The following is a 144,179-nucleotide window of genomic DNA, read 5'->3' as shown; positions in this document are numbered from 1 at the left end:
TACAGGTCCTTCTCAAAAAATTAGCATATAGTGTTAAATTTCATTATTTACCATAATGTAATGATTACAATTAAACTTTCATATACTGTATATACTCGAGTATAAGCCGAGATTTTCAGCCCAAATTTTTGGGCTGAAAGTGCCCCTCTCGGCTTATACTCGAGTCATGATCGGTGGTGGGGTTGGCGGGTGAGCACTGTCATATACTCACCTAGTCCCGGCGATCCTGTCGCTCCCCCTGCCCGTCACACTGTCTTCGGTGCCGCAGCCTCTTCCCCTGAGCGGTCACGTGGGACCGCTCATTAGAGAAATGAATAGGCTGCTCCACCTCCCATAGGGGCGGAGCCGCCTATTCATTTCTCTAATGAAGCGGTGCCGGTGACCGCTGATAGAGGAAGAGGCTGCGGCACCGAAGACCAGCTGTCCGGGGGAAAGAGCGGGACGCCGGCAGCAGGTAAGTATCGCATATTCACCTGTCCTCGTTCCACACGCCGGGCGCCGCTCTGTCTTCCCGGCGTCTCTCTCTCCGCACTGACTGTGCAGGTCAGAGGGCACGATGACGCATATAGTGTGCGCGCCGCCCTCTGCCTGATCAGTCAGTGCGGAGAGACGCCGGGACGGGACGTGAGGAGCTGCGGCAAGAGAGGTGAGTATGTCATTTATTATTTTATTGCAGCAGCAGCAATGGCACAGATTTATGTGGAGCATCTATGGGGCAACGGTGCAGAGCACTATATGGCACAGCTATGGGGCAACGGTGCAGAGCACTATATGGCACAGCTATGGGGCAACGGTGCAGAGCACTATATGGCACAGCTATGGGGCAACGGTGCAGAGCACTATATGGCACAGCTATGGGGCAACGGTGCAGAGCATTATATATATGGCACAGCTATGGGGCAACGGTGCAGAGCACTATATATATGGCATAGCTATCTATGGGGCAACGGTGCAGAGCATTATATATATGGCACAGCTATCTATGGGGCAACGGTGCAGAGCACTATATATATGGCACAGCTATGGGGCAACGGTGCAGAGCATTATATATATGGCACAGCTATGGGGCAACGGTGCAGAGCATTATATATATGGCACAGCTATGGGGCAACGGTGCAGAGCATTATATATATGGCACAGCTATCTATGGGGCAACGGTGCAGAGCATTGTATATATGGCACAGCTTTATGTGGAGCATCTATGGGGCCATAATGAACGGTATGGAGCATCTATTTTTAATTTTGAAATTCACCGGTACCTGCTGCATTTTCCACCCTAGGCTTATACTCGAGTCAATAAGTTTTCCCAGTTTTTTGTGGCAAAATTAGGGGGGTCGGCTTATACTCGGGTCGGCTTATACTCGAGTATATACGGTATTATAGATTCATTATCCACCAACTGAAATTTGTCAGGTCTTTTATTGTTTTAATACTGATGATTTTGGCATACAACTCCTGATAACCCAAAAAACCTGTCTCAATAAATTAGCATATCAAGAAAAGGTTCTCTAAACGACCTATTACCCTAATCTTCTGAATCAACTAATTAACTCTAAACACATGCAAAAGATACCTGAGGCTTTTAAAAACTCCCTGCCTGGTTCATTACTCAAAACCCCCATCATGGGTAAGACTAGCAACCTGACAGATGTCAAGAAGGCCATCATTGACACCCTCAAGCAAGAGGGTAAGACCCAAAAAGAAATTTCTCAACAAATAGGCTGTTCCCAGAGTGCTGTATCAAGGCACCTCAATGGTAAGTCTGTTGGAAGGAAACAATGTGGCAGAAAACGCTGTACAACGAGAAGAGGTGACCGGACCCTGAGGAAGATTGTGGAGAAGGACCGATTCCAGACCTTGGGGAACCTGAGGAAGCAGTGGACTGAGTCTGGTGTGGAAACATCCAGAGCCACCGTGCACAGGCGTGTGCAGGAAATGGGCTAGAGGTGCCGCATTCCCCAGGTAAAGCCACTTTTGAACCATAAACAGCGGCACTGGACTGTTGCTAAGTGGTCCCAAGTACTTTTTTCTGATGAAAGCAAATTTTGCATGTCATTCGGAAATCAAGGTGCCAGAGTCTGGAGGAAGACTGGGGAGAAGGAAATGCCAAAATGCCTGAAGTCCAGTGTCAAGTACCCACAGTCAGTGATGGTGTGGGGTGCCATGTCAGCTGCTGGTGTTGGTCCACTGTGTTTCATCAAGGGCAGGGTCAATGCAGCTAGCTATCAGGAGATTTTGGAGCACTTCATGCTTCCATCGGCTGAAATGCTTTATGGAGATGAAGATTTCATTTTTCAGCACGACCTGGCACCTGCTCACAGTGCCAAAACCACTGGTAAATGGTTTACTGACCATGGTATTACTGTGCTCAATTGGCCTGCCAACTCTCCTGACCTGAACCCCATAGAGAATCTGTGGGATATTGTGAAGAGAAAGTTGAGAGACGCCAGACCCAACACTCTGGATGAGCTTAAGGCCGCTATTGAAGCATCCTGGGCCTCCATAACATCTCAGCAGTGTCACAGGCTGATTGCCTCCATGCCACGCCGCATTGAAGCAATCATTTCTGCCAAAGGATTCCCGACCAAGTATTGAGTGCATAACTGAACATTATTATTTGATTGTTTTTTGGTTTGTTATTAAAAAACACTTTTATTTGATTGGACGGGTGAAATATGCTAATTTATTGAGACAGGTTTTTTGGGTTATCAGGAGTTGTATGCCAAAATCATCAGTATTAAAACAATAAAAGACCTGACAAATTTCAGTTGGTGGATAATGAATCTATAATATATGAAAGTTTAATTGTAATCATTACATTATGGTAAATAATGAAATTTAACACTATATGCTAATTTTTTGAGAAGGACCTGTACAGTATCATGTTATCAGCAGTATATCTGCACTTTACACCGGGCAATGCGCTGCTGAGAACAATGATTTCTGTTCCGGCATAAACAATCCAATCACTTGATGAATATGAAAAGCAGAAAACCTGGAGTAAATAGTCCAAAGAAAATATGTACTAAAAACGTATTTCTTTATTACAACACAAAAAGGCACATGAATTTACAAAAATGTATCATGACAACAATAGTTTATACAGAGAGGGATTAATAACAAAACATGTAGGTCTCAAAGAATATGTAATGAGGTGGGTATAGCATTCATCAGCACATATATAAAGTGCTAGTGCTAGGATGGAGAGATGCATACTCAAAATTACATGGCTCAATATTATATGCAGTCCTTAGTAAACATGATCCATAAAGTGCCACATGCCGGTATATACAGTCACCACTGCCTTTCTCATAGATACAAGATTGCTCTTACCCATAGTACCTCTTTGTAGACACCACAAACGTTGCCCCAACGCGCATTTCACGATGGCTTCTTCAGGGGCCATGCCTGCAGTATGTCCCAGCAATCTTTATATAGGGCTCTACAATTATGTGCCGGTGTTTGGGCGTTCTCGGCGCATGTGTCTCATCAATTGTGCTGAGGATGTGTAACACTCTGCAGTCTATGGCGGTGCGGGTCACGGGGAAGTCTCCGATGACATCATTGACGCGCACAAGTCACGAAGAGACACCAAGTGCGACGCTCCAGCCATCAGGAGATGAGAGACATGCGCACTTCCCACTTCCCGTCCGATGCACCGCTACTTACCTAAACACCATGTTTAAGTATGAGCACACAAAAGGCATAATACTTCTGTATTAATCCTATGTTGGGATAAAATTGCACATAAGGTAAAGGGGGTTATATAGGGGGGAAAACTGGACATAATGGGCTATTGCTAATAAGTGTTAAAGCCAATAGTATGCATATAAAAAGGTGAAACTCTACTCTATGTAAAAGTGCATAAGTGCCAATACATCAATAGATATACATATGAAAATGTACTATGTGTAATCAGAATATTATAGATAATTAATATATGCATAAAGACATATTATATAGATTACATTATTAACAACAATATTAAATGTGAAATTAATAATAATAATAAATAATAATAATAAATAGAAAAAATGATTAGAAAAATTGAAGAAAAAAAAAGGGTGGCAATATTTGTGAAATATTAACGCCTGTGACATTAATAGTAATGGCATCGGCGCTCCATAATCTCCAGGTTCCAGAACAACAACAACTGGGTTGGGCTTGAAGAAATATTGATAATGATTACACTAAAACAAACTAGAGAAGAAAATATATACAGTGCCTTGCGAAAGTATTCAGCCCCCTGGAACTTTTCAACCTTTTCCCACATATCATGCTTCAACCATAAAGATACCAAACGTAAATTTTTGGTGAAGAATCAACAACAAGTGGAGCACGATTGTGGTTGAACGAAATTTATTGGTTATTTTACATTTTTGTGGAAAATAAAAAAAATGAAAAGTGGGGCGTGCAATATTATTCGGCCCCTTTAACTTAATACTTTGTTGCGCCACCTTTTGCTGCGATTACAGCTGCAAGTCGCTTGGGGTATGTCTCTATCAGTTTTTTACATCGAGAGACTGAAATTCTTGCCCATTCTTCCTTGGCAAACAGCTCGAGCTCAGTGAGGTTTGATGGAGATCGTTTGTGAACAGCAGTTTTCAGCTCTTTCCACAGATTCTCGATTGGATTGAGGTCTGGACTTTGACTTGGCGATTCTAACACCTGGATACGTTTATTTGTGAACCATTCCATTGTAGATTTTGCTTTATGTTTGGGATCATTTTCTTGTTGGAAGACAAATCTCCGTCCCAGTCTCAGGTCTTTTGCAAACTCCAACAGGATTTCTTCAAGAATGGTCCTGTATTTGGCTCCATCCATCTTCCCATCAATTTTAACCATCTTCCCTGTCCCTGCTGAAGAAAAGCATGTAGGATAGCTGCGGAGACACCATCACGTGTTTCTCAACGCAAGCAGTGAATAGCCAGACCTTTCCCCGGGAAGGAACAACCACGGGAAGGGCAGCATCCAATAAAGGAAAACATCCAATACAGGAAAACCACCTATGCCAAGCATGGTATCCATCCACAGACAGCTGTTTCGGGGTGTTTGCCCCTCATCAGTTTGCTCCTAATAGCCAGATTCCTACTCCACACTGATGAGGGGCAAACACCCCGAAACAGCTGTCTGTGGATGGATACCATGCTTGGCATAGGTGGTTTTCCTGTATTGGATGTTTTCCTTTATTGGATGCTGCCCTTCCCGTGGTTGTTCCTTCCCGGGGAAAGGTCTGGCTATTCACTGCTTGCGTTGAGAAACACGTGATGGTGTCTCCGCAGCTATCCTACATGCATTTGCATATTTCCCATAAGGGATGGGGGCAGTGTTCTGGATCACTGCGTTGAGAAACACGTGATGGTGTCTCCGCGGTGTTGGATGTTTTGGTCTCCCCGAGGCCAATCATCTGTTCCTTCACAGCCTTTTACTAGGCACTGCTCCTAATAGCCAGATTCCTACTCCACACTGATGAGGGGCAAACACCCCGAAACAGCTGTCTGTGGATGGATACCATGCTTGGCATAGGTGGTTTTCCTGTATTGGATGTTTTCCTTTATTGGATGCTGCCCTTCCCGTGGTTGTCCCTTCCCGGGGAAAGGTCTGGCTATTCACTGCTTGCGTTGAGAAACACGTGATGGTGTCTCCGCAGCTATCCTACATGCATTTGCATATTTCCCATAAGGTATGGGGGCAGTGTTCTGGATCACTGCGTTGAGAAACACGTGATGGTGTCTCCGCGGTGTTGGATGTTTTGGTCTCCCCGAGGCCAATCATCTGTTCCTTCACAGCCTTTTACTAGGCACTGCTCCTAATAGCCAGATTCCTACTCCACACTGATGAGGGGCAAACACCCCGAAACAGCTGTCTGTGGATGGATACCATGCTTGGCATAGGTGGTTTTCCTGTATTGGATGTTTTCCTTTATTGGATGCTGCCCTTCCCGTGGTTGTTCCTTCCCGGGGAAAGGTCTGGTTATTCACTGCTTGCGTTGAGAAACACGTGATGGTGTCTCCGCAGCTATCCTACATGCATTTGCATATTTCCCATAAGGGATGGGGGCAGTGTTCTGGTCTCCCCATCCTGCCCCATCTGTCCCATGAACCAACTGCTGCATCTGTCTCCATCGTATCCATCCTGCACCATGATCCTGCCCCATCTGTCTCCATCATGCCTCATCTGACTCCATCCTTCCCCATGTCTTCCATCCTGCCCCTGTGTCTCACATTCTGCTCCGTGTCTCACATTCTGCCACCCTGTGTCTCACATTCTTCCCCCCGTGTCTCACATTCTTCACCCCATGTTTCACATGCTGCCCCCCCATGTCTCACATCCTGTCCCCCAGTGTCTCACATTCTGCCCCGTGTCTCACATCCTGCCCCCCCGTGTCTCACATTCTGCCCCCCGTGTCTCACTTCCTGCCCCCCGTGTCTCACATCCTGCCCCCGTGTCTCACATTTTGCCACCCTGAGTCTCACATTCTTCCCCCCATGTCTCACATCCTGCCCCCTCCGTGCCTCACATTCTGCCCCGTGTCTCACATTCTGCCCCCTGTGTCTCCATCCTGCACCGTGTTTCCATTTCTGCCCCCTGTGTTTCCATTCCTGCCCCTTGTGTTTTCATTCCAGCCCCCTGTATCTCCATCAAGCCCCCGTGTCTCCAATCCTGCCCCCGTATCTCCTTTCTGCCCCGGGCTTGCCGCATTCAGTAAAAATGAAAAAAAAAAAAAAACACCTTTCTCCTTTCCTGGCCGCACTCCAGCGCCGACGTCCATCCCAGGCATTTCAGCGCGGACTCGCCGGCGAATGACAATGAGTCTCGGACGCAGGTTCAGTTACTGTACCGTCAGAAGCCTGCCGCTGGGTCCGGGGCCCGCTGGGCAGATGAGATTGGGCCCGATGCGAGCCCCCTCTGCCCACTGGGCCCCATACGCCAGTAAGGGCAGTAATGCCCTTATGGCGGCCCTGCTAGCACTAGCACTTTAAATATGTGTTGATGAATGCTATACCCACCTCATTAAATATTCTTTGAGATCTACATGTTTTGTTATTAATCCCTCTCTGAATAAACTATTGTTGTCATGATACATTTTTGTAAATTCATGTGCCTTTTTGTAATGTAATAAAGAAAAACATTTTTAGTACATATTTTTTTTTTGGACTATTTACTCCAGGTTTTCTGCTTTTCATATTGATAAGGAGTCTCCATATGGGTATTACCCAGGTCCTAATTTTTCAGGCAAAGGACTATATTTAGGATGTTATAGCAATGCATTCTGTTCTGATTCTATTGTTTCCACTTCATGAATATGCAGCACTTTGCTTGTTTTGTATAATACACCCCGTAGTCCTAAATGTACCACAGTCCTCCATACTGTAAAATGCTCACCCCATAGTCTTCCATATAACATTATATGCCCCATAGTCCTCCATATAGTATAATACACTCCTCAGTCCTCCATATAGTATTATACACTTCCCATAGTCCTCCATATAGCATAATACACTCCTCATAGTCCTCCATATATTATAATGCATCACCATAGTCATCCATGTAATACATTTCACTTCCCATAGTATAATGCACTCCCATATTCCCCATAGTCTTCTATACAGTATAATGCAGCCCACATATAGTATAATGCAGCCACCCCATAGAGCATAATGCAGCCACCCCACAGAGTATAATGCAACCACCCAACAGAGTATAATGTAACCCCCATAGAATATAATGCAGCCCCCCTCATATAGTATAATATAGACACCCTCATAGAATATGATTCAATCACCCCTCATAGAATATAAATATAATACAGCCCCCCATAGAATATAATGTAGCCCCGAATAGAATATAATACAGCCCACCTCCCCATAGAATATAATGGAGCACCATCAAAGAGTATGATGCAATCCTCCCTCATAAAATCTAATATAGCCCCCCATAGAATACAATGTAGCCCCCCATAGTATATAACACAGCCTCCCCCATATAATATAATATACCCACCAATAGTATATAACACAGCCTCCCCATAGAATATAATGTAGCCCCCCATAGAATAAAATAAAGCCCACCTCCCCATAGTATATAATGTAGCCCCCATAGAATACAGGTCCTTCTCAAAAAATTAGCATATAGTGTTAAATTTCATTATTTACCATAATGTAATGATTACAATTAAACTTTCATATATTATAGATTCATTATCCACCAACTGAAATTTGTCAGGTCTTTTATTGTTTTAATACTGATGATTTTGGCATACAACTCCTGATAACCCAAAAAACCTGTCTCAATAAATTAGCATATTTCACCCGTCCAATCAAATAAAAGTGTTTTTTAATAACAAACCAAAAAACCAACAAATAATAATGTTCAGTTATGCACTCAATACTTGGTCGAGAATCCTTTGGCAGAAATGACTGCTTCAATGCGGCGTGGCATGGAGGCAATCAGCCTGTGACACTGCTGAGATGTTATGGAGGCCCAGGATGCTTCAATAGCGGCCTTAAGCTCATCCAGAGTGTTGGGTCTTGCGTCTCTCAACTTTCTCTTCACAATATCCCACAGATTCTCTATGGGGTTCAGGTCAGGAGAGTTGTCAGGCCAATTGAGCACAGTAATACCATGGTCAGTAAACCATTTACCAGTGGTTTTGGCACTGTGAGCAGGTGCCAGGTCGTGCTGAAAAATGAAATCTTCATCTCCATAAAGCATTTCAGCCGATGGAAGCATGAAGTGCTCCAAAATCTCCTGATAGCTAGCTGCATTGACCCTGCCCTTGATGAAACACAGTGGACCAACACCAGCAGCTGACATGGCACCCCACACCATCACTGACTGTGGGTACTTGACTCTGGACTTCAGGCATTTTGGCATTTCCTTCTCCCCAGTCTTCCTCCAGACTCTGGCACCTTGATTTCCGAATGACATGCAAAATTTGCTTTCATCAGAAAAAAGTACTTGGGACCACTTAGCAACAGTCCAGTGCTGCTTCTCTGTAGCCCAGGTCAGGCGCTTCTGCCGCTGTTTATGGTTCAAAAGTGGCTTTACCTGGGGAATGCGGCACCTGTAGCCCATTTCCTGCACACGCCTGTGCACGGTGGCTCTGGATGTTTCCACACCAGACTCAGTCCACTGCTTCCTCAGCAATCTTCCTCAGGGTCCGGTCACCTCTTCTCATTGTACAGCGTTTTCTGCCACATTTTTTCCTTCCAACAGACTTACCATTGAGGTGCCTTGATACAGCACTCTGGGAACAGCCTATTTGTTGAGAAATTTCTTTCTGGGTCTTACCCTCTTGCTTGAGGGTGTCAATGATGGCCTTCTTGACATCTGTCAGGTCGCTAGTCTTACCCATGATGGGGGTTTTGAGTAATGAACCAGGCAGGGAGTTTTTAAAAGCCTCAGGTATCTTTTGCATGTGTTTAGAGTTAATTAGTTGATTCAGAAGATTAGGGTAATAGGTCGTTTAGAGAACCTTTTCTTGATATGCTAATTTATTGAGACAGGTTTTTTGGGTTACCAGGAGTTGTATGCCAAAATCATCAGTATTAAAACAATAAAAGACCTGACAAATTTCAGTTGGTGGATAATTAATCTATAATATATGAAAGTTTAGTTGTAATCATTACATTATGGTAAATAATGAAATTTAACACTATATGCTAATTTTTTGAGAAGGACCTGTATATTGCAGCCCCCCATAGTATATAACACAGCCTCCCCCATAGAATAAAATGTAACGCCCAAAGTATAAAACAGTCTCCCCATAGAATATAATGTATAATGTACCCCCCATAGTATATAACACAGCCACCTAGTGTATAACGCAACCTCACACATAGACTATAATATACCCCCCATACTATATAACACAGCCTCCCCCATAGAATATAATATACCCTTCATAATATATAACACAGCCCGCATAGTATATAACATAGCCCGCATAGTATATAGCACAGCCTCATAGTATATAGCACAGCCCGCATAGTATATAACACAGCCCGCATAGTATATAACACACCCCACATAGTATATAGCACAGCCCACATAGTATATAACACAGCCCGCATAGTATATAGCACAGCCCGCATAGTATATAGCACAGCGCACATAGTATATAACACAGCCCGCATAGTATATAACACAGCCCGCATAGTATATAACACAGCCCACATAGTATATAGCACAGCCCGCATAGTATATAACACAGCTCGCATAGTATATAGCACAGCCTGCATAGTATATAGCACAGCCCATGTCTCCCCCCTGAGAATGGCCCCACAGTCCAGTACTCACTGTTATAGTAAAAAAAAACCATACCCCTCACCTCTCCTCATGCCTGCGCTGCTCCCTGCTCCTGTCTCAGCAGCTGCACTGCCTGGCACGCAGTGAGTGCAAGATTACATCATCGCGCACCCACAGTGTCAGAGACAGAGCGGGGAATGATGGGAGAGGGAGCGTGAGCTAACGCTCTCTCCTCCATCATTGCTTTGAACTGTACCGGCAGACGCCGGTATATTTCAATGCAGGGGAGTCGGTGCTGGCAGCAGGCGGGCTCCTTGCCTCACAGGGGCCCCATAGCATACTATCCCCCTGTCCTGCAGAGCATTTAGCCTACAGATCTATGCTATTCTCTGTCCTGCAGAGCATCTCACGTATACATGCATATACTATCCCCCTGTCCTGCAGAGCATTTAACCTATAACTCAGTTTGTGGGCATTTTTCACATATCATGTGAACATCCTCACCTTGCACCTCAAATATCATAGATCTGAAACTTTGTGATGCTGCAATTGGCAATTTTCCGTGTGGGCAATTTTCCGTGTGAGCAAATTTCCATGTGGGCAATTTTCCATGTGGGTAATTTTCCATGTGGGCAATTTTCCTGTGGGCATTTTTCCTGTGGGCAATTTTCCTGTGGACATTTTTCTGGTCATCCTCCCCTATATACAGTATGTTAGACCCACAGTTCCCCTTTATACATTATGATGTGCCCTTAGTTACCCTCTACACATCATGGGCCCTAAACCCCCCCTTTTCACGATGCACCTACAGCTGCCCCTTATACAGTATAATGCCCCAACAGCTGCTTCATACAGTATGATAAGCCCACAGCTCACTTACAAGCAATATCCTGGGCTCAGAGCTCCCCTACTCACTATACACTGTGTTCCAAATTATAATGCAAATAATATTTCCTCATATTTTCTCTAAATTACCTATCTGAATGTCAGTCATTGTTATTTTCCAGTCATCTACTATTCTAGTATAATTGCAATGTTTTGGAACAAACTCCCTATGAAAACAGTATCTTTTTAAAAAAAATAAACACTCAAAATGCATGTTCCAAATTATTATGCACAGCAGAGTTTTCAACCTTTTTTTTTATTTTGAACAAAAAAAATGGTCAATTGTGAAGTTATAAGCATTATCAGCTTATTACAAAATGAAATCAAACAGTTTTCAAGTGAAAACTTTATTCTAGGTGATGTTACATTTGCACATAGGACCCCTTGTTGGAAAGAAGCTTCTGAACTTTCTCGTCCATTGAATTTGTCAGTTTTTGGATGGTTTCTGCTTCAGTTGTTTTGCATGTGGACAGAATACCCTCCCAGAGCTGTTGCTTGGATGTGAACTGCCTCCCGCCATCATAGACTCTCCTTTTGATGATGCTCCAGAGGTTCTCAATGGGGTTGAGGTCAGGGGAAGATGGTGGCCACACCATAGGTTTGTCCTCTTTTATGCCCATAGCAGCCAGAGATGCAGATGTGTTTTTTGCAGCATGAGACGGTGCATTATCATGCATGAAAATGATCTTGCTGCGGAAAGCACGGTTCTTCCTCTTGAACCATGGCAGGAAGTGTTGTTTTAGAAACTTCACATAGATTATGGAGTTCATCTTTACCCCTTCAGGGATTATAAAGGGGCCGACAATCTCTCTCCGCATGTTTCCAGCCCAAAACATTACTCCACCTGCTCCTTGTTGGCGCCTTAGCCGTGTTTTCATGGGGTGTCCATCAACCAGCCATCCTCCACTCCATCCATCTGGACCATCGAGCGTTGCACGGCACTCATCGGTGAACAAAACAGTTTGGAAGTCAGTCTTCATGTATCGTTTGGCCCACTGGAGCCGTTTCTGCTTGTGTGCAGTGGACAGAGGTGGTCGACAGGATGGCTTACGCACAGCTGCAAACCTCTGAAGGACCCTGCATCTTGTTATTCTGGGGGCGTTGGAGGCACCAGCAGCTTCAAAAACTTGTCTGCTGCTATGACAAGGCATTTTTGCAGCTGCTCTTTTAACCTTACGCAATTGCCTGTTGGAAAGAGTCCTCAATTTTTCCTTATCAGCACGCACACGTGTCTGCTGGGAATCGGCTACATACTTCTTGATTGTGCAATGATTACGATGAAGTGTCTTGGCAATGTTGATTGTAGTCATGCATTGACCTAAATACTCCACAATTTGTTGCTTCTCAGCAGCCTACACATCCTTTTTCTTTCCCATTTTGGCAAAAAATGTAGGCTGCTTAATAATGTGGAACAGCCTTCTTAAGTAGTCTTGCCTTTATTTGGACACACCTGCCAAACTAATTTGCACAGGTATCTGCAATTGCTTTCAGTGATATAAATAGCCCTGACACACATCACCATCAATGAGTTTAAATGACAAACAAAAAAATTCTAACCTTATCACTCCTAAACTCTTTGTGCATAATAATTTGGAACACAGTGTATAATGGGCACATAGCTCGCCTATACACAGTGTGATGAGCCCACAGATCCCCTACACATAGTATGATAGGCCCACAGCACCCCAACACACAGTATGGTGTTCCCACAGCTCCCCTACACAGAGTTTGATGGAAACTCGGCTCCCCTATACACAGTATCATGTTTTCGCAACTTTCTATTGTTAAGCACCTGTCCTGGTTATCTTGGGCTCTGCTACCTTCTTCTTGGTGGTGTGCTGGGAATAATTCATAAGGAGGCCGTTCTGGTGGTTTTAGTTCATAAGGGGGGTAAAAAGGCAATTGTAATTCATAAGGAAGATGGTGGTGATATGGTTCATAAGGTCGGACATTGTGGCAGTCATCGTAAATAAGAGGTGACAGTTTGGAGTCAATATAGGATAGAGTGGAGGCCATATATCATAAGAGGGACAGTGTTGGGGTTTTTAGGCAAGGAGCACAGCAAAGGGCATTTATTTATTCAGAGGCACAGAGTAGGGAACATTTAGGGCACAGCATGGGCAGATTTTTTTTTTCCAGGGGGTATTATAATTACACAGTTACTTTTAAGGGCACTGTGCTTTGGGCAGAGATAGACTGCTGCTGTTAAAGTCACCCTGGAGTTAAAACAGGTACCTGGATCTAAAGGTGCATTTACACTTAATCACAGCACTTAAATGACCACCAACTGGCTAAATGAAGCCATTCCGATAGTTTATAGCTTGTTTAGACAGGCCCACTGCACTTTCATGTGAACAGAACAATCCTTAACATGATAATTCTTTACTCATAGAAAAGCATTGTTCTTGGCAGCAGGACATGGGCAAACAAGCTTAACCCCTTAACGCCTAATGACAAGCTATCCATCATAAAGCAGGTGTCATTTCCCGCATTAAGACAGATGAACTCATCATGAACTTAAACTGTCACTGTGCGTAAATAAACAGTGACAGGTCCGTGACGGCAGCATTTACAGACAGCTGACTAGCATGGCCACCAATGCCTGGCCAATTACAGCAGTCCCCACTCTCTGATCACTGTGAATTGTCAGTCAATCTGACTAATCACCGCCAGCCGCTTGACTTAGCTGACAGACAAGCTGCTGCAGGAACACTATGGGCAGGTGACAGCATCTCTGGCTATTTAACACTCCACATTCAGCTATTGATAGTGAATGCGGCATTTAGAAGGTTGTGAGATGGAGGGGCCCCCCTCCCACTCCATCAACACCCCCGTGACGTAATCCCCAGGAGCCGATGGTTAACATGGCATCTGGAGGTCAAAAAATAACCTCCTGGTCTGCCACGTATGGTAGCCTGTTACACACAACCACAGACTGGGGCTTACAGGCGTTCTGCCTATGAAATGAAATGCATGTGTATTGCAATTCATTAGACCAGTGATCAGACAAATGAAAGTTAAAGTCCCAAAGAGGTGCTAAGTAAAAAAACAGTTAAGAAAAAAATTATTAGAAAAAAGCCACAACATTAAGAACAAATCAATAAACATACATAGTTATGTAAAAAAAAACAAAAAAAACACATATTTAGTATTTCAACATTCGGAACAACATGCTCTATAAAAATGTCACACTGTTTATCCTCTGCAATAAACACCACAAACAAAAGTGGCAAAAACTATGATACTACCGCACAAAAAGTGGAGTAAAACGTGATCAAAAAGTTGTATGTGAAATAGTATCAGTGAAAACATCATCTTGTCCTACATAAAACAAGCTCCCACTCAGCTCCGTCATTGGAAAAATAAAAATGCGATAGCTCTCCATTTCTATTAAAAAAAAAAGGAAAACCTAAAAAAAACCACATAAATGTGGTGTCACTGTAGTCGTATTGACTAAAACTACTGTCTTATCACTTTAACCACACGATGAACAGTGTAAATAAAAAAACTATTTTTGAATTGTAGTTGCAGCGCCCCAGAGTCCTGGTCGTTGCAGTACTGTTGCTCCTTCACTAAGGGGGGCTATGGTACGTCTGATGGCACTGAAGGAGTTCATCTGACCAGGTATCACATACACCAATACACTTCACAGTCTGGCCTCCAGGGGGAGCTAAGGGTTCTATGTATTAGGCCACTCCTCACAGTCTGGTAAAACTGGGGGTTAGGCAGGAAGTTAGATCAGAAAGCTGACTGGGTTGGAACCAGGCAACACCTTGTGGCAGAGGGTGTTGTAGGGGAAGATTCAGAGGGGTCCCTGTCAGGGGTGGGATCCTGACAGAGACCTAGCGAACAGAGAGAACGTTACGGGACCGCGCCTGCACGATATAGCGGCGGTACCCCAAGAAAGAACAAGAAGCGAGGTTTATTGTGCTGAGTGAGAAACGAGATCAACGCAATAAGGAGAAATACCAGTAGGAGTCGTGCTGTAAGACCGAGGCAACATCCTATTGAGGCGCAAATAACCGGTGGCCGGAACGCCGAGGAAGTATAGAGCTCTAGGCATTACTTCAAACCAACGGCAGGGCAGTGAGTTATAGGCTGTCTGTCTCACCTAAATCACCTACGAAGACATAGGGGGCAACCTTTGGAGAGGGGCGACTCTAGGGTCCCGGAAGAGCTCCGAGCCTACCCGTCATATGGGTCTGTCCTACCATAAGATCTGGGGGACGAGAAGAAGAAGAACATCAGAATCGAGTTGTGAGGGAACACGAGAAACAGACACAACAGTTGTGGGGACTACCCCGGGGTGCTCAGCAGGGGAGGACCACAACACACAAGCGCTAGAAGGTAGGCACAGATTTCCACCTGCAAAGGGAACTCTGGAGGTGCCCTCGGACCGGCCGAACTTGCGCAGCCCGGTTAACCGTATTCCGGACTGAGGATCCAGAAGCCTTCAGTAAAGAGTAGTGTTGAGCATTCCGATGCCGCAAGTATCGGGTATCGGCCGATACTTGCGGGTATCGGAATTCCGATACCGAGATCCGATACTTTTGTGGTATCGGGTATCGGTATCGAAACAACATTAATGTGTAAAATAAAGAATTAAAATAAAAAATATTGCTATACTCACCTCTCCGACGCAGCCTGCACCTTACCGAGGGAACCGGCAGCGTTGTTTGCTTAAAATTCGCGCTTTAACTTCCTTACGCGAAGTCCCGGCTTGTGATTGGTCGCGCGCCGCCCATGTGACCGCGACGCAACCAATCACAGCAAGCCGTGACGTAATTTCAGGTCCTTCAGGATTTTAAAATTACGTTCCGGCGTTGTGATTGGTTGCGTCGCAGTCACATGGGCGACGCGACCAATCACAAGCCGTGACGTCACGGGAGGCTGGACACGCGCGCATTTTAAAATGCGCGCGTCTCCTGCCTCCCGTGACGTCACGGCTTGTGATTGGTCGCGTCGCCCATGTGACCGCGACGCAACCAATCACAGCAAGCCGTGACGTAATTTCAGGTCCTTCAGGATTTTAAAATTACGTTCCGGCGTTGTGATTGGTCGCGTCGCAGTCACATGGGCGACGCGACCAATCACAAGCCGTGACGTCACGGGAGGCAGGAGACGCGCGCATTTTAAAATGCGCGCGTGTCCAGCCTCCCGTGACGTCACGGCTTGTGATTGGTCGTGTCGCCCATGTGACCGCGACGCAACCAATCACAGCAAGCCGTGACGTAATTTCAGGTCCTTCAGGATTTTAAAATTACGTTCCGGCGTTGTGATTGGTCGCGTCGCAGTCACATGGGCGACGCGACCAATCACAAGCCGTGACGTCACGGGAGGCAGGAGACGCGCGCATTTTAAAATGCGCGCGTGTCCAGCCTCCCGTGACGTCACGGCTTGTGATTGGTCGCGTTGCCCATGTGACTGCGACGCGACCAATCACAACGCCGGAACGTAATTTTAAAATCCTGAAGGACCTGAAATTACGTCACGGCTTGCTGTGATTGGTTGCGTCGCGGTCACATGGGCGGCGCGCGACCAATCACAAGCCGGGACTTCGCGTAAGGAAGTTAAAGCGCGAATTTTAAGCAAACAACGCTGCCGGTTCCCTCGGTAAGGTGCAGGCTGCGTCGGAGAGGTGAGTATAGCAATATTTTTTATTTTAATTCTTTATTTTACACATTAATATGGTTCCCAGGGCCTGAAGGAGAGTTTCCTCTCCTTCAGACCCTGGGAACCATCAGGAATACCGTCCGATACATGAGTCCCATTGACTTGTATTGGTATCGGGTATCGGTATCGGATTAGATCCGATACTTTGCCGGTATCGGCCGATACTTTCCGATACCGATACTTTCAAGTATCGGACGGTATCGCTCAACACTAGTAAAGAGGTAAAGAGACTGCAACCTGGTGTCCTAGTTATTTACTGCGACCGGCACTTCACCGCACCATAACATCGTCATCATACCTACACCTTTATTGTACGCCCCTCAGCAGGGTCACGGACCGGGTCTAGCCACCGTGACAACCCCAGAGCAGAGACTCAGAGGCCCGCTACCGGGTACCCCTCGGCCCTGCGGCAGTGGGGCGCTACAAACTTGGCGTCACGAACAGGATCTACTTAAGCCTGAAGAATCAGGTCATGTGTGCCTTGGAACTGTGATTTACTGTGCTTGGACTGTGCTTTATTGCAAGGACTGTGTATCGCCGTTTACCGCCAAAATCCGCCATTACAGCGAACTGAGGAGAGCGCAGGAGAAGAAGTGAGGCATGGAGTGGGCATAGACAAGCTGGAGAGCGCGAACGACAATGGCCGCCCAGTCTAAATATTTCTGCACCTTGAGGACGTGTCCGTCAGCGGCCGAGATCCGCCTCCTGATTCTTAATGGTGGGCGGAGGCAGAGAAAACGAAACCGCCCACGAAGGAGAGAGCGGGAAAAAGACCAGGAAGCGACCCACGTGGAGGACGCCATGGCCAGCAGCTCGGGACCCGAATGTGGGGTTGAAGCAGAAGTCTCCCCCGACTACCCGGATGAGCACCGCAGCCAATTCTTCACGGACAGCGCTGATCTCCCGCAGGCTGAGATGGAGGACTTGATCCACCAGCTCCTCCAGCTGAACGTGAGGGCCCAGGCTCCGCACCAGGTAGTGCCGGAAGAAAGTTCCCTGGCATCGGATACTGTACCGCTACCGGAGCTGCTGCTGAGATCCTCGCCGACACCGCCAGCGGAACCCGCCGCGGAGGAGGAGCCTGCATCGGCTGGTGAGTCCGTCGACCCTGTCCCGCCGGCAGAGGACTTATTAGTAGGCCCCGTTGCGGCACCCCCTCTCCCTGGGACCCATAGACTCCAGCGCCTGCTACCCTGGGAGGAGGCAACGGGTATGGAACGCATCCTGAAAGCCCCGATTCCGCCAACTACCCTGCTGTGTGAGGCCCATGCGGAACGCACAGTATGCCGCTGGGTGAACCCAGGATCCAACCTCATGGGGTTCCCCGGAGTGAAGACACAGGAAGGGGAGATGGTGCAGGCCCTGAGCTGGGAGGAATACCAGACCCAGCTGGAACAGCAGTGGAAGGAGAAAGAAAAGGCGTACCAGGCCGGGCTAGAGGCCCACCACCAAAAAGACCTGGCGGTCAAGGACCGGGCCCGCAAGGACCCCACCGCTCACCAGGCCCCGCGCAGGCAGGGCACCGTTGTCGCCTTCAAGCTCCGCGGAGGCTGGGGCTTTATAAAAGAGCCGGGCCTATACGCTGAAGTCTTTGTTAACCGGCGGGACGTGGAGTCGCATCTCAGGGAGGGCCACCCAGACCGGGATCTCTACCCGGGGGACGAAGTCGCTTACACCCGGCATTTGGGGGAAAAGGGGTGGTTCGCCCTGAATGTCCACAAGAAGCGCAGCCACGTGACACCCTCGATTAAGGTGTTGGAGAAGCTGACCCCCATAGCCAAGGTGCCCCCTTGTGATCAGCCCACGGTCATCACCAAGACCACCGTGGTCACTCCAACGTGCACCATTGTCAAGTCCACGACCTGCAGCATCGTCACCGCAACCACCCTCGTGGCCAAGGAGGCGCCTCTTCAGGTGGTCGGTGCCCCAGCTGCCCCAGAACGGAAGACAGTGGGTACACAAACCCCCAGATGGGACAACACTCCCCCTTACGCAGTACCAGGCGGCAGGCACTATCCAAAGGGGTTGCCTCCGCCGGTGCTGCCTCCTTAGTCGTTCAAGTAACTATCCTAACACTCTGCAAATGTAAATAGTTCATTGTTTGTTTCCTATTTGCTGCTAAAACCCATCTAGGGTTATTCTTAAAGGGATCCCTTTGTTGACCCGGGATCCCTATTGCTTTTTGTTTGTTTTCTACTGTTACCCCAGTTATCAAGAACTGCTGAATCATGAACAATGCATGATTACAAACTTTTTGTACATAGTTTGCACTTCTTAAAGGTGCTCTCTACTGGTTTTACATAAAGAAAGGACTCTTTGCGAAGAAACTGTCTCTGGAAACAGCATCGGAGTCCTTACTGCGAACAGACTTGCAGCTTGAGAAGTTGCACTACCTCATAGAGACTTGGTCCCCTCTTAAAGGGGATGTTCACATATTGCACTTACGAACAGTGTTGCCTTAAAGATGGTAAAAATGGCAATAATGTCTTGAAAGAAAAAGTTAAATGTAACTGACTAGTTGATTGTAAGAAATGTTTAATAATGTTGATAGAAGAATGAGGACAGAAAGTGAACCCGTACGGGGTTAGTCAGTGAGTCCTCCTAGGAGCCATACAGAGATGGCTCAGTAATCTTGAACTGAAAGATGGATGATATGTTCTATACTGTGTATAGTTGTGGAAAGACAGAAGGCCCGGGCGGAAAGGGGCAGTCCTGTAACAGAAAGGAGAGGCAGCAGGCCTGGAGCAGTTAGGACAGGCGGTCCTGCAGACTTAAAGAAGGAGAATGTAGAAAAGTTGAGTAGCCTTATAATGTTTTATAAGAAGGTCTTTAGTGGATTCAGCGAGTACGTCCTTAAAGGCAAAGTTAAATTATTGTTCAAAAATTTTGCACTTAGTAGAATACCCGGTTGGGTAAGAAAAGTTATTCATAGTAAGTTATTTAAAAGTATTTAACCATGTTTGTAACGTTCAAGTGTCCTCACCTCCCATAAAGGGAAGCTCTGTTAAAAAGTTGACTTGTACTTGCATTTTCAAAATTGTATGTCTTTTTGCTGATCTGTATTGTTGTTTTCTTCCCAGTCCAGGAGTACTGGTTTAACTGGGGGGGAGTGCAGTGCCCCAGAGTCCTGGTCATTGCAGTACTGTTGCTCCACCACTAAGGGGGGCTATGGTATGTCTGATGGCACTGAAGGAGTTCATCTGACCAGGTATCACATACACCAATACACTTCACAGTCTGGCCTCCAGGGGGAGCTAAGGGTTCTATGTATTAGGCCACTCCTCACAGTCTGGTAAAACTGGGGGTTAGGCAGGAAGTTAGATCAGAAAGCTGACTGGGTTGGAACCAGGCAACACCTTGTGGCAGAGGGTGTTGTAGGGGAAGATTCAGAGGGGTCCCTGTCAGGGGTGGGATCCTGACAGAGACCTAGCGAACAGAGAGAACGTTACGGGACCGCGCCTGCACGATATAGCGGCGGTACCCCAAGAAAGGACAAGAAGCGAGGTTTATTGTGCTGAGTGAGAAACGAGATCAACGCAATAAGGAGAAATACCAGTAGGAGTCGTGCTGTAAGACCGAGGCAACATCCTATTGAGGCGCAAATAACCGTAGGCCGGAACGCCGAGGAAGTATAGAGCTCTAGGCATTACTTCAAACCAACGGCAGGGCAGTGAGTTATAGGCTGGCTGTCTCACCTAAATCACCTACGAAGACATAGGGGACAACCTTTGGAGAGGGGCGACTCTAGGGTCCCGGAAGAGCTCCGAGCCTACCCGTCATACGGGTGCGTCCTACCATAAGATCTGGGGGACGAGAAGAAGAAGAACATCAGAATCGAGTTGTGAGGGAACACGAGAAACAGACACAACAGTTGTGGGGACTACCCCGGGGTGCTCAGCAGGGGAGGACCACAACACACAAGCGCTAGAAGGTAGGCACAGATTTCCACCTGCAAAGGGAACTCTGGAGGTGCCCTCGAACCGGCCGGACTTGCGCAGCCCGGTTAACCGTATTCCAGACTGAGGATCCAGAAGCCTTCAGTAAAGAGGTAAAGAGACTGCAACCTGGTGTCCTCGTTATTTACTGCGACCGGCACTTCACCGCACCATAACATTGTCATCATACCTACACCTTTATTGTACGCCCCTCAGCAGGGTCACGGACCGGGTCTAGCCACCGTGACAACCCCAGAGCAGAGACTCAGAGGCCCGGTACCGGGTACCCCTCGGCCCTGCGGCAGTGGGGCGCTACATAGTGATGGGAGAGCATTCTCGGCAATGTTCGATAATCAATTGAGAGACTCGAGTTTCACATTCACTTCCATTATGCTCGCTACTCGTGTCCAGGACATCCGAGCATCCGACGTACTCAATTCCAGTACCGAGCACTTGAGCATTTCAGCACTCGATCAACACTGCTGATTTGCTGTTTTTTTTGTCTATTCTGCCTCCAAAAATCAAAACTGAAAGTCATCAAAAAATGCCGTGCACCCCAAAATGGTACTAATAAAAAGTTCAACTCATCAAGCAAAAAACAAGCAACATAATTCTGTCTGCAGAAAAATGGAAAAAGTATAGCTTTCAAAATATGATGATAAATAAAAATGTTTTGCATATAAAAAGGGTTTTTTTAGTATAATTTTTAGCTATTAGCAAAACTCAAAAAAATTATATAAATCTGGTATTGCTCTAATCTTACCGAACTGAGAAATGAAGCAGTCTTTATCACATATATCGCATAGTGAATAGCATAAAAAAAATAAAAGCATTCATTTAAAACTGCTGTTGATTTCTTAATTCTGCCTCCCAAAGATCACAATAAGGCTCAGCTTACATTTATACTGCACTCAGCGCTGAGCACTTACATTGAGGTTTACAAGTAAATCTCTGAAATACGTGATTCAGACAGAACCCCTGAAGGACTATTCCCTATAATGAGGCAGATGGCATCACTTTGACCAATGATCTGGAGGTGTCCTTCTTCTGAGGCAAGCACTAAAAGCGTTTGTGTACCACTGAAAAGATAGACACCGCCGAACAGAGGCCACACAGAGTACAGAGAAACTCTGCTGTCTCATTAGTTAATGCATCCATAAGGGATTTCATCTGAAAATGTAAAATTTGGGACTGAAGCAACATTTTTGAGGAAAAACAAGTCATATTTATACAATTCTGTGAAGCACCTGCAGGTTCTGGATGCTCATCACACCCATCTATGATATGCTTGAATGTAGTTTCCAAATTGGGGTCACATGATGGGGGTTTCTGCAGTTTTGACAAGTCAGGGTTTCTGCAAATGCAACATGGCGGTCCACAATCTATTCCAGCCAAATTCACTGTCCAAAAATCATACAGCACTCCTTCGATTCCAAGCCCTGCCAGGTGACCTAACAGCTGTTTTTGGCACAAACTATTTTCTCATTTTACCATTGTAAAAATGTAAAATGTGGAGATGTAGTGACAAAAATGTAACTTTTAATTTCTATATTCTAGGTTGCATTTATTAGTGTGAAGGTAAAGCACTTAAAGTGTGTTAGGTGTCGAGTTCCCATCGCTGCACAGGTGGAATCTCAAACCACATCCGCTGCGGTCTCCTATTCTCCTTCAGCCACAGTGGAGTCTGCTCAGCAGAGACGTCGGTCCCAGCATCTGGCTCAAGCAGATACTGTACGTTTGGTTACAGCTGCCATTCCAGGCTCAGCCTTTGTAACCAGCATTGATCAGAGGCGAGCAGACGTTCCAGGGACTGTCTTGCTTTTCTTCTACTGAGCATGCCCTCGGGACGACCTCTCATTGGTGGTCGGGGGTCACATGCTCAGGTCCTGTAGCGGCTCCAATTGGAGCACTAGGAAGTTGCTGGAAGGCTACAGATATAAAGGTTCGCATGGCCGCTCGGCCATGCACTAGTATAAATCATTTATTGTGTGTGTGTGGATGTGTGCCTGTTCTGGTGAAAGCTCCGAATCATTCCCATCCCTAGTGTTGATGAATGCTCGCGAATGTTGGAGCTTTCTAGCGCCAGTTAGTGCCATCCAGCACCAGGCACAATCTATAGCGTCTAACAGCAACGTTAGCCAGTGCGGCACCGTGCGCAACCAGTGCGCTTACCTGTCCCTAGTTAGGGCGGTTAGTGGTGTTTGACAGAGCGGTGCTGCACGCAGTCAGTGCGGAAAATCATTATTTAGGTTCTTCCCTGGCACCACAGTTGCAGCGCCGAGCGCTAGTGATCTAGAGGGACTCTAACCCCATGTCCTTGGGGCAGAGTCCTGTGACCCAATACTAGCGTTCACTCTGCGGTACTGCGGCCCTGTGACGCAACAGGGTTCGCTTCCTGTGTGGGTTCACATTATACCGCTATATACTGCCATTACCGAGCAGCAGGTGTCACCTCTGCACGGTGGACCCCGGGCTGCGAACGCACCTTATATCATCCTTATAATTATTTGGTGTGTTTCGCCAGCCCTTACATTATACTAGCGCCAGAGTCTGGCTTGTAATGGCAGACAAACAGTGACTACAGCGGTACATCCAGCAGCTGGAGGGCACGTTGGCGGCTCTCAAGTGCACAACCTCAGCCGTGGATGTTACCGCAGTTGCTGTTCAGGCTGCAGCTACTTTGTCCACTGCCACCCCTGCTCCGACATTATCCCGTCTCACATTGCCAGACAAGTTTGCTGGTGACAGTAAACTGTGTTGGGGATTCGTGAGCCAGTGTGCTATACATCTTGAGCTCCTGGCTCCACGTTTTCCCACAGAGCGGGCTAAGGTGGGATTTATTATATCCCTCCTGTCGGACAGGGCGTTGGAGTGGGCAACGCTGCTGTGGGAGCGCTCCGATCATGTGGTGCAGAGTGCTCCGCGGTTTTTGAGCACTCTGAAACAGGTCTTTTTGGGACCTCGTGTCACATATGATACGCCGCTCCAACTGCTGGCATTGGCACAGGGTTCATCCGTGGTCAGTCATTTTGCTGTCCACTTCCGGACTTTAGCATCTGAGCTGGAGTGGCCGGATAAAGTCTTCATTCCTGTATTCTTGAGAGGACTGGCTGATCATGTGAAGGACGCCTTTGCCACTAAGGAGATTCCTGCCACACTGGAGGAGCTAATAGCTATATCTACCCGTATCGATCTTCGTTTTAACGAGCGAAGGTTGGAGCGAGCCCAGTGTAGGCAGAGGTTTCGGCTGGCTCCCACATTTGCCAAACATCTGGAATCTCAGGTCCAGGTGTCCGAGCCACATGAGGCCATGGAGGTGTCACAAGCGGGGTCTAAGTCCCGGACCGCTCGTGCACTCAAGGTCTGTCCTGTCTGCCAGCAGTCGGGACATTATGCCAGGATATGTCCCCAGCGATCGGGAAAACGTCAGCGTCTAGTGGTTGTAGGAGGAGGTACACTAGACACGGCGACGTTTTCCTCCAAATTGTCCTTCAATGGGACAATTACCTTAGGTCCATCCACTCATACGGTAGAGCTTTGTGTGGATTCCAGGGCTGAGGGCAACTAGATGTTTTCTGCCTTCGCCCAACGGCACGCAATACCTCTGCTGATGCTTGCCAAACCAGTGACCGTACGAGTGGTGAATGGGTCGACACTGCCCTCACAGATAACACACCAGACCATCCCATTTACTATGTCTATGTCGCCATCCCATCAGGAAATTATCTCCCTGCTAGTCATTCCCGAGGAAATTGATGAGGTTCTGTTAGGGATACCATGGCTACACTACCACTCTCCTCATATAGAGTGGTCCTCTGGGAGAATTCTGGGATTGAGTGAGTCCTGTGAGGGTAGATGTCTGAGGGAGTGTGTTCAAGTTGCTACTACTGAAGTACCCGCAGATCTTTCCTCTCTCCCCAAGCACTATTAGCCCAAGAGGGCTGCGGAGACCCTTCCACCCCACCGCTGCTATGCCTGTCCTATTGACCTCTTGCCTGTTGCAGAGCCTCCCCGAGGTCGAGTCTATCCCTTATCTATCCCGGAGATGGAGGTGAGCACACTGACCTTGAGGAAGACGCAGGCAGCGTCGATACGCGTGGGTCTTTGTATCCACACAGCCCCTCTGATCGGATAAACTGCACAGCACAGGGTTGCAGGGCATTTCACCCCGGAAAGCTGGGTAAGAGCCTTTATTGAAGGGTTGAAGTAGGTATAGGGCATTTTTGGTATTTTCATATATCTCTAGTATTTGGGACTTTTGTTCCATTGCCCTCCTTTCTTCCCCTCTATTTCCCTATGAGGGTTTATAGCTAGGAAATTAGGTTTTTTTGGCAGGCTCTTTTATATCAGCCAATCACACTGGTACACAGTGTGATTGTCAATGCAACCTTGTATATGGGTCGATATATGTGATCTGTTTATGTGCACTGATATTATATCAAATATTAGGCTGTGGTGTGTTTTACAATTATTTTGTGACATTTGTCAATTATTGTTATGGACTCAGTACCCCACTACGATGGTGTGGGTTTTTAAATGTTTTTAAATTGTTTTTTGTGGACTGTTTCTAAATAAAGATTGTGTATATTTTTTCTAATTACTGTGTGGTGATCCCAAGTTTGTGCATACACATTTACTTATGTGGAGATGGAGGTGATGTCCCAATACATCCAGGAGAATCTGGCAAGAGGATTCATTATGAAGTCAGTGTCACCTGCAGGGGCGGGGTTCTTCTTTGTGCAAAAAAAGAACGGAGAATTACATCCATGCATAGATTACAGGGGTCTTAACGCCATCACCGTTAAGAACAAGTATCCTCTGCCCCTGATATCTGAGCTCTTCAATAGGTTGCTGGGAGCGAGGGTATTTACTAAGCTTGATCTGCGGAGTGCTTACAACCTGATTCGCATCCGTGAGGGGGATGAATGGAAGACGGCATTTAACACCAGGGACAGGCACTATGAATACTTGGAGATGCCCTTTGGGCTTTGTAATGCTCTAGCTTTTTCCAAGACTTTGTGAACGACATCTTCCGGGACCTGTTATCCACCTCGGTCGTAGTCTATCTGGATGATATTCTCATGTACTCTCCAGATATAGACTCCCACCGGAGAAATGTTTGCAAAGTTTTTGACCTCCTACGGGCAAACTCCCTCTATGCCAAGTTGGAGAAGTGTATGTTTGAGCAGTAGTTCTTGCCTTTCTTGGGCTATATAATCTCCACCCAGGGATTGGCTATGGATCCTGCCAAGCTACAGGCTGTGATGGACTGGCAAGAACCCCATTCTCTCAAAGCGGTGCAGCACTTTATGGGGTTCAGTAACTATTATCACTAGTTCATTCCCCACTTCACTACTATGGTAGCTCCCTTGGTAGCCCTCACCAAGAAGGGAGCGAATCCCAAATTGTGGTCCGAGTAGGTCTCCAAGGCCTTCCTCTCTATTAAGTCCCACTTTGCTAGTGCTCCCATTCTACATCGCCCCAATGTAGATAAACCTTTCATACTGGAGGTGGATGCCTCATCTGTCGGTGCTGGAGCAGTCCTATTCCAAAAGGATGCTCAAGGTCGGAAGCATCCTTGCTTCTATTTCTCTAAGACCTTCACACCGGCGGAGAGGAATTATTACATTGGGGACAGGGAGTTGCTAGCTATGAAGCTGGCCTTCATGGAGAGGAGACACTTCCTGGAGGGGACTCATTTTCCCTTCCAAGTCTATACCGACCACAAAAATTTGGTTTACTTGTAGACTGCTCAGCGGCTAAATTCTCGCCAGGCTAGATGGTCCTTGTTCTTCTCCTGTTTCCACTTGACTCTCCATTATCTTTCAGGGGAGAAGAACATCCGTAGCGACGCTCTCTCCCGCTCCGTATCATCAGGAGGAGGAGGAGCCTCGGTTGATTGTCCCTTCGGAGAGTCTGAGGACCGTGGCCTCAGTTTCGCTAGAGTCTGTGCCCCCGGGCAAGACATTTGTGCCATCTAATTTGCTCTTGGGCTCACTCGTCCAGGGTGGGTGGCCATTTTGGGACTAAGAGGACAGCTGAGCTTCTGGCGAAGACACACTGGTGGCCGCATATGGTCCGTGACGTCAGAGACTATATTCGGGCGAGTGTTTCCTGCGCCAAGAATAAGTCTCCTCGACAACAGACTGCTGGGTTACTTTACCCCCTGATGGTGGCAGACAGGCCCTGGGAAATGGTCGGGATGGACTTCGTAGTGTGCTTACTCAAGTCCCGTAACTGCACCATTATTTGGGTAGTCACCGACCACTTTTCCAAAATGGTGCACTTGCTGCCTCTTCCACGGCTACCTTCTGCACGAGCCTTGGCAGCGTTGTTTATCAAGCATATTTTCCGCCTACACGGTATGCCAGACGAAATTGTCAGTGACCGGGGTCCCCAGTTTGCGTCTCGATTCTGGAGAGAGCTTTGTCGTCTACTCAGCATCGAGCTGAATCTCTCTTCAGCATGCCATCCCGAGACGAACGGGTTGGTGGAGAGGGCCAACCAGACCCTGGTCACATACCTGCGACATTTTGTTACAGCCAGGCAGGATGACCGTTCACATGTCCCGGTTTTCCGAGTCATCTGCTGGGACATCGGGTTCGTCCACGGATGATTACGAGGTGAACACTATTATGGGGTGTAAGGTGGTACGTGGTAAAAAATTCTATTTGGTGGATTGGAAGGGTTATGGCCCAGAGGACAGGTCCTGGAAGCCTGTTGAGCACATTCAGGCTCCGCAGCTCATTGCTGCCTTCGAGCGTAGCGGGGCCCAAGGAGGGGGGCCATGTTAGGTATCGAGTCCCCACCGCTGCACAGGGGGAATCTCGAACCATGTCCGCTGCGGTCTCCCATTCTCCTTCAGCCACAGTGGAGCCTGCTCAGCAGAGATGTCGGTCCCAGCGTCTGGCTCAAGCAGATACTGTGCGTTTGGTTACAGCTGCCATTCCAGGCTCAGCCTTTGTAACCAGCATTGATCAGAGGCGAGCAGTTGTTCCAGGGACTAAGTCCTGCTTTTCTTCTACAACCTCTCATTGGTGGTCGGGGGTCACATGCTCAGGTCCTGTAGTGGCTTCGATTGGAGCATCAGGAAGTTAATGGAAGGCTACAGATATAAAAGGTTTGCATGGCCGCTCGGCCATGTGCTATTATAAATCAGTTATTGTGTGTGTGTGGATGTGTGCCTGTTCTGGTGAAAGCTCCGAATCATTCCCACCCCTAGTGTTGATGAATGCTCGCGAATGTTGGACCTGTCTAGCGCCAGTTAGTTATGGTAGCCCACTGTTGGCTGTGACGCATACTAGTCCTGCTTGAACTACTATTGGTGGAATTCTTCTGTTTACGCCTCTATGATTGACTCTGTGCTGTTAACCGCCCTTATGTGTATATGTGCTGCTTTGCTGCATGGCTCTTTCCTGCTATGCCTTGTATCTGTTTATTATTAAATCATAATAAATTATATTCTATTTACTATTTTGGACTATAAACTGGTTTTTTTTTGTGCTTTGTTTTTTCTTGTTGAATTATGCAGTTGGTCCTGCATTTGTCCATAGATGCATTGGTGAGATTATCCTGCTATACCTGCTTTTGATCTTGGAGTGACTTATCATCTCCTAAATTGCATATGATGTTATTTCTGTGTTGTATTCGATTAGCGCCAGTTAGTGCCATCCAGCACCAGGCACAATCTATAGCATCTAATAGCAGCGTTAGCCAGTGCGGCACCGTGGTGTTTGCCAGAGCGGCGCTGCATGCACTCAGTGCGGAAAATCATTGTTTAGGTTTTTCCCTGGCAGTTGCGGCGCCGAGCGCTAGTGGACTAGAGGGACTCTAACCCCGTGTCCTTGGGGCAGAGTCCTGTGACTCAGTACTAGCGTTCACTCTGCGGTATTGCGGCCCTGTGACGCAACAGGGTTCGCTTCTTACATACCGGGTGAAGCTAGCCCGTGTGGGTTCACATTATACCGCCATATACTGTCCGCCATTACCGAGCAGCAGGTGTCATCTCTGCACGGTGGACCCCGGGCTGCGAACGCACCTTATACCCATCCTTATAATTATTTGGTGCGTTCTGCCAGCCCTAACAAAGTGTTAACAAACTTTCAAAATGCGGTTTTGAATGAGGGGTACAGATTTTAAAATGAGGTCTTCTTTGCCAGTTATCTTACATATAAGCCCCTCAAAGTCGCTTCAAAAGTGAAGAGATCACTACAAATATAGTTTTTATAAATTTCCTTGAAAAAAAATGGAAAATTGCTGATAAACTTCCAACCCTTCTAACAAGCTAACAAAAAAGTAATTTGAAGAGTGATCCTGATGTAAACTAAATATGTAGTAAATGTTATTTATTAACTATTTTCTGTGGTATAATTATCTGTTCTAAGAGCATAAAATTAAAAGTTCAAAAATTGCACATTTTTCAAAATTGTTGCTAAATTTTAGGTATTTCCATACACTAGCGCAAACCATATCAACCTAATTTTGCTACTATGATGAAAAACAACATGTCATGAAAAACATTCTCAGAATCATTGGAATATGTTGAGCAGTCCAAAGTTATTACTACAAAAAGTGACGCTGGTCAGATTTGAAAAATGAGGCTTGGTCATTTACAAAGTGGCTCGGTCCATAACCCCCTCACCACCTTGCTGACCAGGCCAAATTTTACAATTCTGACCAGTGTCACTTTATTTGGTAATACCTCTGGAACACTTCAACACATCCCAGTAATTCTGACAATATTTTTTCGTTACACATTGTACTTCATGTCAATGGTAAATTTAGGTCAATATTTGTTGTGTTTATTTCTAAAAATATTGGAATTTTGGTGAAATTTAGTAATTTACAAACTTTAAATTTGTATGCCCTTAAACCACATAGATATAGCATACAAAATCTAATATATAAAGCTGAATGCGTGTGTCTATGTGTGAGTGTATGTCCGGGATTGGCATCTGCACCGTCGCAGCTACAGCCACAAAATTTTACACAGTCACACATCTGGACCCCGAGAGCGTCATAGGCTATGTTGTGAGGAGAAATTTTTACTCCGCGTGTTCCAATTCACCAAACAATTTTGCCCCTATCTACATAATGGGGAAAAAGTGAAAGGAAAAGTGTTGGAGTCAAATTGACAGCTACCAGATGTGAACAAGGGGGACTTAAAGAATGAGAGCGATGACGCCAAAGAGTATATACCGTACAGTTGCTAAAGTGGGGCCCCAACATGGGATACTCACCACACACGGGGATATGAACACACACAAAATGCGCCACACACTATCACGTGCTTGAACACATATACCACCCTCAGCACACATTTCACCACACATACACCAACCTCGCCATATAAAAGTCGAAACACAAAAGTCACAGCTCAAAACTCGCCATGAACAAAATTCGCCACATGCAAAACTCGCCTCATGCAAAACTCGCTACATGCAAAACTAGGCTCACGCAAAACTCACCACACGTGCAAAACTCGCCACATGCCAAACTAGGCTCACGCAAAACTAGCCACACGGCAAAACTCACCACAGGGAAAACTTGCTACATGCAAAACTTGCACACACGGAAAAATTGCCACATGCGCAAAAGTTGCCTCACACAAAACTTGCACATACTCAAAATGCACCACATAAAACTCACCATGCGCAAAACTTGCTGCACACAACTTGCTACACTAACCTGTCACATGCAACTCGACACACAAAAAGTTGCTACACGCATGTCGCCACACAAAACTCATCTCACAAAAGTCGCTACATGCATGTCGCCACCCGCAACTCAACACACACAACTTGACACATGAAACTCGCCCTAAAACACACACAAGTCTGGTATTATCCATCAAAAATAAAAATCTGATTAATAAGCAGACAAACTACAAGAGCAACAAATGTACCATATAGGAAATACGGCAGCTGTCAGTCACATGATTTGTCTATTATGTGTGTGTGTGAGCTAATATATACTGCCAAGGGGGAGGGCTTCCTGTTGGCTGGGGATTTATCAGGCTGCCAATTTAGCTTACAAATACTGAGGTAAATATACTGACCAAATAACGTGTGAACGAGGTCTAATACAGGAGGAGATGACATACAGGTACATACTATATACAGGGGAGATGACATACAGCATGTATATACTATTTACATGGGAGATGACATACAGTTATATACTATATACAGGGGAGATGACATACAGGTATATAATATATACTGGAGATGACATACAGGTGTATACTATATATAAGGGAGATGACAAACATGTATATACTGAGGGGAAAATGAGAGGTGTGAGGTGAAAATGAGAGGTGTGAGGTGAAAATGAGAGGTGTGAGATGAAAATGAGAGGTGTGAGATGAAAATGAGAGGTGTGAGGTGAAAATGAGAGGTGTGAAGTGAAAATGAAAAGGTGTGAGTGCAAAATGAGAGTGAGGGAAAATAGTGGAGTGATCGGAAAATGACAGATGTGAGGTCGAAATGACAAGTGTTAGGGGGGAATGAGAGGAGTGACAGGGAAAGTGAGAGATGTGAGGGGGAAAAATGAAAGATGTAAGGGGGAAAATGAGAGGAGTGAGGGGGAAAATGAGAGATGTGAGAGGGAAAATGAAAGATGTGAGAGGGAAAATGAAAGGCGTGATGGGAAACTAAGAGAAGTGAGGTGCTATAACTAACCTCAGATATTTACTATGCCCAGGCAACGCCGGGCTTTTCAGCTAGTCTAATATATAAAACTGAATGTGTGTGTGTATGTGTGTGTGTATGTCCGGGATTGGCATCTGCACCGCCGCAGCTACAGCCACAAAATTTTTCACAGTCACACGTCTGGACCCTGAGAGCGTCATAGGCTATGTTGTGAGGCAAAATTTTAACCCCGCGCGTTCCAATTCACCAATTTTGCCCCTATCTGCATAATGGGGAAAAAGTGAAAGGAAAAGTGTTGGAGGCAAAATGACAGCCAGGAGGAAATGGCATACAGGTATATACTATATACAGGGGAGATGATATACAGCTATACACTGTGTTCCAAATTATTATGCAGAAAGAGTTTAGGAGTGATAAGGTTGGAATTTTTTTGTTTGTCATTTAAACTCATTGGTGGTGATGTGTTCCAGGGCTCTTTATATCACTGAAAGCAATTGCAGATACCTGTGCAAATTAGTTTGGCAGGTGTGTCCAAATAAAGGCAAGCCTGCTTAAGAAGGCTGTTCCACATTATTAAGCAGCCTACATTTTTTGCCAAAATGGGAAAGAAAAAGGATGTGTCGGCTGCTGAGAAGCAACAAATTGTGGAGTATTTAGGTCAAGGCATGACTACAATCTACATTGCCAAGACACTTCATCGTGATCATCGCACAATCAAGAAGTATGTAGCTGATTCCCAGCACACACGTGTGCGTGCTGATAAGGAAAAATTGAGGGCTCTTTCCAACAGGCAATTGTGTAAGGTTAAAAGAGCTGCTGCAAAAATGCCTTGTCATAGCAGCAGACAAGTTTTTGAAGCTGCTGGTGCCTCCAACATCCCCAGAACAACAAGATGCAGGGTCCTTCAGAGGTTTGCAGCTGTGCATAAGCCATCCTGTCGACCACCTCTGCCCACTGCACACAAGCAGAAATGGCTCCAGTGGGCCAAACGATACATGAAGACTGACTTCCAAACAGTTTTTTTCACCGATGAGTGCCGTGCAACGCTCGATTGTCCAGATGGATGGAGTGGAGGATGGCTGGTTTATGGACACCCCATGAAAACACGGCTAAGGCGCCAACAAGGAGGAGGTGGAGTAATGTTTTGGGCTGGAATCATGGGGAGAGAGATTGTCGGCCCCTTTATGATCCCTGAAGGGGTAAAGATGAACTCCATAATCTATGTGGAGTTTCTAAAACAAAACTTCCTGCCATGGTTCAAGAGGAAGAACCGTGCTTTCCGCAGCAAGATCATTTTCATGCATGATAATGCACCGTCTCATGCTGCAAAAAACACATCTGCATCTCTGGCTGCTATCGGCATAAAAGAGGACAAACTTATGGTGTGGCCACCATCTTCCCCTGACCTCAACCCCATTGAGAACCTCTAGAGCATCATCAAGAGGAGTGTCTATGATGGCGGGAGGCAGTTCACATCTAAGCAACAGCTCTGGGAGGGTATTCTGTCCACATGCAAAACAATTGAAGCAGAAACCATCCAAAAACTGACAAATTCAATGGACGAGAGAGTTCAGAAGCTTCTTTCGAACAAGGGGTCCTATGTGCAAATGTAACATCACCTAGAATAAAGTTTTCACTTGAAAACTGTTTGATTTCATTTTGTAATAAGCTGATAATGCTTATAACTTCACAATTGACCATTTTTTTGTTCAAAATAAAAAAAAAAAATGTTGAAAACTCTGCTGTGCATAATAATTTGGAACATGCATTTTGAGTGTTTATTTTTTTTTTAAAGATACTGTTTTCATAGGCAGTTTGTTCCAAAACATTGCAATTATACTAGAATAGTAGATGACTGGAAAATAACAATGACTGCAATTCAGATAGGTAATTTAGAGAAAATATGAGGAAATATGATTTGCATAATAATTTGGAACACAGTGTATATTATATACAGGAGGAGATGACATACAGGTATATACTATATAAAGGGGAGATGACATACACGTATATACTATATACAGGGGAGATGACATACAGGTATATACTATATACAAGGGAGATGACTTACAGGTATATCTAATATATAAAGCTGTATATAAAGCTGAATGTGTGTGAGTATGTGTGTATGTGTGTGTGTATGTCCAGGATTGGCATCTGCACTGTCGCAGCTACAGCCACAAAATTTTGCACAGTCCCATGTCTGGACCCTGAGAGCGTCATAGGCTATGTTGTGAGGCGAAATTTTAACCCCGCGCGTTCCAATTTACCAAACAATTTTGCCCCTATCTACATAATGGGGAAAAAGTGAAAGGAAAAGTGTTGGAGGCAAATTGACAGCTGCCAGATGCGAACAAGGGGGACTTAAAGAGTGAGAGCGATGGCGCCAAAGAGCATATACCGTACAGTTGCTAAGGTGGGGCCCCGACATGGGGTACTCACCACACACGGGGATATGAACACACACACAAAATGCGCCACACACTACCACGTGCTTGAACACATATCACCCTCAGCACACATTTCACCACACATACACCAACCTCGCCACATAAAAGTCAAAACACAAAAGTCGCCGCTCAAAACTCGCCACGCGCAACACTCGCCACATGCAAAACTAGGCTCACGCAAAACTCGCCACACGTGCAAAACTCACCTCATGGAAAACTCGCCACACGCAAAACTTGCACACACGGAAAAATTGCCACATGCACAAAAGTTGCAACACATGCAAAAGTTGCCTCACAGAAAACTTGCACATACTCAAAACGCACCACACATAAAACTCGCCACGCTCAAAACTCGCCAGCCATGCGCAAAACTTGCTGCACACAACTTGCTACACTAACCTGTCACATGCAACTCGACACACAAAAAGTTGCTACACGCATGTCGCCACACAAAACTCATCTCACAAAAGTCGCTACATGCATGTCGCCACACGCAACTCAACACACACAACTTGACACATGAAACTCGCACTAAAACACACACAAGTCTGGTATTATCCATCAAAAATAAAAATCTGATTAATAAGCAGACAAACTACAAGAGCAACAACTGTACCATATAGGAAATATTGCAGCTGTCAGTCACATGACCTGTCTATTATGTGTATGTGTGAGCTAATGTGAGCTAATATATACTGCCAGGGGGGAGGGGGGATTTGCAAAACCAAGTTTTTAGGGACCATATCACATTTGAAGTGACTTTGAGGGAGCTATATGACAGAAAATACCCAAAAGTGCCTGAAAACCTTGGGCAGGTGTTCAAAACCACATTCATGAGGTTTATTACCCCTTTAGATGCTTCACAGGATCTAAAGCAAAGTGGAAGGAAAAAATTAAATGTTACTTTTTCCCACAAAAATATTGCTTTAGCTCCAATTTTTTTATTTTCACAAGGATAACATGAGAAAAAGGACTGTACAATTTGTTTTGCAAATTCTCCTGAGTACACAGAAACCTCAAATGTAGTAGAAAACTACTGTTTGGGTGCACGGCAGGGCTCGGTAGGGAAAGCGCAACAATTGACTTTTGGAGCACAAAAATTGGCTGTAATAGACACCATGTTGTGTTTGCAGAGCCTCTGAAATAGTGGGTATGGAAAGTATTTAGACCCCTTTAAATTTTTCAGTCTTTGTTTCATTGCATCCATTTGAAAAATTCAAAAAAGTTCTTTTTTTTTCCTTAATGTACACTCTGCACCCCATCTTGACTGACAAAAAAAACAGAAATGTAGAAATTTTTGCAAATTGAATAAAAAACAAAAACTGAAATATCACATGGTCATAAGCATTCAGACCCTTTGCTCAGACACTCATATTTAAGTCACATGCTGTCAATTTCCTTGTCATCCTCCTTGAGATGGTTCTACTCCTTCATTGGAGTCCAGCTGTGTTTAATTAAACTGATAGGACTTGATTTGGAAAGGCACACACCTGTCTATATGAGACCTCACAGCTCACAGTGCATGACAGACCAAATGAGAATCATGAGGTCAAATGAATTGGCCAAGGAGCTCAGAGACAAAATTGTGGCAAGGCACAGAGCTGGCCAAGGTTAGGCTCCTAAGAGCACAGTGGCCTCCATAATCCTTAAATCCTTAAATGGAAGAAGATTGGGACCACCAGAAGTCTTCCTAGACCTGCCCGTCCAGCCAAAGTGAGCAATCGTGGGAGAAGAGCCTTGGTGGGAGAGGTAAAGAACCACCCCAAGATCACTGTGGCTGAGCTCCAGAGATGCAGTAGAGAGATAGGAAAAAGTTCCACAAAGTCAACTATCACTACAGCCCTCCACCAGTCGGGCCTTTATGGCAGAGTGGAATGACGGAAGTCTCTCCTCAGTGCAAGACATATGAAAGCCTGCAAAGAGTTTTCTAAAAAAAAACACATGAAGGACTCTCAGACTATGAGAAATAAGATTCTCTGGTCTGATGAGACAAAGATAGACCTTTTTGGTGATAATGCTAAGCGGTATGTGTGGAGAAAACCAGGCACTGCTCATCACCTGCCCAATACAATCCAAACAGTGAAACATGGTGGTGGCAACATCATGCTATGAGAGTGTTTTTCAGCTGCAGGGACAGGATGACTGGTTGTCTTTGAATGAAACATGAATGCAGCCAAGTACAGAGATATCCTAGATGAAAACCTCTTCCAGAGTGCTCTGGACCTCAGACTTGGCCGAAGGTTCACCTTCCAAGACAATGACCCTAAGCACACAGCTAAAATAACAAAGGAGTGGCTTCAGAACAACTCTGTGACTCTTCTTGACTGTCTTATCCAGAGCCCTAACCTAAACCCAATTGAACATCTCTGGAGAAACCTGAAAATGGCTGTCCACCAATGTTCACCATCCAACCTGACAGACTGGAGAGGATCTGCAATGAAGAATGGCAGAGGATCCCTGAATCCAGGTGTGAAAGACTTGTTGCATCATTCCCAAGAAGACTCATGGATGTACTAGCTCAAAAGGGTGCTTCTACTCAATACTGAGCAAAGAGTCTGAATAAGTATGGCCATGTGATATTTCAGTTTTTCTTAATAAATTTGCAAAAATTACTACATTTGTTTTTTTCAGTCAAGATGGGGTGCAGAGTGTACATTAATGAGAAAAAAAAAAGAACATCTTAAATTTACCAAACGGCTGCAATGAAAGAGTGAAAAATTTCAAGGGGTATGAATACTTTCTGTACCCACTGTGTGCCTAAACAGTGAAACCCCAGCATAAGTGACCACATTTTGGAAACTACATCCCTCAAGGAACTTATCTAGAGATGTGGTGAACACCTTGAACCCAAAAGTGCTTCACAGAATTATATAGCTTTGAGCCGTGAAAATAAAAAAAAAAAATACATTTTTTCCCACAGAAATGTTGCGTTTCAGCCCCAAATCTTTCTTTTTCACAGGAGTAACAGGAGAAAATGGACCATACAATTTGTTCTGCAATTTCTCCTGAGTATATGGATACCCCATATGTGATGGAAAAAGGCAGGGCTCGGAAGGGAAGGAGTGCCAATTGAATTCTGGAGCGTACTTATTGCTACAATACAGCTCTGGCAAAAATTAAGAGACCACTGCAAATTGTTCAGTTTGTTTGATTTTTCTCTTTATAGGTTTATTTTTGAGTACAATGTAAATTGTTCATTTATTCTATAAACTTCTGACAACATGTCTCCAAATTTCCAAGCAATACATTTTGTACGGTATTTTTTTCTGAAAAGGAGAAATGGTCAAAATTAAAAAAAAAAAAAAGTGCTTTCAGACCTCAAATAATGAAAGGAAAACAAGTTCATAATAATTTAGAAACACCAATACTACTGTTTTAATTCAGGAAGAGTTCAGAAATCAATATTTTGTGGAATAACCATGATTTTTAATCACAGCTTTCATGCGTCTTGGCATGCTTCTTTCAACCACTCTTTCACGCTGCTTCTGGCACAAAAATTTAGGCAGTTCTTCTTTGTTTGATGGCTTGTGACTATCCATCATCCTCTTGATTACATTCCAGAGATTTTCAATGGGGTTCGGGTCTGGAGATTGGGCTGCTCATGACAGGGTTTCGATGTGGTGTTCTCTTAATCTTTGACAGAGCTGTAGATTGCAGATGTCATGTCACATTTGAAGAGCCTCTGAGATGCCAAAATAGCTGAAACCCCATAAGTATAACACTGGCAGGTTAGGACCCATGGCCCCACGGGCCTGCTTATCTCAGAGGGGCATGAAAAAGTGTCTACCAGGAATTTATAGGGCCTCTAATGGTGGAGGTACCACTCCAGGGCAGCCCCCGGGAATGCAGCAGCTAACCTGAGGGTCAGAGATGTGGGAACGAGGTACAGTAGGGCGAGGCAAAAGGGTAGGCAGACGGTCCGAGGTCGGGGAAGGCAGCAAACAGTCACAATAGAAAGTCGGAGTCAGGAATGTATTTGTCAAACAGAGTGGGTAAACAGTTTGATGCAGCGGTAGCACTGTACGCAGTGAAACAGCAGTGACCCAAGCAAGTTCAAACAAAACGTTCCTTTAATGCGTTACATCACACAGTCCATTTAGAAATACACAATACACAGTTCTAGTTTGCAGTCCATAAACAGGCTGGACTTCACTTTGTCTAGTTTCCCTGGGTGACGCCGGTACCAAGTGTCTGTACTCATGCAGTTGCACAGCACTCTTTATTCTACGGATTGCAGCCGGGTAAACATAAGACAGCCCAAGACGTAGGGTGTCAGGTTCCTCTTGCCCCTGTGTTGCTTCACACAGGGAGTGCTCTGCAGACAACTGCTCTGCCAGCTTCCAAGAACAACACTGACACCCCTCCCCTTCTACTCCATGGCTTTTTAATCAGTCACTGCTTCACCATTCTAATTATAGTTACACCTGTGACTGCAATACGCCCTCATGGCCTCACTACGCCTCCATGTGCATTCTGGAGAGCCCAAACAGCGCCCCCTAGCTGTAACAGGGTTCACTACCTCACAACAGGCTGGGTCGATAATGGATGCAGAATATAGAAATATGCATAAACAGGTGCTAGCAGGCTAGGAACCAATGTACAGGTTATGAATGGTGGGACGAGCTGCCTAACAAAGACCTTGCTTGCACAAGATAGGCTAGGAAACCTAATCTCTGTAGGACACAGCAGCGTGAAATTCCTGCAGAGACCGGCCATGCCCCCTGAAGCCAAATGGAAGCAACAAACAAATGCATTACTGCTGAGGACTGCTGCAAGAGGTAATCTCAGAGAGACGGCCTGAGATGAGAAGCCACTCAGTGAGTAGGGCAGTGCTGAGGAGGCAAATAAGTTACCGCCCTGACAACAAATGACCCCATTTTGGAAACTACACCTCATTAAGAATTGATCTAGAGTTGTAATGAGAATATTTAACCTTCAGGCGAGTCACAGAATTGTCCAACATTGGGCTGAGTAAATGGAAAATTACCAGTGTTTCCACTAAAATGTTGCTTTGGCCCCAAGTTTTTAATTTTCAAAAGAGATAATAGGAGAAAATGAACAGTACAATTTGTTACACAATTTCTACTGAGTACGCCAATAACCCATGTTTGTTGAAAACCACTTTTGAGTCACAGTGCAAAGCTTAGATGGGAAGGAGAGCCATATTAAGAGTTCAGATTTTTATGAAATGGTTTGAGGGTGCCATGTCACATTGGTAGAGCTCCTGAGGTGCCAGAACAGCAGAACCCCTCCAAAAGTGACCCCATTTAACAATCTATACCCCCAATTAATTCATTTAGGGGTGCAGTGAGCATGTTTTCATCACGCGCGCCTCACAGAAATTTATAGCATTGGGTAGTTATGAAAGTATAACCCCTTCATGACCTTGGGATTTTCCGTTTTCCCGTGTTCGTTTTTCGCTCCCCTCATTCCCAGAGCCATAACTTTTTTATTTTTCCGTCAATTTGGCCATGTGAAGGCTTATTTTTTGCGGGCCGAGATGTACTTTTGAACGACATCATTGGTTTTACCATGTCGTGTACTAGAAAACGGGAAAAAAATTCCAAGTGAGGCGAAATTGCAAAAAAGTGCAGTTCCACACTTGTTTTTTGTTTGTTTTTTTTTTGCTAGGTTCACTAAATGCTAAAACTGATCTGCCATTATGATTCTCCAGGTCAGTACAAGTTCATAGACAATTAACATGACTAGGTTATTTTTTATCTAAGTGGTGAAAAAAAATTCTAAACTTTGCAAAAAAAAAAAAATTGCACCATTTTCCGATTCCCGTAACTTCTCCATTTTTCATGATCTGGGGTCGGTTGAGGGCTTATTTTTTGTGAGCCGAGCTGGCATTTTTAATTATATCATTTCGGTGCAGATACGTTCTTTTGATCGCCCGTTATTGCATTTTAATGCAATGTCGCGGTGACCAAAAAAACTTACTTCTGGCGTTTCTAATTTTTTTCTCGCTACGCCGTTTAGCAATCAGGTTAATGCTTTTTTTTATTGATAGATCGGGCGATTCTGAACGCGGCGATACCAAATATGTGTAGGTTTTTTATTGATTTATTTTGATTGGGGCGAAAGGGGGGTGATTTAAACTTTTATATATTTTTTATTTTTTTCACAATTTTTTTTACTTTTTTTTACCTTTTGCAATGCTTCTATAGCCTCCATGGGAGGCTAGAAGTAGGCACAACGCGATCGCCTCTGCTACATAGAAGCGATCTGATGTTCGCTGCTATATAGCAGAAATGCAGGTGTGCTGTGAGCGCCGACCACAGGGTGGCGCTCACAGCTGCTGGGGATCAGTAACCATAGAGGTCTCAAGGACCTCTATGGTTACAATGTACAAGCATCGCCGACCTCTGATCATGTGACGGAGGTCGGCGATGTGCTAATTTCCGGCCGCCCAGCCGGAAGCGCATGCCGCCTTCTGCGTTTGACAGCGGCATTTAACTAGTTAATAGGCGCGGGCAGATCGCGATTCTGCCCGCACCTATTTGGCCGGCGTCACACTTGGCGTAAGACAATACGCCACGTATTATACGTCCGTACTACGCGTTCAATACGCCAAAATGTCTCCGTAATCGACTTCCGTAGTTACTGCGTTGCTTAGGTGTGGTCGCGTATTTTGCGCATGTGCTTGTGCGTGTGTAATCCGTATGTGATCCGTATGGCGTATTTATCACGCACCATCACAAAATGGACATTTAACGGTTTTCAGGCCTGCAAATCATTTAAACCATCATTAACCACACTATTTAAGACCTCTACAACAGGTGGAGCCCTCCCATCTGCCCTATATGTTCTCTAGCATATTTTGGCTGTGTTGCTTTGAGATTACAAACATGTCTGGCCCTGTGTATTTAAGCACAACTCAGCGGGTGTTGCTTCACTGGGTGTTGTCTCGTCGCTTTGGCCAGCCGTATCAGGTCAATGTGGATCCGCGAAGGAGGAGACGAAGATTGTGGGTACATCTTCTATTGATCCAACGCCAGAGTAAAGGCCATTTCCAGAGACTATATTCAGCTTTGAGGGCACATCCAGAGAAGTTTTACCTGTATACTCGCATGTCCATCCGGACTTTTGACATGTTGTTGGAGATCTTACGTCCTGGGATCACCTTTCAGGACACCTGGATGAGAAAAGCCATCTCTGCTGAGGAGCGTCTGCTCCTAACCTTACGGTATGTATTCCACATTCGCACATACTGTTTTGTTATTTTGTTTTCTGTCAAAATGTGTGGTGTCCTACTATGTTTCATTAACTTAACTTGGACATGAAGCCACAAGCACATATAAAAGAATGGTGTCAATATTCTAGTCTATTTAGATTTTCAAATGAAACTTTTTCTATTGTAAATAATGGAATAGTAAATGAAATATACACTTGTGCTTATTCCTTTTTTCGTAGTCCTCATGTTTTTTGTTTTCCCTTTTTGTTGTATTGCAGCTTCCTGTCCACAGGCTTGTCCTATGCGGGTCTACACCTGGAGTTTCTGATTGGGCGGTCGACCATTTCAGGCATTGTTAGGACAACCTGTTCACAAATCTGGCAGAAACTACATGAAGTTGTGTTGCCTGAGCCAAAACAGGACGATTGGCTTAAAATCGCCACAGGTTTCCAAAATAATTGTGACTTCCCTAATTGCATTGGAGCTGTGGATGGGAAACATATCAGGGTGCGTAAGCCGCCGAACTCTGGTTCCCAATTCTACAATTACAAGCAGTTTTTCTCTGTAGTTCTGTTAGCAGTTGCTGACAGTAACTACAGGTTTATAATTGTAGACATTGGGGCCTATGGGTGAACTGGAGACTCTAGGGTCTTCAATTCGTCCATAATGTGTCGGCGGCTACGTGACAACCAGTTGAACCTCCCACCACCACAACAACTCCCAGGCTCCAATGCGGAAGCAGTGCCTTTTGTTTTGGTTGGAGATGAGGCCTTCCAACTGTCGAGGCACGTCATGAGGCCTTACTCCAGGCGCAACCTTGACCACCGGCGGAGGGTGTTTTAATTTGAGACTTGCCAGGGCACGGAGACTGGTTGAGTGCGCCTTTGGGATTCTTGTTGCCAAATGGCGTGTTCTTCAGTCTGCCATCCAGCTGAGTGAGGCTACAATCAACGAAGTGATAAAAGCCTGTGTAATTCTACATAATTTCACAAGAATACATGATTGTTCCTCTCCAAATTTGGAAGATAACCTCATGAACAATGTTAGTAGGCCTACCCCATATGTCCCTCCTCCGCGTCGTCCACTTTCTGGTCTTAACCCCTTCACCCCCGGAGCTTTTTCCGTTTTTCCGTTTTCGTTTTTCGCTCCCCTCCTTCCCAGAGCCATAACTTTTTTATTTTTCCGTCAATTTGGCCATGTGAGGGCTTATTTTTTGCGGGACGAGTTGTACTTTTGAACGACATCATTGGTTTTAGCATGTCGTGTACTAGAAAACGGGAAAAAAATTCCAAGTGCAGTGAAATTGCAAAAAAAGTGCAATCCCACACTTGTTTTTTGCTTGCCTATTTTGCTAGGTTCACTAAATGCTAAAACTGACCTGCCATTATGATTCTCCAGGTCACTACGAGTTCATAGACACCTAACATGACTAGGTTATTTTTCACCTAAGTGGTGAAAAAAAATTCCAAACTTTGCAAAAAACAAAACAAAACAAAATTGCGCCATTTTCCGATACTCGTAGCGTCTCCATTTTTCGTGATCTGGGGTCAGGTGAGGGCTTATTTTTTGCGTGCCGAGCTGGCGTTTTTAATGATAGCATTTTGGTGTAGATACGTTCTTTTGATCGCCCGTTATTGCATTTTAATGCAATGTCGTGGCGACCAAAAAAACGTAAATCTGGCGTTTCGAATTTTTTTCTCATTACGCCATTTAGCGATCAGGTTAATGCTTTTTTTTATTGATAGATCGGGCGATTCTGAACGCGGCGATACCAAATATGTGTAGGTTGGGTTTTTTTTTTATTGATTTATTTTGATTGGGGCGAAAGGGGGGTGATTTAAACTTTTATGTTTTTTTTTATTTTTTTCACATTTTTAAAAACTTTTTTTTTTTACTTTTGCCATGCTTTTATAGCCTCCATGGGAGGCTAGAAGCAGGCACAGCCCGATCGGCTCTGCTACATAACAGCGATCATCAGATCGCTGTTATGTAGCTAAAATGCAGGTGTGCTGTGAGCGCCGACCACAGGGGGGCGCTCACAGCCACCGGCAATCAGTAACCATAGAGGTCTCAAGGACCTCTATGGTTACAATGGAGGAGCATCGCCGACCCCCGATCATGTGACGGGGGTCGGCGATGCGCTCATATCCGGCCGCACGGCCGGATGCGGTAGTTAAATGCCGCTGTCTGCATTTGACAGCGGCATTTAACTAGTTAATAGCGGCGGGTGATCGCGATTTCACCCGCCGCTATTGCGCGCACATGTCAGCTGTAAAAAACAGCTGACATGTCGCGACTTTGATGTGCGCTCACCGCCGGAGCGCACATCAAAGTGGGGGTCCCGACATGTGACGTACTATTCCGTCACATGTCGGGAAGGGGTTAAAGTTTGTGATATCTTTACAAATTATTTTTTGACTCCTCAAGGTGCTACTCCCTGGCAAGACTATGCATTTTTGCATGTGTAATTAATTAGCTCTATAAAGTATGTGTTAACCAAGTTAAAAACTCGGTCTGTTGTATTTTATTATTTCACATATGGTTATCAGCATATCATGTGTGTGTGATGGAAGAATGAATACAGCGCATCCAGACGTTGATTGTTATTAATATAACGTTTTACTGTTTAACTTTTTTAAATGTCTAGGTTATTTTTTTGACATAACCATTTTTTGGCCTCTGAAAGGCCTATTTTTGTGGGTCCAAAAAAATCGTAACAACAGCCACAATAAACAATGCTCTGTAGGGACAATACAAACGAAAATTGTGTATAAAAATCATATAAAAAAAAACAACAAAATGGTAAAAGAAACATAAAAAAAAAAAGAAAATAAAAAAATTACAAGTCCTGGTAGGTTGGTGCAGGAGAAGTAGCTTGCTCAGGGTCTGCATCAGGTGGCCTTTGTAGGCCCAATTGTCCAGCACCCTGTGCAGATGTTGTAGTGGCCTGAGGGACATTAGCCCAGCTATGATGCTGGGAACTTGGAAGAGTGGGCTGAGGATTTGGGAGATACCCCTGCTGTTGATGACCATATGGCCGGGAATCATAACCCAACCCAAAATGACCATATTGTCCATACCCAGGTTGGGACCAGCCTCCAGCACTGGGTGTGGACAAGTGGCCATATTGGGATGGTTGATGATATCCCGCCATATGTTGCTGAGATGGCCATTGTGTGTTCGTTGTGGGTTGGGGCTGAGGTGTTGGCTGACGTGGAGGGGGTGCTTCAGATCCTTGTTGAGCAGCCAGGCCTTGTAATCTCTGAGGCCGCAGAATATTTTCAGGTGACATCTGCCACTGTTCAATCATCAGCATGAGATTGTATGGGTTATTTGGGGGGGTGCATGCGTCAACAAGGATCTGAAAACAGCCTCTCACACGAAGCCTTAACTCCCGCTCTATGGACCTTAAGTACTGGGCAAGGCTCCTGGTAAAGCCCTCCTCCCCATCATCCTCTCGAACACGTGCCAAATAGCTCATGACCCCAGCATCCACGTTTCGCCGGCTTTGGATCAGCTCTCTTCTGCGGCGTGCACGCTGTGGTCTGACTGCAGCCTGTGGGGATGGATCCAGGGCAACAGTTGGGCTGCTGCTATTTCCAGGGTCATCCTGGCTAGGTGGTGGTGCTGCTGATAATGCTGCGGCGGAAGAGGCAAACTGTGGGTCCTCTTGGTGTGGTACAGATGCAGATGGAGCTGCCTGACCAGATGAGGAGGATCCAGGAGGGATGGAGCCTGAGGGAGCAGCAGATGGACCAGCCACCTCTTCACCTTCCCCAACTGGGTCAATGACCAGTTCCGAGTCAGACCCTGTCTCCCTGTCAGTGAGGTTAGACTGAGTTCTGAAAAAGAACAATGTTTTATGTTCCAAATTTCTAACTAAAAATTTAATCAAAAAAAGATAGTATAAAAAGTTATTGATGTTGTCACTTACGGCCTGAGGTCCATGTTGGGATTCAGAAAGTTTAGGCGGTCAAAATATATATATTTCTTTTTTTTGGGAGGTGCCCCGGCTCCACTTCTCTCCCGCTGCTGCCTCTCCCTCCTGTACTGATCGCGGATACTCCGCCACCTTGTTGTAACATCACCCACTGAAACAACAAAAAATACACACATTGATTAGCCCATTAAGCAGAGTGCTCACAAAAGGTGTAATTGACTACACAGATTTAAGTGTAGCATCCAAATAGGCATTTGGGGAGCACATTTAATATTAAATTTAAAAAACACACACAATTAGCAAGCAAGGCCACAAGGACAGAGTCCCCTAACCTCTATCACAGAAAGGACAAATAATGGGAAACACTGTTTAGTAAAAGGGACACCGATTCTAATCATTAATGAAATCCGTTTATCATGTACAACACCATGTATCTACTGGTGTGCTTTCTAGTTCCTTCATGAATATTTTAGAAATTCTTGATGAGAAATTCAAAGTAGTAAGCGCCTGATGATTCACAATAACATTACATTTCAAACATGGGTGTACTTACTTATCTGTCGCTGTGCCTGACGTGGCTGCTGGTCATAATGTGGGAAGAGGGCCACACACACGCTCCTCCATGCTGCCTCTTTTTGTGCCCTGTTGGCATAATTTGGGTCTCTTTGGTCCCAGATGACAGGCCTCTCTTGTACCAAAATGATCAGCATGTCCGCGTTCACAATGTTGGCCATGCTGAATATCACTCCGTGGACGCGTGCAGCAGACTTCCGGGTTCACTGTCTGGCTTTTTCAGCTAATTAGCATGTCTCACCTGCCTGATTGAGGCCTTTGGACATTTCAGGACATCTGCCAGTAAGTTGCGTATTTCTCGCAAGGCACACGCATGGTCCGTAAGCATTCCGTATTATACGCTCTCCCATAGACTTGCATTGGCGTATTTTTTGCGTGATACGCTGACAAACGCAGCATGCTGCGATTTTGTACGGCCGTAGAAAGCCGTATATTACGGATCCGTAATATACGGCTGATAGGACTAGACCCATTGAGAATAATTGTGCCGTATGTTATGCGAGTTTTACGGACGTAGTTTCTGCGCTCTTACGTCCGTAAAACACGCATGTGTGACGCCGGCCTTACAGTCACATCTCAGCTGTTCAAAACAGCTGACATGTCCCGGCTTTGATGCGGGCTCAACGCCGGAGCCCGCATCAAAGAGGGGCTTCTGACCTCGGACGTACTATCCCGTCTGAGGTCAGAAAGGGGTTAATAACATTTTTTATACTAAAATGTCGTTTTAGTCCGAAGTTTTTAATTTTTATATTGGATAGTAAGGCTACTTTCACACTAGCGTCGTGCACTGCACGTTGCTATGCGTCGTTTTGTCGAAAAAACGCATCCTGCAAAAGTGCTTGCAGGATGCGTTTTTTCTCCATAGACTAGCATTAGCGACGCATTGCCACAAGTCGCAACCGTCGTGCGACAGTTGCGTCGTGTTGCTTTGGACCGTCGCCACCAAAAAACGTTGCATGTAACGTTTTTTGGTGCGTCGTGTCCAGCATTTCCAACCGCGCATGCGCGGCCGGAACTCCGCCCCCTCCTCCCCACACCTCACAATGAGGCAGCGGATGCGTTGAAAAACAGCATCTGCTGCCCCTGTTGTGCGGCGCTTCCAAAGTATGCGTCGGTGCGCCGCAACGTCGCATTGCGACGTGCAGTGCACGACGCTAATGTGAAAGTAGCCTTAAAAAAAAATGGACGTCCCAGTTTATTGTGCAATTCATCCTGAGGCACATACTTTTGAGGCACAGTGCAAAAATCAAAAGGGAAGGAGAGCCATTATTTAGTGCATATTTTACTGTTATAGTTTGCGAGTGCCATGACCCACTGGTAGAGCCCGTGAGGTGCCAGAACAGCTGAACCCTCATAAGTGACCTCATTTTACAAACTACACCTCTCTCTGAATTCATCTAAGAGTCAAGTGATCATATTGACACCACAGGTTTGTCACAGAGTTTTATACTATTGGGCAAAGAAGAAAAAAATAATTACATTTTTACCACAAAAATTTAGTTTTAGTCCCAGGTTTTAAATATTCAGATGGGAAATGGGTAAAAATGGCAACAACATTTGTCACACAGTTTCTGCTGAATGTGGCAACACCCCTCGTACAGTACTGTTTAGCCATACAGCGAGACTCGGGAGGGAAGGAGTTCTATTTGATGCTTGGAAAACAAGTTATTGTAGAATAGTTTGCACACTCCATATACAGAGCCCCTAAGTGCCAAAAGAGCAGAATCCCCCTCAAGTGACCTCTTTTTGAAAATTATACCCCTCTAAATATGTATCTACAGGTGAAGTGAAGATCTTGACTCCATGCGTGTTTTCCACAAGCAAGCAGTAGTGGATGTTGCTGAGATAAAATTGCAAATATGCCACTGTAGTGCCCATATATTACAGTGCCCAGTGTGTTGTAGAGCACAATAAATTTCATTGCCCATACATTCTGATTGATTTTTTATTAAAAATAGCATAAAAGCCATCCCACCATCAACAAGGTGACCCTGATCGGGACAGTTCTACACTGTCTACTATTAAAACCCTTACCTTGTGTCAGAGTTGACCTCAGTGTGTGAAAAAGGGCAGACAAAAGGACCAGGTCTGTTTTTTACTTATTTAGTTACAGCAGGGTTTATGTTTTTTTGTTTCTTCAGGTTTTGTATGCTTTATGGCCAAAGTGAACATGTGTTTATGTGCTGCATGTATACCAACTTAAACCAAGCTCAATTTTTGTGATTTTTCTTTGAATTTTTGCATTCTGTGCAAGCTGGGGTGTGGCCTCCCTCTATTGACCTGGAAATTACATTTAAAGGGTATGTTCACACGATCCTGATTTCAATCCTTTTTTTTTCAGGACAAAAACCGCAGCTCTTGGCAGAAAATGCAGGTGCGTTTTTGGTGCATTTTTGGTGCGGTTTTTGATGCAGTTTTTAGTGCGTTTTTTTATGCAGTTTTCTCTGCAGGTTGTCTGTGTTTGACACAAATAAAGCTTTAACTGCAGTGGGGGAAAAAAAAAAAGAAATGATGTCATTTCATTGTCCAACCCTTTTCTTCTTCCATCCTCCATTTTGGGACTAAACACCAAAATGAGTGGACGTGTTTTGAATGACAGCGCTCCGCAGAGTGCTGAGCGTAGGCCAGATCACAGCCCGCGGATCCAGCTCTATCCAGCTATTTAAGTCTACGTTCACATTTGCGGTCTGCGCCGCAGCGTCGGGCGCCGCATGCGTCATGCGCCCCTATATTTAACATGGGGGCGCATGGACATGCGTCGCACTTGCGTTTTGCGCCGCATGCGTCACTGCAGCGCACGCATCCGGGCGCAGAGGACGCAGCAAGTTGCATTTTTGCTGCGTCCAAAATCAATCAAAAAAAGGACGCATGCGGCGCACAACGCAAATGTGAACATAGCCTAAGTGCCACGTATTTAAGTGCCACGTATCACGTATTTCAGTGCCACGTGCCACGTATTTCAGTGCCACGTATTTAAGTGCCACATGCCACGTATTTAAGTGCCACGTGCCACGTATTTAAGTGCCACGTGCCACGTATCAAAGTGCCACGTATCACGTATTTCAGTGCCACGTGCCACGTATCAAAGTGCCACGTATCACGTATTTCAGTGCCACGTGCCACGTATTTCAGTGCCACGTATTTCAGTGCCACGTGCCACGTATCAAAGTGCCACGTATCACGTATTTCAGTGCCACGTGCCACGTATTTCAGTGCCACGTGCCACGTATTTCAGTGCCACGTGCCACGTATTTAAGTGACACGTGCCACGTATCAAAGTGCCACGTATCACGTATTTCAGTGCCACGTATCACGTATTTCAGTGCCACGTGCCACGTATTTCAGTGCCACGTGCCACGTATCAAAGTGCCACGTATCACGTATTTCAGTGCCACGTGCCACGTATTTAAGCAACAAAAACAAGAAAAGTAGCCACCCATAAAAACTGCACACCACCAATAGATAATGAAAAGGGAAAACAGCTTTATTGGTAAACAATATTTAAAAACCAATTAAAAACATGAAAAACACCCATATCCACCCATGTGTCTGCTCAAACAATATGCAAGGAATATAGTTATACATGCATAGTGTGTGCAAATAAATAACAATTACAATACAATGCTAAGTATAAATACACAATACTAATAAGAAAAGTATATATTGCAATAGTCCCTAGATGCCTGTAGGTCATTGGTTCAGCCTCGTGCCCCAGAGCCCTGAACACCATGAGCCGTGGTCAACCACGGTGCAATACTGAAAGTAATAGCCAGAGGCAGCAACACTGGTGACCAGATAATAGCCCTCACAATATAATGCTAGATATGGAACCACAATAATCAGATGTTCCTAGGGCAAATATATATCGCAATGGTCCCTAGATGCCAGTAGGATAGAGGTCCAACCTCGTCCCACAGGGCCTTCAGCACCATAAACCATGGCCCACCATGTGAGACAAAGCTCACGACCAGTGTCAATAGCAATACCCCCAGAGCCTGGGCCGCCAGAGACCAAACACGCAAATGCACTGTAATACCAATTCAACCTACAGGAAAATGAAGAAGCCAAAATGGCCGGGAGCAGGAGCAGAACACAGGGTGGCAGGACCCCACGCGTATCGCGGCTTCCAAGAACCGCTTCGTCAGGGGAAGCGGTTCTTGGAAGCCGCGATACGCGTGGGGTCCTGCCACCCTGTGTTCTGCTCCTGCTCCCGGCCATTTTGGCTTCTTCATTTTCCTGTAGGTTGAATTGGTATTACAGTGCATTTGCGTGTTTGGTCTCTGGCGGCCCAGGCTCTGGGGGTATTGCTATTGACACTGGTCGTGAGCTTTGTCTCACATGGTGGGCCATGGTTTATGGTGCTGAAGGCCCTGTGGGACGAGGTTGGACCTCTATCCTACTGGCATCTAGGGACCATTGCGATATATATTTGCCCTAGGAACATCTGATTATTGTGGTTCCATATCTAGCATTATATTGTGAGGGCTATTATCTGGTCACCAGTGTTGCTGCCTCTGGCTATTACTTTCAGTATTGCACCGTGGTTGACCACGGCTCATGGTGTTCAGGGCTCTGGGGCACGAGGCTGAACCAATGACCTACAGGCATCTAGGGACTATTGCAATATATACTTTTCTTATTAGTATTGTGTATTTATACTTAGCATTGTATTGTAATTGTTATTTATTTGCACACACTATGCATGTATAACTATATTCCTTGCATATTGTTTGAGCAGACACATGGGTGGATATGGGTGTTTTTCATGTTTTTAATTGGTTTTTAAATATTGTTTACCAATAAAGCTGTTTTCCCTTTTCATTATCTATTGGTGGTGTGCAGTTTTTATGGGTGGCTACTTTTCTTGTTTTTGTTGCTATTATACACTAGCCACTCTACTGCACCCCCGTTTTGTGTATATTACGCATAATTGTAGTGCGCCAGCTATTATCTATTGTAGTGCCACGTATTTAAGTGACACATGCCACGTATCAAAGTGCCACATATCACGTATTTAAGTGACACGTATCACGTATAAGTGCCACGTGTCACGTATTTAATTGCCACGTATTTAAGTGCCACGTATCCCACGAAGATTTTCCATGGAGAACAGACACATCCAGAGATATGTCTGCTCTCCACGGCTGCAGCAACACACTGACAGGAGCCATAGTTCCTGTCGGTGTGTCACTGCGCATGCGCGAGCGAGTTTACCGGCGGTCATTGACCCCGGCACTCTCGCTTAACGGCAGTGCTGCGTGGGAAAGTTCAACGCAGCTGTACTGCTGTTAACCGAGACGCCGGAGCCATTGAACTCCGGGACAGTACGCGATACACTGCTAGGAGCTTCGCTCCTGGCAGTGTATCGCCGGAGAGCAGGGGATCGGCGTGGGACACTCGTTTTATGGATTCTGCGGACAGGGAGTATGGATTTGATTTTTTATTTTGTGATTTTTTTTCTGGAGGATCGAGGGCTTCGCCTACAAGTGTGCTGTTGGTGAGTATATACTCTGTTATGTGTTGTATGTACTGTACTGTGAGTCATGTATGTGTATTGTGTGTAGGTGTTTTGTGTAACTTTACAACTGTGCTAAGTCGCCGGACACAGGGACAACTCTCCCATCCTAATACCGGATGGGAGTAGTAGTCCCATACGGCGACTTAGCACAGTGGTGGCACTAGCGTCGCATGGGGACACGCGCACACACACACACACACACACACACACACACACACACACACACACACACATACCAAATCAATCACGATCCCCATGCGACGGTATGCCTCCATGTCTCTCCGCCCAAGCACTTCCGCCCACGCACTTCCGGCCGCTTCCCCGCACTTCCGGCTGCAGCGGTTCTGCACCACAAACCGCAATAAAACCCGCAGATATATTTTTGATCTGCGGGTTTTACTGCGGGTTTGACCTCACAATGGAGGTCTATGGGTGCAGAACCGCTGCTGTTTCGGGCAAAGAAGTGACATGCTCCTTCTTTTTTCCCGCAGCTATTCAGCGCGGCTTTTTTTTAAAAATTCAGGATCATGTGCACAGCGGTTACTGTTTTCCATAGGGTACAATGTACTGTACCCTGCATGGAAAACAGCTGCGGAACCGCAGCGGCAAAACCGCTGCGGTTCTGCAGTAAAAAACGCACTGTGTGAACATGGCCAAAGGCTTCCCCAGGCTTGTGTTCACAGGTCGGGACCCGATCCTTTTGTCTTTCAATATGAGACAGCATAGGACCATCCCGATCAGGGTCATCTTGTCGACGGTGGGATGGCTTTTATACTATTTTTTATCAAGAACAGTATATTACTAAGAAGCCCGTGTTAGTTAAATGCACTTTTGCTTTTTACTTATTTAGTTACAGCAGGGTTTATGTTTATTTTGCTTCCTGCAGGTTTTGTATGCTTTATGGCCAAAGTAAACATGCGTTTATGTGCTGAATGTATACCAACTTAAACCAAGCTCAATTTTGTATTGTTTATACGAGCCTTGATGTTGACTTGAGTTGATGTTTGTTGTAACTTATTTTCTGTTATCTCTGGAGGATAGGGACGAAGGGTCATGGAACGATAGATGTTTATTAAAGGGACTCTGTCACCTGAATTTGGAGGGAACAATTTTCAGTCATATGGGCGGGGTTTTCGGGTGTTTGATTCACCCTTTCCTTACCCGCTGGCTGCATGCTGACGTGTACCCCAGATTACATCTGAAGATGGATAAGAATACAGTAATTAACCAGAGCCAGCATAGGTTTGTAGCAAACAAGTCATGTCAGACTAATTAATTTCCTTCTATGATGGAATTACTGACTGGGTGGATCAAAGAAATGCAGGAGATATAGTATATCTCGACTTCAGCAAAGCATTTGATCAAGTATTTCATACTATCCTTATTGAAAAAATTACCAAGTATGGGTGTCACGGGGTTATTGCGACAGTGTGGAGCCAGAAGACCACAGCGTCTGATTGCTCCTACTCCGGCGCTGAGAATAAGCACTTCTCCTTCATTTTAAATATGCTTATTTCTTCTGGCAGAACAAGGGTTAATCGGCCATGTTGGAAATCCCTGTGCTCACAGCTAAGCTCGTTTAGCCACTCCTTTCCCCTTTATAATCTGGGCTGTGTTACAAATCCTTGTCAGAGCAAGCATTTGCTGTATGGCTAATGGAGGGAGCGGAGTTCATATGAGGAGAGATGGAGGAGTTATCTGTGACTGTTTTTTTGGATTATATGTGTGGTAATTCCCTATCCTTCTCTATTTTGTTTTTTCCCCCTACCTTCACACCTCCATGCATTCCTCTGCTATATGTGAGTGAATATTTTGTATGTCTGGAGTTTTCTTTTAACCCTTGTTTGTGTTGCCTTGTTTGTGTGGTTGGTGTACTACAGTGCACAGTAGTGCCCCTATTCCCTGGGTGGGGCAAGAGAACAGACGGAGGGCTAACTCAGGAGATAAGGCAAGTGAGGAGGCCCCGGCATCTTTACCTTCAGAAGTATCCAAGGGACTAGGGCGAGCTAGGGCGCCCCCTAGTGTTAGGGACAGGGAAGGAGCCCCTGGTCCCGGGTCACCCGATAGCTATGTCTTGACAATGGGTTTGACAAGGCTACGGTTAAGTGGATTCACAACTGGCTCAGTGTTCGTACTCAAAGCATCCACTGGAAAAGTGTTTCAAGTAAGGTACCACAAGGCTCTCCTGGCTCCAGTGTTGTTCAACATTTTTTTAAATGATCTAGATAAGAGAACTAAAGGTAAACTAATCAAATTTGCAGACAATGCAAAGCTAGGAGGGATAGCTAAAGGTACCTTCACACTAAACGATATCGCTAGCGATCCGTGACGTTGCAGCGTCCTGGCTAGCGATATCGTTTAGTTTGACAGGCAGCAGCGATCAGGATCCTGCTGTGATATCGCTGGTCGTTGAAGAAAGTTCAGAACTTTATTTGGTCGTCAGACCGGCGTGTATCGTCGTGTTTGACACCAAAAGCAACGATGCCAGCGATGTTTTACAACGGTAACCAGGGTAAACATTGGGTTACTAAGCGCAGGGCTGCGCTTAGTAACCCGATGTGTACCCTGGTTACCAGCGTAAAATGTAAAAAAAACAAACAGCACATACTCACCTTCGCGTCCGCTTCCCACACTGACTGAGCGCCGGCCTTAAAGTGAAAGTACAGCACAGCGGTGACGTCACTGCTCTGCTGTTAGGGCCGGCGCTCAGTCAGTGCAGGAAGCGGACGCCGGGGGATGCGAAGGTGAGTATGTAGTGTTTGTTTTTTTTACATTTTACGCTGGTAACCAGGGTAAACATCGGGTTACTAAGCGCGGCCCTGCGCTTAGCAACCCGATGTTTACCCTGGTTACCCGGGGACCTCGGCATCGTTGGTCGCTGGAGAGCTGTCTGTGTGACAGCTCTCCAGCGACCAAACAGCGACGCTGCAGCGATCGGCATCGTTGTCTGTATCGCTGCAGCGTCGCTTAATGTGAAGGTACCTTAACACTAGAGAAGACAAAGAAAGGATTCAGAAGCCTCTAGGTAAGCTTGAACAATGGTCAGTGACTAACAGAATGGTATTTAACAAGGAGAAATGAAAGATTCTACATGTGGGTAAGAAAAACGAAAATTACATCTTGTCATAGTTAGGACAAGGATAATGACCTGTGCTCTCAGGGTTAATGTTCTTAACCTCTTTCAAGATGGGAGGGCTATTTATACTCGCTCCTAACCTGGTATCCTTGTCAGCTATAGATTTTTCTGCAGTCTGTATGCTTCTGGCTTGGCTTCTGACTATTCCCTGACTCTCCCTGTTGGTATCTTGTAATCTCCTGTTTCGATCTTCTGTTTCACTCTTCTTTTATGATTGTCCCTTCTCTCTGTTTCCCCTGCGTGTGGCTCCGCCCCCTGACAGTCTCCCACTCTGTCACATGATCGTAGGTCCTTTTGCTTTACCTGATCACGCTGTCCCATGTGAAAGGTCCTGTTGGTGTTCATGTTAGTTACCTGGCGTCTGGTCCAGCTCTGTTGCTGCTGGGTGCAGTTTCCCCTGCAGCATTAATACCAGGGTATCGTGACATTATAGCTGACCTGATAGTTTTCTCCCTGGTGTTCGGGGGTGGTGTTTGTATGCCATGGACCCGGTACAGGCTCTCACGGCACAGGTAAATGAGCTTTCTCAGCTTTTGCAGAAGCTGTCTGTGGAACAGCAAGCCCTGGTCCACTCGCACCAACAGGTGCAGAGAGATGTGGCAGGTGCTTTACAGGTGTCTGCTCCATTTCGGCCCCGGGAGGGGGGTCCCTCTGATGTATCCTTAGCGGACCCCGAACCGCCAGAAAAATTACCCGACACTTTTTCTGGGGATAAAAAATTGTTCAGGGTCTTTAAGGAGGGATGAAAGTTGTTTTTTGCGTTACGTCCCCGGGCCTCTGGAAATGAAAGGCAGATGGTGGGGGTAGTTATGTCTTTATTAAGGGGGTCCCCGCAGGCATGGGCCTTCTTTCTCTCTTCCTCTGCTCCTGAACGTATGTCTGTGAACCTGTTTTTTTGAGTCTCTGGGGCACATTTATGATGAGCCTGATAGAGTGCGTCTTGCAGACAATATGGTGATGAGTGTGACACAGGGGAAGCACTCCGCTGAATGGTTCTGCTCAGAGTTTAGGCGCTGGGCAGCTGAAGTTTCTTAGAACGATGCAGCCCTGAGGGGGTTGTTCCACATGGGTCTGTCTGACCGTCTGAAGGACACTCTGGCACTTTTTCTTCCTCCTCATACCCTGGAGGACGCCATAACACAGGCAGTTCGAATGGACCGGAGACTCCGTGCTAGAGGAGTGATGCAACAGGAGACTTCCTTGTTCTCTAAATTATGTGACGCTGCACCTGTATCTGAGCCCATGGAGATTGGGTCAGTCTCGGTCTCTGAGAGTGAGAGAAGACACAGCAGAGACAATCAACTGGGTTTTTACTGTGGAGCCTCTGGACATTGGAAAGGGAACTGTCCATCCTGCCCTTCTGTGAAACCATCTGAGAAACGACTGAGTCTGGGCAACAATCGAGGAGGTTGTCCAGACTCCCAGGTACATTTTTTCTCGCTTACAAAACTTGTGCTCCAGGTGAAATTGGAGCTTGCTGGCGGTCCTGTGGTGACCACCGCTATGGTTGACTGCGGTTTTTCCGTTAATTTGATTGATGCCCAAGTTGTGACTCGTAATAAGATAGGGACAGTTAGGTTGAAAAACCCTGTTAAAATTGTGGCTGTTGATTCGTTCTCTCTTACCCGGGATGTAATTTGTTTCAAAACTGATGTTTTTTCTCTGAAAGTGGGTTCCACTCACGTGGAGCAATTAAGTTGTTTTGTATTGAATAATCTGCCTGCCTCTTTCACACATCCGTGTCTTCGGTATGTGTGGTGACAGTTTTCACACATATCGGAGACACTGACACACGTAAACCCATTCAAATGAATGGGTCTGTGCACATCAGTGTGTTTCCACGGACCATGTGTCCGTGTGCCCCACACAGACATGTCCGGTTTTTACAGTCAGCACGGGCAGCAAAATATCCCGCACACGTGTACACAGAGAGCACAAATTGATGTCATCCGTGTGAAACGCATCAGCAACGGGAAAGAAGCGCTACAATAAGCGCTGTTCCCCGGTGGCAGGTGCTGAAGACAGCTCTCATCATTCTCCCCTGCTCTGCCAGAGATTGGAGCGAGCAGAGAATGATGAGTTATATTAACCCCTTCATGACCTAGGGATTTTCCGTTTTTTCGTGTTCGTTTTTCGCTCCCCTCCTTCCCAGAGCCATAACTTTTTTTTATTTTTCCATCAATATGGCCATGTGAGGGCTTATTTTTTGCGAAACAAGTTGTACTTTTGAATGACATCATTGGTTTTACCATGTCATATACTAGAAAACGGGAAAAAAATTCCAAGTGCGGTGAAATTGAAAAAACAGTGCAATCCCACACTTGTTTTTTGTTTGGCTTTTTTAGTAGTTTCACTAAATGCTAAAACTGACCTGCCATTTTAATTCTCCAGGTCATTATGAGTTCATAGACACCAAACATGTCTAGGTTCTCTTTTATCTAAGTGGTGAAAAAAAATTCCAAACTTTGCTGAAAAAAAAAAAATTTGCGCCATTTTCCGATACCCGTAGCGTCTCCATTTTTCGTGATCTGGGGTCGGTTGAAGGCTTATTTTTTGCGCTCCAAGCTGATGTTTTTATTGATACCACATTTGTGCTGATACGTTCTTTTGATCGCCCATTATTGCATTTTAATGCACTGTCGCGGTGACCAAAAAAAAATGTAATTCTGGCGTTCCATATTTTTTTTCTCACTACGCTGTTTAGCGATCAGGTTAATGCTTTTTTTTAATTGACAGATCGAGCGATTCTGAATGTGGCGATACCAAATATGTGTAGGTTTTTTTTTTTTTTTTTTTTTATTTTATTTTGAATGGGGCAAAAGGGGGGTGATTTAAACTTTTATATTTTTTTCATATTTTTTTTACTTTTTTTTTTTTTTTTTTACTTTTGCCATGCTTCAATAGCCTCCATGGGAGGCTAGAAGCTGGCACAACTCGATCGGCTCAGCTACATATGTAGCTGAATTGCAGGCTTGCTATGAGCGCCGACCACAGGGTGGCGCTCACAGCAAACCGGCATCAGTAACCGACCTGATGGCCGGAAACGCCAGTTATATGCCGCTGTCAGCGTTTGACAGCGGCATTTAACTAGTTAATAGCGGTGGGTGAATCGCGATTTCACCTGGCTCTATTGCAGGCACATATCAGCTGTTCAAAACAGCTGACATGTCCCGGCTTTGATGCGGGCTCAGCGCTGGAGCCCGCATCAAAGCGGGGGTTCTGACCTCGGATGTACTATCCCGTCCGAGGTCAGAAAAGTGTTAAAGTCAGAATGATGCTAGCAAGTGGGGGCTCTTGGGACTATTACTCCTATCATCCGACTCTTGCTGCCGCTAATAACAGTGACAGCAGGAGCGGATGTTTGGGGTATTCCTCAGCAGCCGACAGCGATATAACGAAATAAATGAATTAAAAACCCAGTGTGGGTTCCCCCCTATTTTCTTTAACCAACCAGGCAAAACTCACAGCTGGGGGCTGCAACACTCAGTTGTCAGATTCAGCTAGGTTGGTTATCAAGAATAGAGGGATCCCCACGCTGTTTTTTAAAATTATTTAACTAAATAATTTTAAAAAACGGCGTGGGGTCCCCCCATTTTTTACAACCAGCCTTGCTAAAGCTCACAGCTGGGGCTGGTATTCTCAGACTGGTAAGGGGCCATTGATATAGGCCCCCCCAGCCTATAAACAGCAGCCCGCAGCTGCCCAGAAAGGGCGCATCTATTGCATCTATTAGATGTGCTAATTCTGGCGCTGTGCCCAGCTTTTCCCACTTGCCCTGCAGCGGTGGCAAATGGGGTTCATATTTGTGGGGTTGATGTCACCTTTGTATTGGCAGGTGACATCAAGCCCACGGCTTAGTACTGGAGAGGTGTCAATAAGATGCCATACCTGTCCCACACCGTAATCCATGTCATCATTCACTAGCGGTGATATCATCGAGACCGGGCTGAACTGCGGTGTCTGCAGGACTATGGCAAAATGCCAGTGATGATGTCACCGCTGATGAATGATGCTGCACTTTATCAGTTCATTCACCAGTAGTTCTCAGCCTGGACAGTCGCATCTTGGTATCGTCCAGGTTGAAAACTATTTAGCCCACAGACATGGATTACGGCGTGGGACAGAACAACGGACAGGTATGGCATATTATTGTTTTTTATTTTACTTTTATTACAGGAGATCGAGGACTTCGGTGGAATTAGACGAGGTCATAAGTATAGTTTCATTGAGAATATTAAAAGAGTCTGTGTCATTTTTTTCAATTAAAAGACTTTATTCTGTGTCTTTATTTACCATATAACTAGAGGATTAGTAATGGAGAGTTGTCTTATAGACACCTCTCCATTATTAAGCCATGGGCTTGATGTCACCTAACAATACAAAGGTGACATCAACTCCACAAATATGAACCCCATTTGCCACCGCTACATGGCAATTGGGAAGATCCGGGCAAAGCGCCAGAACTGGTGCATCTAATAGATGCGCCTTTTCTGGACAGCGGTGGGCTGCTGTTTTAGGCTGAGGGGGCCTATATCATTGCCCCCTTACCAGCCTGAGAATACCAGCCCTCAGCTCACAGCTTTAGCAAGGCTGGCTGTCAAAAATGGGGGGGGGACGCATGCTGTTTTTTTAAATTATTTATTTAAATAATTAAAAAAACAGAGTGGGGACCCCTCTATTCTTGATAACCAACCTTGCTGAGGGTTGCAGCAACCAGCTGTGAATTTGGCCTGGTAGGTTAAAGAAAATAGGGGGGAAAACCACACCAGGTTTTTCATTCATTTAGTTTGTTGAATCGCAGGTGGCGGCTGAGGAATACCCCGATCATCCGCTCCTGCTGCATTGTTATTAGCGGCAGCAAGTGTCGGATGATGGGAGTAATAGTTCCAAAAGCCCCCACCTGCTGTCATTGTTCTGACTTTAATATAACTCTCATCCTTCTCCTCTGCTCGTGCTGATCGCCGGCAGAGCAGGGGAGAATGATGAGAGCTGTCTTCAGCATCCGCCACCGGGGAACAGCGCTTACTGTAGCACTTCTTTCCTGGCGGCCGTCTATCTGGTACTGATGCCGTACACGGGCGGCACACAGTAGCGACACATGTGCCGCAAGTATTAAACACACGGACACATAACCCCAGTACCGGTTTTTCCATTACCAGAAATATCAGGACATGTGAAGCCAGCCCTAGGATGTATGAGAAGCATAAAGTTTAGATCACGTGAAGTAATTATCACCCTCTCTTCCTTCTTGGTCAGGCCTCATCTGGAATATTGTGTCCAGTTCTGGGTACCACATTTTAAAAAAAGACATTGAAAAAATGAAACAAGTTCAGAGAAGAGTTACCAGGATGGTAAGTGAACTGCAAAGTATGTCCTAAGAGAAACTGTTAATCTGGGAATGTTTAAGCTTGCAAAAAAGAAGGCTAAGAGGAGACTTATTAGCTGTCTACAAATATCTGAAGGGATGTTACAGAGTAGAAGGATCATCATTATTCTCATTTGCACATGGAAACCCGAGAACCAATGGAATGAAACTGGAAGGGAGAAGATACAGATTAGATATTAGAAAAAACTTTTTGACAGTGAGGGTGATCATTTAGTGGAAGAGGTTGCCACGAGCGGTGGCAAGTTCTCTTTCAATGGAAGTCTTCAAACAGAGGCTGGACAGACATCTGTCTGGGATGGTTTAGTAAATCCTGCATTGAGTAGGGGGTTGGACATGATGACCTTTGAGGCCCTTCCAACTCTAACATTCTATGATTCTATGCTGGGTATCGTACCTTGCTATGCTTCTATATCCATGCTGATCTGTTTCCCCTCCCCACTCAGGGGGATATGGAACAGAAGTGTATAAGATAACAAAAACCTAAAAGACAGGGATGAAAGAAAACTACAATCATACAAATACACTTGCCAAACAGCAGAGTGGAAATCAAGGTGTAGGAGGGGTAAACGAAATGGGAGAGAATTAGGACAAACACAAAATATCAAATCCATGCAGATATCTCCTGAAAAACTACACCAATCGACTGCTACTAATTAAGAACTCTTTTTCACCAACAAACCAGGAAGTTGTAACTATCACCAGCAATTCCCTAGTGCAAGAAGTGAGTATACATACCAAAGAGGAGAGGACAACACAGAACAGCTGAAGCAATTCATTACTGAGAGCTCCAGGAGATAGAACTGATTAAACCCTTGCTGTAACAGAGCAAGGAAAACCTGCACTGCTAATAGGAAGGTGGAGAGAATCTAATACATGCAAGGGTTTGTGTAAGTAGACACCGCAATCTTCTGGCCCCTCTCTGTTTCAGTATCCCCATGACAACCTCCTTCTATAAAACCAGATCCCCATAATACATATTTTTTTGAAACTAGACAACAGATCTACATTGTTTGACCCTTTAGAGAAAGTGACTTAGCCTGGTTTCACACTTGGGTAGGGCAGAGCTGCGGAGGGCTGTGTACTTCCTCTGTTAAGCCCTGCCCACTTCCATTCGGTAGGGCATGCAGCCTGCGTACCTATCTTTAACATTGGGTACGCAGGCCATGCGAATGTATGCGGATGCCTCTGCTTGCGTCGTTTTGACGCTACCCTGGACGCAACATGTTGCATTTGGTGCAGCGTCAAAACGACGCAAGCGGAGGCATCTGCATACATCCGCATGGCCTACATACCCAACGTTAAAGATAGGTATGCAGGACACATGCCGGCATAGACGGAGATGAATGGAAGAGGTGCGGCAGTGGGCGGGGCTTAACAGAGGAAGTAAGCAGCCCTCCGCAGCTCTGCCCTACCCAAGTGTGAAACCAGGCTGGTGATTGCATTTGGTGTGCAGAGCTGTGGAATATGTTTGGGCTAGAGTTGGTGGGAATCGATTTGCTCGACCCCATCCACTGCTGTGAAAGGGGTCTATGATCCCAGATGGAAGCCGTGTGTACAGCCTCTTACCTGTGAGCATAGAAGTTTCTGATTTTGATTATCCGCCTTGGTGCAAAGTCATATGTGCCTCATGTCGTAACGAAGATGTTGCACCAGGCCATCTAATCAAAAGAGAAACTGTGGATGCAGGCAGGTAAAGGAGAAGGCTGAAGTGAGGAACAGATATTAAGGAGGTTGCGGTGAGGAGCAGATCTGAAGTGGGCTGAGGTGTGGAGCAGAAATGGAGGCTGACGGGAGGAAGAGATATTAAGGAAATTGAGGTGAAGAACAGATATGAAGGAGGCAGACTTTAGGAGCAAATATGGAGGCTGACATGAGGAAGGAATATGAAGGAGGCTGACGTGAGGAACAAATGTTAGGGAAGTTTACATGACAAGATATGAAGTAGGCTGAGATGAAGAGCAGATATAAAAAAGCTAAGGTGAGGAGCAGATATGAAGGAGGCTGACGTATGGAGAAGACATGAAGGAGGCCGACTTAAAGGAGCAGATATGAAGGAGGCCGACGAAAGGAGCAGATATGAAGGAGGCCGATGTGAAGGAGGCCGATGTAAGGAGCAGATGTGAAGGAGGCCGACGAGAGGAGCAGATATGAAGGAATCCAATATGAAGAAGGCTGACATGGGAAACCAATATGAAGAAGGTCTGTCGAGAGGAGCAGATATGAAGGAGAGCACATGTGATGGAGGCCGTTGTGAGGAGCAGATATAAGGAAGTCAGATGTGAAGGAAGTTGAGGTGAGGAACAGATATGAAAAAAGATTAAGTGAGAAGCAGATATTAAGAAGAGCGAAGTCAGGAGCATATATGAAGGGGTCTGAGGTGAGGAACAGCTATGAAGGAGGCCAATGTGAGGAACAGATATGAAAGAGGCAGATATGAAGGAGGCCCTTGTGATGAACAAATATGAAATAGGCTGAGGTGAAGAACAGATATCAGTCAGGTTGACATCAGGAGAAGATATAAAAGAGGCACATATGAAGAATGCCAACGTGAGGGTCAAATATGAAGTGGGCCAATATGAAAGGGAGTGATGTGAGGAACAGAAATGAAACACGCTGAGGTGAGGAGCAGATATGAGAGACATCGATGTGCGGAGCAGATATGAGGAGCAAATTTTAGAAAAAGCTGATGTGAGGAGCAGATGTGAAGGAGGCTGATGTGAGGAGCAAATGTGAGAGAGGTCGATGTGTGGAGCAGATATGAGAAGATTTGAGAGAGGAAGGCCAATGTGAGGACCAGATATTAGGAAGGCAGATGTGAGGAGCAAATGTGAGGGAGGCCGGTGTGAAGGAGGCTGATGTGAGAAGCAGATATGAGAAGATTTGAGAGAGGCCCATGTGAGGTGCAGATTTGAGATAGGGAGGCCGATATGAGGAGCAAATGTGAAGGAGGCCAATGTGAGGAGATGTGAGAAAAGGAGGCCGGTGTGAGGAGCAGATGTGAGAGGAGGTTAATGTGAGGAGCAGATGTGAGAGGAGGCCGATGTGAGGCGCAGATGTGAGAAAAGGAGGCCGGTGTGAGGAGCAGATGTGAGAGGAGGCCGATGTGAGGCGCAGATGAGGCTGTCGGGGGGTAAACCAGAGCCGGGCAGGTGCCAGCTCCAGTGTGTGGTGGGCCGTCCCCTCCCTGCCATGTGCTGAGGTGGGAGGTGTATGTGTGGATGGGATGCAGACCATGGAGCCGGCTCTACTTCCTTGTTTCAGGCCTGGGTGACTTCTCTTCCTGGGCAGCCGCCAATCACCAGTGCTCACCATGAGGAGACTTTGCCTCCTGCTTCTCCTCACATAGGCCGGCCAGGGCGGCTGCTGCGGATCATGAGCTGTTTGTGGACTGACTGTGGAGTATTCGGCACCCGGTGACTTCCTGCCTCGCTGTCGGGAGTGCGCGGAGAGCAGCGGCCCCGCCGGGATCACAGTAACTTGCTGGGCGCACAGGCCACAACAGGTAGCCGGGAAGTTTCATCTGCGGCCGGGAGAGCCGGAGCAGGGGGCGCAGGGGGAGGCGTCGCCGGGATGTTCTCTCCTCTGTGCCCCCCGATGCCGGGGACTCAGCCTCCCGGCCTGGCGCTCTCTACCTCCTCCTCAGCGGCCTCGTCAGTGTCCGGGAACCGCCAGAGGCCCCGGGACTCCGCTGGGAGAAGGCGCCGGAGGGACAAGCACAAGCGCAGGAGGCGCCGGCTGCGGGAGCAGGAGGCTCTGGCCACCAGTATGGGCCTAGTGGAGGAAGGAGAGGTCCCGGCCGTGCCTCGGGCGCAGGGGAAGCGGCACCGGGACAGGAAGAAGCGGCGTCGGAGGGACATGCTGCGGAGGATCGGGACTCTGGCCGCCAGCACCGTGGAGTACGACGACGTCAGCTCTCTGTCGGAGGGCGCCCTGTCCGAGGCCGAGCACGGCCCGGGGGGTCACTTGGTTCCGGGGCTCGGACTAGGCCTCATCCCTTCCCCGGCCTCAGATAGATGCTCTTCTCCTCCTGGACTGCATCAGGGCCCGATTTCTCTCCTGCGCCAGGCCGTGGACGGCGGCAGGAGGAAGAGGGGCTCCCAGAGGCAGGAGCCGGGGCCCCGGCGCCTGGAAGACGGCCGCAGCGGAGTAGGCCGCCCCGACCCCCGGAGAGGGAGGCTGGGAGTCGGAAGCTTGTTACTGCCCGAGCCGCTGCTGCTCGCCCCGACCTGGAGGCCTCAGGAGGACACGGCGAAGAGAGCGGAGCTGCGGCCCGCGGCCTCGTACAGGCCCAAGCGGGAGGAGGCGGCGGCGGCGGAGGCGCACGGCAAGCAGCCGCCCAAGGCCTACCGAGGGCAGCGGGCGTACAGGGCGTCTCCTCCCGGGAACCACCGCAAGAAATCCGTCAGCCCGGCCCGCTCCCCCAGCCCCGGCTACAGCGGGCACCGAGCAGGCCGCCGCTCCCCCAACTATGACCGGACGGACACGTCGTCCCCGCCCGGCCGGCGCCGGTCCCGGAGCCCGTACAGCCCGGCCAGCAGGTGAGTGCCGGGCACAGACTGGTGTCATAGTGCTAGCCCTGTCCGATCCTGGGAAAGCTGGGTGCTCGTGCCAGGCTGTCGGGGGCAGGTGACGGTGGTTTTACTGGGGGGGACGACACCCCAAGGCCGGTGCCCCCCGCCCTGCCGCTCTCGCCAGTGACCCCGCTGATTAGCGCCTAGAATTGGTGCCCGGCTCTACACAATGGTCCACGAGACCGTAGTGCCAGGTATGTGGGGAGCCATATGAACAGACCCTGGACGCCCATCACCCAGCTTTCCCGGAAAGAGAAGGGTGACTGGAATAAGCCGCCACTGTGTGATCATGGGGTCCGACCACCATGGCCCCGGCAGCGCCCTCATTACTCCTGTATTCTGCCTGCTGGGGCCATGATGGCGGCACACGCTCTGTGATCCGGTGGGCCAGTATTGGCCGTAGTATGACCGTGGGCATGTGTGATGCTGCTTGTTCAGGTCTGGAGGAATGGCGGCCAAGATACGGTCAAGAAAATATCATCTCTGTGATTGTGAACCTTCCCTTAAAGGGGATCTGTCTGGTGATTGGCGCTGGCCAGTGCCGGGGAGCACGGATCGCAGCACGTTGCAGCCAGGTTGAGTTTTCTCTGGAACGCCGTGATGTTTCACACACAGTGTTCCTCATGGGTCCTCTAGATCAGGGGTCCCTAACTATGGCCTGGGGGACCATGATGTGTCTGCCGGCTCTGTGACACTTGTGAGTAGCCCTACGACAAGGCTCAGATCTGGAAGCGTTGGCTGTCGTCATACTGCTATGGGGGCTCTGGGGGTCACTATTGGAGGGGGCCGGATGTTTCTCAAGCAATGGCCTCAAGGTAAGACTGGTTAGGGACCACTGCTCTGGGTGATGGACAGGTCTCCTCCTGGTGTGTACATAGGGGGACACTCTGCTTTTCCCAGCGCTCCTAGGGGGCATTGACAGGTCTCTCCCTATGGATGGACGTGCGAGGGAGTGGCCAGTCAATCGCCTAGCGTGGCACTGGGAAGTGGTAGCCGGGGCAGCAGCGGTCTGGTCTCCCCCCTGTGCTCCCCGGCCAGACCATTTAACTATATTTTCTCTGAAGTGCTGGAGCGATTCAGAGAAAAATAAAGCTTAATTCTTTGGCAGAATAGATCAGATGTCCGGTTCCATTTAAGGGTGTGTTCACACTGAGTTTTTGGAGCAGAAGTTCTTTAAAATCGCCATAGTTCACACAGCCACAAGTTTTCATTGGAGCACAGCCTTAGGCTCCCAGACTGCTAGAAGCGCCTTATTCAGGACAGTAATGTTTTGACAGCGGCGCCCTGGTATATTCTGACCAGTGCGGCATAACGTAGGCAAGAACCGTGTGTGATCTATTCTAGTCACTAGCAAAGAGTCATGTGGGTGGAGCCACTCCGCAGAAGAGTGTGTGTGAGGTCTAGTTATGTTTTTCTGAATCGACCATTATATACAGTGTGTATTATTAACCTCTTAATGTCCTGGGTAACAGGATAGTGACAGGTTCCCTTTAAAGGAATCTGTCATCAATGTCACTGGTATTAAACCATGGCCATAAAGTTATGGGCTCATTAATGGTTTTGTGGGCACCTGTTGAAGCTCTGCTTTTACTAGGACTGAGAAGCTGAAGTTACACCGTAGTCTTCTGCACGGTTGGCATGCCCAGCTTGCCCTGATTGACATCCTGATGTACACAGCCAGCACTGATATGCCGGTTGGCTATCACAGTGGGCATACTAAAAGGAAAGCGACTGTGGCTTACCACCGCCAGGTGACTACTGAGTGTCACACAGCGTCTTATCACATACCAGGCCGTGCACCAAGGAAGAAGATCGTAAGTTAAATCGTAGCAACATGTATGCAGAATGTAGTGTCTTCTGAGACTCCCACGGTCCCATAATGGGGGACTGGTGTCCCTCAGTTTGGAGCAGCAGCGATCATGCACAGCCGCTATTGAATTAAGTTTCTAGACTTACGAGCATAAACGAATGCGGCGCTCCACCATCTTCAGCGCGCAGCCTGGGCCGTAATTGGGCTTTGTCTACTTGTCGGAATTGCAGCTTTCTCTCGTACCAGCCCTAATGGGGCACATAGAGGCGCCTGGGGTCTTCACTTTACAACCCTAACTAGTCCGTCAGTACGGGTTGTCTCAAACCGTCGGCCCGACGGACAGTGTCTTAAAGTAGCACAACGTGGTCAGCGGATGCAGTTTTACAACGCATCTGCTGTCTCATTGTGAGTTTCGGGGAGGAGGGGGCGGAGTTTTGGCCGCGCATGCACGGTCGAAAATGGCGGACTTGACGCACAAAAAAAGTTACATGGAACGTTTTTTTGTGCCAACGGTCCGCCAAAACACGACGCAACCGTCACACGACGGATGCGACATGTGGCCTTACGTCGCAATGCGTCGCTAATGTAAGTCTATGGGGGAAAAACGCATCCTGCAGACGACTTTGCAGGATGCGTTTTTTCTCCTAAATGACGCATTGCGACGTAGGCAAAATGACACTAGTGTGAAAGTAGCCTAAGCCTTTTATTCCATACAGAATTTGTTTGTCTTTTGTTTGTGTACCAATTTTGCGGAGAACAGTGATGTGCCGCATTGGATTCTGTGGGGAGAACTTACCAAGAATGGAGTTTCACACACCACACCAGTCATGACTAAAAAGCCAGCTGGGTTAAAGTGAAGTCTCCTCCAATATGACTGGCTTAGATTTTCGGAACAATTTATCCCAGTTTTCCTGTGTATATTTGTCATGATCTTGCTCTTTTTTTTTTTTTTTTTTTTTTGCAAAGTGCGAAGGCCAATGCAAAACTAAAAGCTGCAACATTTTCGTGCATTTGTACAATCATAAATTTCCCCTTGTACATATGGAGCCTTTTTCCCTTAGGGTTAGTTCACACAGGGCGTTTTTGCTACGTTTTTGCTGCGTTTTTGCTACGTTTTTGCTAATTCTCAGCTTCGTTTTACAGTACCAGCAAAGTCTGAGATTTCAGAAATCTTATGCACACAGTTTTTTTTTTTTTTTTTTGTCATCAATCAGTATTTTGTGCTTTGCATGGTTTTTTTGGAAATAGAGCATGTCACTTCTTTCAGCGTTTTTCACCCATTGTAAGCAATGCCTGATGGGGGAAAAAAACAAGTACAGCCATATATGAAACCCATTTATTTTTGTTTTTTCCAGGTTTACATTTTGCCTAAGGGTACTGTCTCACAGTGGCACTTTGGCCGCTACGACGGCACGATTCGTGACGCTCCAGCGTCGCTCCATTATCGCTCCAGCGTCGTAGACTGCGGTCACACTTCGTAATGCACGGGGCTGGAGCGATAATTTCATGACGTATTTGCGATGTAGAAGTCGTACGGGCATGTCACACAGGAGGTGCTCTCACAATTCAGAGCACATTTTGCATAATCTATGCGTGACGTTGTTCATGAGGGGCGTATTGTGCTGCTAGCTAACTACACCTGTAATGTGCTGATTGTGCTCCAGCGGTAAACAGGAGGTAACATCCTCGTTGAAGGGCACTATCTGCTACACTGTAGCATTGTACATACCTCTTGCGGTTAAAGTCTGTAGTTTAAAGTCCAGGGAATTTAGGAGTTCTGGTTCAAGCACGTGCTCCAGAGAGAAAAGAATACAGCGCTCGAGAGCCGCGGTTTTATCTCCTCCACCCATTACATCGTATACAATATCGTGCACACCTTTGTTACACGATGCGATCATGCCGCCACAGCGGGACACTTGACGACGAAAGAAAGTTTCAAACGATCTGCTACGAAGTACGATTCTCAGCAGGGTCCCTGATCGCTGCTGCGTGTCAGACACAGCGACATAGTAAGTATATCGCTGGAGCGTCACGGATCGTGCCGTTGTAGCGACCAAAGTGCCACTGTGTGACAGTACCCTAAGTCACCTAAAGGTGACAGTTTGGATTGGTACAGTTAAATTTAATTAGTGGTGTGTACCAAGTAAACATTGGCCGACAAAGGTGGGAGATTGAACAGTGCCTGAGAATTGCAATGGCTGACCAAAGTGTGAAAGTTAGGGTACGTGTCCACGTTCAGGAAACGCTGCGTGCTTGACGCTGCGTGGGGCCACAGCGTCAAACACACAGCGTCCAGATGTTCCAGCATAGTGGAGGGGATTTTTTGAAATCCCGTGTCCACTATGCGTGAAAACACGTATCCGTCGGTCCTGCGACTCCGGACATGCTGCACGTCTTTTAAGATCGCAGCATGTCCGTGTTCCTTGCGGCGCCGCTGCGCCGCCGCAAGGAATAACACAGGGCCCTATGCGAGGGGTGCGATGATCCCGGATGTGTACAATGAACACATCCGGCATCATCGCGTCCCAGAAGGGGGCGGGGCTTAGCGCCGAGCGGGTTTGCCGCTCCGACGATACCGCCGGCCATCCTGATCGTGGACACGTACCCTTAGTGTCCTACAATCTCAATGCACTGCCAGTGATTAGGTAAATTATTCCAGACCAATTCACCTCCCCCAGCTGTTACATTTGTAGGTGTATTTTTTCATGAACATAGGTCTTGTATTTTTGACCTGTGTTCATGCTTCTGTGGTGGACGTTAAACTGAACTTTGGGATCCTGAAAAACGTAGCAAAAACTGCACCAAAACAGGCGTTTTTGAAGCTGCTTCTCTGCCCAGAGTGCAGGTTTTTCTGCAGAAAAAAATTGCAGCAAAAATGCTTAGTGTGAACTTGGCCTTGGGGGCATTGTTTCTGGTGCGGACTAGCAATGGAGCGTGGCTTGTGGAGTCCTGCAACACAACCTCTGTGCCAGGGACATGAAGCCAACTGGGCGGGGCAACTGGTAAGGACAAGTAGAGGGCAGCAGATGATAGCGGATAGCTGGGGAAGGTATCTTCTAGGCCTCCCATCTTGTTCCAGCAGTTAGCTTAGTGACTTGGGTGTGATATGGAGCTGTGTACCTGTAGCACCGAACTTGTAGATCTTTCTGCTTTCTTGTCATGTGTACTTTTTGCACAGTTTATTTCCTGTGGCTGCTATAGAACCACCATTGCCCATCCCCACAGCTTCTGCTCTTTCACAGGCGCAGTAGCATATCGTTGTATTGTAACCACATTTTGGCTATAACCCTTCTTTTTACAAGATTGGAATACCCATTTAGGATTATCCAGTAGTCTCCTGTGGATGCCATTTTTGATAATGAGGTAGCTTTTAGGTGAATCAGATTTTAGGAATTTACATTTTACCGCTGTCACTTTGTGTAGTGACATATTGTCGTCTATCCTGTATGTTGGGTTGTTACATGTCTAACAGGTGAACTAGTTATGAGCCAGCTGCTAAATCCAGTTGTCACAAAGAGCAGTGTCCATGTAACAGCTGCTGGTGTGTGTGCACACGGACCCCCTCTAGATAAAGCCTCAGCCATGAGGATAGTGCATCATTAGGAACGTGTCCATGTAATACGTGGGTCGCCCATAATAGCGGATGGAACGGCCTCCCTAGCTGCTACTCATTTTCTCAATCTTATGTATAATATATAGGACACGGCAGTTACTGTGCAATAACCTGCAGTTGTATAATGCCTACCTTGTCAGCAGTCCTAAAATAATCTGGGTCATGGAGAGGAAACTGGTAACTAATGTAACTGGTTATATGATATACCATGTTCTGATCAATCTGCATATTCATTTTACATTCCATGCTATATAGATGATTTATTCCTATATATTGATAGTTACAGGCTTAGTAGTAAGAACCCTAATGACTGCGTTAGGAAAAATTAGACTTCTTTCTACGGAAGGCCACAGTCAGACGTCTGTTTTTCACCTACAGCTCTGGCAAAAATTAAGAGACCACCACATCAAAACCCTGTCATGGGCAGCCCAATCTCTGGACCCGAACCCCATTGAAACCTCTGGAATGTAATCAAGAGGATGATGGATAGTCAGAAGCCATCAAACAAAGAAGAACTGCTTACATTTTTGCACCAGAAGCAGTGTGAAAGACTGGAAGGCATGCCAAGATTCATGAAATATGTGATTTAAGGGAACCTGTCACCCCCAAAATCGAAGGTGAGCTAAGCCCAGCAGCATCAGGGGCTTGTCTACAGCATTCTGTAATGCTGCAGAGAAGCCCCCGATGTATCCTGAAAGATGAGAAAGAGAGTTTAAATTATACTCACCCAGGGACGGTCCTGCTGCGGTCCGATCTGATGGGCGTCCCAGTCCGGGGCCTCCTATCTTCTTACGATGACGTCCTCTTCTTGTCTTCACGCTGCGGCTCCGGTGCAGGCGTACGTTTTGTGCCCTGTTGAGGGCAGAGCAAAGTACTGCAGTGCGCAGGCGCCGGGCCTCTCTGGCCTTTCCCGGTGCCTGCACACTGCAGTACTTTGCTCTGCCCTCAACAGGGCACAAAACGTACGACTGCGCCAGAGCCGCAGCGTGAATACAAGAAGAGGACGTCATCGTAAGAAGATGGGAGGCCCCGGACCCCGACGTCCATCGTGACCACCCCTGGGTGAGTATAATCTAACCTCTTTTTCTCATCTTTCAGAATACATCAGGGGCTTATCTACAGCATTACAGAATGCTGTAGATAAGCCCCTGATGCTGGTGGGCTTAGCTCACCCTCGATTTTGGGGGTGACAGGTTCCCTTTAAATATCATGGTAATTCCACAAAATATTGATTTCTGAACTCTTCCGGAGTTAAAACATTAGCATTGTTGTTTCTAAATGATTATGAACTTGTTTTCTTTGCATTATTTGAGGTCTGAAAGCACTGTTTGTTTGTTTTTTTATTTTGACCATTTTTCTGTGTCAGAAAAAAAATACAAAATTTATTGCTTGGAAATTCAGAGACATGTTGTCAGAAGTTTATAGAATAAAAGAACAGTTTACATTTTACTCAAAAATATACCTATAAAGAGAAACACCAGACAAACTGAACATTTTGCAGTGGTCTCTTAATTTTTGCCAGAGCTGTATGTTTTCTATCGACAATGGAACATGAACCTATTAGGGTGCGTGCCCACGATTCGTAACTTGCAGCAGTTTGGACGCAGTGTATGTTCGCGATGTCCAAAGCGCTGCTGTCTATGGACCGCAGGTAAATTAGCATGTGTTCACTGAGCCGTGTGGATTTACTGCATTCATTAGATATAATTTCTGTTGTGACTGTTGTCTCCGCAAGAGATACTGACATACTGTGGTCTTGAGAGACGCGCCGCTTGTCAGTCTCTGCGGGTGATCTGCAGACACATGGTGGGCAGGAGATTTCTATCCCATCCACTACGCTGTCGCATCTGGCGTATAAATACACAGCGTCAAACCCACAGCAACTCCTGATCGTGGGCACATACCCTTAGTCTATGGGGCTATTCATATGTCCATGTTTTTTTGCGGATGGTGTGTAATCCCAGCAGCTTGTCCATTGCTTATCTGATCCCCGGATCAAAATTCCGCATACAAGTTTATGGTCTGTGAAAATCGTACTTCACACGGGGGGGGGGCATTAGTGTGTGATGTCTGTGATTGTAACAGGAGAAGCATTGCGATCTACTTTTTTCATATGTCAAAATCACCAAAGCACTGACACACTGAGGAAAATCGGATGAAAAACGGAGTAATATATGCATACTTAATAAAACAAATCGCGGACGTCTGATGAGGCCTAAGTGGTTTTTCATATTACAAGTTTGATTTTTGGTTGTATGGCTTTCGGGTGTAGGTGTTGATGTTGAAGGGAACCTATCGTTTGTTAAAATGTTATTATCCTGCAGATGTGGGGTTAATGGCGTTCTAAAGCCATGCGGCCACTGCACTGACAGCCCGGCTGCCGGGAGGAAACAGACTTTATTCCTCCCAGCAGCTTTTAGTCATGGAGGGGCGTCTGGTGCGTCTTCAGTCAATGCTCGGTACACGGTTGGCTTATCGGGGCTTTGCCGGCTGTCAGTGGCGGGGTACGGTTACAGCTGCTGCTCTCTGAGTACTGAGTGGTTACTGAAGCTGTCTCTGACTGAAAGCTGGAGGCTGGCATTAGGAGTAAAGTAAACTTCCTCCCGGGCCTTTAGTGCGGCGGCCGCATGGCTATAGAACGCCAGTAACCCGCACATTCGCTTGACATGATGGGTTCCCATTAAAAGAACGCTATGCTAGTGTGGCTTTCCATTGCCCGCGAACAAGCAGTGTCAGATTGGCCAAGTCAAAAAATGCACTTAGGCCTCATTCAGACTTCCATTTTTCACAAATTTATTCTATCTGCAATTCACAGAATCATGGTTTTTTTTGTGGACCATGTGTCCATGTATAAATCATAGAGACATCAGATTGTCGGGTTTTTTTTTTTGGTTTTTTTTATGAAAATCACTGAAACATTGATGGTAAAATGACACCCTGACCAAACACTGAGGATACTTGGACCATTTTTTGCATACGTGAACAAACAGATGTCTGAACAAGGCCTTAAATGGAGATCTGGGCTCTGTGAATCCATGCCATTTCTAAAACAAAGGGGCCCCCTCTGCTGTTCAGAGATGTCTGCTTCTTTTGTTCTCAAGTCCTAGATTTCCATATCTTCAGGCTGTCGCATTCTCCATGTTACAGATGCCCCTTCACTCTAATCTCTACACCCTCTGATGCCTAAGTGAATTGCCACAAAATTAGAAAGAAATGAGAAAATTCTGCGTATACGATTATCTGGTGCTATGCAACCATTTGAGTCCCATGTATGGGTAAATGTTCACCTTAGTTCTGAATTCCCAAATATAACAATGAGTGATGGGTAATGAAACTGGCATCTTGGTAAATATTGCATGTATGTGTTGTGGACTGATCAGTTTTTCTTTCCATTAGGCGTAATGCAAGATCCCGGAGCAGAAGCCCTTACAAGGCTCGCCGGTCTCGCTCTCGAAGCCGTCATAGAGTTTCCCGGTCCAGAAGCAGGCAGTCTAGCATTTCACCAAGCACTCTCACCAAGAAGAGCAGTCTAGCTGCAGAACTGAACAAGAACAAAAAAGCTAGAGAAGCTGAGGCTGCCAGGGTCTTGGCAAAGGCTTCCAGCGCTTCCACTCCCACCAAAGGGCAGTCAGATGCTGCCAGTAATGCCCAACAGGCAAACCATGCCAAGGAGCAAAAGAAAACAAAAGTGGACGCGGCACCTTCTCCTACTGCAAAAAGTGACAAAGTTAGAATCAAAGCCTTAGCCCATACGCCGGCTGTGGAAAGTAACCCAAATGCAGACAAAGCCAAGACCAGTGGAAAGCCAGGCAAAGCAGACGCCGGTAGAGAGGATGCCTCTAGTCAGAAAGATAAAGGCAAAGCCCATAAGGCGGCTTCCACAAGCAATGAGAAAGCGAAAAGTTCTGTGTCATCACCAATATCACTATTAGCGCTACCTCTTCCCATAGTCCTCTCCAGTGATGCCAACAGGTATGTGTTATACATTATGTACGTCTTGCTTCTTTAGCCATTTTTCTCTTTCTCAGTCTTTCATCCCTGTCTTCCAAGAACCATAATTTCTTTTGTTTGTTTTTGTTTTTTTTATATGGGACTACTTATACTTTTTATTTTACTGGCACAATTTACGGTAATCCATAGTGTGCAGACAGACAAAATATTTCCGCGATGGAATGGAAAAAAAAATGCAATTCATATAAGTTCCTATATTTCATTGTTCACTGTGCAGTGAAAGTTTGTTTTGTTTTATACACAAGAAAAAAAGCAGTTTGTCACCCATAAATCTATGTATCTCTACAGATGAAGCTTTGTTTTGGCCTTTTTTTTGCAGCTGTTGTTTTTATGACCATCATTTTAACTCCTTCCTTACTAGGCAACCCCACCCTAACCCGATTTTTGCGCTTTCATTTTTTCCTCCCCTTATTTCTACAGCCATAACATTATTTTGTGTTAAAACTGACCTGGCAATATGATTCTCCAGGTCAGTACTATTACGGTAATATCAAACATGCTTAGTTTTTGTTTTATTTAACCCCTTAGTGACAGAGCCACATTTTTGAAATCTGACCAGTGTCACTTTGTGTTAATAACTCTGGAACGCTACAACAAATCCCAGTGATTCTGAGATTGTTTTTTCGTGACACATTATACTTTATGATAATTGTAAATTTAGGTCGATATGTTTTGTTTTATTTATAAAAAATATCAGAAATTTGAGAAAAATGTTAAAAAAATTAGCCATTTTCAAACTTTGAATGATTATCCCTTTAATCCAGATAGTCATACCACAGCAAAACATTAATAAATAACATTTCCCACATGTCGGCTTTGCATCAGTACCATTTGCAAAATGTTGTTTTATTTTGTTAGCATTTTATGAGGTTTAAAAATGTAGCAGTAATTTTTTATTTTTTCAAGGAAATTTACAAATTGTATTTTTTTAGGGACCTATCCATGTTTTAAGTGACTTTAGGGGTCACATATATTGGGAAACCCCCAAAGGTTATTACATTTTAAAAACGGCACCCCCTGACATTGAAAACTGCAGTCAGGTAGTTTGTTAACCCTTCAGGTGATTTTCAGGAATTAATGCAAAGTGGTATGACAGAAATGAAAATGTGTATTTTTACCACCTAAATGTCGCTAACTTCTGAACAGATTACTACAGCCGTCAGACTCTAAGGCCACTATTTGGTCATGAATTGGCATGGCAAACATCAGAACCACACAATCATGATCTCAGGGCACCAATTGGGATAAAGAGGAAGCCACTACACTCTGTTATCCATTTATGTGATGTAGTCACTATTGACTGCAGCATCTAAGGGGTTAAACGGATATGGACGGTGCAAACACTGATCGTGGCTGATGCAGCAAGTTGTCAGCTATAGTGGGCAGCCGACAGCTGCTGGATTGTCACCTGTATAGGGAGAATATTCTCTAATATCTCAGGTCAGTTAAAAGACGTATTGGCGGTCATTAACGGGTTAACCCCTTTACCCCAAAGCCTGTTTTCACATTCCTGACCAGGCCGAATTTTACAATTCTGACCACTGTCACTTTATAACTCTGGAACACTTCATTGGATCCCACAGATTTAGAGATTATTTTCTTGTGTCATATTGTACTTTGATAGTTGATGATATGTTCGATATGACTTTCATTTATATCTCGTTTTCACTGAATAACATTGTACAGGGCTGGTTAGGCAGGGAATTTACTCATACATAGGTGAATGCTGCTAGGATTGAGGGCATGAGGGACCTGGCAGATTCCCTTTAATGAGACAAACAGATCCAATAAGAAGTAAATTGAAAAAAGTTTAGCAAAAAATATGAAAATTTGAATCGCCTCCCGTTAATAACCTTAACAATGAGGAAATACCACATGTATATTTTATACATTTTTTTTTTTTCATTTTTTTTTTATGTGTTCATAAAAGTCTGATGTTTTTAAAAACTTAAAATTAATTAATCCATTTGGTAAATAGTGTAACAAGCAAAATAATCAAAACCTCAGAATTCCATTTTTTCAGATACTGCAACAGTGCAATAAATACGCTAAAATTGTCAATAAAAAACATCTGCTTAGGGATGAAAAATTCAAGCCCTAACACATCCCTATTGAAGAAAACTAGAAATGTTACGGGGTCTAGGAATATTAAGACAGGAGGTAATACATATTTCCACTATTTTTTTCACCACTTAAATTAAAAAAACAATTGCAGCATTGTTTGTTTTTTAGTTTTTTTTGTTTAGTTTTTTCCCCCCTGCTTTCCAGTACATCACATTGCAAATTGGACAGTGTCATTCAAAAGTAAAATTCATCCCAGAGAATACAAGCCCTCACACGGCTATGTCAATGGAAAAATAGAAGGAAAAATGAAAATGCAAAAACAGTGAATTTCTCGGTCAGGAAGTGGCCAAGGTGTAGAATTGCGGCTTTCAGTACTTGTCGAAGGAAAACTCCAACCATGACATGGATCTTAGTGGCCTGTCATGGGGTCTGTACATGCATTATGTCAGGGTGTGGGAGTTGGGTTACTCATTTCTAACCTCTGTGTTGGTTTCATAATATAGATGGGGATTAGAGCTCCAATCCAAATGCTCCATTTACACGTACAATCAAATGATAATTGTCTTCTAGATAGCCAGGAATTTAGAGGGGGTGTACACTACATGGACAACCCTTCAATAAATACAATATTCCCCTGTTTAAAATGGAGAAAATAAATCCATATTTACACCCCGCATCGTTCTGTTGAAGCTCAGATATCATGGGGAAATGTGAGCGCTGCAGCCAATTAGTGGCCACTGACTGGCTACTGTGCTTATGTGGCATAAAAATGTAATTACAAATCCTGGCAGAGCTGGCACAGACATCACTGGAATGGTGCTCGTGTAGGAGGAGTATCTGCGGTCTTATATATTTATTTATGGCGCTGGGTAATACAGCATGTACGAAGGGGTTGTCCAAGTAGTAATGGTTTCTTTACCCCCTTAGTGACCTTTGATGTGCGTTTACGTGGAAGGTTGTGTGCCTGTCTTTGATGCAGGCTCACATGCCAAGCCCACAATTTTCCCCACACATAACTGATATAATCGGCCATCATGTGCCTTTAACAGCCGCAGGTGGAGCCTGTGTCCGACATTCATAGGAGAGCTATGGCACAAGTGATCTAAGAGGACAGTAAAAAGTGAGGAAAATACACAGGTTCAAATCCCCCTCCCTTGGCCCACTTAAAAATAAAACAATAAAAAAATACACATTTGGTATCACTGTGTTTGTAAAAGTCTGACTTACCGAAATATAAAATAAATTAGACCTATCAGTAAACAGCGTAATGAGAAAGTCAAAATGCCAGAATGTTGTTTTTTTTTTTTCCCTGACGTCGCAACATTGCAATTAAAGGCTATACAAACATTTTATCTACCCCAAAATGGTAACAATAAAAAACGTCAGCTCTGAGCGCAAAAACAAGCCCTCACACTGCACCATATCCCGAAAAATGAAAACGTTACAGGTCTTGAAGGTGGCGACATAAGCGGGAAAAAAAATGTTCTTACAAATTTTCCTTTTTTTTTTTTTTTCACCACTTAAATAAAACTATACCTACTTGGTATCTGCGTACTCATACTGACCTGGAGAATCATATTGGCAGGTAATTTCCACCATATAGTGAACATGGTAAATAAATAAATGATGGAATTGCACTATTTTTGCAAACTTGGAATTTTTTTTTCCCCTTTTGCCAGTACATCACATGATAAAAGTAATGGTGCTATTCAAAAGTACAACTCCATGCTGTAAAAAACAAGTACTCCTGCGGCTATGGGGATGGAAAAATAAAAATGTTATGGCTCTTGGAATAAGGGAAGGAAAACATGAAGGCACCAAAATGAAAAATTGTGTGGTCATGAAGGGGTTAATGGTGCCATTAGCACTGAGCTGTCCGATTTTGGGTTGCGCTGTTGCATTGAAAACATTATAATGTCAGCATACCATTACATTACTTTCACTGTATGTATTGTAGGTTATCTTTCATTACATTTAATAGGTTTAAACCCTCGTTAATTCACCCGTATTTCCCTGTTGTCTCCTAGTTTCAGAGGCTGTATCCCAGGAAAGTCTGTCAAGAAGGAGATGGAGAGAAAGCTTCGGCACCTGCTGTCCGACTTACCACTGCCGCCTGTCTATCCTGGAGGTGGAGACATGTCTTGTAGCCCAGAGGGGAAGAAAACGCAAGCGAAGAACAGAAAGAGGCCCAAGTATGAGAACCTCCATCTTTTATCCTGCTAGTAATTATTTCCTTAAAGGCGTGGTGGACTTCAGACTAGAAAGTGATATACACCTAGCTTTCCGCAATTCCTGCGCTCTATGAAGACGCATGGCAGTATTATTATACGTAAATTGTTCCCTTGCTAGATGGAGACCCTCCTGACCACCCCTCATACTTTACATAGCATTTTCACTTGTTGGCCCATATGTATTATCCATTGGGGGCTGAAAGAGTTGTGTGGTTTTTCCGTAGAATTTGTTTCACAGACGCCTGCGGATCACCCACTGACATGCGGCGCCTGACATGCCATCAGCATTTTATACCCAAGCTAATGTCGTGTGTAATGGCGCTTTAATCAGGAGTAAATCATTACCCTTGTACAAATCCATTTTACGGTTTTATAGAAATCCATAATTGAAATTGTATGCTAATGAACTGTAAGTGCAGTGGGCGGGCTCTGTACATCCGCTCTGCTGCGCTCTCTCCCTATTCCCCACTGGCTACATGCCTCCTGTGAGACAGTGCAATCATGTTTCAATTGGCAGTCAGCGAGCAGGGAATAGAGAGAGAAGTGGGAGCTGTAAGTGCAGAGCCCGCCCACTGCACTTACAGCTCATTAGCATACAATTTCAGTTATGGATATCTATAGTGGTGTGTATTATATTGTATGGAGGACTATGGGGTGTATTATACTGTATATAGGACTGTGGGGTGTAATATACTGTATATAGTACTGTGGGGTCTATTATTATTATTATTATTATTATTATTTATTTATATAGCACCATTAATTCCATGGTGCTGTACATGAGAGAAGGGGTTACGTACAGGGTTATAGATAACGTTTACAGTAAACAAATTTACAATGACAGACTGGTACAGAGGGGAGAGGACCCTGTCCTTGCGGACTTACATTCTACTATACTGTATATAGGACTATGGGGTGTATTATACTGTATATAGGACTATGGGAAGTGTGTTTATACTATATGGAGGACTGTAGTGCACATTATACTATGGGGGGGAAGGACTATGTGGTGGGTATTATACTATGAGGAGGGCTATAGGGTGTATTATACTTAATGGAGAACTGTGGGGTGCATTATACTAAACTAGCAAAATGCTGCCTATTCGAGTGATTAGATTCTTTATGCTGGAACAGAAATCATTGTTCTCGGCAGCACCTCGCCCAGTGAAAACTGCAGATGACCTGATACAGTGCGGAGACAGATTGATCTGTTAGTGATCGTACTGTCCCCATCATTCTTCCTCAGCCGATGTAAGAGGTCGGGAAAGAAGCGTGGAACGCCTTCATTGTCACTCATTCTCGTTTAACAGCCTGAACTCTGTGCATGTAAATACAGCCGAAATGTCATTGTCATGGTGCAGTATGTCAGTATTTGGGGCTCCACGTTAAACATTTGTCCAGGGCCCTACTTTGTCTAAAACAAAACTGGCCCTGACTATACTGCGTGTGGTGGTCTGTAGGGACATCATGTTGTGTGACATGGAGCTGTTTATCAAGGTTTATCTATACTTATTAAATCTAGATAAAGAGAACCAGTCATCAGGATATTAGACCCCAAACTATCTGCATGTATGTAAAGGTGCTTTAATGCTGAGTAATCCTTAACGTGCTTGATTCTCTCTCTAGTCCCGTCCGCTAAATGTCTCTGACTGCCAGGTCTCTCACATTTCAGTGACCTGTCAGAGACCGGAGGAAGTCAGCAAGCAGGGAATATAGAGAGAGGTGGGAGAGCAGTAAGTGCAGAGCCCGCCCACCGCACTTACAGCTCATTAGCATACAGTTACAATTATGGATTTCTCTAAAACAGCAAAACGGATTTCTACAGGAAAGGTAAGGATTTACATTAAAGTGCCTTTACATACATGCTGTTAGTTTCTGGTGTAAAACTGGATGTGGTCAAAGCAATGCTTGGACCTCGGCCTCTTAAGCTCTGTTCCCTGTGTGACTCGTGGTCATTTTTGGTCCATTTTGTTCTGGTGAATGTGGTATCACATGTATGAACTCTGAACATCTAGAACCTTTAGTTTAGGAGGAGTTCTGCACCTCATGTTCTTTTATCCAGAACATTGAATTTCCAGGCATTATTTACAAATTGTAATTTGACCAAAATGTATGTTTTGTGCTGCGGGCAGTTCTCCTTCTGATAGTACAGGTTTTTGTGTCACAACTTAAAGAAGAATGCAGCGACTGTTTTAATTTTTTCTTTCAACTTTATTACAGGATCTGTGGTCCTCGCTGTGGTGAAATCCATGAGGATGAAATAGACTGGGGCAAACGTTGTGTGGACAAATTTGATATTATTGGGATTATTGGGGAAGGCACCTATGGACAGGTGTACAAGGCCAGAGATAAAGACACTGGTAAGAATGTGTGTGTATGTCAAATAGAAATATTTATCTTTAACTTGTCTTTATTAAAAAGGAAATGTGAGACATTACATAGCAAGGCAGTTATAAAATATCACATTAATAGGAAAACATTACAGGTCGTGCAACATGCAAGAACAAGAAACTGCTTCCGGAGTAGTGAGTTTGTAATGATATCTTTTGAGTCATTCGGGATTGAAGCTATCCTCGTGATGAGATGAGGCATAAAGTATGTCATAAGCATAAGGCTAAGTTCACACTAGGTGTTTTTTCAGCTTTTTTTAATGCAAAATTTCAGCTGCATTTTACAGTACCAGCAAAATCTGAGATTTCAGAAATCTCATGCGCAGCTTGTTTTTTTTTTTTTTGTCATCCAAGTTTTGTTCTTTGCATGTTTTTTTAATTTTTTTTTCCAAAATCAAGCATGTCACTTTTCAGTGTTTTTCACCCATTGAAATGAATGGGTGGTGAAAAAAAACTCAGGTATCAAGTTTTGCTGTGGTTTTTTCTTTTTTTTTTTGTGCCAAAACATGATTCTATAGAATAGGACTTTTCTTCAACATTAAACTTTATCTGCCTACACAAGAGACAAATCTAGCATGCCGAAACCGCAAGGAAAATATGATTTTTTTTCTGCAGCTTTTTCCCTTCCAAGAGATCAGGTTTTGCTGCAGAAAAAAAAGCTGAAAAAAAGCCTAGTGTGAACTCGCCCTAAGACAAAGAAGAAGATTGAGAGGAAAAGAAGAAAGAAGGTGGTGGAAGACTCTCCTTGGATTCCTGCTTTCTCCAGGTTTAAGGTCCTTGACGAGTTAAATAGATGGGACTTCTAGTTGTGCCCTTTCCAAGTATGGCATTGTATTATGGATGTGTGCTGTAACTTAATTCTGAATGCTAAAGGGCAGGATGGATGTAGAACTTTCCCATGTGGCAAAGAACTTTTCCACCAGCATTTTGTTGTGGGTTTTTTTTTTTTTTTTTAAGCACTGGAGGGGCGCTTTAAATGTAAGTCCCCTGCCCCGGTCAGATACTCGCCCTCTGATTCCGGTGCTGCTCTGGTCTCCCAGGGGCATCTTGTGAGCACAGCTTCTAACTGGTCAGAACTTACGTCACAAGCTCGCTATACAAGTCTGAGCGCCAGAATGAGGCACTTAGACGTGTATTGAAGAGTGACCTCCGCACAGCTCCATGAAACACTGGAGCAGCCGGCAGGTCACTCCGCTGCAGACCAGCGGGAGCAACGGTGGGTAACAATAAAGGTGTCAGCTGAGCATGAGACAGGGAAGGGGAGTTCTATTTCAAGAACCACTCTAGCGATGCAATTTAAAAAAAAAAAAAAAATGTGGAGTGGTGGTTTGAAAAGTCACATAATTTTGTTAAAACTGGCTGGTGTGCTCAAATGTGTTGGTATTTTCATGCCACGTTTGCCCAGTTCCGATAAAATGGGTGGAGTAGGGAAAGGGGCATGGCGACCCACTGTTTGTCAAATTCCTGAATGGGGTTGGCATTTGCTAAGCCACAAATCTTACAGTAGCAGGGGCTGGAGTAGGCTATATAGCGAGGCGCACACAGAAGTCCTGGTCACTTGTCCCACGCTCCTGACATATAAAGAGGCGTAAGCGTCCAGCTCCATCCCATCTCTGCATCAAGACTGAACAATGCCAATCTTGATGTATTGGGCCCTTTGAGTATAGACCCCTCCAATCAATTCATTGGAAAGATAAATATATACAGTGGGAAGTTATAGAAGTTTGGAGGAATATTTTGTTTTTACTTTTCGGCTGCTGAGATTGTGTAGAAGTTTTATAGGCCCCAAGCAAATGACGAAACGTACGAATATGGTCGGATGCTTTAAGGTAAAGTGGTTTCACTGTTGGAGAACATCCCCTGACCATCTCAGATCTGCATGTGAAACCTGTCTAAATACACGTTGCAGCCTCTGTTCGGAGAGACGTCTGTAAGAAACAGGAAAATGTTTCCAGCTCACCTTCCAAAAGCTGAATATCCTAAATAATTTCTGCCACGTGATGATTTGGTAGGCAGTGCTCATCAGAGGATCTAATCCACCTAATGGATTCCACAATGTAATTACGGTATATGGTTAGGAGAAAGACCTTTCAGCACTTTTCTTGAAAGATGGAAAAAAAAAATATCTGAATCTTTTTATTTCAAAAGATTAAAAAAGAAACAAACGTTGAAATAGGAAAAGTTACCTTACAAACGCGTCTTGAACTGATACTTAAATGGTTCTTAGTCATAGCTAAGGACATTTCTCAATGAATGCAAGAAAAAAGTTAACTCTTTAGTGACAGCCAATTTTTACAATTCTGACCATTGTCACTTTGAGGTTATAGCTCTAGAACGCTTCAACGTATTCCACTGATTCTGAGATTGTTTTTTTTTTCCGTGACATATTGTACTTCATGTTAGTGGTAAAATTTCTTTGATATGACTTGTTTATTTATGAAAAAAACGGAAATTTTGCAAAAAAATTTGAAAATGTTGCAATCTTCAAACTTTAAACTTGTGTTCCCTTAAATCAGAGTCATATTGCACAAAATACTTAATAAATAACATTTGCCACATGTCTACTTTACATCAGCCCAATTTTGGAAACATTAGTTTTTTTTGTTAGGTCGTTAAAAGGGTTAAAAGTTGACCAGCGATTTCTCATTTTTCCAACAAAATTTACAAAACCATTTTTTTAGGGACCACCTCACATTTGAAGTGTTTGGGGGTCAATACAGAAAATACCCAAAAGTGATACCATTCTAAAAACTGCACCCCTCAAGGTGCGCAAAACCACATTCAAGAAGATTATTAACCCTTCAGGTGCTTCACAAGAACTAAAGCAATGTGGAAGGGAAGAATGAATATTTTACTTTTTTTCCACAAACAATTTCCTTTGGAACCAAACTTTTTTTTTTATTTTCACAAGAGTATAAGGAGAAATGGAAAACACAATTTGTTGTGCAATTTCTTCTAAGTACACCAATACCCAGTATGTGAGGGAAAGCCACTGTTCGGGCGTATGGCAGGGCTAAGAAGGGAGGGAGCACCATTTCACTTTTTGAACTCAAAATTAGCTGGTATCAATGGCGGGCGCCGTGTCGTGTTTGGAGACCCCCTGATGTACCTAAACAGTGGAACCCCCCGAATTCTAACTCCAACCTTAACGCAGCCCCAACTCCAACACATCCCTAATCCCAACCCTTACCCCAACACTTTCGTTACCCTAGCCCCAACTTTAACCCTAGTGGAAAAATGGAAATAAATTATTTTTCCCTAACTAAGGCTAAGTTCACATTAGCGTTCGGGGGCTAATTCCTCAAGTTGCGTTTTGTGCGGATGGCGGGCACGTCAAAACGACGCATCAGCTTACATCCGCATGTCCTGTGTACCTAATGTTAAAGATAAGTACGCAGGATACATGCAGTATGCAGGGCTTAACGGAGGACGTACGCAACCCTCCACAAAGCCCCGAACGCAAAAGTGAACCCGGCCTAAGGGGGGTTTGACTTACTATTTTTTTTTATTTTGATCACTGTGATAGTCTATCACAGTGATCAAAATGAACCAATAGGAGAAATCTCCTATGGTGCCGGTCGACAGATTTTGGCAGGCTCACTGCGTATGGGCGTGCCATTTTCTTTCCGGAAGAAAACTTCGTGGGACATCACCAGAGGATGCTGAAGGTACGGGGAGGGGGCTCGGGGGACCCCATCTCTCTCTCCTCTGATATGCTAGATCATATCAGAGGAGAGAGAAATAAATAGGAATTCAGGCTTTTTTTTTTTTTTTTTTTGCAGTCGCCGTTGTTCCGCGAATAACGGTGTTTGCAACACTGAGGTCAGTAAACACCGACCCGAATCATGTTCTGACGCTGAGGGGCGCTATAACGTTATGTACCCTTAACTGCCTCCGTTAAAAGGCGTGTCAGTGATCGTTAAGGGGTTAAAAGGCACACATCATGATTCATTAGTGACACACACCCACTTAACTAACTTGTTTCTCTTTGCATTGCATTGTTTTGAAACTGTTCATACAACTAATTCTGTCAGCAAAGGTGAAAAAAAAACAACGTAATAAGCAAAGCCATTATATCAACCAAATAAAATGTGAGAATAGTTGGTAAATCTATATACTGGTTTCTAGAATTAGTTACATTTTACAATTCATTCCTTTATGAATATAGTATCGTGTGTATATATATATATATATATATATATATATATATATATATATATATATATATATATATATATATATATATATATATATATATATATATATATATATATTTTGCTTTCTTTTGCACATTTTTCTTTTTCTATTATAGGAATGTGCTCAAAGTATGAAAAGGTTCCACCACCAAGCTTTACAAACGTGTTTCTCTTTAATGGTTTAATGGATGTATGTCACCAATACTGATTCTTATGTGTGCATTTACCTGTGGCAAATAAGCCCTCATACAGTTCTGTTCACAAATAAGTTACATCTCACAGATTGTAGCTACAAAATAACTATTTTTATTTTTATAAAAAAGCATTTTTACTGTGAGAGCAGCAAAACTTGAAAAGATTATGTAAATCTTGTATAGCTGTAATCGCACCAACCTAAGGAATACAGCCGTCTAAACACTTATACCACACAACGAACCGCACAAAAATAAAAAGAATGAACATATAGACAGCCGTACAAGAATAGTTCTTATGTCTCGTAAAAATCAGAACAAGCCTCAGCTCACATTTATCCTTCGCTCTCCTTTGAGCGCTTGCGTCGGGATTTCCATGTAAATTCCCGACGGAACCATTGACTTATGAGGCAGATGAAGTCACTATGGATTCCGTCTGGTCTCTGTTTCGGCGGTGTCCCATCATTTTAGTGATCGCCCACACTTTAGCGTTCAAGTGTGGGCGATCACAGATCTGTGGTTGCCTGAAAAGATAAATGGCACCAGAACAGACGCGAAATGAAATCCAAGATGTATCTGCCTCATTACAATGAGTGCTTCAGTCAGAGGTTTCATCTGAATTGCATTTTTGTGGGATTAACAGGGAAACCCCCACTTAAAGGGGTACTCCCATCTCAAAGATCATATCCTAATATGTGGTGGTCATAGTGGCGGTCCAGAAAAAAGCCTGGCGTGGATGCTACAAAATAGTCACTGCAGCCATAGATGAATTCATTGAGAGGTGAAATTTCTACAATAAAGTCAAAAATAAAAATATTTTTACGAAAAAAAACCCACACAAAAAGTACACATTTCATTTTACTGTGTCTGGAACGACCCGACCTATAAAAACTGTCCCACTAGTTAACCCCTTCAGTGAACACCATAAAATATAAATAAAAACTATGCTTTTTCATCCTGACCCGCAAGAAACAAGCCAGCTCCATCAGTGGAAAAATAAGTTATAGCTCTCAGAATAAAGCGATGCAAAACTAATAATTTTTTCTATAAAATTGTTTTTATTGTGTAAAAGCGCCAAAACATAAATATATATATGGGGTATCCCATGACATCTGAATCGCGTCATTCGGAGATTTAGATGGAAACCCCAATGTAAGTGCTCAGGGTAGAACGCAGGATAAATGTGATCCCAAACGATATGTAAAATGTTCTCAGTAAAAGCTTCAACTCAATCCACAAAAAAAGCAAGTCCCCATATCTTATCTAGATGTGTGTGGGGAGTACTTTGCACCCCCAGGTACTCTATAAAAGTTTATAACGTTGAGCAGTGAAAATAAAAATAAAAAAAAATCCAATCACGTTACGTTTCCACAAAAAAGTTTTTTTTAGCCCCAACGTTTTTTATTTTAACAAGGGTAACAGGAAAAAAAACCCCTACAATTGTTGTACAATTTCTCCTGAGTACGCAGATACCCCATATGTGGGTGGAAACTACTGTTTGGGCTCACGGCGGGGCTCAGAAAGAATGTAGTGACAATTTGAAACACAGATTTTGATGGAATGGTCTGTGGGTATCTTGTCTCGTTTGGAGATCCCATGATGTACCTAAACAGTGAAAATTCCCATAAGTGATCCCATTTTGGAAACTAGACCCTTCATGGAATTTATCTAGATGTGTGGTGAGCACCTTGAACTCCAGGTGCTTCACAGAAGTTAATATCATTTAGCCATGAAAATAAAATCACATTTTTCCCATAATTTTTTTCATTTTCACAAGGTTAAAGGGAACCTGTCACGACCTCCCCCACCCCCAGGCGTTTTTAACTAAGGCTACTTTCACACTAGCGTCGTACTCGGCCCGTCGCAGAGCGTCGGGCCGACGTACCAACGCTAGCGTTGTATGCGCTGCACAACGGGTGCAGCGGATGCTGTTTTTCCACGCATCTGCCGCCGCATTGTGAGGTGCGGGGAGGTGGGGGCGGAGTTCTGGCCGCGCATGCGCGGTCGAAAATGGCGGTCCGTCGGCAGCAAAAAACGTTACATGTAACGTTTTTTGCAGCCGACGGTCCGCCACAACACGTCGCAACCGTCGCACGGCGGTTGCGACGTGTGGCAATGCGTCGCAAATGCGTCGGTAATGTTAGTCAATGGGGGAAAAACGCATCCTGCAAGCACTTTTGCAGGATGCGTTTTTTCGCCAAAACGACGCATTGCGGCGTATTGCAAAAAACGCTAGTGTGAAAGTAGCCTAAAAGAGCCACCTTGTGCAGCAGTAATGCTGCATTCTGACAAGGTGGCTCTTTTAGTTCTGGGTACTGTAACTGCCGAAATAATCAGTTTTATAATTTGTCCAAAATACCTTGTCTTCCGTCAAGGAGGCAGGCCTTTCCCCCCCTGCTTTAGACGCCACACAACTGTCACTCACATCTTGGCGCCGGGCGCCACCTCCTCACCGGTGTTTTGAAATGATGCGGCGCCTGTGCTCTTTTCTCCTGCCTTGGGCAGGTGCAGTGAGTGCCGTCTGCCCTCTGTGCGTACGTACGCCCTGCCTGTGAATCCCAGCCCCGCAGTGTCTTATGATTTATTCATACTGCGGGGCTGGGATTCCTGGGCATACGCATTGCGTGTCTAAGCCTCTGACCCTCTCCCACCGCCTGCTACAGCGTGTGCATCCTCAGGTGATCCCTCTTCCGTGCAATAGCCTGGAACCTTGCCAAATCCTCATAGCTGGTGTGTGTGTGTAGCAGGGGGTGGGAGAGCGTGAGAGGCTTAGACACGCAATGTGCATGCCCAGGAATCCCAGCCCCGTAATATGAATAAATCATAAGACACTGCGGGGCTGGGATTCACAGGCAGGGCGTACGTACGCACAGAGGACAGACGGCCAGCACTCACTGCGCCTGCCCAAGGCAGGAGAAAAGAGCGCAGGCGCCGCATCATTTCAAAACAGCGACGAGGAGCCGGCGCCAAGAAGATGCGAGTGACAGCTGTGTGGCGTCTAAAGCAGGGGGGAAAGGCCTGCCTCCTTGACGGAAGATAAGGTATTTTGGACAGATTATAAAACTGATTATTTCGGCAGTTACAGCACACAGAACTAAAAGAGCCACCTTGTCAGAATGCAGCATTACTGCTGCACAAGGGGTGGCTCTTGTAGTTAAAAACGCCTGGGGGTGGGGTGACAGGTTCCCTTTAATAGGGGGAAATGGACCAGAAAATTTGTTGTGCAATTTCTACCAAATAAACCAATACCCCATATGTGGCTTAAAACTACTTTTGTGGCACAGTGCAAAACTCATAAGCGAATAAGCGCCATATTGGAGTTAAGATTTTGCTGGATTGGATTGAGGGTGCCATGTCAAATTGGTAGGTTACAGAATAGCAGAACCCCCCCCCCCCTCAAATAAGCGATGCCATTTTGGAAACTATACCTCTCAATGAGTTCATCTAGGGGTGCAGTGATCATATTGACTCCACAGTTGTCACAGAATTTTAAACCATTTGGCAATGAAGAAATTGCTAATTATGTTTTTACCGCCAAAGTTTTGTTATGGCACCAGATTTCACATTTTCATACTGGGAAATGGGTAAAAATAGCACCAAAATGTATCCCACAATTTCTGTTGAATGTGGAAATACCTCATATTTTGCTGTACAGTACTACTTAGCCATACAGAGAGACTCAGGAGGGACAGAACGCTATTTTCCTCTTAACGCCTTCCCGACCTTTGACGCCACGTAGGCGTCATGAAAGTCGGTGCCAATCCGACCCATGACGCCTATGTGGCGTCATGGAATGATCGCGTCCCTGCAGATCGGGTGAAAGGGTTAACTCCTATTTCACCCGATCTGCAGGGAGAGGGGGAGTTGTACTTCAGCCCAGGGGGGGTGGCTTTGCCCCCACGTGGCTACGATCGCTCTGATTGGCTGTTGAAAGTGCAACAGCCAATCAGAGCAATTTGCAATATTTCACCTATGAAAATGGTGAAATATTGCAATCCAGCCATGGCCGATGCTGCAATAGCATCTGCAATGGCTGGAAATCATGTTCTGAACCCCCCCACCGCCTCCGATCTCCTCCCCAGTCCTCCGTTCTGTCCGGTACCCCCCTCCGTCCCCCTGTCCGCTCCCCGTGCTCCTGTCCGCTCCCCCCATCCTCCAATCCCCCCCCCCCCGTGCTCCGATCCAACCCCCCACCACCCCCTCATACTTACCGAGCCTCCCGAAGTCGGTCCGTCTTCTCCCTGGGCGCCGCCATCTTCCAAAATGGCGGGCGCATGCGCAGTACGCCCGCTAAATCTGCCGGCCGGCAGATGCGTTCCATGTACATTTTGATCACTGTGGTAAACTTATCACCGTGATCAAAATAAAAAAATAGTAAATGACCCCCCCCCCCTTTTATCACCCCCATAGGTAGGGACAATAATAAAATAAAGAAAATATTTTTTTTTTTCCACTAGGGTTAGAACTAGGGTTAGGGTTAGAACTAGGGTTAGGGGTAGGGTTAGGGTTAGAACTAGAGTCAGCGTTAGAATTAGGCTATGTGCACACGGTGCGGATTTGGCTGCGGATCCGCAGCGGATTGGCCGCTGCGGATTCATAGCAGTGTTCCATCAGGTTTACAGTACCATGTAAAGCTATGGAAAACCAAATCCGCTGTGCCCATGGTGCGGAAAATACCGCGCGGAAATGCGCTGTATTTTCCGTAGCATGTCAATTCTTTGTGCGGATTTCGCAGCGTTTTACAGCTGTTCCTCAATAGGAATCCGCAGGTGAAATCCGCATAAAAAACACTGGAAATCCGCGGTAAATCCGCAGGTAAAACGCAGTGCCTTTTACCTGCGGATTTTTCAAAAATGGTGTGGAAAAATCTCACACGAATCCGCAACGTGGGCACATAGCCTTAGGGTTAGGGTTGGAATTAGGGCTAGGGTTGGAAATAGGATTAAGAATAGGCTTGTGGTTAGGGTTATGGTTAGGGGTGTGTTGGGGTTAAAGTTGTGGTTAGGGTTGGGATTAGGGTTAGGGTTAGGGTTGGGATTAGGGTTAGGGGTGTGTTGGGGTTGGGTTGTGATTAGGGTTATGGCTAGAGTTGGGATTAGGGTTAGGGGTGTGTTGGGGTTAGGGTTGGGATTAGGATTAAGGGTGTGTTGGGGTTAGTGTTGGAGTTAGAATTGAGGGGTTTCCACTGTTTAGGCACATCAGGGGTCTCCAAACGCAACGTGGCGCCACCATTGATTGCAGCCAATCTTGCGTTCAAAAAGTCAAATGGTGCTCCCTCCCTTCTGAGCCCCGACGTGTGCCCAAACAGTGGTTTACCCCCACATATGGGGTATCAGTGTACTCAGGACAAACTGGGCAACAACTATTGGGGTCCAATTTCTCCTGTTATCCTTGTGAAAATAAAAAATTGCTTGCTAAAACATCATTTTTAAGGAAAGAAAAATGATTTTTTATTTTCACGGCTCTGCGTTGTAAACTTCTGTGAAGCACTTGGGGGTTCAAAGTGCTCACCACATATCTAGATAAGTTTCTTGGGGGGTCTAGTTTCCAAAATGGGGTCACTTGTGGGGGGTTTCTACTGTTTAGGCACATCAGGGGCTCTGCAAATGGAATGTGACGCACGCAGACCACTCCATCAAAGCCTGCATTTCAAAACGTCACTACCTCCCTTCCGAGCCCTGACTTGTGCCCAAACAGTGGTTTACCCCCACATATGGGGTATCGGCGTACTCAGGATAAACTGGACAACAACTTTTGGGGTCCAATTTCTCCTGTTACCCTTGGGAAAATAAAATATTCTGGGCTAAAAATCATTTTTGAGGAAAGAAAAATTATTTTTTATTTTCATGGCTCTGCGTTGTAAACTTCTATGAAGCCCTTGGGGGTTCAAAGTGCTCACCACACATCTAGATTAGTTCCTTGGGAGGTCTAGTTTCCAAAATGGGGTCACTTGTGGGGGAGCTCCAATGTTTAGGCACACAGGGGCTCTCCAAACGCAACATGGTGTCCGCTAACGATTGGAGCTAATTTTCCAATCAAAAAGTCAAATGGTGCTCCTTCCCTTCCGAGCCTTGCCGTGCACCCAAACAGTGGTTTACCCCCACATATGAGGCATCGGCGTACTCAGGAGAAATTGCCCAACAAATTTTAGGATCCATTTTATCCTGTTGCCCATGAGAAAATGAAAGAATTGAGGCTAAAAGAAATTGTGTGAAAAAAAAAAAGTACTTTTTCATTTTTACGGATCAATTTGTGAAGCACCTGGGGATTTAAAGTGCTCACTATGCTTCTAGATAAGTTCCTTGGGGGGTCTAGTTTCCAAAATGGGGTCACTTGTGGGGGAGCTCCAATGTTTAGGCACACGGGGGCTCTCCAAACGCGACATGGTGTCCGCTAAAGATTGGAGCCAATTTTTCATTCAAAAAGTCAAATGGCGCTCCTTCCCTTCCGAGCCCTGCCGTGCGCCCAAACAGTGGATTACCCCCACATATGAGGTATCAGCGTACTCAGGACAAATTGGACAACAACGTCCGTTGTCCAGTTTCTCCTTTTACCCTTATAATAAAAAAATTGTTGCTAAAAGATCATTTTTGTGACTAAAAAGTTAAATGTTCATTTTTTACTTCCATGTTGCTTCTGCTGCTGTGAAACACCTGAAGGGTTAATAAACTTCTTGAATGTGGTTTTGAGCACCTTGAGGGGTGCAGTTTTTAGAATGGTGTCACTTTTGGGTATTTTCAGCCATATAGAACCCTCAAACTGACTTCAAATGTGAGGTGGTCCCTAAAAAAAATGGTTTTGTAAATTTTGTTGTAAAAATGAGAAATCACTGGTCAAATTTTAACCCTTATAACTTCCTAGCAAAAAAAAAATTTGTTTCCAAAATTGTGCTGATGTAAAGTAGACATGTGGGAAACGTTATTTATTAAATATTTTGTGTCACATAACTCTCTGGTTTAACAGAATAAAAATTAAAAATGTGAAAATTGCGAAATTTTCTAAATTTTCGCCAAATTTCCGTTTTTTTCACAAATAAACTCAGAAATTATCGACCTAAATTTACCACTAACATGAAGCCCAATATGTCACGAAAAAACAATCTCAGAATCGTTAGGATCCGTTGAAGCGTTCCTGAGTTATTACCTCATAAAGGGACACTGGTCAGAATTGCAAAAAACGGCAAGGTCATTAAGGCCAAAATAGGCTGGGTCATGAAGGGGTTAAAGCCCAGATTTTCTGAGAATAGATTGTGGACTCCATATACAGAACCCCCCACCTTAAGTGACCCCATTTTTGAAATTATACAGGTGTGACAATTGTGATTCCATGGGTGTTTTCCAGAAACAAGCAGGAGTTCCTTAGTGAAAATTGCAAACTGCCATTGTGGTCACCAGTACATTGTAGTTCCCAGTACCTTATGCTCATCTCATGCTTCTGGAGACATGCAGCTGTAAATTAGGCAGGATGTCCTTGCTCCAGAAATGCCAAACATGTGGATGTATAATGTGGTTTAGACACACTGGTGCTCAAGAGAGGGAGCATTTGGATTCAGGAGTGTAGAATTTGCTGAATTCCTTTTGGGGGGACGAGGCTCTATATCTCCTTTCCAGAGCCTTTGTACTACCATTTAAATGGAATCCACCTATATGTCTGTTAACAAATGACGGACCTGAGTGGGGGACTTGCTTTTTTGTGGATTGATTTTAAAGCTTTTATTGTGAACATTTTTACATAACATTTGGGATCACATTTATCCAGAGCTCTCTGCCAGTTTCCATCTAAATCTGAGTAACATGACAGATGAAACCCCTGAGGGAGCCATTCACTATAATTCAGGGGTGTCCTCCTTTTAAGAGGTGCACAAAACGGAGGTCGACAGCGCTTTTATGTACGCCTAAAAAGACCATAGGCAGCCACACGACGTCCAGTCCCTCCATCTTCTGTCGGTGGTTCACTGTGAATCATGTATTTCAGAGAATTTCCTCATCCCTATCCTGGAATGCACTGCCTCCTCATCCCTATCCTGGAATGCATGGCCTCCTCATCCCTATCCTGGAATGCACTGCCTCCTCATCCCTATCCTGGAATGCACTGCCTCCTCATCCCTATCCTGGAATGCATGGCCTCCTGATCCCTATCCTGGAATGTACTGCCTCCTCATCCCTATCCTGGTATGCTAGGCCTCCTCATCCCTATCCTGGAATGCATGGCCCCCTCATCCCTATCCTGGAATGCACTGCCTCCTCATCCCTATCCTGGAATGCATGGCCCCCTCATCCCTATCCTGGAATGCACTGCCTCCTCATCCCTATCCTGGAATGCATGGCCCCCTCATCCCTATCCTGGAATGCACTGCCTCCTCATCCCTATCCTGGAATGCACTGCCTCCTCATCCCTATCCTGGAATGCACTGCCTCCTCATCCCTATCCTGGAATGCACTGCCTCCTCATCCCTATCCTGGAATGCACTGCCTCCTCATCCCTATCCTGGAATGCATGGCCTCCTGATCCCTATCCTGGAATGTACTGCCTCCTCATCCCTATCCTGGTATGCTAGGCCTCCTCATCCCTATCCTGGAATGCATGGCCCCCTCATCCCTATCCTGGAATGCACTGCCTCCTCATCCCTATCCTGGAATGCATGGCCCCCTCATCCCTATCCTGGAATGCACTGCCTCCTCATCCCTATCCTGGAATGCATGGCCCCCTCATCCCTATCCTGGAATGCACTGCCTCCTCATCCCTATCCTGGAATGCATGGCCTCCTCATCCCTATCCTGGAATGCACTGCCTCCTCATCCCTATCCTGGAATGCATGGCCTCCTCATCCCTATCCTGGAATGCACTGCCTCCTCATCCCTATCCTGGAATGCATGGCCTCCTCATCCCTATCCTGGAATGCACTGCCTCCTCATCCCTATCCTGGAATGCATGGCCTCCTCATCCCTATCCTGGAATGCACTGCCTCCTCATCCCTATCCTGGAATGCATGGCCCCCTCATCCCTATCCTGGAATGCACTGCCTCCTCATCCCTATCCTGGAATGCATGGCCTCCTCATCCCTATCCTGGAATGCACTGCCTCCTCATCCCTATCCTGGAATGCATGGCCCCCTCATCCCTATCCTGGAATGCACTGCCTCCTCATCCCTATCCTGGAATGCATGGCCTCCTCATCCCTATCCTGGAATGCACTGCCTCCTCATCCCTATCCTGGAATGCACTGCCTCCTCATCCCTATCCTGGAATGCATGGCCCCCTCATCCCTATCCTGGAATGCATGGCCTCCTCATCCCTATCCTGGAATGCACTGCCTCCTCATCCCTATCCTGGAATGCATGGCCTCCTCATCCCTATCCTGGAATGCACTGCCTCCTCATCCCTATCCTGGAATGCATGGCCTCCTCATCCCTATCCTGGAATGCACTGCCTCCTCATCCCTATCCTGGAATGCATGGCCTCCTCATCCCTATCCTGGAATGCATGGCCTCCTCATCCCTATCCTGGAATGCACTGCCTCCTCATCCCTATCCTGGAATGCATGGCCTCCTCATCCCTATCCTGGAATGCACTGCCTCCTCATCCCTATCCTGGAATGCATGGCCTCCTCATCCCTATCCTGGAATGCACTGCCTCCTCATCCCTATCCTGGAATGCATGGCCTCCTCATCCCTATCCTGGAATGCATGGCCTCCTCATCCCTATCCTGGAATGCACTGCCTCCTCATCCCTATCCTGGAATGCATGGCCTCCTCATCCCTATCCTGGAATGCACTGCCTCCTCATCCCTATCCTGGAATGCATGGCCTCCTCATCCCTATCCTGGAATGCATGGCCTCCTCATCCCTATCCTGGAATGCACTGCCTCCTCATCCCTATCCTGGAATGCACTGCCTCCTCATCCCTATCCTGGAATGCATGGCCTCCTCATCCCTATCCTGGAATGCATGGCCTCCTCATCCCTATCCTGGAATGCACTGCCTCCTCATCCCTATCCTGGAATGCATGGCCCCCTCATCCCTATCCTGGTATGCTAGGCCTCCTCATCCCTATCCTGGAATGCACTGCCTCCTCATCCCTATCCTGGAATGCATGGCCTCCTCATCCCTATCCTGGAATGCATGGCCTCCTCATCCCTATCCTGGAATGCACTGCCTCCTCATCCCTATCCTGGAATGCACTGCCTCCTCATCCCTATCCTGGAATGCATGGCCTCCTCATCCCTATCCTGGAATGCACTGCCTCCTCATCCCTATCCTGGAATGCATGGCCTCCTCATCCCTATCCTGGAATGCACTGCCTCCTCATCCCTATCCTGGAATGCACTGCCTCCTCATCCCTATCCTGGAATGCATGGCCCCCTCATCCCTATCCTGGAATGCATGGCCTCCTCATCCCTATCCTGGAATGCACTGCCTCCTCATCCCTATCCTGGAATGCATGGCCTCCTCATCCCTATCCTGGAATGCACTGCCTCCTCATCCCTATCCTGGAATGCATGGCCTCCTCATCCCTATCCTGGAATGCACTGCCTCCTCATCCCTATCCTGGAATGCATGGCCTCCTCATCCCTATCCTGGAATGCACTGCCTCCTCATCCCTATCCTGGAATGCATGGCCTCCTCATCCCTATCCTGGAAAGCACTGCCTCCTCATCCCTATCCTGGAATGCACTGCCTCCTCATCCCTATCCTGGAATGCATGGCCTCCTCATCCCTATCCTGGAATGCACTGCCTCCTCATCCCTATCCTGGAATGCATGGCCTCCTCATCCCTATCCTGGAATGCATGGCCTCCTCATCCCTATCCTGGAATGCACTGCCTCCTCATCCCTATCCTGGAATGCATGGCCTCCTCATCCCTATCCTGGAATGCATGGCCTCCTCATCCCTATCCTGGAATGCATGGCCTCCTCATCCCTATCCTGGAATGCACTGCCTCCTCATCCCTATCCTGGAATGCACTGCCTCCTCATCCCTATCCTGGAATGCACTGCCTCCTCATCCCTATCCTGGAATGCACTGCCTCCTCATCCCTATCCTGGAATGCATGGCCTCCTCATCCCTATCCTGGAATGCACTGCCTCCTCATCCCTATCCTGGAATGCACTGCCTCCTCATCCCTATCCTGGAATGCATGGCCTCCTCATCCCTATCCTGGAATGCACTGCCTCCTCATCCCTATCCTGGAATGCATGGCCTCCTCATCCCTATCCTGGAATGCATGGCCTCCTCATCCCTATCCTGGAATGCATGGCCCCCTCATCCCTATCCTGGTATGCTAGGCCTCCTCATCCCTATCCTGGTATGCTAGGCCTCCTCATCCCTATCCTGGAATGCATGGCCTCCTCATCCCTATCCTGGAATGCATGGCCTCCTCATCCCTATCCTGGAATGCATGGCCTCCTCATCCCTATCCTGGAATGCACTGCCTCCTCATCCCTATCCTGGAATGCATGGCCTCCTCATCCCTATCCTGGAATGCATGGCCCCCTCATCCCTATCCTGGAATGCATGGCCTCCTCATCCCTATCCTGGAATGCATGGCCTCCTCATCCCTATCCTGGAATGCATGGCCTCCTCATCCCTATCCTGGAATGCACTGCCTCCTCATCCCTATCCTGGAATGCACTGCCTCCTCATCCCTATCCTGGAATGCATGGCCTCCTCATCCCTATCCTGGAATGCATGGCCTCCTCATCCCTATCCTGGAATGCATGGCCTCCTCATCCCTATCCTGGAATGCACTGCCTCCTCATCCCTATCCTGGAATGCATGGCCCTCTCATCCCTATCCTTGTATGCATGACCCACATCAAAAAACATTTAAAAAAAATCCATCCTACTTACCGTCCTGTGCTCCCTCACAGCGTCTTGTTCCGGTGCAAGCAGCTGATTTATGCTTGTAAGCAGCGCATGGCAGGGACGTCATGCGCAGCTTACAAGCAGAGCACAGCTGCTATTCACCTCTATCCACTCCCATGGGAGTTAAGAGAAATTAATATTCACTTCTTTCTAGTAGTGGGCACACGTGACCGCCCGGCTGCTGCAGCTGACACTATGCGTTACTTAATAGCAATTAATACTCACTGCCCTCCACAAACATAGTCCCCGAGTGGAGAGCAGTAAGTATTCCGGCAGCTGTGCTCTGCGACTACTGTGCCCGCTATTACAGAGAAATGAATATTCAATGCCAGTGCAGTGAATATTAATTTCTCTTTAGCAACTTTCTTGAGGCGTGGCAGCTGGTTCCTACCTCTTGTGACCCGTTGCTCCGCCATTGCCACTCCCCCTCCATCTTCTGGGACCCTCACTGAGTGTAAGGGGAGGGGGGGGGTGCTCAGCACAAAAAAGTGCTGAAAAACTCTGCTTATACTCCAGTATATATGAGTGTATAATTTATTGGATTAGTTCAGCGTCTGACATGTATTTAGGAGGCGAGTCGGCTCGTGCTCGGAACATGAGCTGACAGGCCACCGTTACTGGGTGACCCCCGCAGCCAATTTTCGGGTCATTATGGAGACCATCGGCATAACGCGATCACATTGTTCTGATGGGAGCTCCATCCCTCTGCTATGCTTCTTGATGTCACTGTAACTATTGACACCGGCATCACAGGGGTTAAACGCCTACGATTGGTGCTAGCACCGAGAGTGGGTGTCGCGGCAGCTCTGTGTGAGCCCTTGCGATCATGGTGCCATATATAACAGTTTGTGGGAGCTTTGCTCCCATGGCGCATATTGAGAAGGGGTTAAAGGTTTAAAATGATGAATCTGCATATCATTGATGATCTTGCTCTGCTACATGGTCATGTCCTAAATCGTGTGATGCCTGTCTTACAGTGGGGGGCTGCTGTTTATTAACATCGGGACTGTAACTTAAACAAGTTTTCCACTACTTGGCCAGCTCTGTCTCATACCCAACTCTATTAAAATAATGAAGCTTCTACTCCCGTGCCAGCACCGATCCCACAGTGTCGCCACTCGCTCTCCCCGGGCTCCCGTGCTGCTGCTATGACATGTGACCCCGGCACCCAGTTTACGCTGGCATCACAATCTCCACCTTCTGTCAAATAGAACATGAAGAGGAAGTCAGAGAGCAGCGGCAGCCCGGATTTCTTCATGTTCAATCCATACGAAGGCAGGGACAGTGACGCCAGCGCTGATTGGGTGCCGGGCACCACGTGTCACAACTGCATGAGAGCCCCGGGGAGAGCGTGTGCCGAAATCACGGGAACGGGACGGGAGTATAAGCTTTATTATTTTTGATCAAGAAGGGGTTGTCCTACTAGTGGACATCCCCTTTAATGTTTTTGGCCATTGCTGTTTTTGAAGGTCTCTGTTCTTAATGCCTACATTAATTGATTTTTATTTATTTTTCTTTTCTGTGCAGGAGAAATGGTGGCTTTAAAGAAAGTACGTTTGGACAATGAGAAAGAAGGTTTCCCTATCACAGCTATACGTGAAATTAAGATTCTTCGGCAGCTCACACACCAGAGCATTATAAACATGAAGGAGATAGTCACAGACAAAGAAGATGCCGTGGACTTCAAGAAAGATAAAGGTTTAGTGTCTGAACCGCACATTTTGAAGTAGTCTTTTAAATACCAGACTTTTAGTAACTAAAAATCCACAATGTTCACATAATGACTTGGTAGAGTGGAGAAAATATTGAGCATTAACCCCTTCATGACATGTGATGTAAATGTACGTCATATGTTGTGTCCCTGTCTTTGATGCAGGCTCACGCTGAGGCTGCCGTCACACTATCAGTATTTGGTCAGTATTTTACATCAGTATTTGTAAGCCAAAACCAGGAGTGGGTGATAAATGCAGAAGTGGTGCATATGTTTCTATTATACTTTTCCTCTAATTGTTCCACTCCTGGTTTTGGCTTAGAAATACTGAGGTAAAATACTGACCAAATACTGCTAGTGTGACGGCAGCCTGAGCCTGCATGTTTCCCGGCACATGACAGCTGATTTAATCAGCCATCAAGTGCCTATAACAGCAGCGGGTGGAGTGTAGCTCCAACCGCGGCTGTTAACCAGTTAAATCCCCCTGCCAATCTCTGACAGCGTCATTTAACACTGACTGGGGTGCGTGTCATTCTACACTTCCATCGTAGCGCCCATGACGTGAGTGCGGGGAGTCAATGGGTTGTCATGACAGCCGAGGGCCTGCTGAAGACCCCCGTGCCTATCATTACGATCATACTGTGAATTCTGGCCCGTGGCTGGTGTTCATATATGATTGTGATCAGCACTGCTAAGTGTCGCCAAAGTGATCGGATGATCCCAGCTTCAAGTCCCCTGAGGGTTATCCAGTAAAAAGTGGAAAGAAAAAGTTTTTTTTAAAATATGAAAAAGTTCAAATCCATCCCCTCTTTTTGCCTGTAAAAAATAAATAAATACATGTTTTGGTATTGTTGTGTACGTCAAAGTCCGATCTATGAAAATATAAAATAAATCCAATCGGTAAACGGCATAACGAGAAAAGTCAAAATGCCAGAATTGTTTCCCCCCACACCCACCTTCTCTTCTCTCCTCCAGCTGCCGCGACATTACAATGCAATAAGAGGCGATCAAAAGATCGTATCTTCCCCAATGTGGTATCTGTAAAAAAAATGTCAGCTCAGGACTCAAAAAATTATCTCACATATTCCAAATTGAAAACGTTTCGGGTCTTGGAAAGTGGTGACACAAAGCAAAAAAAAATATATACCGTATTTTTTTTTTTTTTAAACAATTTTCCAAGGTTGTTTTTGTTTTTATCTGCATACTCCTACTGAGTTGGAGAAACATATTGCCGGAAAACGTGTTTATTTTTTTATTTTTTTTTTTTTAAGTTCCTTTACGAACTATGAACCTTGAATGCACTTGGAATCTTTACTGCTTTCCAGTGCATCACATGATAAAATGAATGGAGTTACTCAAAAATACAACTCATCCTGCTAAAAAGAAAACCCTCATACTGCAATGGGGATGGAAAAATAAAAAGTTATGGCTCTTGGAAGAAGGGGAGGGAAAAACGAAAATGGAAAATGGCCATGTGTGAAGGGGTTAAATGGAATCCATGAGCAGTATTTTGCTATTTAATCTGAGAGCAGCTGTAGTGTAAATGTAAGGTAAGAGACCCTGATTTCTGTGATGTCACTTACTGAGCTGCTTGCTGTAGTTTTGATAGACTCCTGCTGATGAACAGTAATTATCACTAGAGGATTAGTTGTCTCGTGCCATGTGGTCTTCCATAATTAGAGCAATGTAGAACCCTGCCCCCACCACTAATTGGCAGCTTTCTGCCTATGCCCAGTGTACTTGGAAAGCTGCCAATCAGTGGTGTGGGTGGGGCTATACGGAGCTCAGCATTTAGAGAACCGCTAGATCTGCTGCAGCAAAACTGCAACAAAAAGGCCAATAGGGTACATGTCGCTGGAATTGGGGTCTCCGCTCCTACATCATGATGTTCTTAGATTTCAAATCAAGAAACCTTTAAGCGTAGTTGATAAATGTGTGTGCAGCCTGTACTGGAGTTCGTGTATTGTGAAATGGTGTGTCCATAAAATTGGATCTGAAAAGAAGCTTCTATAGCTAGCATAGCTTACTACTGACGGGTACAGTGTTGTCATTGGGGCTCCCCATTATTTGAGTCAAGACTTCCCCCAATTCCATAATATCGGTATCCCATGAGGCTTGTGCACACGTAGATGTTGATGAACAATGACGTCCATGATGAGTTTATACCGTTTGTCATTTGCCTGTTGTATTTACTGACTTGTGCCTTTTTCACGTGCTACAGGTGCGTTTTACCTGGTGTTTGAGTACATGGACCACGACCTCATGGGTCTGCTGGAGTCGGGACTAGTGCATTTCAACGAACTTCACATTAAGTCTTTCATGAGACAACTTATGGAAGGTTTGGACTACTGTCACAAGAAGAATTTTTTGCACAGAGACATTAAATGCTCAAATATTCTACTAAACAACAGGTATTTTATGTTGAACTTTGTAGATGTGTTCGCTCGCTTCATTCCCACATTCAGATGCTTTGGCTACAAGATTCCCACATGCTTCGTGTACAACTAATTGTGATTTCTGTTAACTAATCTCTTTAATGGCCAAACAAGGCAATGATCAGACGCTGCTTAGACCTTATGTATGTAGACGGCTATTCTAATCTATGAAACTACTCATCTATCCCAGGAAGAGTGTGAAACGCACAGCATTGCTGTCCATGGCTATTCCGCACACTTGTGCTCTGGATGTGTCCTCCTTTTTATCCAAGAGCCAGAATGTTTTGATTTTGATTCTTTCAACATACTCATATGGGGGCTTGTGTTTTTTGTGAGGAGTTTTAGTTTTCAATTACCGGTACTCCATTCACTGTGCCACACAAGGTATTCGAAAGCAGGAAAAAAAAAATCCAAGTTTTGTTTGGCAAATTGATATGTTCAATATAATTCTGCCCACTACATTGTTTTTTGGGGGTTTTTTTTTTGCCTTGGGCAGAATTGAGGCAGATGAAAGTCCACAAATCTGATACATTTTTTTTTTCTGTTTATGACTTTAAACATACAAATTAATTAGTTTTATATTCTAATAAACCAGGCTTTAACAGATGCAGCTGCAGCGATATGAAATGGTTTTTTTCCTTTTCTTTATTTTTTAATGGGGGCAAAAAGGGACAAGAATTGTTTATATTTAAAAAAAAAAAAAAATTTCTAGTCCCTTTTAATGACTGTGAGCCTTCAGTCGTCTATGAAGAATAGACTGGTCTTAACAGGGACACCATTGTGGCAGCTTAGAGGGTTTGCAACAGACCCCAGCTGTCAATGCAACCCCTTGACACCCCGTGATCACTTCAAGGTGGGGTTGATGGGCATGAGGAACAGCATGTCCTCCAGACAGTGCAGATAAAATGCCTTTGTTAGATTGACAGTGGCAATTAAGGAGTGGCTGTTAGAGGCAGGTGCTGGCTGTGTAACACAACTAGTGCCTGCTGGGTATGATGCAGGCTCGGCTCCTGAGCCTGCATCTTATACGGACACCAATGCTGGACGACGACTATGTGCAACATCGAATAGCTAAAGCTTTTCTAGCTACAACAAACACTTCACCATTACAAATGTGATTGACAGCTAAAAGGGTTAACTGTGAACGAAAACCTGTTTAGCTGCTAATGAAGAACACTGGTCATACAAGTAATTTATATACTGTATAAATGGACCCCAGGAGGCTCCTGATCAGCCTTGTTTTGTATGGCTCTGCCTCCCTCACTGTCAGATGGTGCGCTCCTGAGCCTTCGCTATTCTATACTGCTCGCTCCCACAAGCCAGCTCTGTGTATCGCCAGTGGGGGGGATATAATGCCCTACGAGGCTGTGTGCTTACTTTACACTGATGAGTAATGCACATCACAACCTTATGTATGGATTTGTATTACAAAGTATGATAGAGAACCTGTCAGCTCTCCCATGCCCCCAATCCAGCAGCATTCAGCGACGTGTGATTACTCTCCTTCCCTATCCAGTGCGGTATAACGTAATTCAGTTACATAAATGCTTTAAAAATCCTCTATAACCTCTGCTTTTCCTCTGCTATTTAATGCTGTGCCTGGTCGATAGTTGCCCAGACTAGTCAGCCCTCTTTCCAGGTTATCACGCCCCCGTGTATCACGCATGGGGGACTTGACAGGTTCCCTTTAACGTTTAATGTATTGCTTGTTAGATCATTCTAACACATTTTAGTTTATTTAGTTCTTTTTTTTTTTTTTTTTTTTTTTTAAAAAAACTTTTCCCCTTGGGAACAAACGTCAACATTTGTCCTGTAAGTGAAATTTCCTACTGTGTTGGCTCTCACCTCCGCTGCGTATCCTTATCCACATGTGTTTTATTTCCTTCAGGGGGCAGATTAAGCTTGCAGATTTTGGACTTGCAAGACTGTACAGCTCAGAAGAAAGGTGAGTTATTGAGCAACATGAAGGAGAAATGAACTGCTTCTGAACGATCCTTCTAGTTCAGTTCTAACTGACTTGTCACATTGTGTTTGGAAGAACTGTACTGTCCTTGGTCTTATAGCGACAAAGGGTTTACGAAATGCAAAACAATTTCAAAATGTGTAACTTGAAAATGTGCTCCATGTTAAGCTGCTGTTGTAGTGGACATAGGCAGCAATACACTGACTGTGACTCATTGACTTCTGTAGGACAGGTTTCTAGGCATGCTCAGATCTGGGCAAAGGTCATTGGGAGGGGAGGAGGTGAGCTGTGAAATCATCTATTGTAATTCTACCACAAAGTCTTCTGTACAGAGCAGGAAATATGAGTCAAGTATCAGACTTGGGGGTTAGTGTGACATTTGCAAGAGATCTGTGTTTTTTAATATAGTTAAATGTAAAAATTGTCATCCTTTTATTTAATCAAAAATGTAAATAAATAGTCACAGGTTTTAAGTACTGGAATTAATCTATTTGTTTTTCAGCCGACCTTACACAAATAAGGTCATTACGTTATGGTATCGCCCTCCTGAATTACTGCTTGGAGAAGAACGTTATACACCAGCTATTGATGTCTGGAGCTGTGGGTGAGCAGACATGGCCACTAGTATGACTCAACTGTGCACATATGTTGTATTTGTTCCGAAAATGTGATAGGTCCTCTATCTCTTCTGAGAAAAAACAAAAAAAGTGACAGCAGATGAAATAAGACTTCCTCAACTACAGATCGATAGTAAATGTAGATGATTTCCCTTAGTGTTACACAGGATTTACTATCATTTTAGCAAAATCTAGCAAGAGCCTCTTCTCTGGGAGATCCACCTTTTGAGGAGAAAGCCAATCCTATACAGCATATGAATGGTAGATAAGGCTTTGTGGTCAGATCCTGCAGGTTTTATGGTGGACTTAACAATCTGCCATTTTGTCACAGTGTACAGAACATATTGAGAGCCCATTTATCTTTTTTTAGAACTCCTCATAGGTAAAATACAAATTTATAGGTGAATTTGTCAGTGAATCTCAATAAACAGCGAATCCACTAAATGCAAAGCAAGGGTCCATTTTCCTCACAATCTTCCTGCCAGGTGCCTGAACTTTACTACAAATAAATATTAAAGGAACTTGGCAGGGAATTTTGTTCCAAACATCTTGGAAACAAGCTACAGATCTTCTGTGGATGTGGGTTTACACAAATCATTGCTTATTTGGAATTCTAATTGATTGCTGGGACCACCCTTTGCCTTAAAAACATAATTAATTTTTCTGGGTTCACGTGCACACAGTTTTGGCAGCAACTCTGCAGAGAGGTTGTTCCAAACAACTGGGAGAACTAACCGCAGATCCTCTGTGGATGGAGGCTGCACAATTCCTTCTCTATCCCTATTAAGACCCACTCCCGCCTGGACTACTGTAACGCTCTACTAATTGGACTCCCCCTTACTTGACTTTCCCCTCTCAAGTCTATCCTTAATGCAGCAGTCAGGGTCGTCCATCTGGCTAATCGGTGTGTTAGCCAGATGTGTCCGCTCTTCGCCAGTCGTTATACTGGCTGTGCCCATTCATTATAGGATCCAATTCAAAGTACTTGTTCTCACCCCCCAAAGCTCTCCACAGTGCGGCACCCCCTTACATCTCCTCCCTCATTTCTGTCTATCAGCCTAACTGACCACTGCATTCTGCAAATGGCTTTCGACTAACCTCTGCACTAATTCGTACCTCCCACTCCCGACTCCAAGACTTCTCCCGTGCTGCGCCAATCCTCTGGAATGCTCTACCCCAAGATATTAGGACCAGCCACAACATGCATAGTTTTAGGCGCTCTCTCAAAACACATTTGTTCAGAGAGGCCTGTCACGTTCCCTAATCAAAGTCATTTTGTGTGTAAGTGTGCGTGTGTAGCCCATTCACTATCTCCACCTACCCCCCACCCCCTGAAGATGGCTGAACCTTCACTGTAAATACACCATTGTAAATACACACCTGTACTTTGTATCTCCCCCACCTCATTGTAGATTGTGAGCTCTCACGAGCAGGGTCGTCTTATGTTGCTTTAATTATTGTATTGTTAACGTTGTTACTTATGACTGTCGTGTTTGAAACTGTTAAACTGTAAAGCGCTGCTGAATATGTTGGCGCTATATAAATAAAAATTATTATTAAGTAATCCCATCCTGACTCAACTGTTGGGATCAGGAGCCTGTGGGATATACAGCTCTGGCAAAAAATATGAGACAACTGCAAAATGTTCAGTTTGTAAGATTTTTCTCTTTATAGGGATATTGTTGAGTAAAATGTAAATTTTTCATTTATTCTATAAACTACTGACAACATGTCTCTGAAGTTCCAAGCAATACATTTTGTATTTTTTTCTGAAAAGGAGAAATGGTCAAAATTAAAAAAAAAATACCAGGGCTTTCAGACCTCAAATAATGCAAAGAAAACCAGTTCATAATCATTTAGAAACAACATTACTAATGTTTTAACTCGGGAAGAGTTCAGAAATCAATATTTTGTGGAATAACCATGATTTTTAGTCACAGCTTTCATGCGTCTTGGCATGCTTTTCACCAGTCTTTCATAATGCTTCTGGCGCAAAAATATAAGCAGTTCTTCTTTGTTTGATGGCTTGTGACTATCCGTCATCCTCTTGATTACATTCCAGAGGTTTTCAATGGGGTTCAGGTCTGGAGATTGGGCTGCCCATGACAGGGTTCTGATGTGGTGGTCTCTTAATTTTGGCCAGAGCTGTATAATCATTTCCGGGACACCTTGCTCTTTATGCTTGATGTTGCCCACTTGTTGGTGTCCCCATTGCTGAGGTATATAGGCAAATAATTATCCATCATACAATATTATCAGGAAGGCATCTGATTGTAGTCATTGTCCTGCTGCAGAATACATTTTTTAGCTAAAGATAGTCAGTCATTAAGATCAGGGATGAGCAACGTGCTTGGTGATACTCTGATATCACTTGAGTATCTGGGTGCTTGGATGTGCTCAGCACTCGGCGAGCATTGGCTGGTGCTTTGACTTGAAGCTCGAATCCCTGCGTCACATGTTTGGCACCTGCTACACAGCCAGTACGCTTGCGGGGATTGCCTGGCAGTCACTAATAGCCTAGTCATCTTGGTAGTGATTGGAGTGATTGGCTGGCTGCATTACCCCATCAGAGGTTATAAAGGGACCGGTGCCGCTATGCTCTGCACACTGACGCCACTGCACAGCTCCGGGACAGTTCTGATTGGAGGGGGGAGAGAGCAGTTATCCAGGCTGTGTGTGCACAGTTTAACCCCTTCCTGACATCAGACGTACTATCCCGTCGAGGTGGGGTGGGCCCGTATGACCGCCGACGGGATAGTACGTCATCATCGATCAGCGGCGCTCACGGGGGGAGCGCGGCCGATCGCGGCCGGGTGTCAGCTGCATATCGCAGCTGACATCCGGCACTATGTGCCAGGAGCGGTCACGGACCGCCCCCGGCACATTAACCCCCGGCACACCGCGATCAAACATGATCGCAGTGTACCGGCGGTATAGGGAAGCATCGCGCAGGGAGGGGGCTCCCTGCGGGCTTCCCTGAGACCCCCGGAGCAACGCGATGTGATCGCGTTGCTCTGAGGGTCTCCTACCTCCCTCCTCGCCGCAGGTCCCGGATCCAAGATGGCCGCGGCATCCGGGTCCTGCAGGGAGGGAGGTGGCTTACCGAGTGTCTGCTCAGAGCAGACACTTGGAAAGCCTGCAGCCCTGCACAGCAGATCGTCGATCTGGCAGAGTGCTGTGCACACTGCCAGATCAATGATCTGTGATGTCCCCCCCTGGGACAAAGTAAAAAAGTAAAAAAAAAATTTTTCCACATGTGTAAAAAAAAAAAAAAAAAAAAAAAAAATTCCTAAATAAATAATAATAAAAAAAAATATATTATTCCCATAAATACATTTCTTTATCTAAATAAAAAAAACAAAACAATAAAAGTACACATATTTAGTATCGCCGCGTCCGTAACGACCCAACCTATAAAACTGCCCCACTAGTTAACCCCTTCAGTAAACACCGTAAGAAAAAAAAAAAAAAAAAACGAGGCAAAAAACAACGCTTTATTACCATACCGCCGAACAAAAAGTGGAATAACACACGATCAAAAAGACTGATATAAATATCCATGGTACCGCTGAAAACGTCATCTTGTCCCGCAAAAAACAAGCCGCCATACAGCATCATCAGCAAAAAAATAAAAAAGTTATAGTCCTGAGAATAAAGCGATACCAAAATAATTATTTTTTCTATATTTTAGTTTTTATCGTATAAAAGCGCCAAAACATAAAAAAATGATATAAATGAGATATCGCTGTAATCGTACTGACCCGACGAATAAAACTGCTTTATCAATTTTACCAAACGCGGAACGGTATAAACGCCTCTCCCAAAAGAAATTCATGAATAGCAGGTTTTTGGTCATTCTGCCTCACAAAAATCGGAATAAAAAGCGATCAAAAATGGTCACGTGTCCGAAAATGTTACCACAAAAAACGTCAACTCGTCCCGCAAAAAACAAGACCTCACATGACTCTGTGGAGCAAAATGTGGAAAAATTATAGGTCTCAAAATGTGGAGACGCAAAAACTTTTTTGCTATAAAAAGCGTCGCTGGTTTCACACTTGCGTTTTTGTCTGCAGCGTTTTTTGCACAAAAAAACGCATGCGTTTTTTCCCTATATTTGACATTGAAAACGCATGCGTTTTTTTTGTACGCGTTTGGTCGCGTTTTCAAACGCATGCGGTTTTTTTCTGCATGCGTTCATTTTCAGAAATACAACCTGCAGTATTTTCTTGCGTTTTTAAGCACATGCGTTTGTTTGCGTTAAAAACGCATGCATTTTTATCGAAAAAAAACAGAAAACACACTGAAAAGCCACCCACCACCATCAAGGTGATAAAGGGATCCAAACCCTAACCCTACCCCTAAACTCATCCCTAACCGTTTAATGAACATTTTCTGACAGTCATAGTGCCACGTATTTCAGTGCCACGTATTTCAGTGCCACGTATTTCAGTGCCACGTATTTCAGTGCCACGTATTTCAGTGCCACGTATTTCAGTGCCACGTATTTCAGTGCCACGTATCACGTATTTCAGTGCCACGTGTTTCAGTGCCACGTATTTCAGTGCCACATATTTCAGTGCCACGTATTTCAGTGCCACGTATTTCAGTGCCACGTATTTCAGTGCCACGTGTTTCAGTGCCACGTGTTTCAGTGCCACGTATTTCAGTGCCACGTATTTCAGTGCCACGTATTTCAGTGCCACGTATTTCAGTGCCACGTATTTCAGTGCCACGTATTTCAGTGCCACGTATTTCAGTGCCACGTATTTCAGTGCCACGTATCACGTATTTCAGTGCCACGTGTTTCAGTGCCACGTATTTAAGTGCCACGTATCACGTATTTCAGTGCCACGTATTTAAGTGCCACGTATTTCAGTGCCACGTATTTCAGTGCCACGTATTTCAGTGCCACGTATTTCAGTGCCACGTATTTCAGTGCCACGTATTTCAGTGCCACGTATTTCAGTGCCACGTATTTCAGTGCCACGTATTTTAGTGACACGTATTTCAGTCACGTTTAGGGTTAGGGGTAGGGTTAGGGTTAGGGCTAGGGTTGGAGGTAAAGTTAGGGTTAGGGTTTGGATTACATTTACGTTTGGATTAGGGTTGGGATTAGAATTATGGGTGTGTCAGGGCTAGGGGTGTGGTTAGGGTTACTGTTGGGATTAGGGTTAGGGGTGTGTTTGGGTTAGGGTTTCAGGTAGAATTGGGGAGTTTCCACTGTCCAGGCACATCAGGGGCTCTCCAAGCGCGACATGGCGTCCAATCTCAATTCCAGCCAATTCTGCGTTGAAAAAGTAAAACAGTGCTCCTTCCCTTCCGAGCTCTCCCGTGCGCCCAAAAAGGGGTTTACCCCAACATATGTGTTATCAGCGTACTCGGTACAAATTGAACAACAACTTCTGGGGTCCAAGTTCTCTTGTTATCCTTAGGAAAATAAAAATTTGGGGGGCTAAAAATCATTTTTGTGGGAAAAAAAAGATGTTTTATTTTCACGGCTCTGCGTTATAAACTGTAGTGAAACACTTGGGGGTTCAAAGTTCTCACAACACATCTAGATAAGTTCCTTGGGAGGTCTAGTTTCCAATATGGGGTCACTTGTGGGGGGTTTGTACTGTTTGGGTACATCAGGGGCTCTGCAAATGCAACGTGACGCCTGCAGACCAATCCATTTAAGGCTGCATTCCAAATGGCGCTCCTTCCCTTCCGAGCTCTGTCATGCACCCAAACAGTGGTTCCCCCCCACATATGGGGTATCAGCGTACTCAGGACAAATTGGACAACAACTTTTGGGGTCTAATTTATCCTGTTACCCTTGTAAAAATACAAAACTGGGGGCTAAAAAATCATTTTTGTGAAAAAAAAAAAAGAATTTTTATTTTCACGGCTTTGCGCTATAAACTTTAGTGAAACACTTGGGGGTTCAAAGTTCTCAAAACACATCTAGATAAGTTCCTTGGGAGGTCTAGTTTCCAATATGGGGTCACTTGTGGGGGGTTTGTACTGTTTGGGTACATCAGGGGCTCTGCAAATGCAACGTGACGGCTGCTGACCAATCCATTTAAGTCTGCATTCCAAATGGCGCTCCTTCCCTTCCGAGCTCTGTCATGCGCCCAAACAGTGGTTCCCCCCCACATATGGGGTATCAGCGTACTCAGGACAAATTGGAAAACAAATTTTGGGGTCCAATTTATTCTGTTACCCTTGTAAAAATACAAAGCTGGGTGCTAAAAAATCATTTTTGAGAAAAAAAATAAAAATTATTTTCACGGCTCTGCGTTATAATCTGTAGTGAAACACTTGGGGGTTCAAAGCTCTCAAAACACATCTAGATAAGATCCTTAGGGGGTCTACTTTCCAAAATGGTGTCACTTGTAGGGAGTTTCAATGTTTAGGCACATCAGGGGCTCTCCAAACGCAACATGGCGTCCCATCTCAATTCCAGTCAATTTTGCATTGAAAAGTCAAATGGCGCTCCTTCCCTTCCAAGCTCTGCCATGCGCCCAAACAATGGTTTACACCCACATATGGGGTATCAGCGTACTCAGGACAAATTGGCCAACATTTTTTGGGGTCCAATTTCTTCTCTTACCCTTGGGAAAATAAAAAATTGGGGGCGAAAAGATCATTTTTGTGAAAAAATATGATTTTTTATTTTTACGGCTCTGCATTATAAACTTCTGTGAAGCACTTGGTGGGTCAAAGTGCTCACCACACATCTAGATAAGTTCCTTAGGGGGTCTACTTTCCAAAATGGTGTCACTTGTAGGGGGTTTCAGTGTTTAGGCACATCAGGGGCTCTCCAAACGCAACATGGCGTCCCATCTCAATTCCAGTCAATTTTGCATTGAAAAGTCAAATGGCGCTCCTTCCCTTCCAAGCTCTGCCATGCGCCCAAACAATGGTTTACACCCACATATGGGGTATCATCGTACTCAGGACAAATTGCACAACATTTTTTGGGGTCCAATTTCTTCTCTTACCCTTGGGAAAATAAAAAATTGGGGGCGAAAAGATCATTTTTGTGAAAAAATATGATTTTTTATTTTTACGGCTCTGCATTATAAACTTCTGTGAAGCACTTGGTGGGTCAAAGTGCTCACCACACATCAAGATAAGTTCCTTAGGGGGTCTACTTTCCAAAATGGTGTCACTTGTAGGGGGTTTCAGTGTTTAGGCACATCAGGGGCTCTCCAAACGCAACATGGCGTCCCATCTCAATTCCAGTCAATTTTGCATTGAAAAGTCAAATGGCGCTCCTTTCCTTCCGAGCTCTGCCATACGCCCAAACAGTGGTTTACCCCCACATATGGGGTATCAGCGTACTCAGGACAAATTGTACAACAACTTTGGGGGTCCATTTTCTCCTGTTACCCTTGGTAAAATAAAACAAATTGGAGCTGAAATAAATTTTGTGTGAAAAAAAGTTAAATGTTCATTTTTATTTAAACATTCCAAAAATTCCTGTGAAACACCTGAAGGGTTAATAAACTTCTTGAATGTGGTTTTGAGCACCTTGAGGGGTGCAGTTTTTAGAATGGTGTCACACTTGAGTATTTTCTATCATATAGACCCCTCAAAATGACTTCAAATGAGATGTGGTCCCTAAAAAAAAATGGTGTTGTAAAAAATGGTGTTGTAAAAATGAGAAATTGCTGGTCAACTTTTAACCCTTATAACTCCGTCACAAAAAAAAATTTTGGTTCGAAAATTGTACTGATATAAAGTAGACATGTGGGAAATGTTACTTATTAAGTATTTTGCGTGACATATGTCTGTGATTTAAGGGCATAAAAATTCAAAGTTGGAAAATTGCAAAATTTTCGCCAAATTTCCATTTTTTTCACAAATAAACGCAAGTTATATCGAATAAATTTTACCACTAACATGAAGTACAATATGTCACGAGAAAACAATGTCAGAATCGCCAAGATCCGTCAAAGCGTTCCAGAGTTATAGCCTCATAAAGGGACAGTGGTCAGAATTGTAAAAATTGGCCCGGTCATTAACGTGCAAACCACCCTTGGGGGTGAAGGGGTTAAGGGGAACCTGTCAGCAGGATTGTGCTGAGTAACCTACACACAGTGTCAGGTCGGTGCCATTATACACATCAAAATGATACCTGGGTTGAGTAAATCCATCTTGTGGTTGTTGTTTAATCTTTGTTTTCAGGTAATGAGATTCTCGTGCTTCGGGGAGGCCTGTGGGGGGGCTTCATGTGGTGCTCTGATTAGGTATTCATCTAAATGGCTTATCCCTCAGTGACCTGCCCCCTATTTTAAATATTGCATATCTTATTGATTTGTAAAAAAAAATTTACATTATTCATGCAGATGGCAACCGGCGTCATTTTGCTAGAGGCAAAATAATTATCTCCACTAAGATGGTGGCGCCTGCGCAGTAGCGATGGATTAGTGACCTGTCATAAGCCATACAGAGGAATATGTAAGTGGAGTAAAAGTGACACCATTGTTCACCCTGCGATCTGGGAGTCCGAGATGCTTCCAGGGGTCTTCCCCATGCTGTTCTACTTCCATTCAGCACTTGTTCCATCCATTTCAACATTTTCACTGCCCCCCAGACTTCCTTGTAGGGTCTGCCTGAAAATTGCTTGAATTTCACATTGTCTCCCATTATACCTGTTAATCAAACTGAGCATTTTAGTGCTCGCTCATCCCTAATTTGAGATCTATCTTCTTCATAATAGAGAGCAAGGAGTTATGTAACTGTTTATACGGCTTCAACATCATACCCTCGTCATCATCATACAGTCTGTGTGGGATATTGGGAAGGGACAGAAGGATTTGCATAAGCCTACATCACAGAAGATCTACACAATAATCAATAAGCATCTATAAATGGCCGAGAGCATATTAAATAGTCAGAAAAGACTCTCCCAATATCAGAATAAATCTAAAGGAGCATCACTCCCAAGGAAACATATCAAATACTAGCGAACAAAATGAGTATAGATACTCGATATCATAGAAAAAAACATTAAATTTTATTTAAAAATACAAACAACAAATTGTGTAGATAAAATACAACAGCATGACAGAATACGTATCAAGATTCCAGCATGCGGACAGGAGGAAAACAACCAGTACACTGAGAGATAGGGCACACTGCCAAATATGACCCGGGTAAGTCTAAAATGGTATAATACAATATATTTGAAAAAAGTCTCAGAGGGAACACCGCCCTCTACACATACTGCATACTCATGAATTAGTATAGCCAATAGCCTTCACCCAATAAGGACTTACCCATAGTCGGTCACGGTCTGTGTGTTGCCTTCCCACTACCCCTGACGCGCGTTTCGCACGATGGCTTTCTCAAAGGGGAGGTAACCAAAGAAGATCTGTGGTTAGCTTCAAGATGTTTCGAACAACCTCCCTGTACAAAAATACAAGTGTACCTAGAAGAATCAATTACGTTAATGCTGTTTTGAAGGCAAGGGATGATCAAACCAAATATTTGATTTAGTTTGTGCTTTCGTTCATTCACTTTTCATTTTGCTTATTGATAAAGGTAAACTATTAACACTTGTATTTTTTTATCATATTCTTACTTTTACCGTTTTTTGCACAGCCACCTATCACAGTACTGTATATGTGAAATATTGTAGGATAAATCTGAATATCGTAGTTGTTTAGAGGGACATTTGACCTGTTGAAGGCAACATAAGGAAAACCACGATAATGTAGTAATTGCCTTTGCTCGTGTCTCGTAAACCATTTCACAACAGTCTGAGTTAACATAGTCTTCATACTTTGACAGGTGTATTCTTGGTGAGCTGTTTACAAAGAAACCGATCTTCCAGGCAAATCAAGAATTAGCACAACTTGAACTCATAAGGTGAGGGTCAGACATGCTTTTAAAACGTAAGAAAATATCAAAGGGAACCTGTCATGTAAGAAATATGCTATTAACCTGCAGATATGCGTTATTCTGTAGGTGAACAGCACTCTGGAGCCGTGCAGCTGCTGCTGGGAAGAATAGAACTTTATTCCTCCCAGGTTTCAGTTGTAGAGATGCGGCTTAAGTCACCGCTCAGTACGTAGTGAGTGGTGGCCGTACCCATGCCCCGACACTGACTGGCAGCTGGCTCTGCACTGAAGAGCCCTCTGGCATTCGGTGCCAGGGCTTTGTTATAGCCGCTGCTCACTATGCATTGAGCAGTATTCAAAGCCGCTCCGACCGCGCCTCTAGGACTGAAAGCTAGAGGCTGCCAGGAATAATAAAATTAATTTCCTCCTGGTAGCCGAGCTTTCAGTGCAGCGGCTGCACATCTATAGAACACTATTAACCTACAGATTAACTCCATATCTGCAGCTTAAAGGGAACCTGTCACTAGTTTTGAGACATAGCAGCTAAAAATATCACCTTATTCAGCATCTGCGCTGCATTCCCTAAATCCTTATATAACCTCCGGGCTCCCCCTGTATACTCCAGAAAACCTTTTTAATTTCTCCTGCGCTGTATGGTAATCTTCTCAGTCCGGCCTGATTGGCGTGGTTTCGGGCCTCTCCATCCCTCCCATCGGCTCGTCGTCCTACTTCATGGATGATGCCTCTTGCGTCATCCACATCACCGATCGACATCTCGCGCCTGCTTAGAAATATCGCATTTCGCACCTGCGTAATATAATTTGCCCAACTGTAGGCCAAGACGAATAACAGAAGGGTCATGCACCGACACACGTACTTCCGGCTCGTGTACCAGAACTTCGTTTGCCAACCCATGCGCACTTGTTTTTTGGCTTTGCCCGCAGTTGGGCAAAGGCGCGATATGATCCATGGCGATGTGGATCATTATCCATGTTGGGAGGACAGCGAGCAGAAGCCGGAGGAGGGATGCAGAGGCCTGAAACCACGCCCATCGGACTGGACTGAGAAGATTACCATACAGCACGGGAGAAATTAAAAATGATTTTCAGGAGTATACAAGGGGGGAGTCGGGGTTATACAAGGATTTAGGGAATGCATAGCAGATGTTGAATAAGGTGATATTTATAGCTGCTATTTCGCAAAACTGGTGACAGGTTCCCTTTAACAGCGTTTTGGGACATGGCTGATTCCCCTTAAGAGCAATGTATGTATATAGAGACCTTTTGTATGTTGTAATTAATTTGTGGAGTGCATTATTTTATTCCACAATCTGTGCCAAGGTCTCATTGAACATGTCACCAATTGTCTAAGTAAATATATTTCTAAAGGTGCTATTGACATGAAATTCTCACCAGATGTCTGTAAGAACTAGTGATGAACAAGTGTGCTCGCTTCTCAAGTTTCATTTGGTGCTCTGGTAGGCACCGAGTATTGTGGGTGTGACAGCCAGAAAACATGCAGGGATTGACTGCGTGTGGCAGGCAATTCCCACATGTTTTTTTTTTTTTTGCTGCGGGGATTGCCTGCCATTTGGGGCGGAGACTTAATTATGTAGTTAAAGTACCCATGATACTCTGTGTGTACCCGAGCACCCAATGCAGACTTGCGTAGCGAGCACACTCGCTCATCACTAGTAACAAACCATCCAATCCACACAGGTAAAGAAATCAAACTATAGATGTCTGTTCTGTCTTCATACACGTTGATACGGTGTGTGATCCGACATACGGCATAAACCACTTCTGTCTCCCAAATAAGCAGACTGTTCACTGTAGTCTAACTTGTTTATTGGTAAACATGAATGCGGTAAAACTATAAGAATACAAATGATATGGGTAAGTATTGGGCGTATATACACGACTGCAACTAACAGGGAAAGCATACAGTATGGTGCAATTTCTACATAACTACATACAGCAGGTCCCTGGTAATCACATTTCCTGTGTACTGGCTGCTATACAGTTAATCACATTCTATACAACACTACATTGCAAGAACAGGGATAACAATCTTACCGGATAAACTTAACCAGGATGGCAAGTAAGGTATTTCCAGCACAGCAGATAAACACGTGTGTCTCGGGCAGTACACAGAGAGAAAATGGAATTTCCCTATCCCATGATGCAACACTCTGATTATTACTAAAAAAAAAAACACAGGTAATAAATTTAACCACCACTGGGTGGTGCTATAACACAGCAAAACCAAAACTATAGTACTAAAACTTTAATGCATGATACGAACACCCTGTCCTTCGTTAGAATGGGCAGAACAATGTCCATCAATTAAGTTATATGTAATAATGAGAACAGACACAGGGACCAAATATTAAACGCATGAAGAAAGAGATGTGCAAAAAAGCCATGGAAAGTCATGACACCTGCTGAAATCTATCAGTAATTAGAAGGCAATCCTGCCTTAAAAAAAGGTGTGTCATTAACAAAATGCTACATTCGAAATATCTCATGATGGGTAAAACCAGTGAGCTGTCTCAGGACCTTCGCAACCTTATTGGTGCAAAACCTACTGATGGCATTAGTTACAGAAGAATCTCTAAACTACTGAAGGTTCCAATGTGCACTGTTGGAGCCATAATCTGGAAGTGGAAAGAACATAATTTCACCATTAACCGCCTATGACCAGGTGCTCTGTGCAAGATTTCAAATTGAAGAGTGGAAAGAATTGTCAGAAGAGTTGTCCAAGAGCCAAGGACCACACGTGAAGATCTACAGAAAGACCTGCGTACAAATGTTTCAAGGAAAACCATAAGTAATGTACTCAATATTAAGAGACTGTATGCAAAGCTTCATTGCTGAACAAAAAGCATGTTCAAGTGCGTTTATCGTTTGCTCATAAACATTAGGCAAGCCTGTAAAATACTGTGAGAATAGAGCCTAGTCAGAGGAGACCAAAATTGAACTCTTTTGATGCCGTAATACATGTTTGGAGGCCAAAAAGCTTCCAGAGACCCCCTGACAGAACGCACCAGACCCACGCTATTGCATTGCAGTTGTTGAGTAATAAATGTTCCATTTAAATGTCGCTGTCAGAGATTGAAAGCAACACACACAAGATTATCATGGTTGGAAATCTGCACCAGCCTTGGCTACTGGAGACAAATGCTGACTATGTAATATAGTCGGTACCTCAACTCCTGAACCCCCTCCACACGTGAGGACTCCTTCCCCGGAAGTGAATACAACATCCTATTAAATCAAGAGGTTAAAGTGTCGCTGATGTTTCAGCAAACTTTCCATAAATCGATGTTAAAAATGAAGATAAAATGTCTATAAATAAACACAATGCAAAAATCTGTCGTCGGAGAGGCAGGGATGAGGGATTTTCATTTTCTGAGATCCATCTTGCCCTTTTTCTCCCTATCTCTTGCCCTCTTTCTGTTGCTTCCCCTCTCTTGTGCCCTCTGTTGCCCCTCCTGCCCCCTCTCTGGCAGAATCTCATCTCAAATTAAGTAAACTTCATTTCAAATGTTATTGTATTTTGATGTCTAAATGTGCATGTTTCAGTGTTGACTTATCATTCACAGTGTTAGTTTCATAAAGGTCATTGTGACCGAACCGTCACGATAACACACCAAGATAGACCATATCTCTATATATAATTGTCTAAGAGTCTGTTTGTCTGTAACGAAATCCCGCGTCACTGATTGGTCACATTCGGCCGGCCTCGACCAATCAACGTTCATAAATAAACTACATACATATACTAGAACGAGAATAACATGGAGGACAGTCTGTGAGGGAGAGAATAACATGGAGGTCAGTCTGAGAGGGCAAGAATAACATGGAGGTCAGTGTGTGAGGGAGGGAATAACATGGAGGACAGTGTGTGAGGGAGGGAATAACATGGAGGACAGTCTGTGTGGGAGAGAATAACATGGAGGACAGTCTGTGAGGGAGAGAATAACATGGAGGACAGTCTGTGAGGGCGAGAAGAACATGAAGGACAGTCTTCGAGGGAGAGAATAACATGGAGGACAGTCTGAGAGGGCAAGAATGACATGGAGGTCAGTGTGTGAGGGAGGGAATAACATGGAGGACAGTCTGTGAAGAAGAGAATAACATGGAGGACAGTCTGTGAGGGAGAGAATTGCAAAGTGGTGTATTTATTCACATGTGTTTAACATTCAAATATATGTACACATACAGCAGGATAAGAAAAAAAAAAGTGACGTTTCGACCCAGTTCCGGGTCTTTCTCAAACTGAGTAGCTGATGCTGTTTGAAAATTTGAAATTAGGTCCCAAAAGGGGCTCCTCTTGGTGTGGCGCTGGGGTATCCTGCTTCCTGGAAGTATGTGGGCTTTTGGGACCTAATTTCAAATTTTCAAACAGCATCAGCTACTCAGTTTGAGAAAGACCCGGAACTGGGTCGAAACGTCACTTTTTTTTCTTATCCTGCTGTATGTGTACATGTATTTGAATGTCAAACACATGTGAAGAAATACACCACTTTGCAAGCTATAACCCGAGAGAGTGCGGTTGTTTTCTCGCTTATTTGACTGGTATTGGGTTCTTCCCAAGTACAGCCTGCACCACCTGATTTGCTGAGTGTGCTCCATTCCCTTGAATTTGTGAGGGAGAGAATAACATGGAGGACAGTCTGAGGGCGAGAACAACATGGAGGACAGTGTGAGGGAGGGAATAACATGGAAGACAGTGTTTGAGGGAGGGAATAACATGGAGGACAGTCTGTGAAGAAGAGAATAACATGGAGGACAGTCTGTGAGGGCGAGAATAACATGAAGGGACAGTCTGTGAGGGAGAGAATAACATGGAAGACAATGTGTGAGGGAGAGAATACAAATTTTCCCTGTTTAAGTTTATCATATGGTAAAATAAATGGTTTCTTTGAAAACTAGAAGTCATCCTGTAGAAAACAAGCTGTCGTACACCGATAGATGACTAATAAAGTTTTGACTCTTAAAATAAAGACAGGAGAAAAACAATGGCAGTGTGTCCAATGGGTTAAAACATAAATGTAAGCACCAATGTTTATATGAATACTAGATGGTGGCCCGATTCTAACGCATCGTGTATCTACTATATACAGTAATCGTCTAATTCTGTCTGTTTGTCTGTAACGGAAATCCTGCGTCGCTGATTGGTCTCGCGAGCTGCCCGTGACCAATCAGCAACTGCGCAGTCCAGCCGCGAATTGGCACGGGATTTGAACCACGCTTTTGCTGATTGGTCGACCAATCTGCGATACTGGCTCGAGATTTAAACCACGCTGCACTGATTGGTTGCGCCCGGCCAGCCGCGACCAATCAGTGACACTGGCGTGGGATTTAAACACCGCTTCACTGATAATGTATATATTTTCCCCGAAAAAAGCTGTGTATTCATTGCATTATTCTTAAATCCTGATAAATAAACTACCTACATATTCTAGAATACCCAATGCGTTATAATCGGGCCACCATCTAGTGTAATTATATTTATCTTTGTTCACTTTATTCTGCAGTGGTGGATTTTTTTATATTTTGTGAAAAGTAACCTGAATCACCAGGTCGCCTTTATTGTGTATGCTAGTCATTTGTAGCCGTGTTTGGCTGTTTTATTTCACTTCAACAGACATTCACCGCCACCTGTGTGTGTTTTTTCTTACCAGATGGGTCGGGGACCCCTGTTCTAGAGATATGTGGCTCACACCTTTGGGATCCACACTTGTCAGACGTTCTTGGCATATCCGGACACATTTGTCATAAATGTTCAAAGTGATAATTCCCTTTTTAATTACAATCCTAAATAGAGAGAACCTGTAAATGGATGACCAGAAATATGGCTGCCGTGTGTGTTTTGTCTATATTTTACCGATGATGAATTATTGTAGACTAGTAGTCTTAGATTTCCTTAAGCACTTACCTTTTTCTGTTTGTCTGGTTTTCTCCCTAAGTCGCATGTGTGGTAGTCCCTGTCCTGCTGTATGGCCTGATGTGATAAAGTTACCATATTTCAACACCATGAAACCAAAGAAGCAATATCGCCGAAAACTCCGAGAAGAGTTTGCTTTGTAAGTACAGGCTGAATGTGGCATCCAAGCTATTTACTGTCAGTGGTACAGAATACAAGCCTTTGCTTTGTTTTGCAGCATACCCACTGCAGCATTAGATTTGTTTGATCATATGCTAGCACTGGATCCCAGCAAACGGTGTACAGCTGAGCAGGCTATGCAGTGCGAGTTCCTTCGTGACGTAGATCCATCAAAAATGGCACCGCCTGAGTAAGTAATGTATAGCACTCCCTTTCATTATTCAAAGGTTTACACCTGTAGATCCATAGGATTATTGCAAGGAAATCTGCTTTCTATAGTGTGTATTTTGCTGTTGTGGAAACTTTGCAGTGGATAAATCCTGTGTGGAAATGTCACTGCACAGCAATTCTTAGACAACATATGTGCAACTTGGTGTCGTTCCATTATTTTAGAGCTGTGATGAACGGCCACGTCACAGACAATATTTAGGAAAACTGAGGGCACAACTAATATAGTGGGATCACCAACTACACACCTGAGCCAGACATGAGTGTAGGAAGAACAGAGGTGTGCAATAAAGTTGGGATCACCAAAAATATGTAATATAAATCTTTATTAATGTAACCTGAACAAATAGTAGACATGAAAATTACAAACCAGGAAAAATCCATAATATACCACCAGGGCATTATTTCTTGTATTTATAATTTGACAAATGCTGTATTACTGTGGGTTACCTGAGCGAGCTCCTTGAAGGAGGGTGTTGATCCTTATCTGGACACCTCTGGTGCTGTATCATAGCATTTTTTACTTTTTCATTGTTTTTAATTTTCATGTCTACTTTTTGTTCATGTTATTTTAATAAAGATTTATTTATATTATATATTTTTGGTGATTCTGCCTCGCATTCCAGACAAGTCGCAGTCTATAGCAGGTGAGTTTTGTGCGACTTGTGGCCAGCAAGTGAATGCAAATGATGCATCGGGCCCTAAATCCCCTAAGAAATAGAATCATTTAGACAGAACCCCTGCTGTTTCCATTTACTCAAGTCGCCACTGAGAATTAAGGCCCTTTTTTTTATGATTGCTATAAAAAGATATATTGATGGTCATTAAGTGGTTAAACATTTAACTTTTTTTTTTTATATACATAATTGACATTTGTCTATATTGTTTATATATTTGTATAATTGTATTTTTTTATATATATACAGCCTTCCTCTTTGGCAAGATTGCCATGAATTATGGAGTAAAAAGCGAAGAAGACAAAAACAAATGGGAATGGCTGATGATGCAATAGCACCAAAACTACCAAGAAAAGACTTATCTGTAGGTCTGGATGATAGCAGAAATAGCACACCCCAGGGAGGACAGACATCTTCTCAAAAAACTCAGGGATTTCCTGGTGTTGGATTAGGTAAGCAGGACATGTTTAGTATTTGTGGCCAACATCTCTTTGGGGTACCTTTTTAGGAAGTGATACACTTGGGTACTGCCCTTGTCAGGGTAGGAGCAATTAATGGGGCATGAAAGGGTTAAATCTAGATGATCCCTGTTATATCTGCTCCTACTATTCTGCCTGGAGGAACAGGTCTCATCATGGTACATTGGTGAGATGGAATCCTTTTATATGGACACTGACTTATTGAGCACTTGCACTGTATATTATTGTATTGATGGTGGCTTTGTGTGTTCATTTTTATTGTAGCTTCTTTTAATTTTACGCAATTTTACGATTATCTCTCTGGTGATATTGAGGATGGGATTCAGCATGTTCCTAAAACCAGTCAAATGGTTTGACAAGTTCTCACCATAGATTCCACAGTGTATACTGATTGATATTTATACTTTTGTTTTTGAAGGTCTCTTAAGTAGCGGTCAGCAGCTGAATCCAAGTCAAATGGCTATATTGCTGAACTTACTTCAGTCCCAGTCCCAGACGAATGTCAGTATGGCACAGTTTGCCCAGGTTATGAACATTAAGGTGAACCCTGAAACTGAGCAGCAGCTGAATAATCTGAATCTTCCAGCTGGTATTCTAGCATCAAGTAATAAAGCACCAGAATCTAAAGAAGAGCCCCTTCTTCCAGCTGCAGCCCCCTCTGCTGAGCTGGCTTCCACAACAGCATTGACGTTACCGAAGACCACGGGAGAAGCGTCTCAAACACCTATTCAAAGCACCTTTGCTGTCTTATTGTCTCAGATGTTAAAAGAACAGGAGCAAAAACAAGGTGCTGAGGTAGCCGAGGTGGCCTCTGAGAATAAGGTAGTTGAGGAGACCCTAAAGCCCATGCGACCTCCCAGTCCTGCGCCTACTGGTACGTAATGTGACCGCTTGAACAGTAAAGATAGAAGAAATGTGTAAAGTCAAGCCTTTTCCTGAAACGTCATTTAGTTTTTCGTATGTTAAAATCTAAATGTGGTTCCAGCCAGCTTTTTACAATGCCAAAAGGTGTTAATGACCGTCGTTCGTATGTCAGACCTAGAACGCACCATGGAGTATAAAGTAATAGTGTATTGTAAGACTATTAATGTATAGGTATATACATATGTCCATGGTCTTTTTACAGTAGGCCATGCTGCTTGAGTTGACAGCTCTGCAGGTTCTTGTGCTGACTAGTGCGATCACATATGTCATGGCGGCTCGGGCTGTTCTGCTGTAGTAACATGGCCACTGGAAGGTTCTGTTTTCTGTTACTGTTTAGTATGTGAGTGAGCAGGATACAGTGCAACAGGAGAAGCATTTGCTAATAATGGAAGAACACATGCATTATATAATCCTAATGAATTGTACACCAATTGACTAGTGCCGTTTGTGTGATGCTGGCGCTATGTCTCCCAGCGGTCACTTTACCATTGCAGCCAATCGGTGGCTACGGATTGGCTGCAGCTCTTCAGTATTCCATCAGAAAAGGTGTCTGTGTTGGTATAATGAGAGCTGCAGCCAATAATCGGTCACTGATTTGGCTTAAGCAGTCACGTGACATTACATTACAACTGGGGAAGGTTTTGTGGGGTTCCTGCCATGCCGGACTATGACATTAGGTGTACAATATTGATGCATGTATACTAATACTATGACTTTGCAAACTTCAACTAGACAGTCTTACAATATTCCACTTTTATTATAGTGGTTCCTGCTGTTTGATAAATCTGGTGCATCTCAAGACTGCCTAGTCAAAGTTTGCAATCTATTTGGCTTACCGTACTTAAAAAAATAATTAAATAAGTAAATAAATAAACCAGAGCACAAGCCAAAATCATCTTTAGATGCATGGTGCCACACACCTTTCAACGCCACATCTTGGGGAAGCCATAGCCTCTTATCAGACAAGGTTATTATTATTATTTATTATTATTTATTATTACAGCGCCATTTGTTCCATGGCGCTTTACATGTGAGGAGGGGTATACATAATAAAAAGTACAATAATCTTAATCAATACTAGTCATAACTGGTACAGGAGGAGAGAGGACCCTGCCCGCGAAGGCTCGCAATCTACAAGGGCTGGGTGAGGATACACTAGGTGAGGATAGAGCTGGTCATGCAGCGGTTTGGTCGATCGGTGGTTACTGCAGGTTGTAAGCTTATCGGAAGAGGTGGGTCTTCAGGCTCTTTTTGAAGGTTTTGATGGTAGGCGAGAGTCTGATATGTTGTGGTAGAGCGTTCCAGAGTAGGGGGGAAGCGCCAGAGAAATCTTGTATACGATGTGGGAAGAGGAGATAAGAGGGGAGTAGAGAAGGAGATCTTGTGAGGATCAGAGGTTGCGTGCAGGAAAGTACCGGGAGACGAGGTCACAGATGTATGGAGGAGACAGGTTGTGGATGGCTTTGTATGTCATGGTTAGGTTCATAAAGTGTCTAAAACACATAAATATGGTGCAAGTCATAAAAGTTGTTGTTTTGGTGCAAATTGCATGCATTTAGCCTGACAAATCTCCCCCATTGTCTACAAAAATGTCTTTTTTTTTTTTTCCTTGTTTTAGTTGAAGATGTCAGTGAGGACATTCTTGAGCCGACTCTGAAAGACCTACCAAATGAACAAAACCTTCCTCATATCTTGCCTCCAGATCAGCGGCCTCCTGAGCCACCAGAACCTCCTCCTGTGGGTGAGGAAGACCTTGATTACCGGACAGAGAGGCAGCAGGTACAGCATGCCAGCGTGCCTGCTGGTGACGACCATGCACAAGTGAAGGCAGCACTCTTAGAGATTATTTCTCATCACCAGGCTCAGGAACAGGACAACATTGGTACAGATTACACTGGGGGGGCACCTTTTCTGAAGGCACCGGACTGCCCTGAAAATTTTGGACAAACTTTTCTGCCATCCACATACAGCAGTGACATGGCTGCTAACGTGCCTGGTGTTTCTGTTTTGGAAGGACATCTTGAAAATCACCCTGTCGACAACTACAGTACTTCATCTCACATCAGTACCCAGCTCCCGCCACATCCGCTCCCGGCACATCCGCATCCGGCTTTTCCTGAGCCCTTTTGTAACTCTGCCACCACTTACAGGGACAGCTACCTCAGTGCTGGCTCCATGTTATTCAGTGGTGATAAAGACCACAGATTTGAGTATAGTCAAAGCCCAACAATGCTTTTGGGAAACAATCTCCCTGCAGGGTTGGACAATCGTAACTTGCCAACAAAAATGCCTAATTTTGGCTTCAGCACTAATGTACCAGAACATCTTGGTTTACCCGCTATAATGCACAGACCGGCGTGGGCATCTCCTCACCAGGGTCCCCCCTTCTCTCAAGGACATGGAGGACATATGGGCACCTATGTCAGAGGTCGGGGGAGGGGTTTACCATTCTAATTAATTTCCCCCCCCTTCCCTCAGGCTAAATATTTCTATCTGGAATGACTTTTTACTTTTCGTCATGGCTGCATTTTACAGCAGCTGTATAGTAGACTTGATAACTGATTGGACTACAGCTTTATTTTTATGTATAAAATGGTCATGCAATACAACAGCACCCAGTGGGAGGTATGGGGATAACTGCAATTGATTCTGCGTTTGAGAGCTCAATAATTTACACCTGCTAGTGAAAATCTTTATTTTGTACCTTCATTTTTAGTTGGATATTCATTTTAAGGAAATCCGTTTCGTTTTGTCCCCTCGCACTTGCAGAAGTTTTGCAGAATTTAGCACATTCGTGCTTATTTTTTGTACATTTGGACCAATATTTGGTAACGCCAGGGCAGTGCTTTACTTCCTTGATATCTGTTTCTTTGTACTACCTTTTAGTCAAAGGTCACTGTCCATTCTCACCGCTTTGTGTCATTGTGAAATGTGCTCATTACAGACAAAAAAAAATCCTAAACACATTTTCCTTGTGATGCAAACGTTTTATCAACTGTTTTGTTTCCATCAAGTGTAAGGAAATAAACGTTGATTAAAACGCTCAGAAGTCTGATCTTGCATGAGATGTTATGAGTCTCGCACTTGAACTGTGATTCATTCTTAAAATCATATCGCGTGGTGTAATGAATTGCTGTATACCTGCGTACCTTTAAGTGTGCCAAATTCTTTCATCTGTACTTTCAACATACTTTGCATAAATCAGTAGTACAGGTAAATACAAGAAATTTTTGTAATATTTCAGATTGGAGAAATTTGCTTCCTTCCATATTTATGGCACTCCTTCCCCTGCCTCCTGGAATAGTCACTCACTCTGAAAAACTATGTCCGATCCCTAATGCTCAGACCAGATAGATCGCAGCTGTCATGTGACACAGGCCATTCTGCTCTGTGGGGAAGGGAGGAGCAGGGAGAGGATACAGGCAGAGGTAAACTTTCTAACAAGTGTTTTACTTCTTTCCAGAGCGGATTCGCATCCACACAGCTCAGCTGTGCTGTATAATTTCTGCCATGCTGTTGCCGCTTGTCTCTGTATGCTTTAAAAAAAAAAAAAAAAAAATTAAGAGTAGGAATCCCAGTTTGTGTGCGGTCAGGAAACCTAGTAGCTCTAATCTCCTTCCACAAGTCTGCAAAGTAGAGAGTCTGCAGTGGGCAAGTATTCCTCACATACTCACACAGGACAGCTTATTTAGAAAAGTGTCTTGAAAGTACAGTTACCCTTTTAAAGGGGATTGTCACATTTTGGGATATATATTATTTATTATGTATTTTGCACCATTTTGCTTTTACAGGCTCATTGCTTCCCTGCACACTTAACTTTTAATGTGTTTAATGTGGTCTGTGCCCAGAAAGACATAAAAAAAAAAGTTACAAACTTTCCTGTTAGACTATCAGAATGAGCCCACTGACCGGAGGAACATGTGACCAAACCTGTCCTCAGCCTCCTCCAATTGTAAAACGCCTCATGAGAAAGCTGCCTTTTTATTGGACCAGGCTGATGGCTCGGTCACATGCTCCTCCACCAGAAGCCATTGTATGGACAGAAGTGCTGGTCTGTGTCTGAGGAAAGCTGCACTAACAAGACATAGTGGCCAACCCCTTTAACTGTGAATCTCAGTGGGCTCACTCTGACATTCTTGACAGGAAAGTTTGTCTTTCTGTCTCTTTCTGGGCTCTTCTCAGCTGATCTTTGGGCACAGACTACATTAAAGTTGAATGTGCATGAGCACCGATCCTGTAAAAGCAGAATTTTATAATGAAACTGTTGCAAAAAATATTTTTAGCCCCAAATACACACATTGAAGTAAAAAAAAAAGCCTCAAAAGGTGGCCATAACCCCTTTAGGGAACATGCTCGTCAAGGCAAGCATTGTTTTTTTTTGTTTTGTTTTTTTATAGGGTTCTTTATATATTTTTTCCTGAAATAGTTGGGGAGGATCTTACAGGGAATCTGTCACCTCATTTTGGCCCTATAAACTGCTGCCACCGCCACTAGGGGCTTATCTACAGCATTCTGTAATGCTGTAGATAAGCCCCCCGATGTAACCTGAAAGATAAGAACAACAAGTTAGATTATACTCACCCAGGGGCGGTCCTGGATTAGTCCAGTCCGATGGGCGTCGGGGTCCGGCGCCTCCCATCTTCATACAATGACGTCCTCTTCTTCTTTTCTCCCTGCCGGCTCCTGCGCAGGTGAAATTATCTGCCCTGTTGAGGCCAGAGCAAAGTACTGCAGTGCGCCGGCAAAGGTCAGAGAGGCCCAGCACCTGCGCACTGCAGTACTTTACTCTGCCCTCAACAGGCTGCAACAGTATGAAGATAGGAGGCGCCGGACCCTGACCTGCGACGCCCATCGGACCCGAACCGGGACCGCCCCCTGGTGAGTATAATCTAACTTGTTTTTCTTACCTTTCAGGTTACATCGGGGGCTTATCTACAGCATTACAGAATGCTGTAGATAAGCCCCTGATGGCGGTGGCCGCAGTTTATAGGGCCAAAATGAGGTGACAGATTCCCTTTAAAGCAGTATGGCACCCTTTGGAAAAAAAAAAAAAAAAAAAGGTTATAATAAAAATGGACAAACCTTTTAAAGGAGTTAGTAAGTCCTACCCTAGTGTTGTGCTTTGTTGCTTTTGGCTATCATCAGTGTGGGAGCAAATGCCAGAGAATTCTGCAGCCCTTGATCTCGCACCAAAGACTGTCGCCAAGAAAGCAGAACATCACGGTCTTCTAGGTAAGCCCCATAATCTGGACATGAGTAAGAGCAAAAGTTCATAACAGGAGCAGTTCCCATGAGTTTACCGTCAGGAGCTCAGCTTCACTGACAGCCGAGCCCTACAGCAAGGGTCTCTGTCCCTACCGATTCTGGCTGTTTAACCTTTTAGATGCTGTGGCCAATAGCATCTAGATGGTTATGAGAGGAAGGTGGCTCCCTCTCATTCCGTCAACCTCCCCTTCATGATGTGAACATAAGGTGCTAATGGTTGTAATGGCTTCCTTGCCTGCTGGGTATTGTGGCCTGAAGGCCCTGCAATAAGCATCAAAGAATATTGGATCCATAATCCACATGCTGAGAGCTGTGCATTAAACTCAGATTTTTGGATAATGAAGTGGCTGTTGATGCAGCTCGTGATTTTTCTGCGCGCCACACAACTTGATTGATGGCAATTATGCATTGTACATGTCCAAATGCCCATCTCTAGCCAATAGCATGTGCTTCTGTTTAGCCCTATTTTTTTTTCCTGCGTGCACGACAGATGCTTTGAAGTGATTTCAGGTTCATGATTTCAGTACACATCTACCGGTTTTGCTGATGGGCACCTGCTATGCTGTTAATTTTGCATCAATTTCCTTAATATTAATCAACTCCTGGATGTGTGTAACAACATTTGGTGGTAAAAATTGTGTATTGGATTTTCTTTCCCCCATCAACAGTCCCTTTTGTTACATGACTTCTGCGCCAATTCATGTATACTGTTTTTTTGCTGGAATATAAAAGGCTGGAAATTGACAAGCAAAACTGTCCCATTCTTTGATGGCCCCTTTTACTATTGTAATTCGTTTGTTCCATTGAATACATCATGTTGGACAAAACCGAACTCTGCTACTCTGTGCAACGCCTACCACCTGCCAATCTTGTAAGGATACTACTTGTTGTACAGCAGGGTACTCCTGGAATTTTTTGAGGAATATTTTTATCCTAGGACAGGGGTGGGGAACCTCGATGACCTTTTATCAGGCATACTCTGACCTTAGCGGCACATGCACACTGCAGTACTTTGCTCTGCCCTTGACAGGGCAGACAGAAGCGCGATGCCGAGGATATTGTGTGTATGATGTAGGACGCGTCATCGACACGAAGTAAAAAGGAGGACGGCACCGCAAGAAGGAAGAAATGACGAACCAGACAAAGAAAGTGACACCCACCTGACTGCCTTATAGGCGAGTATTATAAAAGGTCTTTTATTCAGTCACCATGACAGCACAGACGAGAGAGGGGGATCCGCCCTTCAGGGACAGGAAACCTACAGACCTAAAAGGGCGGTACCTCTCTCCCACCTCAGTTGGTTTCCTGTCCCTGACAGGGGAGCCTGCAGGCTTACCTTAAGGAAAAGGTGAAGATAAGAGGTTCCCAGGCTCGGCAGACCGGTTCAGGAAGCTGGAGAGCCCCTTCCGCGGTCGGGTCCAGTGTTCTGGAGGTGCCACTCCACAGATGGCTGTGGGGGTAGGCAGCAGCAGGGAAAAAGCCTTCAAGGGGGGAGCTGTCTTGATCTTTTTCACTGGTACCGGTATGTATAGCCATTGGGCCCTACTCTCCGGGACTGTCTCCTCATGTGCCACGCTAGCGACTGGCATCTGTATGCCGGAGTAGTCGAGCGCGTGCGGCGTGTCGGGTGTCAGGTGCGTGCAAGGTGGCAAGCGCAAACCGGCGGGGCGCGTGTCGGGCGCTTGCCGGCGTGGTGGAAGGCCAGGCGTTGCAGGTACAGTGGAGTCAGGCTGGGAAGGGACGCGCCGGAAGGGGCGGTCCCTCGCGAGTGGCGCTGCTTGATGATGCGCTGAGACATGCGCAGTGCGGGCCGCGGCGGTGAACAGGGACAAGATGTGACGGTAGGGGCACGGAAGCGGTTAAAGGTGCACAGGTGATGCAGCGGTCATGGAGCGGAGGCTTGATTGGGGGAGCGGTCTCGGGGTAGGGGGGGGGTTGGGGGCCTCACGGAAGGCGGCCTCACGGAAGGCAGATGCAGATGTACCGAATCATTAGTGGATGAACCTGCTGACCCCAGCTGGGGGAGGTACCTAAGGGGGAGGCCGGCTTTTAAGGAATCCTGACAAGCAGCCACATGCTTCGTATCCATAATGGAGTCTCAGGAGCGAGAGCCGGTTCAGCTAGAGCAGCAGGATCAACCTTTGGAGAAATCCCAGCGGCGATCTGGTGATTGTAGTCGACCGGCAGGAGACAGATGGGGTCAAAAGTCTAGATCTGGAAAATCCTCAAGCCGTATTGATGATACTCCGGCTGACAGGATTCCCCCACAGTCTACGGTACCATTCACTTTTCTATAGGGGTAAGTGATCACCGAGAAAGTTCACTTAGTAATTTGTGTCTCCCCTTATATTCCCTCTCTCCTTGTCTATCAGGAGAAAAATCGGTCCACAAAATCTAAGCATAGACAGTGTGCTGAATGTGGAATTCCTCTCCCAGATGACCATATTAAGAAGCTATGTGGACCATTTATTCAATGCTTAATAGCGCAGGAGACACCAGACTTCACAACCAGCCTAAGACACATGATCAGACAAGAGGTCAGGGGTTCAGTTAAATCCCTGTCTCAGGATAGACAAAGTAGAGGAAGAGAGCCTAGATCCCCGATTTCACTTGAGGACAGTGACTCAGGAGAGATAAGATCAGATTCCTCTCAGTCATCATCATCATCTTCTGACACTGAAGCCGGTCATTCATGTTTTTCTTTTGACCGGATAGACCGACTGGTCAAAGCGGTAAATAATACCATGGGAATTGAAGAAGCCCAATCTGAGAAATCTATGCAGGATGTCATGTTTAACCCCTTTCTGCCATTGGATGTACTATTTCATCCATGTGGGGTGGGCCCTAATTCCCAAGGACGGAATAGTACGTCCAGCACGATCGGCCGCGCTCACGGGGGGAGCGTGGCCGGGTGTCAGCTGCCTATCGCAGCTGACATCTGGCACTATCTGCCAGGAGCGGTCACGGACCGCCCCCGGCACATTAACCCCCGGCACACCGCGATCAAACATGATCGCGGTGTGCCGGCGGTACAGGGAAGCATCGCGCAAGGAGGGTGCTCCCTGCGGGCTTCCCTGAGACCCCCGGAGCAACGCGATGTGATCGTGTTGCTGCGAGGGTCTCTTACCTCCTATCCCTGCAGGCCCCGGATCCAAAATGGCCGCGGGGCTGCATCCGGGTCCTGCAGGGATTACTTCCGGGTGTCGTGCAGGAGCTGGTAAGCCTGCACGGCTGTATGTCAGATCGGTGATCTGACAGAGTGCTGTGCAAACTGTCAGATCATCGATCTGTGATGTCCCCCCCTGGGACAAAGTAAAAAAGTTTAAAAAAAATTCCCACATGTGTAAAAAAGAAAAAAAAAATCCTAAATAAAGAAGAAAAAAAAAATATTCCCATAAATACATTTCTTTATCTAAATAAAAAAAAATCAAACAAAAGTACACATATTTAGTATCGCCGCGTCCGTAACGACCCCACCTATAAAACTATATCACTAGTTAACCCCTTCAGTGAACACCGTAAAAAAAAAAGGCAAAAAACGCTTTATTCTCATACCTCCAAACAAAAAGTGGAATAACACGCGATCAAAAAGACGGATATAAATAACCATGGTACCGCTGAAAACGTCATCTTGTCCCGCAAAAAACGAGCTGCCATACAGCATCATCAGCGAAAAAATAAAGTTATAGTCCTCAGAATAAAGCGATGCCAAAATAATTATTTTTTCTATAAAATTGTTTTTATCGTATAAAAGCACCAAAACATAAAAAAAATTATATAAATGAGGTATCGCTGTAATCGTACTGACCCGAAGAATAAAACTGCTTTATCAATTTTACCAAATGCGGAATGGTATAAACGCCTCCCCCAAAAGAAATTCATGAATAGCTGGTTTTTGGTCATTCTGCCTCACAAAAATCGGAATAAAAAGCTATCAAAAAATCTCCCGTGTGCGAACATGTTACCAATTAAATCGTCAACTCGTCCCGCAAAAAACAAGACCTCACATGACTCTGTGGACTCAAATATGGAAAAATTATAGCTCTCAAAATGTGGTAACGCAAAAAATATTTTTTGCAATAAAAAGCGTTTTTCAGTGTGTGACAGCTGCCAATCATAAAGATTCACTAAAAAAGCCGCTATAAAAGTAAATCAAACCCCCCTTCATCACCCGCTTAATTAGGGAAAAATTAAAAAATTAAAAAAATGTATTTCCATTTTCCGGTTAGGGTTGGGGCTAGGGATAAGGCTACAGTTAGGGTTGGGGCTAAAGTTAGGGTTGGGGCTAAAGTTAGGGTTAGGGTTTGGATTACATTTACGGTTGGGAATAGGGTTGGGATTAGGGTTAGGGGTGTGTCTGGGTTAGAGGTGTGGTTAGGGTTACCGTTGGGATTAGGGTTAGGGGTGTGTTTGGATTAGGGTTTCAGTTATAATTGGGGGGTTTCCACTGTTTAGGCACATCAGGGGCTCTCCAAAAGCGACATGGCGTCCCATCTCAAGTCCTGTCAATTTTGCAATGAAAAGTCAAACGGCGCTCCTTCCCTTCCGAGCTCTCCCATGCACCCAAACAGTGGTTTACCCCCACATATGGGGTATCAGCGTACTCAGGACAAATTGTACAACAACTTTTGGGGTCCAATTTCTTCTCTTACCCTTGGGAAAATAAAAAATTGGGGGCGAAAAGATAATTTTTGTGAACATTTTTTTATTTTTTTATTTTTACGGTTCTGCATTATAAACTTCTGTGAAGCACTTGGTGAGTCAAAGTGCTCACCACACCTCTAGATAAGCTCCTTAGGGGTCTACTTTCCAAAATGGTGTCACTTGTGGGGGGTTTCAATGTTCAGGCACATCGGGCTCTCCAAACGCAACATGGCGTCCCATCTCAATTCCAGTCAATTTTGCATTGAAAAGTCAAATGGCGCTCCTTCGCTTCCGAGCTCTGTCATGCGCCCAAACAGTGGTTTACCCCACATATGGGGTATCGGCGTACTCAGGACAAATTGTACAACATCTTTTGGGGTCCATTTTCTCCTGTTACCCTTGGTAAAATAAAACAAATTGGAGCTGAAGTAAATTTTGTGTGAAAAAAAAGTTAAATGTTCATTTTTATTTAAACATTCCAAAAATTCCTGTGAAACACCTGAAGGGTTAATAAACTTCTTGAATCTGGTTTTGAGCACCTTGAGGGGTGCAGTTTTTTTAGAATGGTGTCACACTTGGGTATTTTCTATCATATAGACCCCTCAAAATGACTTCAAATGAGATGTGGTCCCTAAAAAAAAAAATGGTGTTGTAAAAATGAGAAATTGCTGGTCAACTTTTAACCCTTATAACTCCCTAACAAATAAAAATTTTGGTTCCAAAATTGTGCTGATGTAAAGTAGACATGTGGGAAATGTTACTTATTAAGTATTTTGTGTGACATATCACTGTGATTTAATTGCATAAAAATTCAAAGTTGGAAAATTGCGAAATTTTCAAAATTTTCGCCAAATTTCCGTTTTTTTCACAAATAATCGCAGGTAATATCAAATAATTTTTACCACTATCATGAAGTACAATATGTCACGAGAAAACAGTGTCAGAAGCACCGGGATCCGTTGAAGCGTTCCAGAGTTATAACCTCATAAATGGACAGTGGTCAGAATTGTAAAAATTGGCCTGGTCATTAACGTGCAAACCACCCTTGGGGGTGAAGGGGTTAAAGGGCTAGATCGGAAAGCGCACAGATGTTTTCCAGTAGTAGACAAAGTGAGCTCTCTTATCACACGAGAATGGAAGAAACCAGAGAGAAAAGGTTCTCTTCCACCATCATTCAAAAGGAATTTCTTTTGAGGAATCGGCATCTTCAGCATGGGATAAAGCCCCTAACCTCGATGCTGCAGTGGCTAAAGCTTCCAAGAAATCCTCGCTACCTTTTGAGGATTTGGGAACTTTAAAGGACCCGCTGGACAGGAGAGCTGATGTATTTCTAAAAGGAGCTTGGGAGACATCAGCAGGGGCTCTCAGACCATCAATTGCAGCCACCTGCACAGCATGTTCTATGATGGTTTGGCTGGGCAGCTTAGAGGATCAACTTAAGAACAAAACTCTGAGAAATGAGATCTTAGCCTCCCTTCCTATGATTCAGGGAGCAGCAGCCTACCTTGTGGATGCATCGGCAGACTCTGTGAAGCTAGCAGCCAGGTCTGCGGCCCTTTCTAACTCAGCCCATAGGGCCATTTGGCTAAAATGTTGTCCGGGCGATATGCAGGCCAGGTCAAAACTGTGCAATATTGCGTGTGAAGGGGCGTATTTGTTCGGTCCGTATTTGTTCTGGATGAGCTTCTGGAAAAAGCGGGAGATAGTAAGAAGCGTTTCCCTTACCTGGGTAGACCCTTCTATAGACTGGGTTCTAACAGAAGATGGTTTGACCGTACAAGATCTAACAGAGATAGACCCAGATATGATGCCAGTAAGAAAAGAGGTAGAGGATTTATGTTCAACTCCTTCCGGGACAACAAAAAACCACAATGACTGCTGGACCGGGTGGGAGGCAGGCTTTTGGCCTTCTATCCGGCTTGGATAAAGATTTCCAATAGTCCATGGGTCCTAAGCATTGTTAGGTCAGGACTAAAATTTGATTTTCATGAGATTCCTCAGAATAAGTTTCTTTTAACGCCTATCTGTTCTTCACCAGAACAGCTGGCATTAGAATCTGAGGTGCAGGAGCTCCAACGCAAAGGTGTATTGGTAAAAGTTCCGGAAGCACAAAGAGGTAAGGGGTTTTATTCCCCCCTCTTCTTAATTAAAAAAACCAGACAACTCTTTCCATACTATTATCAACCTTAAGGGCTTGAATAAATTCTTACTGGTTCAATCATTTAAAATGGAGTCTGTAAAAACAGCAATAAAACTATTATTTGACAAGTGTTTTATGGTCGTCTTAGACTTGAAAGACGCCTATTATCATGTCCCCATACATATAGATCACCAACAGTTCTAAAGGGTAGCAGTTTCACTGGGGGGTTAATATAACACTATCAATATAGAGCACTCCCCTTTGGAGTTGCTGTGGGCCCCTGTGTGTTTACGAAAATAATGGTGGAAGTCATGGCACATCTTCATGAACAGGATATTCTAGTGGTACCATATCTAGATGACCTGTTGATCATAGGACACTCAGATTCACACTGCTCAACCCAACTAGTCAAAGTAATCTCAACCTTACAGAATTTAGGTTGGATTATTAATTTAAAAAAATCACGTTTACAGCCGTTAAGAGTACAGGAATTCCTAGGGCTCATCCTTGACTCAGGGTTACAAGAATGCCGTCTGCCAGACGCAAAAGTAGAAAAAATTCAACGACAAACACTCAAGGTAGTCAATAATCCATCAGTCACATTAAGAGGGGCAATGTCACTGTTAGGCTCACTCACGTCATGCATCCCAGCGGTGCTTTGGGCCCAATATCACACCAGAGTCTAACAGTGGGATGTACTGTACAGCACTCGTCGGTTGGATGGCCGCCTTGATGATAAGTTTTCCCTGTCTGAATCTTCTATACGTTCCCTACGTTGGTGGTTACACATACCAAACCTGCGTACAGGTGTTCCCTGGACAAATAATATATCTCGAGTACTGACAACAGATGCCAGCCCTAAGGGCTGGGGAGCTCATATGGATGATATGTGGGTCCAGGGCAGTTGGTCACACTCCGAACATGCATTATCTTCCAACCTTAAAGAGATTTTAGCAGTAGAACGAGCTCTAAGTCATTTCCTTATGTCCCTACAGGGCCGACACGTCAGGCTATTTTCAGACAACCAGGTAACAGTAGCGTACATTAATCATCAGGGGGGAACTCGGTCCAGGTCGTTAATGGATGTGGCAGATCGTATCTTTCAGATAGCAGAAAATCATCTTCTGTCACTCACATCTCTTCATATAAAGGGAAAACACAACGCCATAGCCGATTATCTAAGTCGAAGAAAACTAAGACAAGGGGATTGGGTTCTCAATCAGACTGTCTTCAATCAGATCAGACTTCTATGGGGGTGTCCAGACATAGACCTCTTCGCCAGCAAAGAAAACAAAAAGACTCACCGGTTTTGCTCCCTAAACCCCAGAGAAAACCTGTACGCAGTGGACGCACTCTTAATCCCATGGCAGTTCAATCTAGCCTATGCGTTTCCTCCATTGAACTTGATTCCGTTAGTTCTGAGGAAGATATGGGAGGACAAAGCTCGTATAATCTTGATTAGCTCCTTTTTGGCCCAGGAGACCGTGGTTTCCTTGGCTGAGGAAGATGTCCATTTCTCAGCCTTGGATTCTCCCGGAACTTCCAGACCTCCTCTCACAAGGTCCAATCCTCTATCCACGAATGTCCAATTTACATCTAGCAGCGTGGAATTTGAAGGGGCATTACTAAAAAAGAGAGGTATTTCGCAGAAACTAGTTAATACCTTACTGAAAGCAGGAAGCCTTCTACAACAAATATTTATGTTAAAATATGGAAAAGATTCTGGGCTAATTCAGGATTAGAGATAGGCCAAAAGATCTGTATTACTAAGATTCTAGAGTTCCTGCAGAGAGGTCTAGAAATAAGTCTTGCTACAAGCACCCTTAGGGTCCATGTGTCGGCCTTGGGAACACTATACAATCTTAATTTAGCTGGCAATTATTGGATCGCTAGATTCATCAAGGCAGCAGCCAGGTCGAGACCCCATGGTTAGGAAATGAATAGCTCCGTGGGATTTAAACCTGGTACTTACAGCTTTGACTGAAGCCCCATTTGAGCCGATTGATTCTGTTCCTATAAAAGTTCTGTCCTTTAAAACAGCACTGTTAGTCGCCCTCACATCAGCAAGGAGGGTTAGTGACCTACAGGCCCTCTCTAGACAGCCTCCATACATTCAGTTTAGAGATGATAGAATAATATTAAAAACTGATCCTCTGTACCTTCCAAAGGTAGCGTCAAAATTCCACAGACTACAGGAGATAAATCTCCCCACCTTTTGATCTAATCCCACAAATCAGAAAGAACTCAAGCTGCATTCATTAGATGTTAAAAGATGTCTGATTAGATATATTACAGTAACAGACCCTTGGAAAAAGGATAATTCTTTATTCGTGTCTTTTCAGGGAGTCAGGTAAGGATTTAGGGTGTCAGGTAAGGATTTAGGGTGTCCAGGAACACCTTAGGTAGATGGATTAGGGAAGGGATATCTTTGGCTTATTCAGCAGGTGGCCTAGAGGTTCCGGAAGGTATAAGAGCCCATTCCATTCGAGCCATGGCATCGTCCTGGGCAGAAAGATCGGAGGTGTCGATTGAGGACATATGTAAGGCGGCCACATGGTCATCTCCATCTACTTTCTTTAATCATTACAGACTAGACCTGGGTGGCTCCTCAGATGTCACGTTTGGTAGAAGGGTGCTGGAAGCAGTAGTCCCTCCCTAAGATTCTCTTTCTCTGTAATTCTCTCGTCTATGCCATCATGGCGACTGAATAAATACTCAAGCTACTTACTGGTAGCGGTGTTTTTCAGGAGCCATGACAGCACCCTTATATTCCCTCCCTTTATACTTTTATGGCTTGACGTCACTGGTTTATATAGAAATCTTTCTTTAAATTTAGTCACACGGGTGAAATGTGTAAATTATTTATGTACAAACTAACCGGGGTGGTCCTCTCATGCTCTGTAATCCAACTGAGGTGGGAGAGAGGTACCGCCCTTTTATGTCTGTAGGTTTCCTGTCCCTGAAGGGCGGATCCCCTCTCTCTTCTGTGCTGTCATGGCTCCTGACAAATACCGCTACCAGTAAGTAGCTTGAGTATTTTCTTGTCTTGCTCACCGGATTGGGTGCATATAGGCAGCATATTAGAATGCTGTATATCTGGGCTGAAAGGTGGTGCTCTTGCCTCATGGGACAAACTTGGTGACTGTTTCCCTTTAAGAAAAATAATTACAAATATGTTGCCTTGTATGGGGAACAAAATGCATTTGTATTGACAGCAATTGAGGGGATCTGGAGTTTATCTTGTAGACTTGCAACTAATAGTTTGTAGTTATGGTGGCACCAATGTTTCGCTGGAAAGCTTTACATCTTAGCCTTCACTTGGAATAGGCAGGACCAGCTACTGTCCTCCATACTGGCCTGCTACTTTGGTGAAATCTCAGACTTCCAAATCAAAAAGTCGAGCACTGTACTATTCTTTGTCTAGCAGTCGTATAGACAATAAATGGAAGTGCACATACTTGACCTCTATTCCAGAGGTGTCAAACTGCATTCCTCGAGGGCCGCCAACAGGTCATGTTTTCAGGATTTCCTTGTATTGCACAGGTGATAATTTAATCACCTGCACAGAATGATTCCAGCACCTTGTGGAATGCTAAGGAAATCCTGAAAACATGACCTGCTGGCGGCCCTCGAGGAATGCAGTTTGACACCTCTGCTCTATTCAGATGGGGTTTTGCAGAGCCCCTTTACAGGGATGGCTCGGGATGCCAGTAGTCAGACCCCCAATGATCAGTATGTTATCCCATACGATAGAGGATACATTTCAATTGTGAACATCACTTAACTTGCCATAATCATAAAGAGAATTAGATTAGAAATGATCAGTGATAATTCTCGAGGGTGTGTGCTCTTGTCCAGGTGGTGCGGGGGCTTCTGTGACTGTTGCATGGTGGAGTGGCTGTAATTTGGGCAGAAAGCAGAGACTGGACCTGTGACAATGGTAAGTGATGAAGCCAGCAGTTTGATAATTGTCGCTAGGCAAAACCTTACATAGACAAAAGTGGTAATTATATGCACTGTGCTGAAACAATATTCTTCAATTTACACAAAACTGAGGGCACCATCTCATAGAAATAAATATGCATGGGATCCTCCTGGGATCACCATATAAATAGCCAAACTTTATTATTTAGGATAAATACAAAACCGAAAAAAGGGGAAAAAATATTTAAAAGCATTTAAAATACATGAATGGTTACAAAAAGAAGGTAGCCAGACACACGGACTGCGTCACAACTAGTAACACCAATGCAAAATATGTGGGATTTTCAAATTCTAGGATGTAGCGCCTAATAAAAATAACACATCCTATAAATAGGAATATTAAAGTGTATATTTCTGCAAAGAGCAAATCACATGTCTTAGGCTACTTTCACACTAGCGTCGGGCTCGGCCCGTCGCAGTGCGTCGGGCCGAGGTTCCCGACGCTAGCGTTGTCTCCGCCGCACAACGGGGGCAGCGGATGCATTTTTCCAGCGCATCCGCTGCCCCATTGTGAGGTGGGGGCGGAGTTCCGGCCGCGCATGCGCGGTCAGAAAAAGCGGACCGTCGGCAGCAAAAAACGTTACATGCAACGTTTTTTGCGGCCAACGGTCCGCCACAACACGGCTCAACCGTCGCGCGACGGTTGCGACGTGTGGCAATCCGTCGCAATGCGTCGCTAATGTTAGTCAATGGAGAAAAAACGCATCCTGCAAGCACTTTTGCAGGATGCGTTTTTTCTGCAAAACGACGCATTGTGACGGATTGCAGTTAACGCTAGTGTGAAAGTAGCCTTACTCTGTTAGGGATAATCCGGGTTGGCACCAAATACAACATAGAGGGTTCAAGAGGATACAAGGAAAAAAAGGTGTAATTGCATCACTATCAAGAATTGTTGTACTGATATATGTCAAAAATACCCAAAAGAACTAGGCAGATGCATAAGACCCTCTAGTAACTATAATGTATATCCAAATTAAATATAACATATCCAGATAAACCTAACAGAAAATAGCCTGTAAAATACTTTGCCCTTACAAATTATGGGCCAACTAGACATGCTCGCAGAACAACCTGCACATGGAGCAATCCACAGGTGTAGACCAGAATGACGCCTCCTGTACCCGACGCGTATCGTCACTATGGTTTATGTGGATATGTTATATTTAATTTGGATATACATTATGGTTAGGCTTTTCAGGAAGACTAAGGTAGCAGCCATCCCGGCTGTCCTGACAATTGATCAGCATCCCATTACCATCTTTGTGCAGGGTAGGGGAGTGAATCATGGAGAGGGTATGAGCTGGAGTGTGACTTTTGCAGTCGTACAATATATCTCCACACTGTCAGTGAATGACAGGAGCAACTGGAGAATGCTCCAGTTGCTTCTGTCACAAGAAGATGGTGGCTGTGAAACACCGCAAGTATCTGTTTGTTGTGGAGCAAGACCATTTCACACACTAGCACCTGACATGTAAGTTGCGTGTATAACACTCATTGGAAACTGGTAAAAAAAAAAAAAAAATCACAAATTATTTATGTAACCACTTTTGTATTTTCTTCAACATATATAAAATAAAGCATCACCCTACGTGAACAATTTGGAAATAAATATTACTTAACTAAGGCAGCACTCCATTCTCCTCGATCAGTTTTTCATAAATTTAGGAATTGGTCTCATAGTTCTGTCATTAGGTCGAAAGTGGCCAGTGTTTGCTCTTATCTCATTCCCATTGTTCTCTAGCATACTATTGTTTGTTTTTTAAAGATGTCATCCAGTGCCAAAAACATTGCTACTTTTATTTAATGCTAATTTTATGATCTTCACCTGGTACCATTACTCAGCATTTTTTAAGGCATGGCTTTAGGTTGCTCTCTAAAAAGTGGTAAAGGCTGAAGACCATAAAAATAAGCATTAAATAAAAAGGCCCAGTGGATTTTCAGAACACAAGACACAGTAGCAGAGGAATAAAGTAAAAGCAAAAACTATCCTCGTTTGACCTAAACCCAGGTGGTCTTTAATATGCAGTAAGAAATTGTCTAGGCATCCTGCCAGAGTTGCTTTCCATCAGTACAGAATTACAGCAACACAGAAACCGCAGCAAAACCATTAGTACATTAATAACCACAACAACAGCATCAACTCAGAAGTACAGCAACAGGACCATCTTCAGTATATGAATATAGAAACAAAACCATCTGTAGAGGAACACCATACCAGATGCACTGTGCATACAGCACCACAACCATCATCAGTACAGTACCAGAACCATCATTAGCACTTGACTACAGCACCAACTGTCATACAGTGATCAATTACAAAGTCATCTCCACCCCCATCATATACATTTGTATTGCATAAACCTACAACTTTCTGTCTAACCATAAGGCCACATTCACACCTTCAGTGTTTGGTCAGTATTTTACCTCCGTATTTATAAGCCAAAACCAGAAGTCGGTGAAAAATGTAGAAGTGGTGCACGTGTTTTTATTATACTTTTCTCTGATTGTTTTACTCCTGACTTTGGCTTGCGAATACTCATGTAAAATACTGAACATGTCTTTACAATGATAAGGAGATGATGTGATTAGTTAGCAGCCATCATCAAACTTGGATCTCACAGGAACCACAGTACTGATTTAGATTGTCGGTATCACAAATGCATATTTCCTAAAGCTATAGAAGTGTTCAAAATAATTTGCAGTCCAATATGGCGAACCAGATTAATCACGGTATTTGGTATAAATTACATTACCACATGTCAAATAAGTTACTAGCTGGTGCAGTAGATTCTAAGAAAACCAACAGACTCAGATTCATGATCTGCAGGTTTTTGAGTCTGTGTATTAGAATAATTAATTGAAAGGTGGTGTGTTCAATTAGTGAGGTCAATCATTCTGTGAAGAAACAGGTGTGATTGGGAGGCCCTTATTGAAGGGTGAAGCCAGGACATGTTGTACATGCATCTCTCCTTAAAAGCCTGAGAAATATGGGTCATTCAAGACATTTGTTCAGAAGAACAGCATGCTTTGATTAAAAAGTTGATTGTACAGGGTAAAACTTATAAAGAAGTGCAGTGATTGGCTGTACAGCTAAAATGATCATCAGTGCTTTAAAATGGAAAGCCAAACCAGAGAGATGCGGAAGAAAAGGAAAGACTACCATTCGAATGGATGGAAGAATGCCCAGAATGGCAAAGGCTCAGCCAATGATCAGGATAATCACAGACAGTCTTAAGTTACTTGTGAGGACTGTGACAGAAGACGCCTGTGTGAAGCTAATTTCTTAGCAAGAAGTCCCCGCAAACTCCCACTGTTATAAAAAACAAAAACAAAACATACTGAAGCGGATACAATTTGCCAAAGAACACATTAACTGGCCTAAAGAGAAATGGAGAAACATTTTGTGGACTGATGAAAGTAAAATTGTTCTTTTTTGGGTCAAGGACTGCAGAGCGTTCCTCAGACGACCCCCCAAACTCTGCTTTCAAGCAACAGTTCACTCTGAAGACAGTGAAGCATGGTGGTGCAAGCATCATGATGTGGGCATGTTTCTCTTACTATGGTGCCGCCCCTATTTACCGCATACCAGGGATCATGGACCAGTTTGCATATATTAAAATACTTGAAGAGGTCATGTTGCCTAAGGCCCCATACACACGTTCAGGAATTGATGCAGAAAATTCCTGTGAAAATCCGGACATTTCTGCCAGATTTCCGCATAAAAACCGCATGCGTTTTTTTGCGCGTTTTTGACGCGGTTTTGACGCGTTTTTGACGCGGTTTTTCCCAAACATTTCCCAATGCATTAGACAGTGGGAAAACCGCGAAAAAACCGCAAAATTAATGAGCATGTCCGGTTTTTTACCGCAATGCGTTTTTCATGCGGAAAAACGCACATCATGTGCACAGAAATTGCGGATTTCATTAAAAATGATAGGATGCTTAATATATGCAGATTATTTGCGGTTTTATAGCGTTTTTATAGCGCAAAAATGCTAAAAAACCGCAAATAATCTGCACTGTGTGAACATAGCCTTACGGTGAGGAGGACATGCCCTTGAAATGATTGTTTCAACAAGACACTGACTCTAAACACACCAGTAAATGAGCAAAATCTTGGTTCCACAAAATTGAGGTTATGAAGTGGCCAGCCCAATCCCTGGTCCTTTATCTGATAGAACACTTTTGTGGAGTGACAAATTCAGTTTCTGAAGCAAAAATCAACAAATGGCAAAAAAGTGTGTGATGCTGTCATAGCATCCTGGGCTGGAATAACAGCTGACATTTGCCAGAAGTTGGTTGACCCTATGCAACATTGATGTGAAGTAGTTCTAAAAAAACCTGTGGGTATACAACTAAATATTAGTTAGTGATTCACAGGAATGCTAAATCTGCAAAAAAAGGACATATTGTTAGTTTGTAAAGACAAATGCAGACACTATTTTTTTTCATTTTATTTTTTTTAGAACAGCCCAATGTTTATTTTTTTTTGTGATTTTCTGTAAAGTACTTAAAAATTATATACATCTCTCTTCATGTTTTTAATTAGAAGTGTGTGCATTGTTCCCAATCCTTGAAATAAAAACTAGTATAAAGATTTTGTGATTACCTCATGTTTTTGAATACACTGCTATTATTTTGAACACTACTGTATATTTTATGTCCCTTGCATAAAAATATCCACCCAGGATCTCAAAAAATATTGCCACTAGCTGTGTTTCTGACAAAAAAAATGTATGACCCCCACATATTTCCCTTTATGGTACATTACCTCTCCACTAGAATTGCCTCGCCTCCCTTTCTTATGAACTATGACTGATACACCATCCACCTTTTTAAATTATGACTGCCATGCGGTATGATGACCTCATCATAATCTTCTCACTTGACAAGACACTATATGTCAGGACAGGAAGTTGATGGAAACCATCTAACTTGAAGGAGCTGGAGCAGTTTTGCCTTGAGGAATGGACAACAATCCAAGTGGCAAGATGTGGAAAGTTCATAGAGACTTATCCAAAGTGACTCGAAGCTGTAATTGCTGCATAAGAAGGCTCTCCAAAGTACTGTCTTTAGGGGTTGAACAATTATGCATACTGGAGTTTTCAGTTATTTCGTTCAGTTTGTTGTTTTGGTTTCATTTTTTTTGTGAAACAATGTTCACAGATATAAGCATGTGCTTTAAATGAACTGATGCAATCCTTTAAAAAAAACTGAAAATCCAGGTTGTGAGGTAGCAAAAGGGTAGGATTGAATACTTTCGCAGGCCACTTTATTCACAATTGAATCTTTCAATTGGATCTGATCCTGTTGCTTCCCCGGTTCACAGCAAATCTAATGGACTCTGCTGCTGAGGCATCCGCCATGAACTCTATTGCAATTTTGAGTAACGGTATAGATTCCAAAATGTCATCACTGAATGTCTTCTCCTTAGGTGAGCCTCTAACTCTTCTATCCATATATTCATGGCTCTTGCCACAGAGGTAAATGCTATATTTACCTTAATTATGGCTGCAGAGGTCTCCCAGGTTTTTTTTTAGAAGATCCTCTGCCTTTCTATCCATTGGATCTTTTAGGCATGACAAGTCTTCAAATGGGATAGCTGTTTTCTTTGCTACCCTAACTATAGGGATATCTACCTTAGGGATTTCTTCCCATAATTTAATGTCCTCAGACTCAAAGGGTAGACGTGATCTGAAACTTCTTGGGATTATTAGTAGAGATGAGCGAATATTTCAATGTTCGGTTCGGATTACGATTGCCGAATTTGCAATATTCGCCAAACATATCCGAATGCCATTCAGCTCAATGACAGGCAAAAACAAACGCATGTATAACGGCCCCAAATGCTGCCAAAACACATCAAATAAAGGACAGACACCAGGAAAGTGGCCTCCATTCACCCACAGTACAAATTGTAGCATGGCACTGCAGCAATCAGCCAGGTATGAGGTATCAGGTTTGGGACAGCATTTACAGCTTTCAATTGAACGTCACAGTAAGACAAGGAGGGTGATGGATCGGTGTAGGACCCCTTTGCTGGGAGCCCTGACCACATGCAACACCTCTACCTGCTTTCATGCTGAGCCACACTCAGGTGGCACAAATATCACTTTTGTAGACTACCATTGTCAAAAAAATTTAAGGCTAGTAACACTGGTCGTTGAGTGCAAGGAAGTGGAGGCCTTATGGTGTCGGAGGCCTACTGCTACATGCAACACGCAAGAAGGAGACCCATCCAGGAGTGTTGACATTTCCAAAAATTATTGCCAGACACCACCAGTGACATCAACTTCACAGAATAAATAGTATAATAGGGACTGATAGGTCTTCCACTACACCCAACCCAGCAGATGGACACCCAACCGGGAGTGTTCACGTTTTTGAAAATTATTGGCAGACAACACCAAAGTGGTATCAATTTCAATACAGTATAAATAGTATAATAGGGACCGACAAGTCTTCCACTACACCCAACTCAGCAGATGGACACCCAACCAGGAGTTTTCAAATTTCAAAAAATGAGGTCCTGACACCACCGAAGTGGCATAAATTTCACAAGAGTAGAAATAGTGTAATAGGGACCAACAGATTTTCCACTACACCCAATCCAGCAGATGGACACCCAACCAGGAGTGCTCACATTTAAACAAATGAGG

At 44.7% G+C, this 144,179-nt stretch overlaps 1 protein-coding gene across 1 annotated transcript; it reads left to right on the top strand.

Annotated features, from left to right (window-relative positions):
* Nucleotides 1–62,994: 62,994 nt before the first annotated feature.
* CDK13 (cyclin dependent kinase 13) lies at nt 62,995–125,024 on the top strand. The gene is made up of 14 exons (XM_077269209.1): nt 62,995–64,111; nt 72,964–73,539; nt 77,670–77,834; nt 80,094–80,233; nt 98,040–98,210; nt 100,445–100,634; nt 102,547–102,603; nt 103,124–103,225; nt 113,019–113,096; nt 119,043–119,159; nt 119,238–119,369; nt 120,334–120,536; nt 120,982–121,437; nt 123,106–125,024. Exons 1-14 carry the CDS (start codon nt 63,144–63,146, stop codon nt 123,939–123,941), a joined length of 4,191 nt encoding a protein of 1,396 aa, XP_077125324.1. The 5' UTR covers nt 62,995–63,143; the 3' UTR covers nt 123,942–125,024.
* The last annotated feature ends 19,155 nt before the right edge of the window (nt 125,025–144,179 follow it).

This window comes from Ranitomeya variabilis, chromosome 6 (assembly GCF_051348905.1).
Source record: "Ranitomeya variabilis isolate aRanVar5 chromosome 6, aRanVar5.hap1, whole genome shotgun sequence".
In the NCBI taxonomy this organism is placed as follows: domain Eukaryota; kingdom Metazoa; phylum Chordata; class Amphibia; order Anura; family Dendrobatidae; genus Ranitomeya; species Ranitomeya variabilis.
This window is presented reverse-complemented; position numbering and strand designations above follow the sequence as displayed.

What these genes read in the sequence shown, in the direction of transcription:
- CDK13 (XM_077269209.1), top strand. Translation starts at nt 63,144, where the DNA reads ATGTTCTCTCCTCTGTGCCCCCCGATGCCGGGGACTCAGCCTCCCGGC. An exon ending in TCAAAAATGGCACCGCCTGA is followed by an intron (nt 119,370 to 120,333) that starts GTAAGTAATGTA and finishes ATATATATACAG; the next exon opens with CCTTCCTCTTTGGCAAGATT. An exon ending in TCCCAGTCCTGCGCCTACTG is followed by an intron (nt 121,438 to 123,105) that starts GTACGTAATGTG and finishes TCCTTGTTTTAG; the next exon opens with TTGAAGATGTCAGTGAGGAC.